The 144,179-nt window shown below is 39.6% G+C and overlaps 1 protein-coding gene and 1 long non-coding RNA gene across 2 annotated transcripts; both read right to left on the bottom strand.

Moving 5' to 3' along the window:
* Positions 1–58,793: 58,793 nt before the first annotated feature.
* LOC127107502 (uncharacterized) lies at positions 58,794–114,279 on the bottom strand. Its single transcript, XR_007795747.1, has 2 exons — positions 113,781–114,279; positions 58,794–59,008 (listed from the first exon to the last, which is right to left on the bottom strand). It is a non-coding gene; the product is annotated as an uncharacterized LOC127107502 (long non-coding RNA).
* Positions 114,280–134,796: 20,517 nt separating this feature from the next.
* On the bottom strand, positions 134,797–137,026 carry LOC127101433 (uncharacterized). The gene is made up of 5 exons (XM_051038862.1): positions 136,600–137,026; positions 136,362–136,497; positions 136,120–136,187; positions 135,417–135,503; positions 134,797–135,056 (listed from the first exon to the last, which is right to left on the bottom strand). The coding sequence occupies exons 1-5, from the start codon at positions 136,957–136,959 to the stop codon at positions 134,976–134,978; spliced, it is 732 nt and encodes a 243-aa protein (XP_050894819.1). The 5' UTR covers positions 136,960–137,026; the 3' UTR covers positions 134,797–134,975.
* Positions 137,027–144,179: the final 7,153 nt, after the last annotated feature.

The following is a 144,179-nucleotide window of genomic DNA, read 5'->3' as shown; positions in this document are numbered from 1 at the left end:
ATTCCATAATCTTTTCTGCTTCCCTCTTATCCACACAGCGAAGCAAAGTCGAATCATGATTACGTTTGTATAATACCCCATTACTCAAAAAGAATTTAGCGGAGAACTTCCTTAGAAATTTTCTGTCATTGATAGATGCCCCTTCAGGGTATTCCTGAGTTTCTAAATATCTTTTTACTTCGTGGAACCAAGGTTTCTCTTCTACTTCATCAGTATTCAGTTCATAATAATATGCTGGTTCATCTAATCGTGCAATGGTGATCATGGGAGCTTCATTGTCCCATCTGACTCTGAACATAGATGACATGGTAGCCAAGGCGTCTGCCAACTGATTCTCTTCTCGTGGAATATGTTCGAATGTAATCTCTTCAAAGCATGGAATTAATGTCATCACCCGCTCTTGATAAGGGATGAGATTCGGATGTTTAGTGTCCCATTCTCCTTTGATCTGACTGATTACTAATGCTGAGTCTCCGTACACACTCAAAAACTTGATTCTTAGGTCTATAGCAGCTCTGAGTCCCAAAATACATGCTTCATACTCAGCCATATTGTTGGTACAGTCAAAACATAGTCTAGTAGTGAAAGGCGTATGGCAACCCCTGGGAGAAATAATTACAACACCAACACCATTGCCCAACACATTAGAAGATCCGTCAAAAACCATAGTCCATCGGGATCCCAGTTCGGGTCCTTCATCTGGTCCAGGTTCTTCATAATCAGTAACAAGCATGACATCCTCATCTGGGAAATCAAAATTCATAGATTGGTAATCATCAACTGCTTGATGGGCCAAATGATCAGCTAACACGCTTCCTTTGATGGCTTTCTGAGTAGTATATTGGATATCATACTCTGTTAAAACCATCTGCCATCTTGCTATTCTTCCGGAGAGGGTAGGTTTCTCAAATATATATTTGATAGGATCCATCTTAGAAATCAATAAAGTGGTATGATTCAACATATACTGTCTTGGTCGGCGAGCAGCCCAAGCCAAAGCACAACAAGTTTTCTCGAGCAATGAGTATCTTGTTTCACAGTCGGTAAACTTTTTGCTAAGGTAGTATATGGCATGCTCTTTTCGACCAGACTCGTCATGTTGCCCCAACACACACACCATTGAATTTTCTAACACGGTCAAATACATTATTAGAGGTCTTCCTTCAACTGGTGGCATCAGAATTGGAGGTTCTTGGAGATACTTCTTGATTTTGTCAAAAGCTTCTTGACATTCATCATTCCAGATCATCTCTTGATTTTTCCTCAGTAATTTGAAGATGGGTTTGCAAGTAGCAGTCAAATGGGAGATAAATCGGGCAATGTAATTCAAGCATCCCAAGAAACCTCTGACTTTCTTATCTGTACGGGGAACTGGCATTTCTTGAATAGCTCTCACCTTAGCCGGGTCAACCTCAATTCCTTTACCACTGACAATAAAGCCCAAGAGTTTACCGGATCTTACTCCAAAGGTGCATTTGTTCGGGTTCAATCTCAACTTGTATTTCTTCAACCTCTCGAACAGTTTGTATAAATGATCGAGATGTTCTTCTTCAGTATGAGATCTGGCTATCATGTCATCCACATATACCTTTATTTCATGATGGATCATATCATGGAATAAAACCATCATAGCACGCTGGTATGTCGCCCCTGCATTCTTTAAACCGAATGGCATTACTTTGTAACAGAAAGTGCCCCATTGCGTCACAAACGTAGTTTTCTCCATGTCTTCGGGCTCCATCTTAATCTGGTTATAACCTGAGAATCCATCCATGAATGAGAATACCTTATGTTGAGCGGTGTTATCTACCATAACATCAATGTGCGGAAGTGGAAAGTCATCTTTGGGACTCGCTTTATTCAAATCTCTGTAATCTACACACATTCGCACCTTACCATCCTTCTTTGGCACCGGGACCACATTAGCAACCTATTGAGGATAAGAAGTAACAGCCAGAAAACCTGCATCGAAATGTTTCATAACCTCGGCTTTGATTTTCTCAGACATTTCAGGACGCATGCGACGAACCTTTTGCTTAACAGGACGATAATCTTCCTTCATTGGCAAACGATGCACTACTATATCAGTATCCAGTCCTGGCATGTCTTCGTATGACCAAGCAAAAATCTCTACATAATCATGTAACATAAGAATCAATCTTTCTTTGATACTGTTTTCCAAGCCTGCTCCTATTTTGACTTCTTTCTTGTCTACTTCAGTACCCAGATTTACAATTTCAATTGATTCCTCATGCGGTTGTATAGTCTTTTCTTCTTGCAGTAACAGTCTGGAAAGCTCTCCAGGTACTTCACAATCTTCCTCACTTCCATCCTCGGCTTGGTAGATCGGATTTTCAAAGTCATAATGAACAGTAGCAGAATTATTATCAACAGGATCCAGAGTGGATATGGATCTGCAATTTATTACGTGAGTGTGTGTAAGAAAACATAGCTTGTTTGAAAGATGACAGGAAAAATAAAGAGCGCAATATTTGAATGCAAAAAGTCCATTGATTTATTGAATGTGAATACGCTTATGAAAATGACAAGACCCTTAACAAATTAGCTATTTGTGCCCCGGGTATAGGCACAATGCTTTAAGAAGTTCAAAAAATTAAAAATTTGCAACACTAAAATAGCAATAACAATTACTCCTGACTAAAGGAAATCGAGATAGTGTCTTCAGCCTTCCAATTTTTGAGTCCGTCACCAATTGTTGGGAAGATCGAGTTATCCAAGTCGCAATCGCTATCATCATCTTCTACAGCATTAATTTGATCTTTGACTGCCTTTTCAGAGCTAAATCCCAGGCCAAATCTATCAGACTTGTACGGTACGTCGATCAGGTGACCCCAGCCAGTACGACCACCATCTTCAACCACGGCTTGAGCATCTTTCAGAGAAATCATAGCCGGAGGAGCACGAATAACCTTGGGCACACGGGAAGTTGGCTTAAGGACAGGACTAGTCGGAGGAACTACTTCAAATGACTGAGAAGGAGTCTCAACGAATTCACCATCCATCTCGACGTATCTGAAGGTATGCACACTACTGACCATATACTCTTCTTATCCACACACACAGTGACAATCTTACCCTCTATTGGATACCTCAGCTTTTGATGGAGAGACGAAGCTACAGCACTTGCCCCATGGATCCAAGGGCGTCCCAGCAAGCAGGAGTAGGCAGGACGAATGTTCATTACGTGAAAGGTAGTGTTGAAGACTTGAGGTCCTATCTTGATAGGGAGAACCACTTCCCCATGGACAACACTCTTCGCACCATCGTAATCACGCACCACAGCGTCACTAGGTTTTAGTTCAATGCTTTTACAGTCCAGTTTATCGAGCACAGCTTTCGGTAGCACATTCAAAGAAGAGCCATTATCGATCAACACATGAGACAAGGTGATTCCCTTACACTCAATGGAGATATGCAGAGCTTTATTGTGATTCTTTCCTGCTGGTGTCAGGTCAGCATCGGAAAAGCCTAGGCCATTGTCAACCGTCAAGTTAGCAACATAATTTTCAAACTGATCGACGGATGTCTCCTGAGGTACATGAGCGGTCTTCAAGAATTTCATCAATGCATTGGCATGAGATTCAGAAGATAACAACAAGGATAACATCGAAATTTTAGACGGAGTATGCCCCAGCTGTTCTACCACATCAAAATCACTCTTGCGGATGATTTTCAGCATTTCTTCCATTTCCTGCTTGGCAACATCTTCGGTAGTAACTTCGACTGGTGTCCTTGACTGAGAAGGATTGATTACTGGTTCCTTTTCTCGAGTTTCAGGGACGGGAGGTGAGATTTCTGGAGAAAAGATCCTTCCGCTTTGAGTAATTTTACTAGTCCCAACAATGTCAACGTCATTAGGATTAGCAGAATTATCATCTTGCTTTATGTCGTGGATGTAAACATCACCTCCATAATTCCACGGAATGGCTTTGCTTGAGGAATACGGTACTGGGCCAGGTGCAGTAATAATTAGGGGAGCTACCTTGGGCTCAGCAGTAATCTTCACAGGCACTCTAGTAGCGGTAATCTTCACTGGAACTTTGGATCTGGCAATCACAGATATTTCTTCAATAGGGTTTTCCGCCTTAGGAACCTTTTCTAAGAGAATTGTACGATCATCCATCAGCCGTTGAATACCACTCCTCAACTTCAAGCAATCATTGGGTCGGAGTATACAGAGATCGCAATTTTCCGCACAACCTGGAAATAAACCAGCTTGCAATAAATTCTTCTTGATGATCAGGAGAGAAGATGCTAAGTCAGCTACATTTGTAATGTGAGAATTGTCATCCACAGCATTAACAGTCTTGTCATGGTTAGGCATAGGAGCAGTGATGACATTAGGAGTCTCCGGAGGATCAAATTCAATTTCTCCAGCGTCGATCATATCCTGAAACTTATTCTTCAACAACCAACAATCGTTTGTATCATGCCCGGGACTATCAGAGTGATATGCACACCTGGCATTGGGATTATAACGAGGAGAAGTAGTGTTGGGATTTGCAGGAGGATCTTTGAGGGTAATTAAATTTGCTTTTAGCATACCCTGCAGTGTTTGTGCTAAAGTCATATTGATCTTCGTAAACTGTCTTCTTGGCTTGTCTTGTCTGTGTTGGAAGTTTTGAGATGGCGGTGCTGTAATCGTAACTGCTCCAACAGCATGGTCACGATTTTTCTTGTTATGACCCCTTTGACCGTACACAGCATTTGATTCGTTCTTCCCCTGATAGGACTTTTTGGTGCTTGCAGAGGTAGCCACCTGTATTTTTCCACTTCGAATGCCACTTTCAACACATTCGCTTCTTAGTATAAGTTCAGTGAAACCCGATGAGGAACTTCCCAATAGATGGCTGTAGAATGGGCCAGTCAGTGTACCCATGAACATGTCTACTAATTCTCGATCAGTCATAGGGGGTTTGACTCTGCCAGCCAAATCTCTCCATTTTTGAGCATATTCTTTGAAGCCTTCTTTAGATCCCATATTCATATTCTGCAGTTGTAGCCGAGTAGGCGCCAATTCAGAATTATACTGGTAGTGCTTGTATAAAGTTGTCGCTAAATCAGTCCAGGTGCGGATGTTAGAGCTCTCGAGCTGATAATACCACTCTAACTGTGTGCCAGACAGACTCTCTTGGAAGAAATGGATCCATAGCTTCCTATCAGTGGTATGCGGCTGAATCTTTCTCACATAAGCTCTCAGATGCATCTGAGGACAAGACGTACCATCATATTTAGTGAAAGCGGGGACTTTGAATTTGCGGGGAATGACCACATCAGAGACCAGACCTAAGCCTTCAAAGTCCAGACAGGGCGCCTTCTGACCCTCCATAGCTAGCATGCGTTCTTCCAGCAACTTATACTTATCATCTTTTGGAGAGTACTGTTCATTTTCATAATCTTCATCGTCGTCCTCAGGGTTGAAGGGATCAACATTTTCGTCTTCCGAATCATTTTCTGTCTCATCTTCTTTATCCTTCGGAATTCCGATCTTGACTCCTGCGGCCTGTCCTTTAAGCCTTCTTCCCGGGTTAATGTAACTTACAGCTTTCTTGTCTTTCTTCTTCTCGAGCAAGAGAGCCTTCAGCTCCTCCTGCCCCTTGGATAAGTTCATGATCATCTCCTGGAATTGAGCATTTTGAGCCTGGAGATCTTTGACAGTTTGTTCGAGAGCCATTTTTCTGTTGAGAAGGAAGACCGTGAGAACATTGATCCTTTAGAATACCTGTTATGCAATGTTATGCTATGCAATGTATGAAATGTTTTCAAGGACTTTTGGAATTTAACTTTGCGTAAACCACCAAAAAGAGAGAAACTTTTATCAATAATTTCTTTAATCGATGTTCATTACAAAAAGAATAATAAAAATACAATGAAAGCTCAAGTCTCCCAGGGACGACTTCTTTTTGGGCGAAGATATGCATTGAGTCTTCGTTCCTCATTAAGCTGGTTGGTAAGTTCTAACACTTTCTTCCTTTCTGCACCGAACTGAGTTTCAAAAGTATCCCTTTCCTCTCTCAACTGGATCCAGGATTTCTTCAATTCTTCAACATTGGTAGGCATATCTGGATAAGGAATGATATGAGGGGCACCTCCTTCAACTTTTGGCTCGACAGTCAGAGGTCCGATTGCAAGATATGGCATGGTAAGCTCACGAGCTCTGGCGCGTACCCATCTGAGATAAGGTTCCATAGGAATAGAGTTTTTCTGTCCCAAAGTGCTTCTTTTCACCATGCTCCAAGCTCGTACAAATCTTTGACGGAGACCTTGGGAATCGTTGTCATAGTCAAACACAGTGCCTTGGATAATTATCTCATGTGGACCATCTCTTCTAGCATAACCGAACTGGCGTAGGGCTAAAGCTGGGTTATAAGTAATACCTCCTCTTATCCCCAAGAGTGGTACGTTAGAGAATTCTCCGCAACGGTCAATGATGATAACATTTTCTTTGGGTTGGGGACACCAATGGATGTCTGAATGGGAAAGCGACATTATCCGTTGAGACCATTTCAAATTTTGCTCATTCTTCAAGACTGATTGAGGAAGGTGCAAAATAAACCACCTAAATAATAAAGGTACGCAGCACATGAGAGTCCCTTGCCTTTTCATAGTACGAGTGTGAAGGGAATGCAAAATGTCTCCAAGCAAGGTAGGCACAGGGTTATGAGTGAGAAATATCCTAACAGCATTCATGTCTATGAATTGATCCGGATTAGGAAATAGCACCAAACCATAGATTAGTAGGGTTAGAACATCTTCGAAAGCATGGACATTCATAACTTTTAGGAATTCTCGGGCCTTATTTATCAGAAATTTGGCAAGTAAACCCTGAACTCCACTTCTTGTTACCCAATTAGTTTCAATGTCGGACTTTGTCATGTGTAAAGCCGCGACAACTTCTTCAGACTTCGGAATCTTTTCTAAACCACTGAAAGGTGTTTGATCAAGGATAGGTATCCCAAGCAGCCTGGAGAATTCTTCTAATGTGGGTACTGTAGCACCTCAAATTTGCACCTACATTTTGTACATACATTTTCATCATTAGTTCATTAACATAATATAGTCCACTGCATAACATTGCATTGTCCATTTGCCCAAGTGCAAGTTCAGCTGACAAGTTAGGTCAAACTGGTCAGGAGATCAGTCAATCAAGCAAGCAAGGGCAATTTTCATTGAGCCAAGGCCCTAGGGTTGGTCCAACATGTTCACATGACCTAGGGGTCCCTTGGAAGTGTTTTGGTCAAGGTTTGATTGCTCAGAAGTCATCAGTCATGGCTCAGTTCACCAGAAACCCTAAAAAGTCAACTGTTGGTCAACTGTGCATTTGATCAGGGATTTGAAGGTGGGAATTGGTTTGAGAGGTCTCATTCATGTCCATATAGGCCTCATATAACATGTCAAACATCATCATGGAAGAATTTGAAGCCAAACAAGAAATTTCCAAAAATAGAAAGTTGACCTATAATTGGAATTTGCCAAAAATGGAAACTTCTTGATCCTAAACTTACATCATGATACGAGCTTCAAATGAATTTTTGCCCAACATGAAAGTTGAATATCTTGTTCTCCCATTTCCAAAAAGTCTAAGAACACTCAATTCCCATGTATGGTTGGCAAGTTATGATCAAATCATTTTCAGAAATTTTTGAACTTCAAAAGGCCATATCTCTCAAACCATTTGGCCAAATTGGGTGGGGTTTTTTGCAACAAGTCACATTTGATCTCCTCTTTCCAAATATGTAACCATCATTCACCAAAACATCATAGATCAAAATGGCATTTTTGGATTGGCTTTGAATTATTTCAAGTGTGGTACAAAAATGAATTTTTGAAATAACCATTTTTAATCAATTGTGCCAATTGGGAATGTTCAGGAATGACATTTGGAACATGTTACAAGGCCCAATTTCGCAGCTTTTGCTCATGCACCATGCACTTAGGCCAAAATGCTCAAATTAGCAAAACTTCTCATTAAACCAAATTGTGATTAGCATTCACTTAGCAAACCTTAAACAGCACATATAAGGTTCATTTTCTGCTCAATGAAGCCCTAGCAGCCACATTTGACAAACAGAAATTCATCTCTCTCAAAAATCACCATTTCCTTCATCTTAAATTTTCGACCAAAAAACTCCAAAGAAGCACGAACTTGCTTGCTTGTTCCATCCTTAACCAACATATTGGAAGCATTTTCTGGCCATGAATCTTAATTGTAATCAAAAAACACGACTGTTCCATTGAAGAACACACACATGGCAGATTTTGATTTGAGCCGTTTCAAGGGTTGCTGAGCCAAAACTCTTCATCCATTCACCTTTTGGAGCTTGGAGCTTCATCTGTTTCGAGCCAAAACCACCAAACAACAACTACATCACAGCTGCTCTTCACTTTTGGTAAGTTTTCGACTCTCACTATTTGCTAAACCATGCTATACATTAGATAGGTCTCCTTGCCATGAATATGTTGAGCTTTAAATCACATGAAATGGTTGTGTATTGGGAAAGTTATGCTGATTTAAAGAATGATGATGAGATATGTTTTTGCTTGGTTCTTGTTTGATGGCTCGATTTGATAGAAATTAGGGTTGGATTGTGTTTGTACATGATTATATGAGTTGAATGGTATGATCAATTTCATTTTCTGGGCCAAAATATTCTGCACGAGTTTGGAGATGATGAAGATACACTGTTGCTGTTCATAAACCCTAAACATTTCCAGAATTTTGTGTTTGGTCGTGTTTTGCATGAGCCTTCCACTATTTCATTGCCATGCCGAATCACCTGCTGCCACGCATCAAAACCATACGCTGCGTTTCATCAAACGTTCAGCATAATTACCATTGTGCCACTCCGTGTGTTATTATTTGAATAAACCATTTTATTTCTTCAATATTTATTTCACTTTGACTATCATCTTACAAAAATCATAAGTCCATCGTGCTGGATCCAAAATTAATGGGATTTTTTGCATTTGATTCATCACAATCTCTACTTATTTATCATATTTTTTCCAGAATTTTTGGATGGTTGGTTTTTAATTGGTATTAGGTTTTTGCTCATGTGCTCAATTTTTGTACCTTTTGCCAAATCATTTGTGAAATAGTTATGCTTTATCCTTTGCCCTTGAAATTTTTTGTGCATAAACTAGACACATCCATGGTGATTTTGGTGTAGAGTTTATGAATTTATCATTTCTGGTGTGAGAGTTATGATTTTTTTGAAGCAGGGTGTGACAATTTGTGTCACACCATTGATGTGCAACTTCATGATTTTCTTTACCATGCTTCTTGACCTCAAATTGCTTTGAATTTTTGCATGAATGCACTTGAGTATGTCTAGTTTACATGTGATTTTTATTGGAATTATTTGTGGCATTTCCTAATTGTTTGGGATTTTCTCCCCTGTTTAGTCATATGTTGACTTTTTGTGACACATGTTCCCATTTCATTTGTGAAATTCTCATACTTTATTGGATGAACATGAAATTTGACATGTGATTAGTAGACATCTTAAGCTTTGCCATGGTTTTGATCCCATTCATTTCTCATATGCTATCACTGTTTTATGAATTATTCAAGTTGGTGCATGTTTGGTTGACTTCTTTGAGTATGCTTGAACTTGCCTTGCCTTTCTGATTTTCATTGACCAACTTCCTTTGATCCAAATGAGATGAAATTTGATATGCGTGTCATGTTATGGATTATGTTTGAGCATGAATTATTTGATGATTTTTGGAATTGTTTATGATTGGTTTTGAGTTGAGTCTTGCTGTTGACTTCTATGAGCTTCCATATGCCATGCTTTGACTTCTTTTGCTTATAAAATGATGATGATGAATGATATGATTGTGAAACCAATTGAGTTTGTTTCTTGATTGTTTGAAATTGATTTTGGACACTTGCCACTTGTTGTTTTGACTTTCTTATCTCTTTTTGACCCTAGGCTTGTCCTAGTGGTCTTGTTGCTCATGTTTAAGCTTGTTGTTTCAGGTTAAGCAACAAATGCTTCAAAGAGATTAATACCAGTTGCTTGAGTTTGATGTTTTATCATGGACTAACTTGTGTGTTTTGTAGGTTGTTTAGCTCACTTGCTTTGAGCTTGTGCTTTGCACAACTGATTGACTGTATTATCTGTTTGGTTTATGTTGTTTGTTCTAACTTTGTGTCTGATATACTAACTGTGCTTGACTGATTTCAGGTACTTTAGTTGCTTTTAGTTCCTTGTGAACTTTGCTTTGCTTTGCTTGATAAGCAATTTGCATTGAGGTATAATTCCTTACTCCATGTAGTCTAGAAGACCTGGCCTGTTACTTGACCAGGCAACTGTCTGAAGTCCTCCTTAAGAGGCAATGCTTGTGTGTGTTTACATTTGTCCCAAGCAGGAAAAGTCCTTTAAATAAGGCAATTGGTGGATATAAGAGATATGTAGTCTATCTCCCACTATTCTGTGAGTCTTCTCCTTGCTCCCATGACATGGTTGTAGCATTGAGATCCTAACCCAAGATCTATCGAGTCAATAATCTGTGGAGAGAGTTCCTACTTTCTGAACTCCCACACCTTCTGATATTCAAATGTTCTCCCTGACCAGGGATAAGAGCAATGAGGCACACCCCTCATATCCTTTCATCTGCTTCACCTTGGCTCTCAATGTCAAGGTTAAGAGCACCATTAACCCAGTTACAGAGGTTTGTTTGTTGAGGTTGATATGACCCCTCGACTAAAACCTAACCTTGATTGAGCCCATTGTTTGCATATAGTGTGTGCTACTTGTGCTTGTGTGTTTGTTTGACTTGCTTCCTGTGCAAGTTAGGTTTAGTTTAGCTTGCTTCCTGTGCAAGTTAGGTTTAGTTTGGCTTGCTTCCTGTGCAAGTCAGGGTTAGGATAGGCTTGCTTCCTGTGCAAGTTAGCTAGAAACCTTAACTTAGGGATGATTTGCATGATAACATCTAGGCTCGAGTCGTAGTCTCCCTAGTTGTGTCTCCCTCTGTTATCTGGTTAGGCTAGTCTTTCTCCCCTCTGTAGGGGAACTACATCGCCCTGATCCTCGTTCCAGACGAGGTATGTAGGCAGGAGACCGTGCGAGGTCTCTCCGGGCACCTTTTTTCTTTTTGTGTGTGTTGTTTGACGATTGCTAGGCTCGAGTTCCCGACTCCTTAGCAATTTGTTGTCTGTTTGTTCTTGTTGTGTGCTTGGAAGCCGGTATAAGTCCATCGAGTGGCATCTGGGTTCCAGTGTGCGTGTGTTGGTTTGGATGCTGATGTAAGTCCAGTGATTGGCATTCGGGCTCCACGTTTGCCTTTGCCTGTTTTTGTGTGCGTGTCAGCCGAGCTACGAATGCTCTGATTCTCCTTCGTCCGAGGAGATACGTATGCATAGGATGCGATATCCTAGCGAGCATGTGTCGTTTCCCCAGTCCGAACTACTTCGACTCTGATGTCTATGCCTGATAGACTAAGTAGGCCCAGGATGCGATATCCTGCCGAGTCAGTTTCAGTCTTGTTTGTTTTCTTGTGTCTCTTTCAGCCAGTGTGTGTGTGTGGTGTTTGTTTTAGCAACCTTTTCTTTTCTTAGAGCGTGGATCCTATAACACCCTTCTAAATACCCCAAATATTTAATTAAAACAACATCAATTAAATCATACATATCAGAGTAAATATTGTCACTCAAGGGTGTCACATAACAACTTCTTCACATAATTCAACATAAAAGCAGTCATACTCAATTTTATTCGACATAAAAACTTCTTTAACAATACGCAGCGGATAAAATATTTCAACATCTGTAATTCATCAAAATTAACATTTATTCGACAATTCAAACATCCCGTCCCGATGTTACATCTATCAGAGCATGACCCTCTAACCACACTAGACTTCAAGCACTAGCTCCTACTCAACTCACTGCTCGTTACCTGAAAAATATTGTAAGGGTGAGTTTCTAAATCGATATAACAAATATTATAAATCATCATGTTATGTTAAGTAATTCTACACGTTAATCACCCAAATCATATCATGCATGCGGTAACGGCACATTCAACTCAATTATCATACGCAAATACAACGTAAATACAACTCAATAACAACATAAAATGCAACTCAATGAGACTCGACTCTTTATGCATGTGGTACCATTTGGAGTAAAACTCCCAACTTAAAATCATTGCCAGTTTAGTGGGCATCAAGGCATAAGCCTTCAACTTTCAACTTAAAATTTTGCCAATCCAGGCCAACGTGGTGTGAGCAAAAGCCCCATAATTTTTGCCAATCCAGGCCAACGTGGTGTGAGCAAAAGCCCCGACTTAATGCATATGAATGTCTATGGCATGTACGACTTGAACTCAACAACATAAGAACAACAGCAACATAACAGCTTTTCTTTCAACAAAACAACTTATAATCAACTTTGGCTCATCAGCCTACAACTCAGTAATTTTCAACAAAGCAACTTAAAATCAACTTTGGCTCATCAGCCTACAACTTAATATTTTCAACAAAACAACTTATAATCAACTTTTCAACATATTTGCATCGGCATTTCACAACATAAACTCAACAATTTTATTCATCACAATTAACTGCAATAGGCCAACTACCAATTGCATTTACAACCTAAAAATCAACTATTTTTCCACACTGCAACAGTGTTAACCGGTTAACGCTATAGGTTAACCGGTTAACGCAGGACAAAAATACCATTTCTGGCAAAACGCAACAGTGTTAACCGGTTAACGCCCTGGGTTAACCGGTTAACGCAGGCAAAACAGTATATTTTCACAATTCAAAACAGTGTTAACCGGTTAACACCCTGGGTTAACCGGTTAACGCAGGCGAAACAGCAGTTCCTGCGCTAACACCAGGCAGAATGCAGAGTTTCCGCATTTTCCGCCGTTGGAGGACTTCCGGACCTCCGATTCAACTTCCGTAAAAAGCTATACGCTCAGAAATTCACAATACACTCAAACACAAATTCAATTTCAGCTTTAATACAACTTATTCAACATAATTTCTCAGCATTCTAAATCCCAATTAGGGTCAATCGACGGCTTATCACTACCCATTACATGTTAATCGATAATACCCATTAAACGACGATAAACCCCCCTTATCTGATATAATCCGGCAAATCTCTAAGCTTTAGCTTCTCCGTTCCTCAACCGTGCTTTTTGGCTCTTTGCCCTTCTTCCTCTTCTCTGCAGCTTCTCTGTTTCTCACGTGAAACCTTTTCCAAAAATGAAACCCTTTCCTTATTCCAACTTATATATTTTTCCAATAATTATTATTAATAATAATAATAATCCAATAATTCAATTTTATTTAATTAAATTAATAAATATATTATCAACTTAATTAAATAATTCTTTTTCTTTATTTGGGGTGTTACAACTCTCCCCCACTAAAAGAGTTTTCGTCCTCGAAAACATACCTCCAACAAATAACTCTGGATAAGACTCCTTCATCTGACTCTCCAGTTCCCAAGTCACATTGCCACCTGCTGGTCCTCCCCAAGCTACCTTCACCAAGGCAATCTCTTTACCCCGCAACTGCTTCAACTCTCGATCCTCAATCCTCATAGGTGATGTTTCAACAGTCAGGTTATCTCTCACCTGTACATCATCTACTTGGACAACATGCGACGGATCATGAACGTACCTCCTCAACTGAGACACATGAAAAACTTCATGCAAATTCGCAAGTGACGGCGGTAAAGCGATACGATAGGCTACTTCTCCTATCCTCTCCAAAATCTGATAAGGACCAATAAATCGCGGTGTCAACTTCTTCGACTTCAAGGCTCGACCAACACCAGTTATCGGAGTAACACGAAGAAACACGTGATCTCCCTCTTGAAACTCAAGTGATTTCCTCCTCTTATCATGATAACTCTTCTGACGACTCTGAGCAATTCTCATCTTCTCCTGAATCATCTTAATCTTTTCCGTAGTTTGTTAAACGATTTCCGGTCCAACCACAGCACTCTCACCGGACTCATACCAACATAACGGTGTCCGACATCTCCTACCATACAAAGCTTCAAACGGCGCCATACCAATGCTCGAATGAAAACTATTGTTGTAGGTAAACTCAATCAACGGTAAATAACAATCCCAACCACCTCCTTTTTCCAAAACACAAGCTCTCAAAAGATCTTCTAATGACTGAATCGTCCTCTCAGTCTGACCATCAGTCTGCGGGTGATATGCAGAGCTCAATCTCAGCTTAGTTCCCAAAGCCCTCTGCAAACCTTCCCAGAACTTCGATGTAAATCTAGGATCTCTGTCCGAAACAATACTCGACGGAATACCATGCAGACTTACAATCTTCTCAATATACAACTCAGCCAATTTCTCTAACGGATAATCCATTCTGATCGGAATAAAATGAGCCGACTTTGTTAATCTGTCAACAATCACCCAAATAGCTTCAAAATTCTTACTTGTCCTCGGTAAACCAGAAACAAAATCCATACTGATACTATCCCACTTCCACTCTGGAATAGCCAACGGTTGCATTAGCCCAGACGGCTTCTGATGCTCAATCTTTGACTTTTGACAAGTCAAACAAGAATAGACAAAACTCGCAATTTCTCTTTTCATTCCCGGCCACCAAAATAACTTCTTCAAATCATGATACATCTTCGTGGCTCCAGGGTGAATACTCAACCCACTACGATGTCCTTCTTCAAGAATACTCTTCTTAAGTTCAGTAACATCCGGAACACACACCCGACTACCAAATTTCAAAATACCATTCTCATCAATTCTGAATTCGCCACCTTGACCTTGATTCACTAGAGTCAACTTATCAACCAAAAGCATATCAGATTTCTGACCCTCTCTGATCTCCTCCAGAATACCACTTGTTAACTTCAACATTCCCAATTTAACACTGTTGTGAGTACTCTCACACACCAAGCTCAAGTCTCTAAACTGCTCAATTAAATCCAATTCCTTAACCATTAGCATAGACATATGTAATGATTTCCGACTCAATGCATCAGCCACTACGTTTGCTTTACCCGGATGGTAATTCAAACCAAAGTCATAATCCTTCAGAAACTCTAACCATCTTCTCTGCCTCATATTCAGCTCTTTCTGATCAAACAAATACTTTAAACTTTTATGGTCACTGAAAACCTCAAATCTTGACCCGTACAAGTAATGTCTCCATAATTTCAGAACAAACACTACAGCCGCCAACTCTAAATCGTGCGTCGGATAGTTCCTCTCATGAACCCTCAGCTGTCTTGAAGCATAAGCTATAACCTGCTTATTCTGCATCAACACGCCACCCAAACCCAACAATGAAGCATCACAGAAAACCTCAAACGGTTCCGACGAACTCGGTAATATCAGAATAGGAGCAGTAGTCAACCTCCTCTTTAACTCTTGGAAACCTCCTTCACATTTTGAGTCCCAAACAAACGCTTGCCCCTTTCTAGTCAACATCGTCAATGGTAACGCCAACTTAGAAAATCCCTCAATGAACTTCCTATAATAACCAGCCAAACCAAGAAAACTTCGAATCTCAGCAACAGACTTCGGAGCTTCCCACTTAGATACCGCTTCTATCTTAGAAGGATCAACAGCAACGCCACCTCTTGAAATCACATGACCAAGAAAACTCACCTCTTCTAACCAAAATTCACACTTAGACAGTTTAGCAAATAACTTCTTTTCTCGTAGAACTTCTAAAACTACTCTCAAATGCTCAGCATGCTCTTCTTCAGATTTCGAATACACCAAAATATCATCAATAAACACCACAACAAACTTGTCTAGGTACGGATGGAAAATCCGATTCATATACTCCATAAATACTCCAGGTGCATTAGTCACACCAAAAGGCATTACAGAATACTCATAATGTCCATACCTTGTTCTGAAAGCAGTCTTCTGAATATCCTCTGTTTTCACACGGATCTGATGATACCCAGATCTCAAATCTATTTTACTGAACACACTTGCACCAACCAACTGATCCATCAAATCATCAATCCTCGGCAAGGATACCGATTCTTGATCGTCACTTTATTCAGTTGCCTGTAGTCCACACACAACCTCATAGTACCTTCTTTCTTCTTAACCAACAGCACTGGCGCACCCCACGGTGACACACTCGGACGAATAAATTTCTTATCCAATAGATCTTCCAACTGACTCTTCAATTCAGTTAACTCAATAGCAGACATACGGTACGGAGCCATCGATATCGGCCTAGTACCAGGTACCAAGTCAATAGAGAACTCCACTTCACGCTCTGGCGGCAATTCATTCACTTCTTCCGGAAACACATCAGGAAAATCACACACCACAGCTAGATCGCAAATCATCAGTTTATCTTTAGCCTCCAAAGTCGCTAACAGCATAAACAACTCTGCCCCATCAGCTACCTCTTCATCCACTTGTCTCGCTGATAGAAACAAACTCTTTCCTTCCTCACTCTCAGGAAATATCACAGTCTTATCAAAACAATTGATAGAAACTCGGTTAAACACCAACCAGTTCATACCCAGAATAACATCAATCTGCACTAACGGAAGACACACAAGGTCTATCCCAAAGTCTCTACCAAAAATACTCAAAGGACAATTTAAACAAACCGAAGTAGTAGTCACTGAACCCTTCGCAGGAGTATCAATCACCATACTTCCAAGCATCTCAGATATCTCTAGCTTAAGTTTCACAGCACAATCCAAAGATATAAAGGAATGAGTCGCACCTGTGTCAATAATAGCTACAAGGGGAAAGCCGTTAATATAACACGTACCTCGGATCAAACGATCATCTGCAGAAGTCTCAGAACCCGATAAAGCAAAGACCTTGCCTCCTGACTGATTCCCTTTCTTCGGCTTCTGACACTGACTTCCAATATGCCCTTCTTCTCCGCAATTAAAACAAATCACTTCCTTGTGCTTGCAATCAGCTATTGCATGCCCAGTCTTACCACAGCGAAAACACCTCTTTACTTCAGCAGTGCATACATTACTCTTATGACCAGCCTGACCACACTTGAAGCAAACTATACCAGTAGGAGCACCTCCCCCACTAGCTCTCTGAGTCGGAGCAACTCTTTGTTTCCCTTTCCCAGCTGGAGCATCATACGGCTTGCCACGATTTTGATGTTGCTTGCCTCTGCGGTCACTGACAATCTTGTAATGAGCATTATTGTCTTCCTCAAATATCCTGCAGCTATCAACCAATTCAGTAAAAATGCGTATCTTCTGATACCCAACAGCCTTCTTAATTTCAGAGCGCAATCCGTTCTCAAACTTGATGCACTTCGAAAATTCAGCACCAGCACCAGTGTAATGAGGATAAAATTTAGACAACTCCACAAATTTCGCAGCATAATCAGTGACAGACATGTTTCCTTGCTTCAGCTCAAGGAATTCAATTTCCTTCTTACCACGGACATCTTCCGGATAATACTTCCTCAGAAATTCCCTACGGAATACATCCCAAGTAATGTCTTCACCTGCCGCGGTCAATCTCTCGTGAGTCTCTAGCCACCAGTCATCAGCTTCGACTGCTAGCATATGAGTACCATACCGAACCTTCTGAGCTGGAGTGCAATCCATAACACGGAAGATTCTCTCAATCTCCTTCAACCATCCCAAGGCTGCATCTGGATCATGCTTCCCTTTAAACACCGGCGGATTCTCTCTCTGAAAAGTCGCCAAGCTACGTGATCCAGCATCTCCACCAGCATTTGGCAAGTTCTGCACAGCTTGTGCCATTGCTTGCATTGCGGCAGCCATTGCAGCGTCATTCCTTCCAGCCATTTCAACTTATCAATGCAACACAACTTAAAGTTAGATTGGTAACAATACACAATTGTTAGACAAAACGACACGACAACTGGCCGGACGGACCGACCTGCTCTGATACCACTAATATAACACCCTTCTAAATACCCCAAATATTTAATTAAAACAACATCAATTAAATCATACATATCAGAGTAAATATTGTCACTCAAGGGTGTCACATAACAACTTCTTCACATAATTCAACATAAAAGCAGTCATACTCAATTTTATTCGACATAAAAACTTCTTTAACAATACGCAGCGGATAAAATATTTCAACATCTGTAATTCATCAAAATTAACATTTATTCGACAATTCAAACATCCCGTCCCGATGTTACATCTATCAGAGCATGACCCTCTAACCACACTAGACTTCAAGCACTAGCTCCTACTCAACTCACTGCTCGTTACCTGAAAAATATTGTAAGGGTGAGTTTCTAAATCGATATAACAAATATTATAAATCATCATGTTATGTTAAGTAATTCTACACGTTAATCACCCAAATCATATCATGCATGCGGTAACGGCACATTCAACTCAATTATCATACGCAAATACAACGTAAATACAACTCAATAACAACATAAAATGCAACTCAATGAGACTCGACTCTTTATGCATGTGGTACCATTTGGAGTAAAACTCCCAACTTAAAATCATTGCCAGTTTAGTGGGCATCAAGGCATAAGCCTTCAACTTTCAACTTAAAATTTTGCCAATCCAGGCCAACGTGGTGTGAGCAAAAGCCCCATAATTTTTGCCAATCCAGGCCAACGTGGTGTGAGCAAAAGCCCCGACTTAATGCATATGAATGTCTATGGCATGTACGACTTGAACTCAACAACATAAGAACAACAGCAACATAACAGCTTTTCTTTCAACAAAACAACTTATAATCAACTTTGGCTCATCAGCCTACAACTCAGTAATTTTCAACAAAGCAACTTAAAATCAACTTTGGCTCATCAGCCTACAACTTAATATTTTCAACAAAACAACTTATAATCAACTTTTCAACATATTTGCATCGGCATTTCACAACATAAACTCAACAATTTTATTCATCACAATTAACTGCAATAGGCCAACTACCAATTGCATTTACAACCTAAAAATCAACTATTTTTCCACACTGCAACAGTGTTAACCGGTTAACGCTATAGGTTAACCGGTTAACGCAGGACAAAAATACCATTTCTGGCAAAACGCAACAGTGTTAACCGGTTAACGCCCTGGGTTAACCGGTTAACGCAGGCAAAACAGTATATTTTCACAATTCAAAACAGTGTTAACCGGTTAACACCCTGGGTTAACCGGTTAACGCAGGCGAAACAGCAGTTCCTGCGCTAACACCAGGCAGAATGCAGAGTTTCCGCATTTTCCGCCGTTGGAGGACTTCCGGACCTCCGATTCAACTTCCGTAAAAAGCTATACGCTCAGAAATTCACAATACACTCAAACACAAATTCAATTTCAGCTTTAATACAACTTATTCAACATAATTTCTCAGCATTCTAAATCCCAATTAGGGTCAATCGACGGCTTATCACTACCCATTACATGTTAATCGATAATACCCATTAAACGACGATAAACCCCCCTTACCTGATATAATCCGGCAAATCTCTAAGCTTTAGCTTCTCCGTTCCTCAACCGTGCTTTTTGGCTCTTTGCCCTTCTTCCTCTTCTCTGCAGCTTCTCTGTTTCTCACGTGAAACCTTTTCCAAAAATGAAACCCTTTCCTTATTCCAACTTATATATTTTTCCAATAATTATTATTAATAATAATAATAATCCAATAATTCAATTTTATTTAATTAAATTAATAAATATATTATCAACTTAATTAAATAATTCTTTTTCTTTATTTGGGGTGTTACAGATCCCGTCGAGTACGACGGACGTGAGGGGTGCTAATACCTTCCCCTTGCGTAACCGACTCCCTTACCCTTTCTCTTTGGTCGCGAGACCATGTCTTTTCCAGGTTTACTCTGAGCGTTTCCTTTCCCTCTTTTGGGATAAATAACATGCAGTGGCGGCTCTGTTGTTCTTGTTTCCCGCCGGTTTTTCGCGTAATGCGACAGCTGGCGACTCTGCTGGGGATTTCATAGATGTTGACCTGTGCTGGTCCATCTTCCCTAAGCGAGTCTCTCCTAGCGTTTTAGGATAGTTTAGGTTGCTTGTGTTGCTTTATTTATTGCATTTATTATTCTGACTGTGTATATATTTGCATAAATATTTGCATGCATCATACTACCATGTTGCCGTCCTCTGTGCAGGTGGTTCCTCTGTTTTGGGGTGGGTGTTCTGAGTGGGGCTAAAACCCAGGCCCGAGTATACACCTAGGATTAGTGTGGTCTCATGTTGCCTCCTTTATGTTAGGTCAATATGTGCCTGGCAACGTGATGTACCACAAGCCGGACGAGGTTCATTTGATAGTGCTCTCCTCTGTGGGGTACTCCACTTTGTTTGAGTTACTTCATCTGAACTGTTGACTCTGGTGACCGATCATTTCCCGGATCTTTGGTTTAGACTATCTCAGGAGAGCTACAATGGCACACCCGAAAGGGCAAACCCATTGAGTATCTCTGCCCGATTGTCGAGACTATTATCCGCCTTAGGATGACCTGTTTAGAATTTACCTGTGAGGGGAGGGTGATTCTTTCAGATGCATGTTCAGATGGTGACTCAGATGGTGACTTTTTGTTCCGTGGATCAGAGTCATATTTTTAAGTCGGATTTATGGCCATTTCTTTCCGAGATGCCGGAGTGCTGTCCGCAGTATTTATCAGTGGGGATCCATTTATTTCAGGATTCCCTGGGCCGATTCTGAGATCATTGTGGGTATCTGCTCAGAGATTATATGATGATGATGATGTATCTGTCAGTTCCCTTTATTTCGGAACCCTTTGAGTTGGATTTGTGGTTGCATGTTCCCTTAGATGGTTGTGATCGGTTCAGAGATCAGGGCTGTGACTCAGAGCAATAGATGATCAGATGACTTGGAGGATGGCACAGTGCATTGCATTCATTCATTAGCATCATTTTGCATTCATCTGCACCAAACCCACGTTTAGCCATATGGGGAGTATTATTGATTGAGAATCTGGTTGAGAGACATCTTGAATTTCAGAATGTGGATGTCAAAATATTATCTGTCTCGATGAAACCAGGATCAAAGGACAGAATCTTCCTCATATGGATAGACGTTGCATTCATGCATATTAACCTGGTTGCTGTTTTGCATGTATCGGTTCTAACGTGCGTGATTGTTTCAGGAATCATTGCTCGTGCTCGTAGAACTGTACCTTTGCACTCAACACGCCCGCACAGATACTTCACCAGACGCAATACTCCCAGACTAATGGATCTCCCAAATACCGATATTCTCGAGCTGAAGGACAAGATGACTGAGCTGATCAACATCATGCAGGGTTTTGCAGTTGGTCAGAAAGCTTTGGCTAACAAAGTTGAAAAGCTCGAGCGGGCTTCTGCTGCTAACAGTGTGGTTAACCTGGATGGTGTCTCCAATCAGGGGCTGGGTGGATCCAAAGACGGTGAAAAAAGAGCAACCATAGGTATGGTGAACAACAATGCTGGTGGATTTGGTGCTGCTACTGCTGGTGGTCAACCGGGGCAGAATTTGAAGGATAGTCTGTTTCCTCCATTCTTCGAGGTTGAGGATGACAGAGAGGAAGACAGGGAAGCAGACCAGTTCTCGATGCATAATGAACCTTTTGGTCAGTACAGTGCTCCGCCGCAGAACAAAGAGATTCAGCTGCTGGCTGAAAAGATCAGAGCTCTGGAGAGCTATGCCACTCCTGGGGTGGTAAACATGTCAAACATGGGGCTAATGGAGGGGATTGTGATCCCGCAAAAGTTTAAAGCGCCCGCGTTTGATCGCTATAATGGGAGTTCCTGCCCCGAGACTCATCTGCAGGCTTTTGTCCGCAAGATCTCAGCTTACACCATGGACCAAAAGCTGTGGATGTACTTCTTCCAGGACAGTCTGTCCGGAGGCTCACTGGAGTGGTACACCAAGCTCAAGTCCTCAGATATCAAGAATTGGTAAGATCTGGGGGACGCATTCTTTAAGCAGTATCAGTTCAATGCTGATATGGCCCTGAGTCGTACCCAGCTGCAGGGTATGTCTCAAAAGAATAACGAAGGGTTTAAAGAATACGCTCAGAGGTGGAGGGAGTTGGCTGCCAGAGTGCAACCTCCACTAGTTGACAGAGAGATGTCTGATCTCTTTATGGGGACTTTGCAGGGGGCGTATGCTGAGAGGATGGTTGGTTGTCCGGTGACCAACTTTTCAGATATAGTTGTGGCTGGGGAGAGAATTGAGAGCTGGTTGAAGCTCGGGAAGATTCAGGGTGTAGCTTCGTCGTCTGGGTCAAAGAAGCCCTTTGGGAATGGACAGAGGAAGAAGGAGGGTGATACCAGTGCAGTATACGCATAAAGAGGACCCAGTAGGGATCGTTACTTCCAGCATACTGCTGCGGTAACCATTCCTGCTGAGCATCAGCCTGCACAGCAACAACAACAACAACAACCTCAACAGCAAAGACAACCATTTCAGCAGAGGCCTCAGAGGGCTGGTTATCAGGTGTGGGGGAGAGCAGTTGATAGGCAGTTTGACAGGCCGCCTGTGACTTATTCTTTTCTGTTTAAAAAGTTGATGGACTTGGGGCTGGTACAGCTAAGGACTCTGGCACCTTTGAGACCTGATCAAAGGCCAGCCAACTATGATGAAAATGCAAAGTGTGAATTCCATTCGGGTGCTCCTGGACATAATATAGAGAACTGTAAAGCTTTTAAGCACACAGTTCAAGACTTGGTGGATTCGAAAGCTATCAACTTTGCACCATCTCCCAACGTGAATGCTAATCCCATGCCCGCGCATGGTCAAAGGGGGGTGAATGCTATCTCTGAGGAGGGCAGAGTTGGGTTGTCAAGTGTTAATCAGTTGAAGGCTCCTCTGGCTGAGGTCAAGAGGTAGTTGTTAAAGAATGGGGTTTATCCAGGCTGTGATGAGCAATGTGCTGAGTGCGTTGGTGCCCCTGATGGGTGTGAACTCTTAAGGAAGACTGTCCAGAGTTTGATGGATGATGGGAGTATTTTGATTGAGAAGGTTGATATGGGAAAAGAAGAGGTCTCCACCATAACAATTTATTTTGACCCGGTAGATTTGTCTACCCTGGCGGAGGCGGCTCCAGTTACCATCACGGTACCTGGACCCATTCCGTATGACAAAGAGGATGCCGTACCATGGCATTATGGTGGAGAGGTATACTGCAATGGTGAGAGGGTAGATGATCAGACTGCGGATGAAACCACCGTTTCGAAGGTGGATAATGCCGGTCCTAGCGGTTTCACTCGCAGTGGCAGACTGTTTGCTCCGGATGCCTTAAGGAGAGAAGAAGGAGAAAAAGAGAAAAAAGAGAAGGCTGAGGCTTTAGCCAGGGCAAAAGGGAAAGCAGTGGTGAGTGATAGTACTCCAGTGGTGACACCGGCGCCGCTTGGGTCGGAAGAAAAACTTGATGATGATGCAGAGGAATTCTTGAGAATCATCAAGAAGTCTGAGTACAAATTGGTTGACCATCTGCAGCAGACTCCTTCCAAAATATCCATTTTGTCCTTGCTGTTAAGCTCTGAGGGTCACAGGGAGGCTTTGTTGAAGATTTTGAGGAAAGCCTATGTTCCTCAAGAGATTACCATTAACCAGTTGGAGACGGTCGTGTCTAACATGCATGCCAGCCATGGGTTGGGTTTTACAGACATGGACTTGACTGTGGATGGGAGAAATCACAATCGGGCATTACACATAGCGATGGAATGTAAAGGAGCCGTGCTTTCGCATGTGCTGGTTGATACCGGCTCCTCTTTGAATGTGTTGCCGAAGAAGGCTCTGGCAAAGTTGAATTGTGATGGGCTGATTCTGACTCCGACTGATTTAATAGTGCGGGCATTCGATGGGTCGAAGCGGGCCGTGTTTGGAGAGGTTGAGCTTCCTGTGAAGATAGGCCCAGAGGTGTTCAAGTCGACTTTTTACGTCATGGATATCCAGCCGGCATATAGTTGCCTGTTGGGTCGACCATGGATCCATGCTGCTGGCGCAGTGACCTCGACTTTACACCAAAAGTTGAAATACATCTGGGAGGGACAGGTCGTCACTGTCTGCGGAGAGGAGGATATCTTTGTCAGCCACCTGTCCTCATTCAAATATGTGGAGATGGATGGCGAAATCTGGGAGACGCCAAGTCAAGCTTTCGAAACCGTTAAGGTGGAGAATGCTCTGTTTGCCAAAGAGGAGGAGAAACCGTCCATTGCTTCGTACAAACAGGCCGCCGAGGTGGTAAAGAATGGAGAGGCTCCTGGTTGGGGCAGGATGATGGATATCTCCGCAAAGAAAGATCGCTTCGGAGTGGGTTACCAGCCGGGCCGAGGCTCAGGACAAGGCAGAGGACGCCGTACGTCAGTAACATTCACAAGCGCCGGAATGCTGGATCCGGATCACATCTGCATGATGAGTGAGGAAGCTGATAGCGACTGCGACATTGACCGGTGGATAAAGCCGTGCGCACCAGGGATGGGAATCCAAAACTGGAAGGCTGAAAAGATCATCCGGGTCACTCTGCTGGAAGAATAATATTTTTCTTGTTTTGATTTTATGTGCATGAAAGCCATACGCGTTGCCCGACACGTAATGGTCCATTGTAAGGGCCACCTCATGTTTAAATTTGCAAGTTCGCATCATTAATAAAAGGATGTTTTTCAATTAAAAGCGGTGTTCCCTGTTTTTCATTTATTTTTGCAGTTTAAAAATAAAAATAAAATAAAAATGGCAATGTTTTCATTTTTCTTTTTCAATTTGTCACACACCGGTTCTAAAGCAATGCATGAATCAACATTCATGCAGATGTGATTCTTCTCCGGATCTCATTGATAACAATCCTGTTACACCCTCGTATGACTTCGACAATCCAATCTATCATGCTGAAGAAGAAGGCGAAGAAGATTGTGAACTGCCAGGGGAATTAGCCAGGTTGTTGAAACAAGAGGAGAAGGTGATTCAGCCGCATGAAGAGCAGATTGAGGTTGTGAACTTGGGTACCGACGAGGTCAAAAAAGAAGTGAAAATCGGGGCTGCTTTGGAGGAAAGTGTCAAGAGCAGAATGGTAGCACTGTTGAAAGAGTATGTCGACATCTTTGCCTGGTCTTATCAAGATATGCCAGGGTTGGATACCGATATTGTTGTGCACAAGCTACCGTTGAGAGCAGATTGTCCTCCAGTGAAGCAGAAATTGCGCAGAACTTGACCTGACATGGCGATGAAAATCAAAGAAGAAGTGCAGAAGCAGTGGGATGCTGGTTTCCTTGCTGTCACTAATTATCCGCCGTGGGTTGCAAATATCGTGCCAGTTCCGAAGAAGGATGGGAAGGTGAGAATGTGTGTGGACTACCGAGATCTGAACAGAGCTAGTCCGAAAGATGATTTTCCGCTACCTCACATCGATGTGTTGGTAGATAATACAGCTCAATTCTCGGTGTTTTCCTTCATGGATGGCTTTTCTGGCTATAATCAAATTAAAATGTCGCCAGATGATATGGAGAAAACAACGTTCATCACACCGTGGGGTACCTTTTGTTACAAGGTGATGCCATTCGGTCTCAAGAACGCCGGTGCTACTTATCAGAGGGCCATGGTGACTTTGTTTCATGATATGATTCATCATGAAATCGAATGCTATGTTGATGACATGATAGCAAAGTCCCAGACAGAAGAGGGGCATTTGGTAGATTTGGCCAAGTTGTTCGACCGGCTGAGACAGTTTAGACTGAGGTTGAATCCGAACAAGTGCACGTTCGGAGTGCGGTCCGGTAAATTGCTGGGGTTTATTGTAAGTGAGAAAGGAATCGAGGTTGATCCTGCAAAAGTAAAAGCAATAAGAGAAATGCCTGAACCGAGAACGGAGAAGGAGGTTCGTGGTTTCTTAGGTAGATTGAACTACATTTCACGGTTCATATCTCATCTAACAGCCACGTGCGAACCGATATTCAAGTTATTGAAAAAATATCAAACGGTCAGGTGGAATGATGATTGCCAAGCGGCATTTGAAAAAATAAAAGAATATTTGCAGGAGCCTCCGATTCTGATGCCTCCTGTGGAGGGAAGACCGTTAATTCTGTACTTGACGGTCCTTGAGGGGTCTATGGGGTGTGTATTGGGGCAACATGACGAGTCTGGTCGAAAAGAGGATGCCATATACTACCTTAGCAAAAAGTTTACCGACTGTGAAACAAGATATTCACTGCTCGAGAAAACTTGTTGTGCTTTGGTCTGGGCTGCTCGCCGACTAAGGCAGTACATGCTGGTTCATACCACTTTATTGATTTCCAAGATGGATCCAATCAAGTACATTTTCGAAAAGCCAGCATTGACCGGACGGGTTGCGAGATGGCAAATGATTTTGACTGAATATGATATACAGTATACCTCTCAGAAGGCTATCAAGGGGAGTGTATTGTCTGATTACCTCGCTCAGCAACCCATTGATGATTATCAACCGATGAAGTTTGAATTCCCTGATGAGGACATCATGTTTCTCAAATCGAAAGATTGCGAGGAACCAATCCCGGAGGAGGGGCCGGACCCTGAATCCGAATGGATTTTGATGTTTGATGGGGCCGTTAACGTGAATGGAAGCGGTGTTGGTGCTGTTTTGGTTACGCCGAAAGGATCCCACATTCCTTTTGCTGCCCGGCTAACATTTGAGTGCACCAACAACGTGGCTGAATATGAAGCTTGTATATTGGGAATTGAGGAGGCGATTGATTTGAGGATCAAGAACCTTGTCATATATGGAGATTCAGCTCTGGTGATAAATCAGGTTAACGGGAAGTGGTATACGCATCAATCTCATTTAGTGCCGTACCGAGATTATACGAGGAGATTGTTGACGTTTTTCACCAAGGTGAAGATGCATCATGTGCCTAGAGAGGAGAATCCTTTGGCAGATGCTTTGGCTACTCTAGCCGCCTTGATTAAGGTGCAGTGGTGGAATCAGTTCCCCAGTGTTGAGGTTGGACGTTTGGATAGGCCGGCTTATGTGTTTGCTGTTGATACAGCGCCTGATGATGAGAAGCCGTGGTATTACGATATCAAGCGCTATCTGGAGACTCAAGAGTATCCCGAGGGAGCATCTAAAAAGGACCGAAAGACTCTGCGGAGGTTGGCCATGGTGTTCTACGTGAATAAGGATGGGGTTTTGTATAAGAGGAACTTTGATTGGGTCTTGCTAAGATGTGTTAATGATAAAGAAGCAAGCCAATTGATGAAAGAGGTTCATGAAGGATCGTTCGGTACCCATGCCAGTGGGAATGCAATGGTAAGGAAGCTGCTGAGGGCAGGTTATTATTGGATGACAATGGAGGCCCAATGTTTTAATTTCGTGCGGAAGTGTCATAAATGCCAGATTTATGCTGATAAGGTGCACGTGCCTCCAAATCCTTTGAGCTTAATGTCGTCTCCATGGCCATTTGCTATGTGGGGCATTGATATGATCGGAAAGATTGAGCCTACAGCTTCGAATGGGCATCGATTCATATTAGTGGCTATTGATTACTTCACCAAGTGGGTTGAAGCAGCCTCTTATACGAACGTGACGAAGCAGGTTGTGGCCAGGTTTCTCAAGAGAGACATCATTTGCAGATATGGGGTTCCCGAGAGAATCATTACTGATAATGGTTCTAATTTGAACAATAAGATGATGGCAGAACTGTGTCGGGAATTCAAGATCGAGCATCATAATTCTTCTCCTTATCGTCCGAAGATGAATGGGGCGGTTGAGGCAGCCAACAAGAATATCAAGAAGATTGTGCAGAAAATGGTGGTAACCTATAAAGACTGGCATGAGGTGTTGCCGTTTGCATTGCACGGGTATCGAACGTCGGTGCGTACATCTACTGGGGCAACTCCTTTCTCATTGGTGTATGGGATGGAGGCTGTATTACCTATTGAGGTTCAGATTCCCTCTTTGAGAGTCCTGATGGACGTGAAATTGCAAGAGGCTGAATGGGTAAGAACCCGATACGAGGAGTTGAGCCTAATTGAGGAAAAGAGGTTGGCGGCCATCTGTCATGGGCAGTTATACCAGCAAAGGATGAAGCGTGCTTTTGACAAAAAGGTACGACCTCGGGTATATCACGTAGGTGATATGGTGCTGAAAAGGATCCTTCCTCCTCAAAACGATCGAAGGGGCAAATGGACACCGAATTATGAAGGTCCATTCGTGGTCAAGAAGGTCTTCTCTGGCGGAGCCTTGTTGCTAACGACCATGGATGGCGAGGATTTTCCATCCCCTGTGAATGCGGACGCAGTTAAAAAATACTTCGTGTAAAGAGACCCGCTGGACGAAAAGAATAAAACAGTTCAGGCAAAAATGGGCATCCCGGCGAACCAAAAACAGAAAGAAAGGTTCGGGCAAAAATTAGGGATAAAATGAAAAATTGTACACCCGGTAAGTTGAAAACCTGAAAGGGCAACTTAGGAAAAAAGGGGTATCCCGGTGGACTGAAAACCCGAAAGGGCGGTCCAGGCAAAAGAGGGATTGAAACGAACAACTGCGTCCAGCATGATCGTTTGCGTTTTGGTTAAGGCATCATGGATAATACCCGGTGGGGATCAATCAGAAACGTCTTGTTCAGAAGGCAGAAAGCATGGAGAGTCTGAGGATATATGGGGTGTAACTGAGTTGGAACTCGATGAGATCACGGGTTTCACATTGCCATTAGGATAGATTTTTCCTTTTGTGCGCAATTACCTCTTTTCAGGAATTGCTTCCTTTGTATTGCTCATTTGAGCCACACTTTTTTCAATCAATAAAATGCATATTCAGTCAAATAATTTTGTTTTTGTTTTTCATTACCGCTTTGATTGCAAAAACATCCAATTATTTTTGATAAAGAATCTTGCATTTTGAGACATACAGGTCCCTTCCAATGCATGTTTATAAGATTGAGAGCTTGAAATCTTATTCGGAAGGTTGAGGGACCCAAGTGTTGAAATCTTGACACGCCTGGGGCACGGTTTTATCTGACGATCTCCTTTTGCAGGTGCTGTTAGATATTTTCGCTCACTTGCAGGTTGTGATGTGGAAGCTTTTGACAAGACAAATCCCCGTGGAGTCCGGTCAGGGACGAATGAATATGAAGGGATGACGAAGAGACGTTGAGACGTGCGACGATCCTTGAATGATAATCAAGAAGACTCTTCAAAGTCGGAAGAGTGGAAAGTCTGTGGAAATTCCCCGCAGAGTCCAATCAGGGACAGGCGAGTTGGAGGAACGGTGAAGAGACGGCGAAGGACGTCCGAGGGCCTTTGAAATTAATCAAGAAGACTCTTCAAAGTCGGAAAATTGAAATTTCTGTATAAGTCCCAGGAGTTCGATCTTCGTCGAGTGCGGAGCGATTGGGAATACAAGATGATGGAGCAGAAAAGGTCCAGACGAGTCTGGGAATTCTCAAAAGTGGAAAGCTGATACGAGATTAGGAGGCGGATACTATGGTTCGACAAGTCGACGGGTGTTCTGTACCAACTTTTCTCATTTCCCCAGCGTAGTCTCCAAACAGAGTCGTGAGAACTAACTCCCTAGCGGATCCAAGGTCTGTGGGTCCCCTAGTCGAGTCAGGATGGTTATCCCAGGCAGGTTTAAAACGATGTTTCCTCAGCAGCAGGCCCGAAGGTTGCTATCCCCGAGTGGAGCGGGTTGCAATGAAATATATCTCCAGCGGTGCTCATCCTACCAGTGGATTGGACGAGTTTTCGTAGCAGACTGATATCTGCATCCCCAACTGAGTTGATTCTACCTGTGGATTGCATGGGTTGTCCCCAGCGGAGTAGCATTCGTTTCCCCTGGCAGGGTCAGGATGGTTATCCCCAGCAGGTTTTAGATCGATGCTTCCCCAGTTGCCAGGCCTGGAGGTTGCTGTTTCCTAGCGGAGTATCTGTGAGCATTTCCCCAGTGAAGTCGTCAGGTATCTGTGAGGGTTCCCCAAGCAGAGTCGGGATTGATATCCCCCGCAAGTCAAAGATCGAGGTATCCCCACTGAGTGTTGGTGGTTCCTATCCCCCAGCAATTCCCCAAGTGGATTGGGTGCAAAGGAGGCTTTCCCCAGCAAGGGTTACCTTTTCCCAACAGCAGCGTCATTCCCCAGCAGGGTGGAATCAGAGTATTGACGAGTTCCTCAGCAGAGTGTCTCGAGCTCCCCAGGAGAGTCCCTTGAGGGGGACATTTTTTATGCATTCATCATGAAGAATAAGCATAGCATATTGCATAATAAATCGCGTAGCATTATGGAGCATTACGCAGAAAAGTCAATCATGCATCATATTGCACGCATAAGCTAGGCTGAAGCCGTGGTTACCGTTTGAGAGGTGGTTTTATCAGAAGTGAAGGTGTTGCTCTGCAGAGTTTAGTATCTTGATTTTGAATCAGAGGTGTTCCTCAGTAGTGCGATACTGGAGGAGTTTTCTGTCGTGCGAGACAGCGATTGGAAGATGTTACTCTGAGGAGTCTAGCATCATGACGTCAGATCAGCAATGTTCCCCAGTAGTGCGATATTGGAGGAAATTTTTCTGTCAAGCGGAGAAGGAAATAGAATCAAAGGACGTTACGCGATCAGCGCGATTACGGGGTTTAACTGGAGAAAAGGAGATGTTGCGGCATTTTCTGGGGTTCAAATGGAGATTGGAGTTGAAGATTATATCCGGGATGAGGTCCTCAGGATTATCTTCTGTTCATGTGTCACCTTAGACTTTGGCTGAGGCCAATGGAGGTCGTTATAGGTGTCTTCCAGGGAAGAGACGCACATGTTACCTTCCTTTTGTGAAGGTATACCCTCTGATATGTCGCCCTCAGAGTGGTGTTGGTGTTATTTCCGACGTTGCCAGCGGAATTATCACGAGAAATTGGAGAGCGGGGTTCAAACGGAGAAAAGGAAATGTTGAGGCATTTTCTGAGAGCGAGGTTCAACTGGAGAAAAGGAAATGTTGAGGCATTTTCTGGAGAGCGGGGTTCAAATGGAGAAAGGGAGATGTTGCGGCATTTTCTGGAGAATGGGGTTCACAATGGCGATCGCGAGTTATCGTCAGGCGACTGGGGTTCAAATTGGAGAATGGGGTTCATTATTTTGGCAAAACAAGATGTTGGGGTTCAACTGCAGCGATCGGGGATCATTTGCGCAAAAGAAAAATCTCGGGGTTCAAGAAAAGCATGAAAAGGAGAGATAATAATCCCCAGCGGACGTGTGGTGTTCAGGCCATGGTTATCCCTGCGTTACCATTTATTTTGGTATCCAGGTCGACGTTACTATTTCGGTGATCAGGCCGACTTTTTCCGTTCCAGACGGATTCTTGTTTCAAGACTGTTCCTTTGCCGATTATGACAGGCGTTGTTAATTATTTTCCCAGCATAGTGCAAATTTCTACGGTTCTTTGGTATTCAATCCCTGTGTACCCTGAAAGTCTGACAGCCGTTGCTCTCATCCATTCGGGTTCCCAGCTGATTGAATAGGGGCAGCTGTAGCACCTCAAATTTGCACCTACATTTTGTACATACATTTTCATCATTAGTTCATTAACATAATATAGTCCACTGCATAACATTGCATTGTCCATTTGCCCAAGTGCAAGTTCAGCTGACAAGTTAGGTCAAACTGGTCAGGAGATCAGTCAATCAAGCAAGCAAGGGCAATTTTCATTGAGCCAAGGCCCTAGGGTTGGTCCAACATGTTCACATGACCTAGGGGTCCCTTGGAAGTGTTTTGGTCAAGGTTTGATTGCTCAGAAGTCATCAGTCATGGCTCAGTTCACCAGAAACCGTAAAAAGTCAACTGTTGGTCAACTGTGCATTTGATCAGGGATTTGAAGGTGGGAATTGGTTTGAGAGGTCTCATTCATGTCCATATAGGCCTCATATAACATGTCAAACATCATCATGGAAGAATTTGAAGCCAAACAAGAAATTTCCAAAAATAGAAAGTTGACCTATAATTGGAATTTGCCAAAAATGGAAACTTCTTGATCCTAAACTTACATCATGATACGAGCTTCAAATGAATTTTTGCCCAACATGAAAGTTGAAGATCTTGTTCTCCCATTTCCAAAAAGTCCAAGAATACTCAATTCCCATGTATGGTTGGCAAGTTATGATCAAATCATTTTCAGAAATTTTTGAACTTCAAAAGGCCATATCTCTCAAACCATTTGGCCAAATTGGGTGGGGTTTTTTGCAACAAGTCACATTTGATCTCCTCTTTCCAAATATGTAACCATCATTCACCAAAACATCATAGATCAAAATGGAATTTTTGGATTGGCTTTGAATTATTTCAAGTGTGGTACAAAAATGAATTTTTGAAATAACCATTTTTAATCAATTGTGCCAATTGGGAATGTTCAGGAATGACATTTGGAACATGTTACAAGGCCCAATTTCGCAGCTTTTGCTCATGCACCATGCACTTAGGCCAAAATGCTCAAATTAGCAAAACTTCTCATTAAACCAAATTGTGATTAGCATTCACTTAGCAAACCTTAAACAACACATATAAGGTTCATTTTCTGCTCAATGAAGCCCTAGCAGCCACATTTGACAAACAGAATTTCATCTCTCTCAAAAATCACCATTTCCTTCATCTTAAATTTTCGACCAAAAAACTCCAAAGAAGCACGAACTTGCTTGCTTGTTCCATCCTTAACCAACATATTGGAAGCATTTTCTGGCCATGAATCTTAACTGTAATCAAAAAACACGACTGTTCCATTGAAGAACACACACATGGCAGATTTTAATTTGAGCCGTTTCAAGGGTTGCTGAGCCAAAACTCTTCATCCATTCACCTTTTGGAGCTTGGAGCTTCATCTGTTTCGAGCCAAAACCACCAAACAACAACTACATCACAGCTGCTCTTCACTTTTGGTAAGTTTTCGACTCTCACTATTTGCTAAACCATGCTATACATTAGATAGATCTCCTTGCCATGAATATGTTGAGCTTTAAATCACATGAAATGGTTGTGTATTGGGAAAGTTATGCTGATTTAAAGAATGATGATGAGATATGTTTTTGCTTGGTTCTCGTTTGATGGCTCGATTTGATAGAAATTAGGGTTGGATTGTGTTTGTACATGATTATATGAGTTGAATGGTATGATCAATTTCATTTTCTGGGCCAAAATATTCTGCACGAGTTTGGAGATGATGAAGATACACTGTTGCTGTTCATAAACCCTAAACATTTCCAGAATTTTGTGTTTGGTCGTGTTTTGCATGAGCCTTCCACTATTTCATTGCCATGCCGAATCACCTGCTGCCACGCATCAAAACCATACGCTGCGTTTCATTAAACGTTCAGCATAATTACCATTGTGCCACTCCGTGTGTTATTATTTGAATAAACCATTTTATTTCTTCAATATTTATTTCACTTTGACTATCATCTTACAAAAATCATAAGTCCATAGTGTTGGATCCAAAATTAATGGGATTTTTTGCATTTGATTCATCACAATCTCTACTTATTTATCATATTTTTTCCAGAATTTTTGGATGGTTGGTTTTTAATTGGTATTAGGTTTTTGCCCATGTGCTCAATTTTTGTACTTTTTGCCAAATCATTTGTGAAATAGTTATGCTTTATCCTTTGCCCTTGAAAATTTTTGTGCATAAACTAGACACATCCATGGTGATTTTGGTGTAGAGTTTATGAATTTATCATTTCTGGTGTGAGAGTTATGATTTTTTTGAAGCAGGGTGTGATAATTTGTGTCACACCATTGATGTGCAACTTCATGATTTTCTTTACCATGCTTCTTGACCTCAAATTGCTTTGAATTTTTGCATGAATGCACTTGAGTATGTCTAGTTTACATGTGAGTTTTCTTGGAATTATTTGTGGCATTTCATAATTGTTTGGGATTTTCTCCCCTGTTTAGTCATATGTTGACTTTTTGTGACACATGTTCCCATTTCATTTGTGAAATTCTCATACTTTATTGGATGAACATGAAATTTGACATGTGATTAGTAGACATCTTAAGCTTTTCCATGGTTTTGATCCCATTCATTTCTCATATGCTATCACTGTTTTATGAATTATTCAAGTTGGTGCATGTTTGGTTGACTTCTTTGAGTATGCTTGAACTTGCCTTGCCTTTCTGATTTTCATTGACCAACTTCCTTTGATCCAAATGAGATGAAATTTGATATGCGTATCATGTTATGGATTATGTTTGAGCATGAATTATTTGATGATTTTTGGAATTGTTTATGATTGGTTTTGAGTTGAGTCTTGCTGTTGACTTCTATGAGCTTCCATATGCCATGCTTTGACTTCTTTTGCTTATAAAATGATGATGATGAATGATATGATTGTGAAACCAATTGAGTTTGTTTCTTGATTGTTTGAAATTGATTTTGGACACTTGCCACTTGTTGTTTTGACTTTCTTATCTCTTTTTGACCCTAGGCTTGTCCTAGTGGTCTTGTTGCTCATGTTTAAGCTTGTTGTTTCAGGTTAAGCAACAAATGCTTCAAAGAGATTAATACCAGTTGCTTGAGTTTGATGTTTTATCATGGACTAACTTGTGTGTTTTGTAGGTTGTTTAGCTCACTTGCTTTGAGCTTGTGCTTTGCACAACTGATTGACTGTATTATCTGTTTGGTTTATGTTGTTTGTTCTAACTTTGTGTCTGATATACTAACTGTGCTTGACTGATTTCAGGTACTTTAGTTGCTTTTAGTTCCTTGTGAACTTTGCTTTGCTTTGCTTGATAAGCAATTTGCATTGAGGTATAATTCCTTACTCCATGTAGTCTGGAAGACCTGGCCTGTTACTTGGCCAGGCAACTGTCTGAAGTCCTCCTTAAGAGGCAATGCTTGTGTGTGTTTACATTTGTCCCAAGCAGGAAAAGTCCTTTAAATAAGGCAATTGGTGGATATAAGAGATATGTAGTCTATCTCCCACTATTCTGTGAGTCTTCTCCTTGCTCCCATGACATGGTTGTAGCATTGAGATCCTAACCCAAGATCTATCGAGTCAATAATCTGTGGAGAGAGTTCCTACTTTCTGAACTCCCACACCTTCTGATATTCAAATGTTCTCCCTGACCAGGGATAAGAGCAATGAGGCACACCCCTCATATCCTTTCATCTGCTTCACCTTGGCTCTCAATGTCAAGGTTAAGAGCACCATTAACCCAGTTACAGAGGTTTGTTTGTTGAGGTTGATATGACCCCTCGACTAAAACCTAACCTTGATTGAGCCCATTGTTTGCATATAGTGTGTGCTACTTGTGCTTGTGTGTTTGTTTGACTTGCTTCCTGTGCAAGTTAGGTTTAGTTTAGCTTGCTTCCTGTGCAAGTTAGGTTTAGTTTGGCTTGCTTCCTGTGCAAGTCAGGGTTAGGATAGGCTTGCTTCCTGTGCAAGTTAGCTAGAAACCTTAACTTAGGGATGATTTGCATGATAACATCTAGGCTCGAGTCGTAGTCTCCCTAGTTGTGTCTCCCTCTGTTATCTGGTTAGGCTAGTCTTTCTCCCCTCTGTAGGGGAACTACATCGCCCTGATCCTCGTTCCAGACGAGGTATGTAGGCAGGAGACCGTGCGAGGTCTCTCCGGGCACCTTTTTTCTTTTTGTGTGTGTTGTTTGACGATTGCTAGGCTCGAGTTCCCGACTCCTTAGCAATTTGTTGTCTGTTTGTTCTTGTTGTGTGCTTGGAAGCCGGTATAAGTCCATCGAGTGGCATCTGGGTTCCAGTGTGCGTGTGTTGGTTTGGATGCTGATGTAAGTCCAATGATTGGCATTCGGGCTCCACGTTTGCCTTTGCCTGTTTTTGTGTGCGTGTCAGCCGAGCTACGAATGCTCTGATTCTCCTTCGTCCGAGGAGATACGTATGCATAGGATGCGATATCCTAGCGAGCATGTGTCGTTTCCCCAGTCCGAACTACTTCGACTCTGATGTCTATGCCTGATAGACTAAGTAGGCCCAGGATGCGATATCCTGCCGAGTCAGTTTCAGTCTTGTTTGTTTTCTTGTGTCTCTTTCAGCCAGTGTGTGTGTGTGGTGTTTGTTTTAGCAACCTTTTCTTTTCTTAGAGCGTGGATCCCGTCGAGTACGACGGACGTGAGGGGTGCTAATACCTTCCCCTTGCGTAACCGACTCCCTTACCCTTTCTCTTTGGTCGCGAGACCATGTCTTTTCCAGGTTTACTCTGAGCGTTTCCTTTCCCTCTTTTGGGATAAATAACGTGCAGTGGCGGCTCTGTTGTTCTTGTTTCCCGCCGGTTTTTCGCGTAATGCGACAGGTACCAACTGATAATCTAGGAAGGTGAAGCAATGATGTTTAGGATCGAAGAACTGGAATAGAACTCTCATCATATCTTCTTTGAAACCGATGGTAACTAAATTGAGGAGAGAACCATGTTTCTTGATGAACTGAGCATGATCAGGCAGTTCTGACACTAAACCCTCGAGTTGAGGAGAGGTTGCTACAAAATTGATCCAGATGGTCTTCCTGGAAGCCATAGCCTGTTTAACAGAGCAAAATTAAATCCCTAAGTCCTTGAAATGGTTAGTACAATGTCATGATGTTATGATGTCATGATGTTATGATGTTATGATGTTATGATGTTATGATGTTATGATGTTATGATGTTATGATGTTATGTAAGTAACAAACACAAACAAGTCACACCGCAATCATCCCTAGGTTTTTAAGGCTTGCGTGAGTTCCATAGGTAAGTACCCTCCCCACTGAAGTTTGGTTGGTTTCACATGTCCTAGAATAATAACTGGGTTCTAGAAGGATCTCAAATCATCGACCTTTCCTTAAGTCCACTTCAGTGCAACACCAAGTGGTTGACCAAAGCTTCCCTAAGGTCCAATCTCAAAGAGTGTAGTATCGAGTATCAACCAACCCCAGTCGGAACCGAAGTCAGTTATCTCACTACTTTCTAATGGCTAGGATGAGTCAATTAGGGTTCTAAAGGTCTGGTTAATGCTTTGATGACACCACGCGGATGCCAAATTTTTCCTCAAGTAAACATGAGGAACATCAGGACATCCAAAGTGTCACATTAACCGTAGCCATCATTTTAACCATTCAAGTATACGCCGGATAGTCGCGATGATCTCGTGCTACTTACCTAAGGTACACTAGATCCGGGTGTAGGATCTTTCACTCAAGCATAAAATACCCAAGCAATCCCTTAAAAGTAAATCAGACAATTCAAATAAGTGATCTTGTTTTTTTTTTAAGGCAACCTCTCTTTTTAAGTCCCCAGCAGAGTCGCCAGTTCTGTCATACGGTGAACTGACTTTTGATATTTTTGCTTTGGAAAGCAAATGTCGCGGATAGCAAGAGTCGCCACCGACTTTTCTTTTATCCAATGAGGAAAGGCGGAAAAGAACAGGAAAGACCTTGATTAGATTTTGGATTCGGGTGGTACATTATACAAAGGGAAGGTGTTAGCACCCTTTGTATCCATGGTTATCCATGGGCTCTTAATTGCTTGATCACTTATGGTTTTCTTGTCTGAAAAAAGTGTTCGAGAACTGTTTAGAAAATGTTTTGAAAAGAGAGTTTAACTTTGTAATGATTCTTGTACGAATGTATACAAAGTATTTATCTCGTTTAATTTTGAAAGTTGTTTAGAAAAATATAACTTGGCAATGATTCTAGTACGAATGTATACCAAGTGGTGATTTTCTAATAGATGTTTTGCAAAGTGTGAGGTGTGAAAAGTATTTTAAGTTGTGAGTCAGCATTTAAGAGTTATACCTACCCAAGGTCTTTATGGCCATTTCCTATCCTTATGAGGGTAAAACTGTCCTTACTATTGAGAAGTAAGTAGTTTTATCCTTTGGATGTAAAAGGGACATCGTAGGGTCATCGATTGGTCATTGAAGGCAACATTTGTAAGGATACCTTAGCATTCGAAGGGACGATCATCATTTAACCGTAGGCTACAACGACGGGTCATCGAGGGACAAAAATCATATATTCGCAGGCAACATCCGAGGGACTATGATTTATCTTATAGGGACATGATGATTTAACCGAAGGGTATTTGCTAAGTGCATCCCCACATTCGCGGGACATGACCGTAATACCGTAATACCGTGAGGCAACAAAGAGAGGTCCAAGATCACATATTCAAAGGCAATATTTTATAATCAATTAGGTAATTAGGATGAATCTCCACATTATAATCAATTAGGTAATTAGGATGAATCTCCACATTATAATCAATTAGGTAATTAGGATGAATCTCCACAGGGGTATCCCACAAATAAAGTGGAATACCTAGCAAGCTACCTTTTCCAGGAGTATGTGAGCCCTTACAATATTCAGCAAACAGGTCAAAATACCAAATCAGGGTGAAATCGAGAGTTGCACCAAACCAAAAGGAATCACAACAGTAATAATGTTAGGTAAACCATGCATGGTTACAATAAAACATGTCAGATTAGCAAAAATCAGAACAGGAAAATCAGCGACTGTCACGTTCGCTACTGCCTCGCCTAGCGAGGGCCTGGCGAACCCTCGCTACATGTTTGCTTAGCGATGTGCTAGCGAACGGCTGCGGGTTTTGAATTTAAGAACAGTACGATTTCAGCAAGCTCCACACCCTATGGCATCCATTACAGAAATTTTATGGTTAAACATTCAAGATATCCATACATATTTAAATCCACATGCAAAACCTAAGATATATTTATAAATTCAATCATAATACCACATGTAAATTGGAAGCATAAAGCGGTAGTGGTAGTGCAAACCTGTTGGCAATTGAATTGCAACGTTGAATTGGCAGATCACCCTTAGGGTTGGTGCCGGATTGAGTTGGGCGGAGGTAACCTTTGTGCAGATGAGTTTCCTTCAGGGTTTCCTTTAGGGTTGCTCTGAATTCTCTGGGTTAGCCTCCAGGGTTTGCTGTTCCTTCTTTCTGTCTCCGTCCGTCTGTCCTCCTTTTTCTGAATGAGGTCTTGGTATTTATAATAGTTTTTGTGACCTAATGGGCTCAGAATGAAGCCCAAAATTTCTGGTATTCGCAGGCTTCGCTAGGCGAGTGGTGCAGCAAAGAGTTCACTAGGCGAAGGATTTTGCTCGCCTAGCGAGCAAGCCAGTTTAAGTCATTTTCTGGATTTGGCCACCTGTGTACTGGGTCTTTGTTCCTTTAAGATCAATGTCTTGAAAAATGAGTTGGAGTGCCTTGAAAAATGTCTTACAAGATTAACGGGCAAATTTTGGGGTATGACAATATCCTTAAATTTACCCTACCCCCACATCACCCTCTATAACCTTAATCCATGAGCATCTGTCTCACACATATCATCTCATATGCATTTGTACTTGATGATCCACAATGTCCCATAAACCAAAGGCATGAGATTCATTTATGAAGTTCAAGACCCACTGGTCATGTTGAAGTGTGTCTGTAGCGATAAATTCATGACCATCGAGCTATTGGTTAGCTCAACGTCAATAAAACCAGAGTCGCCACCGCGCTTTTATTGTTTCTAAAGGAAAAGGGAAAAGGACGAACAAAACCCAAAGATAAGAAGTTTATAAATTAAAACTAATAAAATATCATAGATTACAGGTAAGGGGGTTGGTTACATAGAGGGAAGGTATTAGCATCCAAAGTGTCCTAGGTACTCCTAGGGAGCCTTTTTATGTGCAAGTGTTTTGGTTGAAAAGATGTTTGTTAAGAAAATATAGAATGGGGGGATGAAGAAAGAATTCATTTATTATATTTTTGTGTTTGACAAGACCTCCGGTCTTATGCCTACGTACCAACATAAAAATGAGGGATCAAAACGTCGTAGTTCGTGGTAAAAATTTCAAAGAGTTAGGGGATTGATTTTAACAAAAGTTTAAAGATATTTGCAAACACGACCTTAGTTCATTGAAATTTATTTTTGTGATGAATGTTATGATGTGCATGTATGCATGAATGCAACAATCACACACAAGCAAAACAAAGGTTAAGGTATGGATCAAATCATCATCAAGATCAATAATCCATTTAGGTGGATTAGGATTTTACCCCATCAACACCCAAGATCTATTGATATTGATGGTAACTTATTAGATCAACCGAGAATCAATGATTTGTTGCGAGTCATGAGCATAGAGTCGGGTTAAGAACCATCCCAAAGAAGTGTACTAAGGATAAAAACCTGTAGAGCATGTTCTAAAAAGTTCTCAGAGTTGTGATCCCATCTATCGGATGCTATACGTTTGGATGACTGACTCATCAATCCATAGTATTCTTAAATAAAACTCGTCTAAGTGTAGTATCGTGTAACAAATGTTATCAAGTCTACACTTGAACAATCTTTGCACTACGTCCTAAATAGGCCAAGTCAGGTTAAATTTTCTAAGATTCTCAGCTTCTCGGACTTCCAGGTTGGAAAAAGTAGTGCCTATCCACGACTTACTCGTGTGACACCAGTAACTCCAAAGGGGTATCATATGAGAGGATGAATCTTAAGCCAACTCTTTAAGGACTACTCCACATGAGCCGAACATGACTATACCATCTTCCTATCTTAGATTGCACTCAAGTTCGGGTATAGAACTTATCTCACCACACAAAGATCACCAAGCACAACAAACAAAAAATATCATACATACAACATAAACAAACATACAAACATCAATAATCAACAAATAAAATACTTACAAAAAGTAACTAGTCCCCAGCAGAGTCGTCACTTTCTTTCTGTAGCGGTAAATTCATGACCACTAAGATATTAGTTAACTCAACGTCAATAAAACCAAAGTCGCCACCGCACTTTTATTATTTCTAAAGGAAAATGGAGAAAGTACGAACAAAATCCAAATATAAGAAGTTTTGAAATCAAAACTAATAAAATGTCAGAGATTTCAGGTAAGGGGGTTGGTTACACAGAGGGAAGGTATTAGCACCCAAAGTATCTTAGGTACTCCTAGGGAGCTCTTTTGTGTGTATTTGTTTTGGTTGAAAAGATGTTTGTTTTAAAAATGGAATGGAGGATGAGAAAAGAATTCATTATTTACACTTTGTGTTTGATAAGACTTTTAGTCTTATGCCTACGTACCAACATAAATGAGGGATCAAAACCTCGTAGTTCATGGTAAAAATTTCAAAGATGGGTGGATTGATTTTAACAAAAGCCTAAAGATATTTTGTTATCAATGGGAAAATACTCAACCAGACATCCACCAATAATGAGGGCTTTACAATATTTAAGAGGGGGCTCCAACTTGGATTAAATCAACAAGTATGACACTAACCCCTAGTAAATGGAAAGTCTTACACTCAATATATCATGGAATGGGAGAATTACATATCAACCGAGGATAACTCAAATCTAAATGCTTTCTTTTGAAAAGTTTAAAAGGAAAGAGGCACAAAATGGCCAAAATGATTAGATGAAGTTGTTATTTCTTTTTTGTCTTTTTGAAAATAAAGTCAATATGGTTAATTCCTTTTTCAAGTTAGATTAAGAAAATATTTTTGAAAATCAATGGCATAAGGCCAAGGTTTATACTCATTAAAACAATTCTAAGTTTAAAAACAACAAGCAAAGTAGTTTTGAAAATGAGAAGGAGATTTTGAAATTAAATAAGAAAGAGGTGGAGATGAATAAGCTATCTTAGACAAGATTTAAAAGTTTTGAGTTGAAAATATCTAACCCATGGGAAGCATCCATAAGACAATAGTTTCAGATAGAAACATATCTCCTTTTGATTATCAAGCAAATAACAAAGCCATAATCATCCAAGCAATTAATGAGAAGACCAATGGTATCAAATAAAGATAACCAAACATCCAAGCTAGCACTCCAAAGTAAGAAATCTTCAATGTCCTTTATGTGTATCAGATGATAAATCCCTTGAAACATACTCAAAGAGAAAACATTAAATAATAACAATAAGATCAAAATAACCATTTAGACAAAGAGAAAGAGTGCATCAAATGAACCCAGGGGAATCTCTCCAGCTTGTATCAGATGAATGGCATTGGCCATGTTTGTGGCCTCAAATTAATGGCATTGGCAAAGTTTTCCTTCCATAACTCAGGAATGTTGCATACTCTAAGTCCATAGGTCTAAATCAAGTCACAGACAAAGATCCAACAGTCCACTAATGTGTTTTTTAATGTTTTTGTTTTTACTAAGTGTTTTAAGATCCTAAGACCACAAACACAAATATATCACAAGCACAAAGAATGGCTCAATTGAGCAAAATGAAAATAACTGAAGCATAAACATAGGTCTAAGTGGGCAAATAGCAAATGACTGAAGCATAAACAAATTGCATGAATGTAAATTATAAGGAATGATAAAGTGCAAGAATTTAAATTGCATTAAAGTAAATGACAAGAAAATTAAATGTTAGTTGTCAAGTTAGTATGCTAATTGGTTCCTTGAGTAAAATTTAGCGTTATGTTAAGCAATCATAATTAGACTTACGTAGAAGTCACAACTATTTGAGGCTAGTCAATAATAATGTCTATGTTAATTCATGCTAGAGACAAGGTATCCAAGACCAAGCTCCTAAAGCATACCACGCACAAAAATAAGAGGGGATGGTCATATCTCAATCAAACCTATGCCGATTCATTTGACACAAGGTCATTGATGAATCAACTAGCTAATGATCCATTGAGAAACCATTGACCAAGATATGATTTGGGAAGAAATAAGATGCGGGTGAATAGCTGAAATGAAGGGGATCCCATATTGGTCAAGGGATGAACCTTGCTTGATCAATACCATTCATTCATCTTGAGGGATGAAGTTCAAACTTCATCAACCCCCTAAATTCAATGGTATTGACAAAGTCAAAGTCCAATTCAACCCATACCAATGCCAAACAGAAGTAAGGTCAACATCAAGTCAATACAAAAACTCATCATAGCATTAAATCAATTAAACTAATTTAAAACAATTTTAAAAATGAAGAAAATAAGTTTTAAAGGATCAAAAACCTAAAATCCCTTCAAAACACCAAATAAATGACCAAGGGATTTATCATAGGTCAAACAAAGTCAAAGTACCATTGACTAATTTTTTTGGCATTTTTCAAAAGTCAAAAGTAATTAAAAACTAATTAAAACAAGTTAAACACCACAAAATTCACCAAAAATATCAAAATCAATCCAAAAGTTAATTTTAAATCAAAAATGGGAAAAGGAAAATATTTATGAATTTTTGGTGTTGGTCCCATAACTTTTGGATCAAAAATGAAATTATAATGAATTTTGGAAGAAATAACTATTTAAAAATCATTTTAGAAAATAAAATTAAAAAAAAACTAAAAAAATGGAGCCATCAGATCTCCCTCATTAATTGAGGTGCCAGATTTAATGGCCACAAGTGCATGCTCCACATGTAGTTTAGTCAAAGCACCCACACATATGGTAATCAAAGGAAAATGTCAGGATTAAAACGTGAAATGAAGATCCAATGGTGAGGGACAAGCCATGTCACCACCGGAGCCCTAGCTCCGGTCATCTTCTTCGGTGAGACTCACCGGACTGGCAGGATCAAAGTTGTACATGTTTGGAGTTTGAAACTTGCTAAAACAAACCATGGACAAAACTCGTGTCCAAGTCCTTCATTCTTCATCCAAATGATGTGATCTTGGACTCTTTGCAAAGCTATAATCATAAGGAACAACTTTGATATTGGTACTTTTTAAATTTTGAAGCTTGTAACATGGAGAGAGTTGGTCTTGAAGTTGGAAGAATCAAACATACTTAGAAATTTTTCTTAGTTATAAGTCAAATGACCCCTCTTTCCACATTGAATAACTTTTGATGTGCAATTCAAATGAACTTGGATCCTTCTAAAACGTTGTAGATATTTAAAACCTATTCAATTTTACTATAAATTTGGAAAGTTTTGGAGTTTGTATGATGGAGTTATGGATTTTAGAAGTTGAGGAAATTTGCTTGCTCAATGATGAGGACCAAAATGGACCTATAATGTTTCCTCTTGGTACATGACCTTGCAAGTAGAATTTGATCTTTCTCATAGAAGAAAATTTGAATAATACATCTTGAAATTAATAATTAAACTTGGATAATATTAATATCATAAAAATTGAGGAAGTTATGGTTCTTGGAAGTTGACCTTCTATCTGGGGCATAAACAAAATGACCTATAATCTTTCACCATAAAAAATGACTTTCCAAGCAAAATTAGATTTTTATGCCAACATGAAAAATGTTCTTAATGTAATAAAGAGTAACTTTTCTCTTGGAATAATTTTCATATAACAAAAATTGTAGGAGATAGGGTCTAGGAAACCCTAGATTTGACTAGTTGACTTTTCTGGTCAACTTCCTTGAATCAACTTGCACACTTGAAGTTATTTTGCTCTTTGTGGCTCATGGAGGATCATATATTCTTATGATGATGTAAAATGAATTATCCCTTGATATATTTGACCAGTTTTTGAACAAACTTGCTGAGGAAGGCACCCAAGATACCCAGATGAATTAAGGCTTCCTTGACAAACAGGCTTCAAACTCTTGATGAACTCTTGATCAAAATGACAAATAAAGAACTCGGGGATCCATATATGATGCTTAGAACCAATTTGGACCTTTGCTTGATTGATATATTGCATTGAGGGTCTCAAACCCTAGTTGTGGGCTTGGTGAGGCACAGATGGACACACACATTACCTACAAAAGAAACAAAGTTACACTAGTGTTTACCAGTGATTTCTGATAAGCGACCGCTAGTCTTCCAAATTTATATATTTTTGGTAACTCACGGGATCGACTAGATTGATCCTAGGACATGTGTCTTAAGAATTATTACAACGGTGGTTTGACTCATGGTTAAGTTTGTTTCTAATTTGTGGATGACGAAAAGTGTATAGACAACGATTCTAAGTGAAACTTATGACTTTATGAACAAAGTAAATGATGCTAATTTTGTAGTAAAAGGTTTAAAGATAACGAAAAGACTCGGAAAAGGTAAAGATAAATGACTCGAAGTAAATGCTTTAAGGCTTTTAGAAAGTACTGGAAATGAAGACTTGGCGAAGTGTAAATGCAGAAGTAAAAGTGATGATAAACTACTGAAAAGTAAGGGCAATTCGACAGATAAAAAGGCAGTAAAATACTTTAATTTAAACAATTGGTATGAAAAATATAACATGAACGAAACTTATGGTGTTCTTCATACATGCATTTTCAGCGTAAAACTCTTTTCTCTCGCTCCGGTACTTCGAGTGTATTTTTGTGAATTTCTGTATATCTGTTTGAACACACCTTGAATCTAAAACTAAGACCCCTATTTATAGTAATTTGACCCTAACGGCCTTTACATATATGACTGCCACGTTCGCCGTTCCCAGGCGTTGCATATCTTAGATGTTTCCACGTGTTGGTCTGACGAAACGGCTTTGTTTAAATTTCAAATACTTCCGCTTGAAGTTTCGAATCTGTGAACGCCCATATCGAAGAGAGCTTTATAAAAACCCAAAAATCTTCTAAGTTCCAGGCTTCGACAGCAAATAATTGCTTACCCACAGAGAATTAGACAGCTTCGCCACAGTCATCTTTTGCTTATTCTTAAAACTTAATATTTCCAAAGACCTTCAACTATCTGTCGAAATCCCCAGCTAACAACTAGACATATTTTTGTACTTTGGTTAGTAAACAAAGAAAATAAAGTATGATACAATCAAATATGCTTGTTGGTCTCTCCCAATGAAAACCCAATGAATGATAGGTGAGAAGAATACCAAGATGTGATCCCAATGTCAATGCAAAGCTATGGGATGGCATGGGGGATCTTAGGGGTCACAATTGGGGTCCTACAAATCCCTCATCAGAATTTCATCGTTTGGCAGATTCAGAACATGAGACTACCACCAATGTGATCGCCTCCTCATCACGAATTCAACCTTATTCTCAAAATTCATTTATCTAAACTGAGCATGGAGAATTTCAGAGAAGTTTCAGAAACAAGCAAGCCACAAAAAGTGAAATTAAATGATGAACATGATCAATCAACACCAGATAAGTTAGGAGAAAGCATCAGAGAGTGAATGACTATATTGTGGTAACTTGTTTGAGTTTAAATGATGGTCAGAGCTACCTTGTCCAAATGATAATCAGAAGTTGATGAAGCTAGATCTGGTCAGGGTACTTCATAAGGTCTTAGAGCTTAGTAATTGTTCCAAAAGCTTCAGAGAAGACCGAAGGTGCTAATGGAAACAAGAAATTAGATTGAAACAAGCTAAAATTTAAAACACAATAGCTCAACTTTCTGGAGAAATTTCATAGTGGAGCAGAGGTTCCTTAGCTCTAAAAAGCTTGTGAGTGAAGCAAACATGTTTCTCAATTTATAGGGAAGGGATTGGTCATCCCATACGTGCCAAATGATGCTCAATTCATGCAAAACGAATTTGCTCATGATGTGTGAAAAGTGTGACTTGCAAATCATCAAAACCCATCCAAATCATGAATTTTAAGAGTCAATTAACTTCTGGAGACTTGATCAAACGTGTTTAGGTCCAAAATGTATGGTAAATTGGCTTGTAATTGGGATTAGTGAAGTTCAAAATTCGGATCATGATGATTTCTTCAGTTCCAAGTCACCATGTTTAACTCAATGGGGAAACTTACTCGTGAGGCTTTTTGATCCCATTCTTCTTGCAATTTGTAGATATCATATCAAAGATCACAATGTGCCAAGAAAGGTTGCATTCGGATGCTTGAGCACAAAGTTATGACATGTTGAAGTTGGCACGAAACTCTGGTAATGTAACTTAGAAAATTCTAAGTCCCAAATGACTGAAAATTAATGTCTCAAAGAATTTCATGGCATTCCAAACATAATTTGACTTTGATCCTTGAAGTGAACTTGTAGAGTGCACCACAAATGATATTGTGAAAAAAGAATTAGCCTCAAATATTGAAAACTGAAGAAGTTATGAACCTTGAAATTTGAGAAAAAGTCGCTTGAAAATAGGTCAAATTTCACTAAGTCCACAAATGACTTATAATGTCTTCAAACTTTTGATGATCCTACAAGCATAATTGGCTCTTGCCATGTAAGTAGAAGTTGTAGAGGATATTGATAAGAGTCATATGCAAAATGAATCATTCAAAAATGTTGAGAATTGAAGGAGTTGTGATCCTTTGAACTTTGACTTCAAGTGTTGACTTTTTTGTCAAACCTCTGGGAACAAACTTATGTACTTGGACTTTTCTTGCATTTCAAGGTACATTGATGATCCTATGAACTCAAATAAGGTGTCCTTGAATGTTTTTTAATTAAGTTGCTAAAAGTTTGAGGTAACTTGTTGAAGAAGGCAGGAAATAAACACATGAACCTTTGACTTTTCTTGAGAAATAAGCAACAAAACTATGAGATGCTCTTGATCAAAATGAGATTGAAAGATGCTTGATAACCTTATAGATCATTTTTTGAGAAATAGTCCCCTTTAGAATTAATGGTTGAACACACTTTGACTTAAGGAATTAACACAAACACTAGAAACCATGAAGCTTTTGAGAGCCAAGGAACTACTTCACTCTGAAATTTCTCCAGAAAATTGAGCTATTGTGTTTTGAATTTTAGTTTGTTTTAATCCAATTTCTTATTTCCATTAGCACCTTTGGTATTGTCTGAAGCTTTTGCAATAACTCTCAAGCTCTAAGACCTTCTGAAGTGCCCTGACCTGATCGAGCTTCATCAACTTTTGATCATCATTTAGACAAGGTAGTTTTGAGCATCATTTGAACTCAAACAAGTTACCACAATATATCACTTCACTCATCATTTAATTTTACTTTTTTATGGTTTGCTTGTTTCTGAAACTTCTCTGAAATTCTCCATGCTCAGTTTAGATAAAATGAATTTTGAGCATGAGGTTGAATTCGTGATGAGGAGGCGATGATATTGAAGGTAGTCTCATGTTCTGAATTTTCCAAACGATGAAACTCCGATAAGGGATCACCGGGGAAAATGACCAAATTGTTTCAGGTCATCTGAGTTGGCTATACACGTTGGCAATTTGAAATATTCTAATTGGTCCATTTTAAATTTGATTTCGTGTTTTATTTTGTCTAAATTCTACCATGCGCCTTAGACTGATAACTGTTGGATCTACCACGTCAATTAATAAGGTCAGATCCAAAAGCTTAGTGTTTTTTCTGATTTTTTTTCTTTTTCCTTTTTTATTTTAAATTTCATTTTCTTTTAAAATTCATAGAAAATTCATCTTTCATCCGAAAAATCCCAAAATAATTTCTAAAATTTTCTTTTATTTTTCTTTATCTGATTCTTATTTTTTCATATTTTATTTTCTTGATATTCTATTTTTTATGGATTTTGTATTTTTTTTCATTTGTTTTAATTGGTTTAAAAATACTTTTATGCATCTAAAATTTCTGAAAAATTTATTTTACGTTTCTTATTTTATTTCGAACCTTACATAATTTTCTTGGTCATTTATTTAGTGTTTTGAAGGACTTTATAGATTTTCTCTTTTACTTCCCTTTTAAATTTCATTTTAAAAATATTGTTAATGCATTTTATTTTAGTTTATTGCATTTTATGTTTGTTTGACCTTTGTTGACTTCTGTTGGCCTTGGTGAAGGAGAATTGCGACCCAAAGCGCAGCGGAAATTAAAATTTTCTCCTTTAGAGATCCTTACGAATGGTCATGATCAGTGATAGAGTATTTACCTCTTGTGACGGTTGAAACCTTTGGTGCAGATCTCTTGTGACGATCAAAACCCTTTGATGCAGATCCACGAAACGATCACGAACGTTGAACAATGACAACGTCTCTACTCAGTCCACACGAACGGATTCCTTCAATCTCAGTGCTAGCTGGTATGAATGAAGGCTTTGAGTGAGAGAGAGAGAAAGAGAGAAAACGAAAAGAATGCAACCGCAAATTTTTGCTTCTGCACAAGGGTTCTATTTATAGAACCACTTGTGTGGGCTTCAAGCTAAAAGCCCACTTAAGTGTATTTTGGCCCATATCTTATAATATGCCCAAAATCACTTAAGCTCATGGTACCTTACCATATTTCGTATTCTACTCAAGTACACCGTACCTTACGATGTTCTATAACTCACTTAAGGGCACCGTACCTTACGATATTCCTTAGTTACTCTATCTCTCATCAATCCGTCCTTTGTGTGTGACCCTGTAGGTTTTCGTGACGTTGGCAATTATACTAAATCACACATTTAATATAATAAACAGTGAGCGGTATCTAGCAACACATCACTGCTACCCAAGACACGAAAATGTCATGTGATCTGACAAAAACCTTTCTGTGATAATAATTATGTGTATAATTACCCTTTTGCCCTTATGTCTATATTGAACACAAGGCATAGACCGTGTCATCCTTGTCCAGTTCAATATTGGGCCCATAGACATTTATCCTGTTATGCAGGATGGGCAAATTCCATCTAGGTCACTCATGTCCCTCAGCATGCTTTGTGGAGTACCCATCAACTGTCTTTATGGTTATCCAGTTACGGACAACGTTGGATCAGCAATAAAGCACTCGACTCTACATCTAGGATCCATAGTGGTTTCAGGTCGAAGAGTGGAATACACTATTATCACCATGAGAATAACTTATGACACCTTGCATAACTTTCTATATAGTATTCTCATAGCGGGTCAATCCGGTATAAATATTACTCCTAATATTCATACCTATGTTTAAGACTTGATAACTCTTTATCCATGATCCATGAGATGTGATCATCAGTCTACAAACATAATAGTCTTAATGCTTTAATGTTATCCCACTTCACACTAAAGCTCGACTACGGATACTTTAGGAATAGTGTCCTTATGTTTAATGTGTTCTCATGATTAAGTCACACTTAATACATTAAACGGACTATCTATTCCAGGGACTTTATTAATCAACCATAATAAAGAGAATGCCTTTTATTATTCGATACAAGTACCAAAATGTATTGGCCTCTAGGGCTTACACCAACACTTGGATCTTGGCTATTTTGATCATAGGTCTCATCAAACCCAATGGATCTTGGGTGTTCATGGGGTGAAAACCCTAATCCACCAAAAATGGATGATTGATTTTGATGATGACTTGATCAAGCCTTTGATCCAATTTGGATTTGGTTTCTCTTGTCTTCTTCTTCATACCTTTCTCTTGTTCATGATATGTAGATTGATACTTGATGAACTTTCATCATTTCAAATCTACCTATTAATTGATCATGGATCATTTAAGGTACTTTAGATTGATGCAGAAGTTTATCCTAAATGTCATGAAGTATTGATTGATGTAATGGACCACTCTCCTAGCCTTTGTGATTGATCCATCCTCTTTTCATTTTTGTGTGACATGGCTTTAGGAGAATAATTTACATATCATTTCACTAGCATGTATTAACATAAATTATTATTGACCGAACTCAGATAGTTGTGACTTCTACATAAGTCCAATTACGATTACTTAACATAGCGCTAAATTTATCCCGAATCGGAAAATAAGTCATTTTCATAAGTGAGATTTTAAAGTCTCTTACCCCACATGGTATTATGTGAAAAATATTTTTTCCTTTTTACCTAAGAGAGATAGTGGCATACTTGTTGATTTTATCAAAGTTTGAGCCCCTCTCATGGTGATATTGTTGTTTGCTCAATAATCTCTAGCCTTCCTATGAGAGGGTTACTTGCAGGACTGGCTACAAAGTCCTGGGATTAGTGTTTAAGCATACAGTGTTTTGGTAAATAATGTTTTTGAAAGGTTTAAAAGGTGTAAACACAACTCTTGATGAGTTGGGAACGTGATAAACATAAGGCGAAAAGGGAACGTATAAACGATAAAGCAAGAAAGACAAAAGGTAAATTTGGTAAGATTAAATGACATGTAAGTATACCCTGGAGGAAAAGTACATTTTTGTGAGGAGATTGACTTTTTTCTCGTAAATGCTTTGATACTTCAAGCTTTACCCCTACTTCAAATGCCACCACTAGAATCTCACCTAACACTGGCTTAAATACTAGTTGAAAATAATCGTCTGGAGGTTACAAAACCATCTCCTGATGCCACGCGTCGGTCCACTTCCCCTATGGATGCGTTCACCCTCCTGTCGAGGGTGCTCCAACAAATTCCCTAGTCGAAACTGGATTTCTCCCCTAGCCGAAATTGGTCAGCTAACAAATTTTCCCCTGAAAAGGCTGGCTTCGACATGAGCATGCTGATCGAGGAACTGGCCTTTTGACGTTCCACATTTCATCTAGTTGTCTTATCACTACTCATGACTTCATATGTGATGGTGACTTTTTCGGCCGCGCGATTTCCAAGACACTCTATCATCATTAGAAGCTATCCCTAGGTCGTGAGATCCCAATCGAAACCCACTAACTCTTCTTATTACTTCCTAGCCAACCACTTGTTAGTCACCTAGTGCTCGACTGTTCACCTCACTGGCCTATAAATAGTATATTCTCCTTCTTCACACACTTGTCTGCTTCCATACTCACGTATTTTCTTGCTCAAAACTTCAGACGCATTTATGTATTACAATTTCTCACCCAGCATCTCAAAAAACTCCAAACCTTTGCTTAATATCACAATGGCTTCCTCTTGTCATGCCAAAGAAACCATTTCCTATGGTACTGGCCACAATTACATCGCCTTCAAACTTACTACTAAAGAGGGTATGAATCGCATTCCTCAACCCACATCATCTGATGAAGCTGTTATCAAGAACTGGCAACGCCAGATGGTGATACCTTTCGTGGTTGACAAAAAGTTGTTGGCGTTCCATGGACCTCTTGATGACCAAAAGTCTTATCCAAAGACCGTTGCACCCTTTTTCCTGCGTACAAACCTACTAGTACTCCTGCTTTCGAAGGATCTGTCGTACTTGACGTCAGATTCATGGAGGCGAAAGCCAAGGTTTTTCGATCCATGCCCACTCCTAGAAATAAGGAATACCCGGCGTGGCTTAACAAGGTCAAACGAAAGCGTCAAGACCAATGGTGGAGTGTAGGGATCTTTGACCTTATTCAAGTATCAAGGTACACCCACCGTGTCAACCCTTACATGTTGTTGGCGTCCTTATACTTCTTGGAAGGCTCGACAAACACGTTCCAGCTGCCTTGTAGAATGCTAACACCCACTCTTTTCGACATGGCGGCGATCACCGACCTTTCGCCCCTGAGGGAAACATTTAATCCAACCCTTTCGACGGAGAACACTTTCACGTTTGGTCGGGCCAGCCTCTTGAACTACATCAAAGAGCACCACAACAAGGACTTTGTAGAAGTGTCCAACGAGGAGCACATAACCTTCCTTACCTTGTAGCTCTCATACTACGTTTTCTGTCCTGGTTCTTTGCAGATAGCAAAAATCTATATTGCTCTGGTGATCCAAATTCATGAAGGTCAATATGTAGCTTTAGGCAAATTACTATTGGCTTCCATGTATCATGCTTTGGGGCTGGCAACCCTGAAACTGAAGCTTCTTGCCAACACTCTCAAAGCCTTGAACCTGTTGGGTCCTTTGTGGCTCTTGCAACATTGGTTAAATGCTACCTTTGAGTATCAACTGGGATACACAATGTCGTAGCATCTTATGCGACTGAACAAAGATCGACCGATCAAAGGATCCAGGTTGGCTTTGACAACCTGTCAGGAGACTCCAAACACCAGTATCTTCATGAAATATTTGAATATGTTCATCGAAGCGGACAAATTTGCTCCTGGTATGGCGCCATTTGTTGACAGAACCTTCGGCCCCAAATGGTTCAAAGATCCATTTTCCGGTAGCTCTCCACAAACTGCAACTAAGTCGAACATGATATGGAGGGCTTTCCTGACTCCTACCTTACTGTCATACAGGTTTGGACCAGGGTCGAAGTGGTTCAGTTTCATGAGCTACCAACCGAACCTTGTGGCTCGTCAATTCGACCTAAGCCAGATGGTCTCGAAGCCTCTGGTATCTCATGACACCGACATTTTTCTGGTACGGTCGATCCTTAACAGCTGATGATCACAAGGCTTGCCTCCATTTTTACAAATCTACTAACCGTTACAAACTCCTAGTTTTTAGGTTTCAACAATATTTCTTAACAACCATTGGTTTTGACGAATGGTGGAACTCCTACTACAGTCATGCTTTCCCAAGTGACTAGTTTCTTCAAAATATGGTCAACACACTTTCCACTCTCGTCGACGATATACCGACTCCGCCTCCGTCCGTTAATGCTCTCTACCCAAAAGTCCAAAATCCTCAAGTCGACGAAGCCCCTAAAAAGGTACATGTAAACTGATTTAGTTTTCTTCTTTTCTTGGTGTTATACCAAAATGACGGTTTTTTCTATCAGGTTCAAAAGAGGGTCGCGCCCTCTGCTGAACCGACTCTGGCGAAGCCTTCGAAGAAGCAATGGGTGCCTTCTACCCCATCTCCGCAGGTATTACTTATTCACCTTTTAAACAAGTTTTTTACTAAGACTTTTTTTTATCACCTCTTCATGCGTCTCAACATTCAGGTACCCGAAGAAGTGCTTATGGTGGAGGATGAGGATTCTTATGGGAGTGTGCATTCACACATTTTTGCTCCATCAAAATCACCTCCCAAAACTCCTCCTACCCCTACGCGGAGGAAGAGGGCTCAAGCCCAGAAGACTCTGATGAAGGTGGCTCCCAGGGTTTCCTCGACAGTCCAGGAAGATATTGAAGAAGTTCTCACTCCTCATGATTCAGAGAGGACTCCCATTGCTTCTCCAACTCCGGTGGATCTCCAGGTATTCGTCCCCACTCTTCCCTATTATCTAAGGTTTTTTCTTCGCCATGTAATCTAACACTTCTATCTTTCAGGGACCGGTGGGCTCCCCGATTGATGTCGAAACCGTGGTCAGAGATACGACCGAACATCTTCCAGCCGACATTGTCTTAAGCCCTCAACGACAAACTGAGTTTCAAAGTGGCTCCCTAGTGACCTCTCAAAATCCAGCATCTCCACCACCTCTTGATCCAAACATGGCTGACGAAAAATGTGTCGACCATCATTTTGACCCTGAGCAAAATCAGGATTATCAAGCAAAGGAACCATATGAGGCCCTAAGAAAGCTGCAACAAATCAGTCACTTGTCGGCTGACGCGCCACTTTCACCTTCTACCGTTGATGCTTCCTCGGAGCTTCATGCCATGGTTGTTTTTATTCTTCAGCAACTGAAAGTGTCACTCTTTGATGGAAAGTTTCTAAGCGTTCTTGAAAGAGAATGGGAGATTGCTCATGATATTTTTAAATTTCTCTACTCTCTTGCTCTCCATGATCTTCCTGCCTCAATGGTTAAGTACTTCGTCGAGTTTGAGGCCTTCTTTACTCAATTTATCAAGGACTTCAACCTTCGACAACATGCTGACCTCCAAATAAAAATGAAACTTAATGAGGCAAAGATCGAATGGGACTCAAGTGAGGCTTGTAAGCGGGAACTCGACGAATTCGAATAAAAGAAGGAAGAACGTCTTCGTCAGTGGGAAGCCTTCGATCAACAGATCTTCGAATATCAAGCCTAGATTGCTGAACTGAATAAAAAGATTGCTGAGGTAGAAGCGCATAAAGCTTCTTTGGAGACGGTTGAAGGAATTCCTACGCAAGAGGCTATCGACAATGAGGTCATAGGGGGAATATCTCATGGAGAAAGAGCGCTTAAGATCGAGGCTGACATCAAGTACTTGCGCAGGAAGGTCACTCTGGACAGTAGGATCAGTCACGAGATAACCTCATTTAAGGACTTTAAATCTAGGTTCCCTATTTGAATTATCTTTATTTCTCTTGTAGGTCTGTCGACCATATTTTGTAATGCCCTTTTGGGACATTTTTAAAAAAATCAATGAATCTTATGTTTGGATATGGATCTCTTGTAGCATAGGTTTATATTTCTTCAAGTATTTTCCATTCACCCTCAAGACCCATTGATCCCCGCCCAGTTCTTTGATCTCATATGCATTATTAATGTATGTTCGACTTACTTGAAATGGTCCTTCCCACTTCGGAGACCATTTGCCTAAGGTTCGATCTCGACGATCCATATGCAAGATTACTTTCCAAACATAATCATTATCAGCAAAGGCTTTTTCCCTTACCTTTCTATTGTATACCTTGGCTACGTGTTCCTTTTGTCGGATCAGCATTTCGGTCGCGGCCAATCTTTCTTCGTCCAAATCAACCAATTCGTCGAACCTCACGTCCCAGTATTGTTCCGACTGAAGTTCGTTCTGACGTTGCACTCTAACGGACTGTAAGCAGGTCTCTACTGGCAATAGAGCATCCTGACCAAATGTTAGTCGAAAAGGCGTCGAATTTGTCGCCTTTTTCGAGGACGTTCGACAGGCCCATAGAATTTGGTCCAAAGTTTTATGTCAGTTCTTTGGTTTTTTGGAAACATGTTTCCTAATCAATCTTATTATTACTTTATTGGCCGCTCCTACTTGGCCATTTGCTTGTGCATAGTAAGGTGTAAAGGTAACCAACTTGAAGCATGTCTCCCCAGCAAACTCTTGCATCTTTTGTCCCATAAACACTGACCCTTGGTCTGTGGTAATGGTCTCTGGGATTCCAAACCTATATATAATATGTTTTTGGATGAACTCAATCACTGCATCTTGATCCACCTTCACCAGCGTGACAACTTCGATCCACATGGTGAAGTAATTTATCCCTATTAGGATAAACTTTTGCTGCTTCGACGAAGCTGGTCGAATTTCTCCATTGATGTCTAATGCCCACCCCCTAATGGGTCGTGGTTTGATGATCACATGCAACTCACTTGCCGACATATGTTGAATACCCGCGTGTCATTGACATTCTTGGCATCCCTTGGCAAACTCGATGCAATCTTTCAACATACTTGGCCAATAAACCCCTTGTCAAAACAGCAATCACTTCATCTTATGGCCTTCCTGGTGGGCGCCACAGGCTCCATTGTGCACCTCATATATGGCTAAGTACGCTTCAGTATTGTCGCATCTCGAAAAATACGATTCCTCGCGATGGTCGCGGAAAAAATTTACGTTCGAACAGAGTCGCCACCGAACTTTATTTATCCCAATGAAGGGATAGGAAAATATCGATAAAACCTTTAAAAAATAGAATAATGGTCGTCGCAACCATATTCGGGTTCGGGAGTGGATTACGTAAAGGGAAGGTATTAGCACCCGTTACGTCTGTTGTACTCAACGGGAACCTTTTAGTTCTAATTTGTGTTTCGAGTGTTAATTTATTTTTGTTTGTTATCTTTAGGTTATAAAATTATTAAAAATAGAAATGGATGAGAACCTCAGAAAGGGAAAGGGGAGGTTTTTTATTAGTGTGCTCGCGAAGATACAGCAATCTCCTGCCTACGTATCCTTATGGTATAATAAGGAAATCAGAGCATTCGTAGTTCGGGGAACTACGGTTGGTTGGTGTTTTTTAATGAACAGTTGTTTAGATCGTGTTCTAAAGGCTAAACACTGCCTTGTCTACTCTCGGCGGAGGCTTAAGCATTGGTTTGTTGTGCGCATTATAAAGGATTAAATAGTGTTCTTTTTGAAAAGAGTTTTGATCACACGAGGGTGGCAAGTTGAATTAATATGTTGGGTGTTTTGTTTGATTGGTTATGTTGAGATATTTTGGTTGGTTGAGATGTTTTTGGTTGGATGACGATTACTCGGATAGTCGAGTAAGACAACTCGTATCCTAACAGTCGGGAAAGGGAATAGAAGATTCTAGACCACTTTCTTTTTCATCCTTAATTATAGAAAGGATTTGATAATAATTAAGGTGTTTTGAATGGATGACGAATACTCGGATAATCGAGTAAGATAACTCGTATCCTAATAATCGGGAAAGGGAATAGAAGACTCTAGACCGCTTTCTTTTTCACCTGAGTGATTATGTAAATTAGTTTGCGTATGGTTGACGTATTTTAGAATGAACGACAAGTACTTGAAGGACTGAATAAGACAACTCATATCCAAGCATTTGAGAAGAGGAATTGAAAACTCAAGACCATCTCCCTTTTCGTATAGTCTTGATTGAGAATGATTTGACTTACGGTATGAGTTGGCGGAAAAATGACAATTATTCGACTGACCGAGTAAGAGAACTCGTATTCAAACAATTGGGGAGAGAAGTCGAAAACTCAAAGTCATCTCCCTTTTCATTTCTCTATTATGAAAATAATTTGATTTAATTGGGTTTGGAAGTTTGTAGAGAAACGACAATTATTTGACTAACCAAGTAAGAGAACTTGTATTCAAATAATTGAGGAGAAAAATTGAAAACTCAAAGTCATCTCCCTTTTCTGGTTTCTTATCATAAAATGATTCGATTTGTTTGTGCTTAGGTGGATAGAAATGACGACTATTTGACTAACCGAGTAAGAGAACTCGTATTCAAATGATCGAGGAGAGGAATTAAAAACTCAAAGCCATCCCCCTTTTCATTTCCAAATGAAATGGTGTTTGATTGTGATTGGGTGTTTTAATTTGATTTGAATGAAAATACTCGACATTGGATCGAGGTTTTAGCTTTGTGTTTTATGAATAGGTTGGATTTTATTTTAGTGAATTATTCATCTACTCGATTATCCAAAAAACGAATAGGTCTCATTGTAAGAAAGCCCAAGAGTAAACTATGTGAGGTTGATGGCGATGCTTTAAAAGCGATCGACTTACAAAGGGTTTGTTTTGAGAGGGGGCTTGATGTTAAATCAAGAATTGTGTGATTTGGTGTTTGTGGTTTGAATGGTACGGAATGTTAGTAAAGTTATTTACATGTGAGGATGCAAACATGAATCATCTAAATAATCAATTAAACACATGAGATTGATTAAACGATTAATTAAATAATTTGCTCAATGATTAGAAAAATAATTAATTATCTAAAAAATAATCAACTAAAAAAATCCATTTATCAAAATATGAATCAAATTAATAAATATCTAAAATTAAGAAAATGTAGTTATTTACAAAATGTCATCTATAATAATTAAATTACTTAGGTAATCATTTAAATATAATTTGTTACTTAATGAGTAAATAACTTTTTAAAAAATTAGAAAGTATTTCTTCCTATACTAGATATACCACATACTAATTTTCGGTTCTCGTCGATCTAGTAAATTATATAGGTTATTCTTGCTTTGTAACAATGTAAAATTCTCATAACAATCCTAAACAAGACTATAATAAAACCAACTGAGGTCAAATAAAAACGTTTAAAAAAATTAGAATGATGGTAGTATAAATGATATAACTCTGTGTCTCTCATTCCCATTTATTATACCTAATATGCCATTAAGAAACATAAAGACATTTGCATGATATGGATTAACAAAACGGTGATTAAAAGGAAGAAAAATAAATAAGCAGTGCTAATTAAAAGTGATAGCAGCAGGAAACTGAAGTAAAACACATTTTAAAATGACAGTAAACACTTTTCTCCTAGAGTTGCCACAAACAACAGCATTTAGGTTAATCACTATAAAACATGAATATGACACTGATGCAATGATAATGAAAACAAATCGAAACACAAGAAAGGCTTGTATTAAAGCAGCACAAACATAATGCAACCCAAATCTCGTCCAAAATGCAATGATAATGAAAACAAATCGAAATACAAGAAAGGCTTTTAGGGAGAATAATAAAAAAAAACTATAACAGCAGCAATACCAAAACAATACGTAATATAACCGAAGCCTTATATGAATCCTCCATAAAATCAAATTTTAGCAGCAAGCATACTAACATAATAATGTGCCAAAATAAGAACAACTTATAATCATTCACAAAGTTATTGCAATATCGACATAAATCCAACATTTATTCCGAAACACATTATGTCATAAAATATATGGAATCGAAACAAATTTATGCAGTAAAGCCAATACGTAATGCAATCATATATCGAAACAGAGTTTAGAGTTATAAACGTGATTCAATAACTAAACTAGAATCAAAATATGAAACCATTTGTAACAGTATTTTCGATTCAAAATATTACCGAATGCAGAACCGTGAGCGCTATTTAGCTTGTTCTTTTTGCAAGCAGCGGGAATAGAGTGTCAAGCATGTCTCAAAATACCTGCTGAACAGTGCAGTTTAACAGCTCCAAGAAGATCATTACGAGTAGTTGGTTGCCATGCTTTCGATTCGGGATATGCGGACTCTATCTCTTTTCACTTGATTTGCACTTTAAATCACAAAACACACCAGAACATGATCGCCGATAGTGAATACATCGCCTTCGGAAATGTGCCTGCTGCCTCTCGAAACTCTATCGTTAGTGGAGCGAATCTGGTGTTTTTAGCCTTCCATTTTGAATCCTAACCGAACCAATACCTACATAAAAAATCAAAACCAACAGCAATCCAATCGAAAAACGCCTTGCTAACTCGAAATCATCTAAAACAAAGTTGAAGCAAGAGACTCTGTTGTTGTTCAATGTCGTAGCACACCGTTGAGTTGCTATTGCATGGTTTGAGTTTTGCTTGGATGAGTTTCTGGGTTGCGAAGATATGGCTGATATACGGAAATGAATGTAAGGTTAAACGTCGTGGTGCACCGTTGTGTCTAGCGGTGGAGGGAATATCGACGGAGAAAGTGCGTAGTTGTTCACGAAAATGGCGGTGTGTATCGGTGACGACGAGAAAGGGTGTCGTCAGAGGGTGGATCTTGTGACGTGAGCGGCGGGTGATGGTGTTGAGAGTTTGTCGGCGGTGCGTGTGGAAGACGGCGTGAGGTTTATGGTGGTGGACACGGTGAGGCGTGTGTTGGGGTTTTGTGAGGTGTGACGGCTTTGCATTTTGGAGTGCCAGCGTGAGGTTTGTGAGAGTTTCGCCGGTGGGGGTGCGTGGATGGTGGTTGAAGGTGAAGAGGAAATGAAATGGAGATGGTGGTAGTTTATGGTGGGTGAGGAGAAAAAAAGAGTCGTTGGAGATAGGATGCGTGTCAGTCTGTGAATGGCTGGAGAGTGAGAGGTGTCTAGGTTGCCTTTGCCAATGGGACGCGTGTCCACGCCATGCTCACGTCTTTTATCCTATGAATTTTGTGAGTGGGATCGCTAGCTGGCAATGGGGAAGTTAGTTTGTATAGCTGATAATTATCACATGGTGTTGGAGAGAAAAAACTTTCTTTTAATTTTATTTTCCTTTTCTTTTTATTAATAATTCTAATACTAAGAAAGAAAAGATTCATTAGAATTCTTAGCAGTAATTTAATTTAGAAAATGATAATAATAAAACAAATCTTTAATTTGGACATTAAAACAAAGAAATAACAGGATTAATTATAAATAGAAGTCGAATATGAATTTGCTCGAAAAATTAAATCACACACTAAAATGATCAGCACAAAATATACTTATTGAAAAAATACAGCGTTTCTTCAAATTCTGAAATAAGTTTGCACCGGTTAAAAGGCTCAAGCGGGTCAAAATGCAACTGAAACAGCTTCTGAAAATTACAACGAGCACACTAGGTTAAACTACATGAACGGTAGATTAATAATACTGGTGTCTGTAATTTTAATTCTGAAGCTTTTTACCCGCTGATTTTACATGTTCTTGAGAAATGATTTAACCAATTTGTCTGTATTTTCAATAAATTTATTCTGACTGATATTTTAGGTTTTATTCATGATGAAATGCATGTCATGCTGTGCATATGATGCAAATTAAAAATGGAATCGATTTACGAAAATTTAAATATGGCCGGACAAAATTGGGTTATGACAGCTGCCCCTATTTAATTAACTTGAACCAGAAGGTAAGAATGACAACAGTCTTCATACATTCATAGTGGAAGGTAATTAAATACGAAAAGGCCCAAATTTTGTCCTTTGAAATGCAAGGAAGAAATGCAAAAAATGCAGTGAGAAATACAGTAAGAAAAATTGTCGAAAAGGTAAAATGGAACAGCCAAGACTTTCTGGGGGTCGTCAGAACAGTATCTTGGACGTCATAGTCGAGATATGTTAGTAATGGAATGACATCCCTAGCTAAATCTCAAGATTTTTCAGGATGCTAGAGCAGTATAAAGAAAATCTGGCATGAGACTCTTCATATTGATGAAGCAGCATCTCAACAGTAAAAGTGAGATTCTCTGTATCGAGTCGAAACAACATCTTATATGATAGAATTAAGATGTTCCAGCAAGGGAAAGATACCTTAATTGAATCTAAGACTCTTCGAGGATATTAGAGCAGTATCTCTAAAAAAATCTGAAAATGAGACTCTTCATATTGATGAAGCAACATCTTAAACAGTAAAAATGAGATTCTCTGTATATAGTCGAAGCAGCATCTTATCTGATAGAATTAAGATATTCTAGACCAAAAGAATGATGTCTTAATTAAATCTAAGACTCTTCGAGGATACTAGAGCAGTATCTCTAAAAACTCTGAAATGAGACTCTTCATATTGATGAAGCAGCATCTCAAACAGTAAAAATGAGATTCTTTGTATCGGGTCGAAGCAGCATCTTATATGATAGAATTAAGATATTTCGAACAAGGGAATGATACCTTAATTGAATCTAAGACTCTCCGAGGATACTTAGAGCAATACCTCTAAAAAATCTGAAATGAGACTCTTCATATTGATGAAGCAGTATCCAAACAGTAAAAATGAGATTCTCTGTATCGAGTAGAAGCAGCATCTTATATGATAGAATTAAGATATTTCGAACAAGGGAGTGATACCTTGATTGAATCTAAGACTCTCTGAGGATACTTAGAGCAGTATCTCTAAAAAATCTGAAATGAGACACTTCATATTGATGAAGCAGCATCTCAAACAGTAAAAGTGAGATTCTCCGTATCGAGTCGAAGCATCATCTTATACGATAGAATTAAGATATTCCAACAAGGGAAAGATACCTTAATTGAATCTAAGACTCTCCGAGGATACTTAGAGCAGTACCTCTAAAAAATCTGAAATGAGACTCTTCATATTGATGAAGCAGCATCTCAAACAGTAAAAGTGAGATTCTCCGTATCGAGTCGAGGCAGCATCTTATACGATAGAATTAAGATATTCCAACAAGGGAAAGATACCTTAATTGAATCTAAGACTCTCCGAGGATACTTAGAGCATTACCTCTAAAAAATCTGAAATGAGACTCTTCATATTGATGAAGCAGTATCTCAAACAGTAAAAATGAGATTCTTTGTATTGAGTCGAAGCAGCATCTTATATGATAGAATTAAGATATTCCGAACAAGGGAATGATACCTTGATTGAATCTAAGACTCTCTGAGGATACTTAGAGCAGTATCTCTAAAAAATCTGAAATGAGACTCTTCATATTGATGAAGCAGCATCTCAAACAGTAAAAGTGAGATTCTCCGTATCGAGTCGATGGAGCATCTTGTGAGAGAATTCTTTACCTTGAATTAATTTTTAATGATAGCAAATTATGTGATCATCATCCAAATGTTGGTTGTGCATTGCATTACATGATACATTTGTGTTTTTATTATGTTTTCCATCCCACTCTATTGTTGCATAACTGTACATATAAACCTACATTGATACTTCCCTTAAAATAACAATTAAAATGCATTTTATGTCAGTATGCATCAATACATAAGCCTCTGCATCGATACATACAACATGTGATAAATCACAAAACCTTTCTGTTCAGTATGCATCGATGCATACGAGTCATGCATCAATACATGGAAGGCTAAAGACTCTATGCATCGATCCACACGATCCCTGCATCGATACATGACCAATTGAAACAGCCTGTGTATCAATACATGCGCATTAGGCATCGATACATACTAGTGAAATAATCACATGCATCGATACATACGAATTATGCATCGATACATGATTAATAAATTTCACCAAAAATTCACATATCTTACAGTATGCATCGATACACACTCTTATGCATCAATACATAAAGTTGTTTTATGTTATAACAGTAACTGTTTTGCAGCATATATAAGACAGGTTATGACAGCAGTGCAAAAGTGGAATTCATTGAGGGAAAACAATTGAACACAAGATCAAAAGCAGTGTTGGAGCAATTGTTTGAGAGCAATTAGAAACCTGAAAGAGACTTCATCTTCTTCATCTTCTCAATCACTTTTCTTCAAGAACATTTACACATAACCATTCTTGTTCTTTGGATTAAAGAAGCATCGAGATAACGTTCAGTGGTACGATCAAGGATCTAGCTATGGTTTGCAGTGGAACGATCGAGGATCTAGCTGAGTTGAAGATTGAAGGGGGTTTCTAGGAAAAACCTATTGGTTTGTCCTTCAAGAACTGGAGTGTTCTTGAGGGTTTGGGAGTCACGTTTGCAGAACATATTCAGCCGCAGTGTTGCGTTTGGAAATCGGGGGATTTCGCAAGCAGGTCGTGGAACCGGTGAATTGTTTGCAATTTCGTGCAGGAAAATCTTGATCGTGCTCAGATCAAGTTAAGGTTCATACAAGAAGAGGTTCTTAGAGTTTAGAATTCTGTCTTTGTATCATAACCTTGTATCAACGGATTCGGCAAATATTGATAATCAAAGTTCTCAATTTCATTTGAAATTGAGAGGGAGACGTACCCACACGCGAGGACGACGTGGGGAACTTCCTTACCAAATCTCTGCGTATCGTATTCTTACCTTACTCCTCTTTACGTTTTAAAACTGTTTTCGCAATTTCAGTTAGTGTGTGGTGATTGTTCCTGTTGCAAGACAGCAGTGGCAAGAAAACTTTTAATCAAACTCCATTGCTGTTTATCATCGATCACATACACACCAACTGTTTGACAAAACGGTTAGCTAGATTTTATTCATTGGAAATAGACTTTAATGATAAGTGCATTCAATTAGTTAAAATTCTGGTGTGAATTGTTTCTGTCATTCTCATTAAAATCCAGCAATTAAACTTGTGTGTCCGGCTTTCTAGTAGCGGTTCAGAATAGACGGAAGTCGATTCGGGACTGATTTTTCCGCCAACTTTGAAAACTCTGATAAAATTTCAAATCCGTTAAATTTCAAAGAGGTGATCTATTCACCCCCCCCCCCCTCTCGATCACTAGCCACACCGTCTAACAAGTGGTATCAGAGCGCCGGTTCGCTGGTGCTCTGTGGCTGCCTGTAACAGTATGGATTCTGAACCAAAGGGGGCGTATAATAGAGCGCCTATTTTCAACGGTGAAAATTACGGCTACTGGAAAGACTGCATGCGAGTTCATATAAATTCTGTGGATAGGCTAGTATGGGCTGCCATTGAAAACGGTCCATTTCAAATTACTATGACTAATGCAGCTGGCGCCATAGTACCTAAACCAGAAGATGATTGGAATGAGAAAGATGAGAAAAAGTGGTCGTGTGTGTCGCATTACGCGAAAAACCGGCGGGAAAAGAAAGAAACAACAGAGCCGCCACCGTGCGTTATTTATCCCAAAAGAGGGAAAGGAAACGCTCGAAGTAAACCTAGGAAAGAACATGGTCTCGCGACCAAAGAGGATGGGTTCGGGAGTCGGTTATGCGAAGGGAAGGTGTTAGGCACCCTACGCATCCGTAGTACTCTACGGGATCCACGCACAAAAGGAAAGAATATTGGTTGCTAAAACACTGCTCAAATAAACATCTATACAGGCTGAAAGAGACGCAAGAAAACTGACTGAAACTGACTCGGCAGGATGTCGCATCCTGGGCCTACTTAGTCTATCAGGCATAGACATCAGAGTCGAAGTAGTTCGGACTGGGGAAACGACACATGCTCGCTAGGATGTCGCATCCTATGCATACGTATCTTCTCGGACGAGAGAAGAATCAGAGCATTCGTAGCTCGGCTGACACGCACACAAACAAACACAGGAAAAGGCAAACGTGGAGCCTGAATGCCAATCGATGGACTTACATCAGCATCCGAACCAAACGCACACGCACTGGAACCCAAATGCCACTCGATGGACTTACATCGGCTTCCAACCAGAACACACACAAGGGTGGTTAAGACACAAAGGGTGAAAAGAGAAAAAGGGCGCCCGGAGAGATCAGCTCAATCTCCTGCCTACATACTTCATCTGGTATGAAGATCAGGGCGATGTAGTTCCCCTACGCAGGGACAAAGGATCTAGCCTAACCAGATAACAGAGGGAGACACAACTCTAGGGAGACTACGACTCGAGCCTAGATGTTGTCATGCAAAGTCAACCCTAAGTTAAGGTTTCTAGCTAAATGGCACAAGGGCCAACCTATCCTAGACAAGACTTGCACAGGAAGCAAGGGTCTCGATTGCAACTAGGACAAGAGAAAAGATCGCAACGAGGGCGAAAGCAAACAAGGCAAACAAACAAAAGCACAGGTAGCACACACTATATGCATACAAGAGGCTCAAGCAAAAGGTTAGGCACTAGGGCCAACTGGAATAGGGTAAGTGTGCTCTTAACCTTGCCATTGAGAGGCTAAGGTGAAGCAGATGAAAGGATGAAGTGAGGATGAGACCTCACAGCTCTTATCCCTGGCCAGGGAGAGCTAATAGACAAATGAGCATGGGTCCAGAAAGTGGGAACCCTTCTATACTCGAAGACTCTGACACTGTACACTTTGTACAAGATCTTGGGTTTGTATCCCAATGCATCAACACACAGCAGTGTGAGCAGAGGGATGACACAACAAGAGTAGTGGGGGATAGATTGCATATCCCTACCTTCCACCAATTGCCTTACTTGAAGGACTTTTCCTGCTTGGGACAATTTTAAACATACACAAGCATGGCCTCTTAAGGAGGACTTCAGACAGTTTGCCCGGTCAAATAACAGACCGGGTCTCCAGACTACATGAAGAAAAAGAGATTATACCTCAAGCAAGTTGCTAAAAGCAAAGCAAAGCAAGTTCAGAGAACTTAAGCAACTAAAGTACCTGAAAAAGTCAAAACAATCAGCAAACAGTTCAAAAGTTTAAATCAAAAGGAATTGGTAAACAGTCAACACAGATGGTCAACTGTGCAAGGCATAAGACTCAAACACATGAGTCAAACCTACAAAACAAAGGTTAGCATATGATAAAACAATCAAGTTCAAACAAGTTTGAATGATCTTTGAGGCATTGGTGCTTAACCTGAAACAGGAACTCAATTGTAAGCTCAAAAGACCACTAGGACTAGCCTAGGGTCAAGGATGAAAGAAAAAGTCAAAACAGCAAAGAAAAGTCAACCAAAGTCAAGGTCAAACATTTAAGAAGCTATCACAATTGGATTCACAATCATATCATGCATTATTATCATCTCATAAGCAAAAGAAGGCAAGGCATGGCAAATGAAAGCACAAAAAAGTCAACAGAATGACTTGCATCAAAAGTCAACCCAAACAATCTCAAAAATCATCAAATAAATCACTCTCAATCCTAACATCTAGCATGGTAAGCATGTCAAATTTCATAGCATTTGGATGAGAGGAAGGCAGTCAATGAAAATCATGAAGTCAAACCAAATTCAAGCATGCACAATGAAAGTCAACAAACATGGGTCAACTTCAAAAAATCATATCAAATTGAAAACAGATGAGAAATGAATGAGATTAACACCAATGCAAAGCTCAAGATGTCTAGTTATCACATATGAAGTTTCATGATCATACAATATGGTATGAGAATTTCCCAAAGGATATGGCAATGTGTATCACATAAAGTCAACATTTGACTAGGCAGGGAAGAAAATTCTCAAATAAATGGAAAACAGCACAATCAATTCCAAGAAAATTCACACATGAACTAGACATGTAAGGGAGGGATCATGCAAAATTTGGGGTCATTTGGATATAAGGAAGCATGCCATTGAAAATCAAGAAAATGCATATCATTAGTGTGACACCAAATGTAACCTCTAACTTCAAAAAATCAAAGCTCACACACCACATATGAGAAATGCACAAACTTTATATCAAAATGAAGCTGAATGTGTCTAGTTTTACCACAAAAAATTTCAGAACCAATGGATGTAACATGAATATTTCACAATTGTTTTGGCAATATGTATCAAATTTTGTCACATAACACAAACCCTAGAGCCAATTAATATCCAATGATCAGAAAAAATATTAAAAATAATGATAAAAAACTAGACATTTTCATGATCAAGATGCAAAAAATCCCACAATTTTTGGAGTTGAAATGAATTAGATATGAATTATGGAAGTTGATGAACATTTTGGATTAAACATGAACAAATAGGATGAAGGAATGGTCAAACAAGGGTTGACCAGTGGCAATGCTGTAAATACGCACTTCACTTATCAAAGTGCTGCGTTTTGGATGGGCACGGGAAATGTTTCTATTGGCTGGCTCCAATGAAACAGTAAATTTACAGAAAAAACAGCACAACAGCCAATCAAATGCATTGTTTTCTGGAAAAATATGATTAGGGTTTGAGCAGCAATATTAAGCTTCATCATCTTCAATATTCAAACATCAAACATGAACAATGAACGTGTCCAGCATCAACAATCTAGCATGGCCATGAAACAACATCATTATGCAACATCAACAAACCAAACATGATCATGAGAAATTTCTGGGCAGAGCAAAAGTTTAAACACAGTATGATCTTCATCATCCTTAACAAGCTCAAATCGAAAATTTTCCAGAAATGAGAATTGAATGCACTATTCTAACCAGCCAACATCACACACCAACAATACATAACTCATAATCACTAAATCCAACTACTCACGAAGAAACAAGCAAAAACAAAATCGAGCATTAACTTTCAAACCAACATAACTTTCAATAGAGTCAACCATTCTCAAAACTAAAGCTATCAGTGAACTCAGCATCCAAAGATCTTTCCAAAACATGCAACAATTTAACAAAATAAAGAGGTCGAAATTTACTTGATTTCTGCAGAAAAGTTGAGATGCAGTGATGTTTTGGATGCTGTCAGCTCAAACAGTCAAAGGTCCAAGCTCCAAGTGATGGATGATGAAGTTATTCGAGCTCAAACTTGCTCCATTCAACTTTAAATCCAAACTGCCATGGAAGAGTGGTCGAAGAAAACAGAGTTGAAAATGCTGTGCAGGTGATGGATGATGCTTGGAATGAGCTTACAATGTTGGTTAGAGCATGGAGGAATTAAGTGTTGCTTGAGGGTTATGGAGATTTTAGCAGAAAATGCAAGAGGAGCCAAAATGCAAAAGTGAGAGAGCAATGTTTTTTCTGTATGGAGGCTGTGATGTCTAGGGTTCAAATGAGCAGAAACATCCTATTTATTTGTTGTTTAGTCTTTTTTAATCAAGTGGTAACCTTGCTTAGCTTAATGAAACCAAATTGTCAAAATTGCTAAACTTGCATAAGTGGAAGATGGAGGTGTAACTTGCCACGAATGGGCCTCAAGCATGCTGCAAATAACAATTGTTTATGCTGTTTTTTGTCTGCACAATGAATGGTTAACTTGTTTTTACTCAATGAACCAAAATGCATTTTGCCAAGTTTGTGCATAAGTGGAAATGGAGGTGTATGGCTGCACGATTTTGGGCTTGGCAAGGCTGCAAAAGACCAAACAATTTGCTGTTTTGCATCTGCTTATGGATCGCTGAACAAACTTTGCTTATTTCAAATAATTTGCCATATTTGCACTTTTGCACCTTGGTCCTAAATGGTGGTATAATGATGGCACGAGTATGAGTTTAAGCTCTAGACAAATCACAAATGATGTTTCCAAGCATTTCCAATTGGCCAAAGTGTAAAAAAATCAAAGAATCAAAAAGTCAAAGTTTGGTCAAACTTGGTTTTTAAATGAAATAGGTCAAAAAATGCCATTTTGATTGGCAAGGTTTTGGAGGGTTAAATTTATATTTTTGGAAAGAGGAGGAAAAATGTGGTTTGTAGGAAAAAACCCCACCAAATTTGGCCTTATGGTTTGAGAGATATGGCTCCTTGAAGTTCACAAATTTTTGAAATTGAATTGATCATATCTTGACAACCATACATGAGATTTTGATGTTCTTGGACTTTTTGAAAATGGGAGAACAAGACCTTCAACTTTCATGTTGGGCAAAAATTCATTTGAAGCTTGTATCATGATGTAAGTTGAGGATCAAGAAGTTTCCATTTTTGGCAGTTGAAATTACAGGTCCACTTTCTATTTTGGGAAATTTTCTGATTGGCTTCAAATTCTTCAATGATGTTGATTGCCATGATATATGAGGCCTATTAGGACATGAATAAGCTCTCTCAAACCAAATCCATCCATCAAATACACAAAATCAAACACAGTTGACCAACTTTGACTTTTCTAGGGTTTTGGATGACTGAAGCACTTCTGATGAATTCCAAACCCTGATTCTTTGAGATCTTGACTTCAAATGATGTCCCAAGTTGTATGGACTCTTGATTATTGATCATGGTGCCCAAATTCCACAAGAATGGCCACCATCCACTGCTTTGACTGACTGTTGACTGTCTTGGGTTTTTGCCTGGCTATGCATTGACTGATGACCTCTGAGCCTTCAACCCTTGACTTGAACACTTCAAATGGGCCTCCAAGTCATGTGAACTTGTTGGACAAACCCTAGGGCCTTTGCTCCTTGAGAAACACCTTTGCTTGATTGGTAGACTGATCTCCTGATCAGTTTGACCTAATTCTTGGCTTGCTTGCTCTTGAGGCAAATGGGGACAATGCAATGCTATGCAATGTATCATGATATGCTATGACCTAATATGAGATGGTATGTACAATGATAGGTGCAAATTTGAGGTGCTACAGCTGCCCCTATTCAATCAGCTGGGAACCCGAATGGATGATAGCAGTGGCTGTCAGACTTTCAGGGTAAACAGGGATTGAATACTAAGAACCGTAGAAATTTGCACCGACTAGATATGATACAAAGAGAACCACGTCATTTACCGATGACAAACTGCATGACAGCTTCAGAAAAGCAAAAACCATTTACCGATGGTTGAAAACTGGAGACTTGATATTTACCGATATCAACTTCAGCGAGACCATTTACCGATGGCGGCTGGGGAAAACAAACCTCTGAAAAACAAAACCATTTACCGATGGTTAAAACTTGATATTTACCGATATCAACTTCAGTCAGACCATTTACCGATGGCTGCTGGGAAAACAAACCTCTGAAAAACAAAACCATTTACCGATGGTTAAAACTTGATATTTACCGATATCAACTTCAGTCAGACCATTTACCGATGGCTGCTGGGAAAACATCTTGAGAAAAACAGAACCATTTACCGATGGTTAAAACTTGATATTTACCGATATCAACTTCAGCCAGACCATTTACCGATGGCGGCTGGGGAAAACAAACCTCTGAAAAACAAAACCATTTACCGATGGTTAAAACTTGATATTTACCGATATCAACTTCAGCAAGACCATTTACCGATGGTTGCTGGGAAATAATTTGATGTAGGAAGGAAGCAAGACCATTTACCGATGGTGGCTTCAAAGCAAACCTGATATTTACCGATATCAAGGCCATTTACCGATGGCTGCTGCAACTGGGAATTCGATATTTACCGATATCGAAGAAACTGGGCCATTTACCGATGGCATCTCCGCTTGGGGAGGAACAAAAATCTTTGTGGTGATACCAGACAAGACGTTTACCGACGACTTCTGGGGATTTTGATTTTATTAACAAGAGAATAAAGAATGACCAGACATTTACCGATGACTGGGATGAGACTCGATGTTTACCGACATCGAAAGATGATGTTTACCGACATCAAAAAGAATGACCAGACATTTACCGATGACTGGGGTGAGACTCGATGTTTACCGACATCGAAAGATGATGTTTACCGACATCAAAAAGAATGACCAGACATTTACCGATGACTGGGGTGAGACTCGATGTTTACCGACATCGAAAGATGATGTTTACCGACATCAAAAAGAATGACCAGACATTTACCGATGACTGGGATGAGAATTTTATTGGTGAGAGACAAACAAATATTTGCAACTGAAAACCGGGTAGGACATTTACAGATGACTCTACTGGGGATTTCTAGCTGGGGATCTATCAGACATTTACCGATGACTGAAGGAAAGATTCGATGTTTACCGACACCGAAGCAATGGCGTTTACCGACACCAAAAAATGACCAGACATTTACCGATGACTGGGTGGAACTCGATGTTTACCGACACCGAAACAATGGCGTTTACCGACACCAGAAAGAATGACCAGGCATTTACCGATGACTGGGTGGGACTCGATGTTTACCGACACCGAAACAATGGCGTTTACCGACACCAAAAAAATGACCAGACATTTACCGATGACTGGGTGGAACTCGATGTTTACCGACATCGAAACAATGGTGTTTACCGACACCAAACAAAGAAACACACGCGGGTGCTGACATGACACTTACTGGTATCACAAGAACGATATCTGAGATATGTCAAAGCAAGACTGATCACTTGCTGGGAGGGTCTCACTGGGGGAGAAACAAACTTTTGTCACCATCGGGTGAGGAAATAAACCTCTGTCACCATCGGATGAGGAAATAAACCTCTGCGGGGATAAACAATTCTGAATGCTGTCGAAGCGACTGTAGCTGATTTGCTGTGCTGATGTTGGACAAAACGCTCCGCCTCTGTCGGGGATACAGTCTGATGTGGTTTCGAACACATGAATGCATATGTTTGAATTTTTCTATGGCGTAATGCTCCATATGGGATGGAAATGCTACGCAGTTTTGAAGATGCAATGATTTCTATATGCAATGCAGTATGATGATAACTCTGCGGGGGAAATACACAGGACGACTGTGCTGAGGAATCTTCAAGATGGATCCGCTGGGGGAAGCAATACAACTGCTGGGGAGCCAACAGTACAAATCCACTAGGGGAAGACAAGGTAACTCGCTGGGGAGTAATAATGCCACTCTGCTAGGGGAAAGCAAAGGTAAACTGCTGGGGATAGCCCAATCAATCCACAAAAATTCCGCTTGGGGAAACTAAAGCTCCGCTGGGGGAAACTAAACCAGGCAACTCTCTGGGGATAAGGTTCAGACACCTCAGATAAAGTAGACTGTGCTTTGGGGAATAACCGCTACTCCGCCGGGGACGACCCACAATGTTTACAAGTCGAAACGAATCAGCTGGGGATGTAGGTATCCGCCTGCCATGGACACCTGTCCAATCCACTGGTAGGATGAACTCTGCTGGAGAGATAATTGCTTCGCTGGGGAAGGCTTGAACAAATCCATAGTTAGGAGAATGATTTCGTCTGGGGAAAGCACTGCTGGGGAATGCTCACAGGTGACGACCTTACTGGGGAAAATATTCACAGGTGACAACCTGCAAATCGGGACAACAGATGCCCCAGGGAGTACCTGGACAAGATACGCTCAAGTGTCCTCAACATTCAAAATGATTTTCAAATGTTTTAATCTTTCTGCACGTCATTGTTTAGCCTTCATGTTCTTATATGCAATGTTTATCAAAAATTCGGACGTTTTTGCAAACAAAACAGTAAAAGTAAAACAGAAGAACAATTTATCTGAATAACGACTTTTATTGATTGAAAGTGTGCCTGAAGAGGCAAGTACATTGGGAAGCAATTCCTAGAAAGAGGTAATTGCGCACAAAAGGAAAATAAACTATCCTAATGGCAATGTGAACACGGCATCCACTGTTTCCCAACTCTGTTATAACTCATAGACCATCAGTTTCCTCCCATTTCCTTGCTTTCTGAGAAGAATGACTGGACCGGTCACATCTGTCGAGATGGCAACTGACGAAGCATGAAGAGGTACAGATGACTCAGACTGTAGTCTTCGCTTTAATCCCTCTTTTGGTTGGATCGCCCTTTCGGGTTTTCAATCCACCGGGATACCCATTTTTGCCTAAGCCGCCCTTGCGGGTTTTCGACTTACCGGGTGTACAATTTTTTCATTTTTATCCCTAACTTTTGCCCGAACCTTTTCTTTCTGTTTTTTTTGGTTCGCCGGGATGCCCATTTTTGCCTGGACTCTTTTATTCTTTTCGTCCAGCGGGTCAATTTTATGCGAAGTATTTTTTGACTACATCTGAGTTGACAGGGGAAGGAAAATCTTCACCATCCATTGTTGTAAGCATCAAGGCTCCACCAGAGAAGACCTTCTTCACAACATATGGACCTTCGTAGTTAGGAGTCCACTTGCCCCTGTTATCTGTACCGGGAGGAAGGATCCTCTTCAAAACCAGATCGCCAGTTTGAAATGTCCGAGGACGCACTTTCTGATCAAAGGCTCGCTTCATCCTTCTCTGATACAACTGCCCATGGCAAACAGCTGCTAACCGTCTTTCTTCGATAAGGCTTAACTCATTAAACCTTGTACGGATCCACTCGGCTTCGTCCAGCTTGACATCCAATAATACCCTCAGAGAAGGGATCTCCACCTCAACTGGTAGGACTGCTTCCATACCATACACAAGGGAGTAGGGGGTTGCCCCGGTCGACGTACGTACTGAAGTACGGTACCCATGCAAAGCGAAAGGCAACATCTCATGCCAATCCCTGTACGTTACGACCATCTTCTGCACAATCTTCTTGATATTCTTGTTAGCTGCCTCTACAGCACCATTCATCTTCGGTCTGTAGGGAGAAGAGTTGTGATGTTCAATCTTGAAATCTCTGCATAAGTCTTTCATCATTTTGTTGTTGAGATTTGAACCATTGTCAGTGATGATTCTCTCAGGGACCCCATAACGACAGATGATTTCTTTTTTGATGAACCGGGCAACCACTTGTTTGGTGACATTGGCATAAGAAGCTGCTTCCACCCACTTGGTGAAGTAGTCGATCGCAACTAAGATGAAGCGATGTCCATTAGAAGCAGTAGGCTCGATCTTCCCAATCATATCGATGCCCCACATGGCGAACGGCCAAGGCGAGTTCATGACATTCAACGGGCTTGGCGGTACATGCACCTTATCAGCATAGATTTGACACTTATGGCACTTCCGAGCGTATTTGAAGCAATCGGATTCCATAGTCATCCAGTAATATCCGGCTCTCAGCAATTTCTTCGACATTGCATGACCACCAGCGTGGGTACCAAACGAACCCTCGTGCACTTCTTGCATTAACAGGTCTGCTTCGTGTCTATCCACGCATCTGAGCAAGACCATGTCAAAGTTTCTCTTATACAACACGTCATCCTGATTCAAGTAAAAGCTTCCAGCTAGCCTTCTCAGGGTCTTCTTATCATTCTTCGACGCACCCTCAGGATACTCTTGAGTCTTGAGGAAGTTCTTGATGTCATAATACCACGGCTTATCATCAATAGCATTAACAGACTCGGCTGCAAACACATATGCAGGCCTCTCGAGTCGATTTACCGCAACATGTGGCACATGATTCCACCAATGAACCTTTATCATGGACGATAAAGTAGCCAGAGCATCAGCCATTTGATTCTCGTCCCGGGGGACATGATACAACTTCACCTTCTTGAAGAACGTCAGTATTCTTCTGGTGTAATCTCTATACGGAATCAAATGCGGCTGGTTTGTATTCCAATCTCCATTGACCTGATTGATCACTAGAGCAGAATCTCCAAATATGTCAAGTGTTTTGATCCTCAGATCAATGGCTTCTTCTATCCCCATGATACAAGCCTCGTACTCAGCTTCATTGTTGGTGACGTCGAAAGTCAATCTGGCAGAGAAAGGTATATGAGCACCTTTGGGATTGATCAACACTGCACCAACACCATTACCGTTCATATTCACAGCCCCATCAAACATCAGTGTCCACTTGTCATCAGGATCCGGTCCTTCCTCGACAAGCGGCTCTTCACAATCTTTCATCTTCAGATACATGATGTCTTCATCAGGGAATTCAAACATCATAGGCTGATAGTCGTCGATCGGTTGCTCGGCGAGATAGTCTGACAAAATACTACCTTTGATGGCCTTCTGTGACGTGTACTGAATGTCGTACTCTGTTAAGATCATTTGCCATCGGGCAACACGTCCGGTGAGAGCTGGCTTCTCAAAGATGTATTTTACTGGATCCATCCTAGAAATCAACAGAGTAGTATGGTTCAACATATACTGCCTTAGTCGGCGAGCAGCCCAGGCCAAAGCACAGCAAGTTTTCTCGAGCAGTGAATATCTTGTTTCACAGTCGGTAAACTTTTTGCTTAGGTAGTATATGGCATGCTCTTTTCGACCAGACTCGTCATGCTGCCCCAATACACACCCCATCGAAGTCTCGGTGACTGAAAGGTACATGATCAGTGGTCTCCCTGGAACTGGAGGAATGAGGATTGGAGGTTTCTGTAAGTACTCTTTGATTTTGTCAAATGCCTTCTGACAGTCATCATTCCATTTGATCGCCTGATTTTTTCTGAGCAGTTTGAAAATTGGTTCACATGTAGCAGTTAGATGAGATATGAACCTTGCAATGTAGTTCAACCTCCCTAAAAACCCACGGACTTGCTTTTCCGTTTTCGGTTCAGGCATCTCTTGAATAGCTTTAACTTTTGCTGGATCTACCTCAATCCCTTTTTCACTGACAATGAAGCCCAACAGCTTCCCTGATCTCACCCCGAACGTACACTTGTTCGGATTTAGCCTCAGTTTGAATTTGACCAGTCTGTCAAACAACTTCTGCAAGTTAGCCAGATGCTCCTCTTCCGTCTGCGACTTCGCAATCATATCATCCACGTACACTTCGATTTCCTTGTGCATCATGTCATGAAAGAGAGTCGTCATTGCCCTCTGATAGGTAGCACCGGCATTCTTCAACCCGAATGGCATCACTTTGTAGCAGAACATGCCCCAAGGTGTAATGAATGTCGTCTTTTCCATGTCCTCTGGCGCCATCTTGATCTGGTTATAGCCTGAGAAACCGTCCATGAAAGAGAATACCGAGGACTGAGCCGTATTATCCACCAATACATCAATGTGAGGTAATGGGAAATCATCTTTCGGGCTCGCCCTATTCAAGTCCCGGTAATCGACACACATTCTGACTTTGCCATCCTTCTTTGGCACGGGAACAATGTTAGCAACCCACGGTGGGTAACTTGTTACAGCCAGAAATCCTGCATCCCACTGCTTCTGAACCTCTTCCTTGATCTTGACTGCCATATCAGGACTAGTTCTGCGAAGCTTCTGCTTAACCGACGGACACTCTTCTCGGAGAGGTAACCGATGCACCACAATGTCGGTATCCAACCCAGGCATATCTTGGTATGTCCAGGCGAATATTTCCACATATTCTCTTAGCATCTCGATTAGCCTCCTCTTGACAGAGTCTTCTAAAGCAGCCCCGATCTTGATCTCTTTTCTGGCGTCCTCAGTACCCAGATTCACAGTTTCCAACTCTTCCTGATGAGGTTGGATGACCCTTTCCTCTTGCTTCAGTAGTCTGACCAATTCTGCAGGGAGTTCACAGTCTTCCTCACTCTCCTCTTCAGCTTGGTAGATGGGATTGTTGAAATCATACTGAGCCATAACAGAGTCGTTCACAGTGGATGCCAAAAGATCACTTCTGCATGTTTAATGCTTTGTTTTAGAAAAAGAGTTTGAAAAAAAGTCACAAAAAACAAAAACATTGCTAGTTTTATTGTTTTGAAAAAGTGGAAAACAGAAAAATAGAAAGACAAAGATCTCAAAATTTGATTGAAAAAACGTCCTTTATTTATAAACATTGTGAACATGATGTGGCCCTACAATGAACCACTACGTCTTGGGCAGAACGTAGGGTTTTCATGCAAAATGAAAAACAAAAGAAAATTACTCTGTCAGTAGAGTAACTTGGACCACTTCTTCAGCTGTCCAGTTGTTGATAACCTCGCCTGGTGCACAAGGGCGGACCCAGACATCCAACTCACAGTCACAGTCTTCACCATCAGTAGCAAAGACATCCCCATGGTTCATCAGCCCAGCGCTGGTAAAAGTACTCGGACCCGCGTGTACATGCTGCTCTGCTTGGAGAGGCTCGTACCCAATGCCGAATTTGTCTTCCTTGATTGGCAAGTCGACCATCTTGCCCCAGCCCTCAGCTTTGCCAGAGTCTACAACTTCCTTGGCCTGCTTGTACGACGAAATTGAAGCACCTGGCTTCCTCTTCTCAGCACAAGCTACCCCTTCCAAAGCTACAGCCTCAAATGCCTGGCACAGGGTTTCGTGGATCTCGCCATCTACCTCAACATACTTGAATGAGGAGAGATGACTCACCAGAATCTCTTCTTCGCCGCAGACGGTCACAATCTGACCGTTCCAGACATATTTGAGTTTTTGGTGGAGAGTCGACGAGACTGCTCCAGCGGCGTGAATCCATGGACGCCCCAACAAACAGCTATAAGCAGGCTGAATGTCCATCACATAGAATACGATGTCGAACATCTCCGGACCTATCTTCACCGGCAATGTGACTTCACCAAAGACAGAACGCTTGGATCCATCAAATGCACGAACAATCAGGTCACTGGGAGTGAGCACAACTCCCTCGACATCGATCTTCTTTAATATTTGTTTCGGCAAGACATTCAGGGACGACCCGGTGTCTACCAGCACGTGAGATAAAACAGCACCTTTACACTCCATAGTGATGTGCAAGGCTTTGTTATGATTGCGTCCCTCAGGCGTTAGGTCTAGGTCAGTGAAACCTACACCGTGCCTGGTACTCACATTGGCTAGTACACCTTCCAGCTGGTTGACGGATATCTCTTGCGGGACGTACGCCATGTTCAGCATCTTTAACAAAGCGTCCCGATGTGCCTCAGAACACATCAGCAAAGAGAGTATCGAAATCTTTGACGGAGTTTGGTTGAGCTGATCTACAATCTTGTAGTCACTCTTCTTGATAATTTTCATGAACTCCTCAACATCTTTCTGAAAAGAACCCTCAGCCTCCTTCTGAGCCGGTTCCTCGTCAACCACTGCTTGTTTGCCCTTAGCTCTGGCGGATGCCTCAGCACTAGCATCCCTCAAAGGCTGAGGAGCAAACAGTCGTCCGCTCCTAGTGAAACCTCCTGGTCCTCCAACATTGTCCACCACCGGACTTGCAACAGCAGGAGTTCTCACAGGAGCACTGATTGTAACTGGTGCTTGTACAGCTGGTCTTGTCTGGTTACCAGCCCTTCTATCATTGCGATAGGCGTTGTCGTACCTCCACGGAACAGCCCTACTATTTTCAATCTGTCTTCTGCCAGGCGCAACAATAGTAGCTGGTGCACGGATGGTTACCGGAGCTGGAATGGTAACCGGAGCATTGCTCGTTGTGGGTGCACTGATAGCCCCACGCCCTCGTCCTTCAGACGGCTTATAAAATATGGTGACAGTAGACACTGCCCCATCATCCTTAACGGCCCGGCTGAACTGCAGACAACCCTCATCCATCATCTTCTGAATTCCAGCCCTCAACTGGTCACAACCATCGGTAGCCTCTGAACAGCCCAAACACTCTTCATTACAACCCGGGTCAACACCCCTCTTCAGTAGACGGCCCTTGATTACCAACAAAGAAGTCCGCACATCTTCAACATTTACAATCAAGTCTTCAGCTTCTCCATCTTCTACGTTGTTAACCCTATGCCCGCCATGCTGAGGCATAGGATTGTTTACCACATTTGGAACTGGAGAGAAGTTGATCGCCTTAGCATCGATCAAGTCCTGAACCTTGTGCTGCAAAGCTCGGCATCTTTCAGTATGGTGGCCTGGTGCCCCAGAATGATAGTCACATCTAACATTTGCGTCATAGCCTGGAGGCAGCACTGTTGATGGAGCCACTGTACGCAATTCCACGAAACCCAACCTGAGCAACTCAGGCAGAAGCTCAGCATACGTCATGGGTAACGGGTCAAATCTTCTATTAGGCTGCCAATTCTGTCTTGGCTGAAAAGGACGTTGCTGTTGTTGCTGTTGTTGTTGTTGTGGTTGTTGTGGTTGTTGAACCCTTTGTTGTTGTTGCGGACGAGGTTGTGGTGCAGGAATAGTCACTGCAGCCACTGGACGGTACTGTTCTCTGTTTGCGTTTGCTCTGTACACACCCCCTCTGTGTTGTACAGCATTGGTTTCTCCTTCTCTACGGTGAGGTGCCCCAGAGAAGGGTTTCTTTGAAGAAGATGAGGAACCAGCATCATGGATCCTCCCAGCCTTGATTAGACTCTCTATTCTTTCGCCGCAGATAACGACGTCAGAAAAACTACCGAATGGGCAGCTCCCCATCCGGTCCATATAGACACCTTGCAGAGTACTGATGAACATGTCAGTCAACTCCCTTTCCAGCATAGGGGGTTGAACTCTTGCAGCCAATTCGCGCCACCTCTGGGCGTACTCTTTGAAACTCTCGTTGTTTTTCTGGCAAAGACTCTGCAGCTGAGTCCTGGTCGGAGCCATGTCCATATTATGCTTATACTGCCTGAGGAACGCCTCACCCAGGTCTCTCCAGCATCTGATGGAATCCCGCTTCAACTCCATATACCAGTCCAAAGACGCCCCAGATAGGCTGTCTTGGAAGAAATACATCCACATCTTTTCATCATCAGTGTATGCGGATATCTTTCTATAGTATGCCTGCACGTGGGTGCGAGGGCAGGAGGTACCGTTATATTTGTCAAATGACGGCGCCTTGAATTTGTGCGGGATTCTCAGTCCTTCAACCAATCCCATATTTGTAACATCAAAACCGAGGGAGTTTTGACATTCCATTGCCCTAATCTTCTCAGCAAGGGCCTCAACTTTGCGATCTCTCGCATCATTTCTACCCAAAATGTCGTCGTCTTCACTGAGCATAGTAAACAAATCCTCCTGTCTGTCAACAATCGGAATTCGGTTACGGGCCGGAGCATGGATGACTCTGGCACTGGCAACATCAGGAACAATAGGTTGACCGTCAACTCGGATACCCCTCAACTCTTCACCTACAGCATAGTTGTTGACGGGAATAGCAGCGGCAGGAACATCAGGAACTGGGTTTCCCTCTGGCAAAGCTTGGTTGGGCGGTGGCAATGCAGCTTCTTGTCTCTGAACCATTGCTCGGAGTTCTTCTTGGCCTTGTGCAACCCCTTGCATCATGTGCATGAACTGGGCCATGTTAGCCCTCATCTCTGCCAACTCGGCTTGTACTTGATCCATGTTGCGTTGATGGTTGAGCCTCGTTGAGTAGCGGTGTGGTCTCTGATCAGCTATCCTGCCTGGACACAGGAATCAAAGTGAGAAGACGGCACAAGAACACCTGTTATGCAAATGATATGATTATGATGTCTAATGATATGCATGATGCGCATGAGATGCTCATTTCTCAGGCATTCAAAGAGCCTGACCCATCCTGAAAAGATGGCAACCTGCAGCAACAAGAGATAAACAGATACAGGGAAAAATGAGACAACAGGGAAAAGCTGACATCCTTATATATGAATAAGGGTAAAAAGTCATACAACTGAATATTCGAAAACAGAGTACAAAGAAAAAGAAACCCATCCAACAAGCCTGGAGGTGATTCTCAACAAAAAGATCCAAGAGATGGATTACACACAAATGAATCCCATCCAACAAGCCTGGAGGTGATTCTCAACAAAAAGATCCAAGAGATGGATTACACACAAATGAATCCCATCCAACAAGCCTGGAGGTGATTCTCAACAAAAAGATCCAAGAGATGGATTACACACAAATTGATCCCATCCAACAAGCCTGGAGGTGATTCTCAACAAATACAAACAGAAATATAAACTAAGACAGCCGGCCCTCCGGAATGAGGGTCTTCAGGTAATGACACTGGTCTATCAACAGTGAGCATTCTGAACAATCTGGTAGCGGAGTGATCTTCTCTTTCAACTGTCTCCTCAGCTCCAAGACTTCTCCTCCAAGATAATCCTCTGACTTCTGTCTCAACTCCATCTCTTTCTTCAACTGAGCGTCTTTGTCTTTGAGTTGCTTCTCCAAGTCTCTGATCTTCTTTTGGTAGTTGACTTTTGCTCTCTGCAATCTCAGACACTCCCTATGCTCTGCATCCATCAGGGATTCCATCTCCTCATATGATCTCTTCTTGTTCCTTGCTCTGCTAGCATCTTCTCCTCGCACCTCCCTGAGTTGATGGGCCAAGTGCAGCTTATCAGCCTGAGCTTTGTACAACTCCATCTGAGTGTCTTGCTCCTTCTCCCTCAGACGACGACTCTCCATCAGGGCTTGCTTATAGTGTTCGGCAGACACACTATCAGCAAGGATCAAGGGTGGTTGCTCTTGCAACGACTCCATCCTATCGTAGGGTAGCAGCAAAGTTTCCACTCTCTTCTTTACCCAATCGGTGTAATCGGGCATGGCTATGGCAAACTTCTTCCCCAAGATGGACCCATCCTTCACTCCCACAGACCTCCAAGCTTTCCCTATCTGTTCCAGCCTAACAGGGTCATCCTTCTTCTCAAAATATACACTCTCAACTATCTCAGCTTCGAGCGGTCTTCTACTCATAACAAACCCTAACTGGCGAAGGGAGAGAGCTGGGTTGTAGTTGATGCAACCCCTGGTCCCCACAAGTGGCACGTTCGGGAATTCACCACATCTCATGATAACATCTCTCACGTCCATCCGGTACGACTGCCATCTGATATCGTAGGAAGTGAGCGACATGACCCTCTGAGTCCACTTCAGAGTGCTCTGGGCATCTACAAATGGTCCACTGGCTGGCAGAAGAGACATGAACCATCTGAACAGGAGAGGCAGGCAGCACCTGATGGCTCCACCCTTACCATGCCTACTGTGGATGGCATAGTAAGTATCTGCTAAGAGAGTTGGAACTGGATTCCCTCTTATAAAGATGCTGATGGCAGCATGGTCAATGAAATTCGGCATACTGGGAAATAGGATGATCCCATAGATCATGGCAGCAAACTGAGCGTGAAACACTTCCCAATTCCCCTTATCTGCTTCACTTCTGGCAATTCTCAACAGAAACTTCAAAGGCAGACCTACTACTTCCCCACAGGGTCTCCAATTCTTACCAACCTCCTCAACACTCAACCGAAGAGCTCTGGCAATCAACCTGGAGTCGACCTCCTTTGGGACGTCCAAGAAGGGAGTCTGATGCTGTACTGGGATGCTCAACAGGATAGAATACTCCTCGAGAGTAGGTGCAAGCTGATAATCTTGAAATGTGAAGCACCTGAGCTCTGGATCGTAGAACTGAAGAAGGGTCTGCAGAGGTACTGGATCTACTACCGTCTTCAACACTGTCAGGATATCTCCATACTGCCCAACAAAACTCCTCAGACGGTCATCTGTCACAAGGCTACCCAACTCAACTAGTGGAGTCAACGGCTCACGATGGAAAACGTAGACACAGGTCTTCCGCTTCGGCTCTGGGACTGTTGCCATCTCTATCAGTAGACAAGCTCGGGAATGTACCTGAGGAATGATATGCATGCAGAGATTAGTTTTTTTTTCTTTTTCTTTTTCTTTTTTTTTTTGATTTTTTTTTTTTTTGCGTTTCTTTTGAAAAATAAATATGCTATGATGCACATGATGCAGACTGGACTGGCTGGTTGTGCAAACTCTGATCAGTACGAAGCTTCAGTCAAAATCAGAACATAAATCCAACTTATGGTCGACTGAACACTGTCTGAACATCAGAACCAGGTCACCAACAGAACCGAGTCACCAACGGTACCTGTAATGATTAACCCTTCCCCACTCACGGGTGTAGTCTAGGCAAGGGTAAAGCTGAGAGAAACGCAGGATAAACAACCCTTTCAAGAAATATCATCCTGTGCACACCCGATGTATGCACCGATAATACCCCATCAGAGTCTGAACTGCTCGTGATATCAATGTTCCGCTAAGTGGCGTACACCACCCGCTTCCCATGAATCACTCTATTCCTAGGTATCCTAGATTTCACTCATGGTCTGGGTATTGGACCTTTTACCTCAACTGACTCCCCCCCCACACAGGGAAAACAGACAACCAGCCAGTAATGAATAAAGAATATGAATGCAAACATCAATGCACACAATCAATGCAATCAATAAATGAAATGAACAATAAATGAAAGCAATAAATACACACAGCATAAAGCAACCAAAACCCTAATCCTAGAGAGCGCTAGGAGAGACTCGCTCAGGGAAGATGGACCAGCACAGGTCAACTTCTCGTGTATCCCCAGCAGAGTCGCCAGCTGTCGCATTACGCGAAAAACCGGCGGGAAAAGAAAGAAACAACAGAGCCGCCACTGTGCGTTATTTATCCCAAAAGAGGGAAAGGAAACGCTCGAAGTAAACCTAGGAAAGAACATGGTCTCGCGACCAAAGAGGATGGGTTCGGGAGTCGGTTATGCGAAGGGAAGGTGTTAGGCACCCTACGCATCCGTAGTACTCTACGGGATCCACGCACAAAAGGAAAGAATATTGGTTGCTAAAACACTGCTCAAATAAACATCTATACAGGCTGAAAGAGACGCAAGAAAACTGACTGAAACTGACTCGGCAGGATGTCGCATCCTGGGCCTACTTAGTCTATCAGGCATAGACATCAGAGTCGAAGTAGTTCGGACTGGGGAAACGACACATGCTCGCTAGGATGTCGCATCCTATGCATACGTATCTTCTCGGACGAGAGAAGAATCAGAGCATTCGTAGCTCGGCTGACACGCACACAAACAAACACAGGAAAAGGCAAACGTGGAGCCTGAATGCCAATCGATGGACTTACATCAGCATCCGAACCAAACGCACACGCACTGGAACCCAAATGCCACTCGATGGACTTACATCGGCTTCCAACCAGAACACACACAAGGGTGGTTAAGACACAAAGGGTGAAAAGAGAAAAAGGGCGCCCGGAGAGATCAGCTCAATCTCCTGCCTACATACTTCATCTGGTATGAAGATCAGGGCGATGTAGTTCCCCTACGCAGGGACAAAGGATCTAGCCTAACCAGATAACAGAGGGAGACACAACTCTAGGGAGACTACGACTCGAGCCTAGATGTTGTCATGCAAAGTCAACCCTAAGTTAAGGTTTCTAGCTAAATGGCACAAGGGCCAACCTATCCTAGACAAGACTTGCACAGGAAGCAAGGGTCTCGATTGCAACTAGGGCAAGAGAAAAGATCGCAACGAGGGCGAAAGCAAACAAGGCAAACAAACAAAAGCACAGGTAGCACACACTATATGCATACAAGAGGCTCAAGCAAAAGGTTAGGCACTAGGGCCAACTGGAATAGGGTAAGTGTGCTCTTAACCTTGCCATTGAGAGGCTAAGGTGAAGCAGATGAAAGGATGAAGTGAGGATGAGACCTCACAACTCTTATCCCTGGCCAGGGAGAGCTAATAGACAAATGAGCATGGGTCCAGAAAGTGGGAACCCTTCTATACTCGAAGACTCTGACACTGTACACTTTGTACAAGATCTTGGGTTTGTATCCCAATGCATCAACACACAGCAGTGTGAGCAGAGGGATGACACAACAAGAGTAGTGGGGGATAGATTGCATATCCCTACCTTCCACCAATTGCCTTACTTGAAGGACTTTTCCTGCTTGGGACAATTTTAAACATACACAAGCATGGCCTCTTAAGGAGGACTTCAGACAGTTTGCCCGGTCAAATAACAGACCGGGTCTCCAGACTACATGAAGAAAAAGAGATTATACCTCAAGCAAGTTGCTAAAAGCAAAGCAAAGCAAGTTCAGAGAACTTAAGCAACTAAAGTACCTGAAAAAGTCAAAACAATCAGCAAACAGTTCAAAAGTTTAAATCAAAAGGAATTGGTAAACAGTCAACACAGATGGTCAACTGTGCAAGGCATAAGACTCAAACACATGAGTCAAACCTACAAAACAAAGGTTAGCATATGATAAAACAATCAAGTTCAAACAAGTTTGAATGATCTTTGAGGCATTGGTGCTTAACCTGAAACAGGAACTCAATTGTAAGCTCAAAAGACCACTAGGACTAGCCTAGGGTCAAGGATGAAAGAAAAAGTCAAAACAGCAAAGAAAAGTCAACCAAAGTCAAGGTCAAACATTTAAGAAGCTATCACAATTGGATTCACAATCATATCATGCATTATTATCATCTCATAAGCAAAAGAAGGCAAGGCATGGCAAATGAAAGCACAAAAAAGTCAACAGAATGACTTGCATCAAAAGTCAACCCAAACAATCTCAAAAATCATCAAATAAATCACTCTCAATCCTAACATCTAGCATGGTAAGCATGTCAAATTTCATAGCATTTGGATGAGAGGAAGGCAGTCAATGAAAATCATGAAGTCAAACCAAATTCAAGCATGCACAATGAAAGTCAACAAACATGGGTCAACTTCAAAAAATCATATCAAATTGAAAACAGATGAGAAATGAATGAGATTAACACCAATGCAAAGCTCAAGATGTCTAGTTATCACATATGAAGTTTCATGATCATACAATATGGTATGAGAATTTCCCAAAGGATATGGCAATGTGTATCACATAAAGTCAACATTTGACTAGGCAGGGAAGAAAATTCTCAAATAAATGGAAAACACACAATCAATTCCAAGAAAATTCACACATGAACTAGACATGTAAGGGAGGGATCATGCAAAATTTGGGGTCATTTGGATGTAAGGAAGCATGCCATTGAAAATCAAGAAAATGCATATCATTAGTATGACACCAAATGTAACCTCTAACTTCAAAAAATCAAAGCTCACACACCACATATGAGAAATGCACAAACTTTATATCAAAATGAAGGTGAATGTGTCTAGTTTTACCACAAAAAATTTCAGAACCAATGGATGTAACATGAATATTTCACAATTGTTTTGGCAATATGTATCAAATTTTGTCACATAACACAAACCCTAGAGCCAATTAATATCCAATGATCAGAAAAAATATTAAAAATAATGATAAAAAACTAGACATTTTCATGATCAAGATGCAAAAAATCCCACAATTTTTGGAGTTGAAATGAATTAGATATGAATTATGGAAGTTGATGAACATTTTGGATTAAACATGAACAAATAGGATGAAGGAATGGTCAAACAAGGGTTGACCAGTGGCAATGCTGTAAATACGCACTTCACTTATCAAAGTGCTGCGTTTTGGATGGGCACGGGAAATGTTTCTATTGGCTGGCTCCAATGAAACAGTAAATTTACAGAAAAAACAGCACAACAGCCAATCAAATGCATTGTTTTCTGGAAAAATATGATTAGGGTTTGAGCAGCAATATTAAGCTTCATCATCTTCAATATTCAAACATCAAACATGAACAATGAACGTGTCCAGCATCAACAATCTAGCATGGCCATGAAACAACATCATTATGCAACATCAACAAACCAAACATGATCATGAGAAATTTCTGGGCAGAGCAAAAGTTTAAACACAGTATGATCTTCATCATCCTTAACAAGCTCAAATCGAAAATTTTCCAGAAATGAGAATTGAATGCACTATTCTAACCAGCCAACATCACACACCAACAATACATAACTCATAATCACTAAATCCAACTACTCACGAAGAAACAAGCAAAAACAAAATCGAGCATTAACTTTCAAACCAACATAACTTTCAATAGAGTCAACCATTCTCAAAACTAAAGCTATCAGTGAACTCAGCATCCAAAGATCTTTCCAAAACATGCAACAATTTAACAAAATAAAGAGGTCGAAATTTACTTGATTTCTGCAGAAAAGTTGAGATGCAGTGATGTTTTGGATGCTGTCAGCTCAAACAGTCAAAGGTCCAAGCTCCAAGTGATGGATGATGAAGTTATTCGAGCTCAAACTTGCTCCATTCAACTTTAAATCCAAACTGCCATGGAAGAGTGGTCGAAGAAAACAGGGTTGAAAATGCTGTGCAGGTGATGGATGATGCTTGGAATGAGCTTACAATGTTGGTTAGAGCATGGAGGAATTAAGTGTTGCTTGAGGGTTATGGAGATTTTAGCAGAAAATGCAAGAGGAGCCAAAATGCAAAAGTGAGAGAGCAATGTTTTTTCTGTATGGAGGCTGTGATGTCTAGGGTTCAAATGAGCAGAAACATCCTATTTATTTGCTGTTTAGTCTTTTTTAATCAAGTGGTAACCTTGCTTAGCTTAATGAAACCAAATTGTCAAAATTGCTAAACTTGCATAAGTGGAAGATGGAGGTGTAACTTGCCACGAATGGGCCTCAAGCATGCTGCAAATAACAATTGTTTATGCTGTTTTTTGTCTGCACAATGAATGGTTAACTTGTTTTTACTCAATGAACCAAAATGCATTTTGCCAAGTTTGTGCATAAGTGGAAATGGAGGTGTATGGCTGCACGATTTTGGGCTTGGCAAGGCTGCAAAAGACCAAACAATTTGCTGTTTTGCATCTGCTTATGGATCGCTGAACAAACTTTGCTTATTTCAAATAATTTGCCATATTTGCACTTTTGCACCTTGGTCCTAAATGGTGGTATAATGATGGCACGAGTATGAGTTTAAGCTCTAGACAAATCACAAATGATGTTTCCAAGCATTTCCAATTGGCCAAAGTGTAAAAAAATCAAAGAATCAAAAAGTCAAAGTTTGGTCAAACTTGGTTTTTAAATGAAATAGGTCAAAAAATGCCATTTTGATTGGCAAGGTTTTGGAGGGTTAAATTTATATTTTTGGAAAGAGGAGGAAAAATGTGGTTTGTAGGAAAAAACCCCACCAAATTTGGCCTTATGGTTTGAGAGATATGGCTCCTTGAAGTTCACAAATTTTTGAAATTGAATTGATCATATCTTGACAACCATACATGAGATTTTGATGTTCTTGGACTTTTTGAAAATGGGAGAACAAGACCTTCAACTTTCATGTTGGGCAAAAATTCATTTGAAGCTTGTATCATGATGTAAGTTGAGGATCAAGAAGTTTCCATTTTTGGCAGTTGAAATTACAGGTCCACTTTCTATTTTGGGAAATTTTCTGATTGGCTTCAAATTCTTCAATGATGTTGATTTCCATGATATATGAGGCCTATTAGGACATGAATAAGCTCTCTCAAACCAAATCCATCCATCAAATACACAAAATCAAACACAGTTGACCAACTTTGACTTTTCTAGGGTTTTGGATGACTGAAGCACTTCTGATGAATTCCAAACCCTGATTCTTTGAGATATTGACTTCAAATGATGTCCCAAGTTGTATGGACTCTTGATTATTGATCATGGTGCCCAAATTCCACAAGAATGGCCACCATCCACTGCTTTGACTGACTGTTGACTGTCTTGGGTTTTTGCCTGGCTATGCATTGACTGATGACCTCTGAGCCTTCAACCCTTGACTTGAACACTTCAAATGGGCCTCCAAGTCATGTGAACTTGTTGGACAAACCCTAGGGCCTTTGCTCCTTGAGAAACACCTTTGCTTGATTGGTAGACTGATCTCCTGATCAGTTTGACCTAATTCTTGGCTAGCTTGCTCTTGAGGCAAATGGGGACAATGCAATGCTATGCAATGTATCATGATATGCTATGACCTAATATGAGATGGTATGTACAATGATAGGTGCAAATTTGAGGTGCTACAGTGTGATTGGAGAGCTCGAAACATGTTAATTTCAGCACTTGGTGTTGATGAGTATTATCGAGTATCCCATTGCACGACAGCTAAAGAAATGTGGGATGCTTTAGAAGTTGCCCATGAGGGTACTACTGAAGTAAAACAGTCCCGCATTAACACACTCAATCAAGAGTTTGAGCTCTTTCGCATGAAACAAGGAGAATCCATCTCCGACATGCAAAAGAGATTCACTCATCTAACTAACCGATTGAATGCTCTTGGAAAACCTATTTCCAATGAAATTGCTACTAATAAAATTCTCAGGTGTCTTAGCAGGGAGTGGCAACCTAAAGTAACAGCAATCAAGGAAGCCAACGATCTAACAAGACTTACGATTACAACTTTGTTTGGAAAGCTGGAAGAACATCAGCAAGCATTGGAAAGTCTTGAAAAATATGAGAACAAAAGTAAGAAGGAAAAGGAGAAGAAAAGAGACAAAGAGGGAGAGAAGAAGCCAATAGCTCTTGTGGCCTCTAGCTCTAAGTCCTCACGAAAAGAGCAAAGCGACAATGATTCAAGTAGTGACAAAGACTCAGATGATGAGGAAATGGGACTATTTGTAAGGAGATACAATAGATTCATTCGAAAGAATGGAGTCAAGCATTCCGACAAAAATCTCATGAAGTTTCGAAAATAATCTACAAATTCGAAACAAGAAGAGAACAAGAAGAGTAGAGGAAGAGGATCCTGTTTTAATTGTGGTAAATCTGGACATTATAAAACGAATTGCCCTATAAAGTATAAGGATCAAAGAAAGGATTCACCAAAAGGGTACAGCAAACAAAGAAGAGCGTACATTGCATGGGAAAGTGATAGCGATTCATCAAGCACACAAAGCTCAAGTGATGATGATGAAGCAGCAAATCTGTGCCTTATGGCTCACACAAAAAATCTGTCCTACCACAAGAAGAAAAACAATGACAAAAAGGTAAAACAAGCCTACTACAATAATTTCTCTTCTATGTCTTTTTTGGAACTAAAAATAGCTTTTGAAAAACTGCATAACGAAGCTGTAGATGCTTTTAAAAGACTATCTTTCGACAAACATATTTTTTCATTTTTGGAAGGTAAAGTAAACAAAGCTGAAATTGAGTTAGAAGCGTTGAAAGCTAGTATTGCAGAAAATTCAAAAATTATTGACATTGACGGATGTAGTAGAGTTAGGTATTGTGACGCTTGTTATATTTGGCAAAAAGAGGTAAACACTCTTAAGGTCAAATTAGAGAAAGCGCTACAACCTAAAGTTACTTATGCCGTTGACCCCAAGTTGTTTAAGAAGTCATTGAATCCTCCATATGCAAAATACTCCTTTATTCTAAAGGATTCAATGAACAAGAAACAACAAACACATCATCATGGTTTATGTCATTATTGTTGCCATGCTGGCCATACCATTGAGAAATGCAAATTTAGGAGATTTCTTGTCCCTAAAGGCATTTATCAATGGAAGCCAAAAGGCAACCATGTTAGCACTTACCCACTTGGACCCAATGAAAATTGGGTACCAACTTCTCTCTTTTGATGTTGTAGGATGAGTGCCTTGCCTCCGCAGATAGAAGGTGGTTTCTTGACAGCGGCTGCTCGAGGCACATGACCGGTGACATATCGCTCTTTATAGACTTCAAGGCAAAGAAGAAGGGATATGTCACTTATGGAGACAACAACAAAGGAGCTATACTCGGCAAAGGTAGTGTAGGTAATCCCTCCACCACTACTATTTCAAATGTCCATTTAGTTGAGGGACTTAAACACAATTTGTTAAGCATAAGTCAACTATGCGACATGGGCTATAAAGTGTCGTTTACAAAAACTTGCTGCATAATTGAACATGTTGAACAAAACATTGTGTTTAAGGGTGTAAGAGTAAACAATATATATATGCTTGACTTGTTTGATGTACCTTTAACAAATACTAAATGTCTAGTCACCTTGAATGATGATTCTTGGCTTTGGCATAGACGTTTAGCGCATGTTAACTTCGATTTGCTAAATAAGGTTGTATCTAAGGATCTAGTAGTCGGTCTACCAAAAATAAAATTTTCAAAAGACCACCTATGTGACGCGTGCCAAATGGGAAAGCAAACAAGGGTGTCTTTTAAATCTAAAAATGTAATTTCAACTTCACGACCCCTTGAGCTTCTCCATATGGACCTCTTTGGACCTTCTAGGACAAAGAGCCTAGGTGGAAATTACTATGGCTTTGTAATAGTTGATGACTACTCTAGATTCATTTGGACTATATTCCTTCATAGCAAAGATGAAACTTTTTCTGCTTTTAAAAATTTTGCAAATCTGTCCCAAAACAAAATGAATTCCAAAATAGTTACAATTCGTAGCGATCATGGTGGTGAGTTTCAAAATTATCACTTTGAGAAGTTTTGTGACAAGTATGGTATTGAGCATAACTTTTCAGCCCCTCGCACTCCACAACAAAATGGCGTTGTGGAGCGTAAAAATCGTGTTTTAGAGGAGTTGGCAAGAACAATGCTTAATGAGGGTGGATTACCAAAATACTTTTGGGCTGATGCTGTCAGCACAGCCTGTTATGTTCTAAACAGAATCTCAATTCGCCCTATTTTAAACAAAACTCCTTATGAACGTTTGAAAGGAAGAAAACCAAACTTGTCACATCTTCACGTATTCGGTTATAAATGTTTTGTTTTGAATAACGGTAAGGAAAACATTGGGAAGTTTGATGCAAAAGCAGATGAAGGTATCTTTCTTGGTTACTCACTGTCAAGTAAAGCATATAGAGTGTATAATAAGCGTTTACTTACTGTTGAAGAATCTGTTCATGTTTCCTTTGATGAGTCTTATCCGAAAAATGTCGGAAAAGGTATTTCTTTTGATGACGCAGGTGAATCTACAGAAGACATACTCAAGGAAGCTGTTGAGGAAATTGATCAGTCCAAAACAGCTGCCCATGAGAAGGAGGAAGATACTAGTCATGAAGAAATTGGGGAAGAAAAGACAGCTGAAGTGAATGATCTTCCAACAGCTTGGAGATCCTCAAAAGACCATCCCATTGACAACATCTTGGGAGACATTTCAAAGGGAGTAATGACTCGTTCTAAGATAAGTAATTTTTGTTCTCACTTCGCGTTTGTTTCACAAGTAGAACCTAAGAATGCCAAAGAGGCCTTGATTGATGAATTTTGGCTAATGGCCATGCAAGAAGAGCTTAATCAATTTAAAATAAATGACGTTTGGGAACTTGTCCCTCGTCCGCGAGATCATCATATCATAGGCACTAAGTGGGTTTTTAGGAACAAGCTTGATGAAAACGGAGTGATTACTAGGAACAAGGCACGTTTAGTAGCACAAGGGTATAACCAAGAGGAGGGCATAGACTATGAGGAAACTTATGCTCCAGTTGCTCGCCTTGAAGCTATACGTCTTTTGCTTGCCTATGCGTGTTCTAAGGATTTTAAGCTTTACCAAATGGACGTAAAGAGTGCCTTTCTCAATGGTGTCATAAATGAAGAAGTATATGTTTCACAACCTCCTGGTTTTGAAAATGCTGAAAATCCAGATCATGTTTACAAATTAAAACGAGCTTTGTATGGTCTTAAACAAGCCCCTCGGGTTTGGTATGAAAGGCTTAGCAAATTCCTGATTGATCATGGATATTCAAGAGGTAAAGTGGACAATACTCTCTTTATTAAACACAAAGGGAAGCACATTCTTTTAGTTCAAGTTTATGTCGACGATATTATATTTGGTTCAACTAACATACACTTGGTCGAAGAATTTTCTAAGGTTATGCAGGGTGAATTTGAGATGAGTCTAATGGGGGAGCTGAACTACTTCTTAGGACTGCAAATAAAGCAACTTGATGAGGGTACAGCAGTATGTCAAACAAAATACTGCAGAGAACTACTCAAGCGCTTTGGAATGAATGACTCAAAATCAATCGACACCCCAATGCCTACCAACGGAAATCTAGATAAGGATGAGCACGGTAAGTGTGTAGATGTCAAAAGGTTCAGAGGTATGATTGGATCTCTCTTGTATCTTTCTGCTTCTAGACCTGACATCATGTTTAGTGTTTGTATGTGTGCACGCTATCAATCAAATCCTAAGGAATCGCACCTAAAAGCGGTGAAGCGCATATTTAGATATCTTCACGGAACACCTAAATATGGGCTTTGGTATTCCAAAGGAAGTGATTGTAGCTTAGTAGGGTACTCCGATTCTGATTTTGCTGGCTGCAAATCAGATAGGAAAAGCACAAGTGGTACATGTCACCTGTTTTCAAACTCCTTGGTCAGTTGGCATAGCAAAAAGCAAGTTTCTGTGGCTTTGTCAACTGCAGAGGCAGAATACGTTGCAGCCGGTAGTTGTTGCGCTCAGATTTTATGGCTGAAACAGCAACTACAAGACTTCAACATTCAACTCAAACGCATTCCTATCAAATGTGACAACACTAGTGCCATAAACCTTACTAAAAACCCTGTTTTACACTCACGCACTAAACACATAGAGATTAGACATCATTTCCTTCGTGATCATGTTGAAAAAGAAGACGTTGTCTTTGAGCACGTTGATTCCAAAAATCAGCTTGTTGATATTTTCACTAAACCGTTGGCAACGGAACCTTTCTTCAACATTCGTCGCGAATTGGGAATCTTAGATCTTTCTCAATTGATGTCATAAGCATGTTACCTCTTAATTATATTATGCCTCACCATGGTTGATAAGAGCTGTTTTAGATGTCAATTATCCATCACAAGAGTTCTCCAACAGAGGTAATATCAATCCTTTCTACAATTTTCTAATTGCTAAGTGATTGTGTATGTTAGAACAAATGTTCTTACTCTAGTTGATATAAAATTTGATTGCATATACTCCTTGTCCATATTGTGTGCACATTAACAATCTGACTTCTGAATCTCTCTTGAGCATAATCATCATGACATAGTGCATAATGCATATTCATACTGCATTAAAATTCATTAAAAGCTAGTTCAGCATCAGTATGCATCGACACAAACGAAGCAAGCATCGATCCATACATTCTGAAATTCAAATTTTTTAAAAACTGCTTCAGGATGCATCAATGCATCCATCGCATGTATCGATACACATGCCCATTGTGAATATTTGGCATCGACGCATGACCATCTGCATCGATACATACTGATGCTATCTGAATTAAATGCATTTCCTTCTCTCTCATGCATCGACACATCAGCCAATCATATCACTTCCTATCTCAAGACTTCATATCATCTGCCCTCAAAAACCCCAAAACCAGTGGCTAACCCTAATCCTCCTCATCTTCACTCTCTCTCTAAAACCCTAAATCTCACATCACCATGCCTCCACGCACTATTCCAGCCAGAGCCAAAGGGAAAGGAAAGGGAAAGGAAACAGCCGGTACATCTCAGCAACCACCAGACGTTCCTTCAAATGCCTTAGAGCTACTTCATCCTGCTGTTGCTGCTGAATTTGAGGAATCCTTCAAGACAAGGTTAGTCATGAAACCTCACGTCTTTGATAAAACAGATGCTATTCACCTACACCTAAGTGAAGTGGTTGAACTCTTACATGCACAAAGACTTGGGTCGTTTCTGTCCACAAAGGATGATTATCATGAGGATTTCATTCGGGTCTTTTATGCTGGCTTACAAACTGGTAGAGGCTATATGTTCCGGTGTTCTATCGGAGTCAGAACATATACCTTTGAAGCCTCTGATTGGGAAACGGTATTTCAAATGCCGCCTCCGTCGATGGCTGTCAAGTCCTGGCATGACCTGCATTTTGATCCTGAATTTGACATGAAGGACTTTACTCCATCTATCCTAAAGATAGACAGACCGTTGAGTGATGATGAACACGTCACGTCTGGTATGATCAAGCAAACTCCGCGTATTCTTCACTGGATTATTACACATATTCTGCGTCCAACAAACAGTGGACATTCGCGGTTGGACAGGCCCAGCATACATCTTCTCTACATTTTGCAAAATAAGGTGTTCTTAAATTGGGCTAATTACTTTGTAAAGCGTCTATTTTTCGTGCGAGACAGCTCCAAGAATGTGGCTCTAGGTTATGCCTCTCAAATAATGAAAATTCTTAAGTTTTGGAAAGTTGCAATACCTATTGTTCCTCTCCTATCTCCATCTGCTGCTCAAGAGTTTGACTCTGCCACTCTATCGCATATGGGATATCGGTGGGACAAGGCCCGCAAATGTTTCTATTTCTTCGAAAGAAAATCCAAAACCAGAATTTACAACTTTGACGTGCCCTCGGAACACATCCATGTTACTGAAGATCAGCCTGATGAAGAAATGCAGGATGCGGCTGAAACAGATGCACCACAAGCTGAGGCCAATGCTGGTTGGGGTGATTGGGTGCCACGAAGGTGGTCTCCTACCAACTATGTACCTGAACCTACAGCCCCTCCATTCTCCGGTGGTACTTCAGCCTCAACACCAAATGCGGACATCACTCATATGCTTCAACAGATGGAAATTGTCAACAAAGAACGCCATGAAGAAGCACGGTACTGGCATGTTCAACAATCTGAATGGCACAACGAGCATCGGGACTGGCATGATGAGCATACACGGATGTATCAGAATCAACACGCTTGGCACCAAGACTTGGTTAAATGGCATCAGGTTTTCTACAACGAAATGTCCGGCTTTATGGACGACTGCCGTGAAAATCCTGGTATTATGGACAGCTTTAGAAGCATTGAAGTTCAGAACCGATTTAGGCAATACTCCTTCATGGGCCAAAATCCAGACACAATGCCTCCTCCTCCGCCTCCGCCAAGCTACAGAGATCCTGACAGACATGATGAGGAGTCCTGTGGTGGCTACAATCCAAATTAACCAACCATCTTTTCATCTCACTGCATTTCATTTCATATTGCTCAAGTTTTATTTTGTTGCACAATATATGGTTTAGCTTATGTAACTCTTAAACTCGTTCGTATCTTTAAAATGCTTTTCTATTTCTGTTTATCTCTATTGTTATTGCCCTTATTCGTCATTCTTTGTGAATGATTCTTTACTTTGAAGCTTCAATCTTTGTGATTGATAGCCTGTTATCCATTTTTTGCCATGTCCTGCTACACTATGCTACCTTGATAAATTTGTTTCTTCCTCTTTTTGATGTTGACAAAGGGGGAGAAAATGCAGATATGCACAAACTCAGGGGGAGTATCACACATCTTGCCAAGAATTTGCCATCATCAAAAAGGGGGAGTTTGTGAGAGAATTCTTTACCTTGAATTAATTTTTAATGATAGCAAATTGTGTGATCATCATCCAAATGTTGGTTGTGCATTGCATTACATGATACATTTGTGTTTTTATTATGTTTTCCATCCCACTCTATTGTTGCATAACTGTACATATAAACCTACATTGATACTTCCCTTAAAATAACAATTAAAATGCATTTTATGTCAGTATGCATCAATACATAAGCCTCTGCATCGATACATACAGCATGTGATAAATCACAAAACCTTTCTGTTCAGTATGCATCGATGCATACGAGTCATGCATCAATACATGGAAGGCTAAAGACTCTATGCATCGATCCACACGATCCCTGCATCGATACATGACCAATTGAAACAGCCTGTGTATCAATACATGCGCATTAGGCATCGATACATACTAGTGAAATAATCACATGCATCGATACATACGAATTATGCATCGATACATGATTGATAAATTTCACCAAAAATTCACATATCTTACAGTATGCATCGATACACACTCTTATGCATCAATACATAAAGTTGTTTTATGTTATAACAGTAACTGTTTTGCAGCATATATAAGACAGGTTATGACAGCAGTGCAAAAGTGGAATTCATTGAGGGAAAACAATTGAACACAAGATCAAAAGCAGTGTTGGAGCAATTGTTTGAGAGCAATTAGAAACCTGAAAGAGACTTCATCTTCTTCATCTTCTCAATCACTTTTCTTCAAGAACATTTACACATAACCATTCTTGTTCTTTGGATTAAAGAAGCATCGAGATAACGTTCAGTGGTACGATCAAGGATCTAGCTGTGGTTTGCAGTGGAACGATCGAGGATCTAGCTGAGTTGAAGATTGAAGGGGGTTTCTAGGAAAAACCTACTGGTTTGTCCTTCAAGAACTGGAGTGTTCTTGAGGGTTTGGGAGTCACGTTTGCAGAACATATTCAGCCGCAGCGTTGCGTTTGGAAATCGGGGGATTTCGCAAGCAGGTCGTGGAACCGGTGAATTGTTTGCAATTTCGTGCAGGAAAATCTTGATCGTGCTCAGATCAAGTGAAGGTTCATACAAGAAGAGGTTCTTAGAGTTTAGAATTCTGTCTTTGTATCATAACCTTGTATCAACGGATTCAGCAAATATTGATAATCAAAGTTCTCAATTTCATTTGAAATTGAGAGGGAGACGTACCCACACGCGAGGACGACGTGGGGAACTTCCTTACCAAATCTCTGCGTATCGTATTCTTACCTTACTCCTCTTTACGTTTTAAAACTGTTTTCGCAATTTCAGTTAGTGTGTGGTGATTGTTCCTGTTGCAAGACAGCAGTGGCAAGAAAACTTTTAATTAAATTTCATTGTTGTTTATCATCGATCACATACACACCAACTGTTTGACAAAACGGTTAGCTAGATTTTATTCATTGGAAATAGACTTTAATGATAAGTGCATTCAATTAGTTAAAATTCTGGTGTGAATTGTTTCTGTCATTCTCATTAAAATCCAGCAATTAAACTTGTGTGTCCGGCTTTCTAGTAGCGGTTCAGAATAGACGGAAGTCGATTCGGGACTGATTTTTCCGCCAACTTTGAAAACTCTGATAAAATTTCAAATCCGTTAAATTTCAAAGAGGTGATCTATTCACCCCCCCTCTCGATCACTAGCCACACCGTCTAACACATCTTATACGATAGAATTAAGATATTTCAACAAGGGAAAGATACCTTAATTGAATCCAAGACTCTCCAAGGATACTTAGAGCAGTACCTCTAAAAAATCTGAAATGAGACTCATCATATTGATGAAGCAGTATCTCAAACAGTAAAAATGAGATTCTCTGTATCGAGTCGAAGCAGCATCTTATATGATAGAATTAAGATATTCCGAACAAGGGAATGATACCTTAATTGAATCTAAGACTCTTCGAGGATACTTAGAGCAGTATCTCTAGAAAACAAATGAGATTCTTCAAATTGATGAAGCAATATCTCAAACAAAGAGATGAGATTCTTCAGATAAATGAAGCAGTATCTCGAATATTCGTTTGTTGGGGGAACTTTTTAGGAAAAGACTCCTTTCGAGGGAGATTTACTAGAAATGCTCTGCAGGGGAAAAGCTCATAAGAGAGTTTTTAGGGTAACCTCTTCTTGGGGAGCAATGATTGTAAAGAAAAAATGCTGGAAATATCATTTTTAATCATAAAGTTGAACAATGATTTGCTGAGAAATAATTCTACGAGCACATGCAGGGAAATAACTTTATTTGGAAATGAGAAATGTCCAAGATATACATGAATGACCTTGGATCCTGATATTTTATGTTTGATTCTCGTATGATGTTCCACTTTAGGTGGGAATACCATGCATGGGATGATTCATGAGATGCATGAAAGTATGTAATTTGCTGGGGATATTTGGTTGTGCATGTAGGAATGCGAATGATTTTTGTTTAGTTGAAATTCCCATTTTGTGGGAGTGTTATGCATGAGTATGCTGATGATTGATATGACTGCATTTTTTTTTGAATTTTCTATTTGGTAGGAAAACCATGTATGGATGATTCGTGTGATGCATGTGGGAATGCAACTAGGTAATTGGATGTTTTTGTAGGGTTTAATTCTTGATTGCCAATGAGGTTGGACTTTAAATGTGAACTGCCAAATGAGAACTGGTGAAGGAGATTGAACTGCCAGATGAGGACAACACTCGAAGGGTATGTTACCAGACGAGAACTGGGGAAAATAATTGAAATGTCAGACGGGACTGAATTTGTTTTTGTTTGTTAAACAGGAATTGATTTTTAAAGTAGGCTACCAGATGAGAACTGGTATCAAAATAGGTGACCTACCAGACGAGAACTGGTATCAAAATAGGTGACCTACCAGACGAGAACTGGTATTTGGCAAATGATTTGTCGTACAAGAACTGATTTTTGATATAGTTTACCAGACGGGAGCTGGACTTTGGAATAAGTTGCCAGACGAGAACTGGACTTTGAAATAAATTGCCAGACGGAAACTGGACTTTGAAATAAATTGCCAGGCAAGAACTGGACTTTGTAATAAATTGTCATACGAGAACTGGACTTTGTAATAAATTGTCAGACGGGAACTGGGCTTTGAAATAATTTGTCAAACGAGAATTGGACTTTGGCGTCAAGTTTTGGGTTTCAAGGCTTTTTGATGTCAGGTCCATGTTATGGGGTTAGACCCGATGAATTTTATGATATGCATGGTTTTACGTTGGAGCAAAGCGACATGACTAATGCATGAGGATGATTTATGTAATGATTTGCAGGTTTTCAAAATGCCCCTGCGTGGGTATTGGAAGAGAAGGTTCTTTGCAGAAAGGCTTCTGTCTGCCAGATGGTTGTTTTATAGGGTGGTAGCATGATTCCCCGACACTCATCTTGAACTCTGCATTTGCTGACTTGCGAAAAAGCTTTTGCTTGAACTGCTTGAAAACATGGAGAGGACTCGCTTCTTGTATGGCTCATCTTGCCCCAATGTGATGGGTCTATGCAGAATGTTTACCTCGAAAGGATTTTGAAAGCAATTGTACCATAATTTGGAGATGGCTTGCCCGAAAATTTTGATCCATGAAAGGATTTATCCTTGGTTAACCGACTCTTGGAGCAGTTGACTTTTCTGTGCTCTTGAGGTAGCTTGCCCCGGTATGAGCGTTGAAGCGACTTAACTCTCCCTAACTAGATATTGAAGGGGTCTGCCCCTGGCCACCAGAACCTCTAGGTGATCTGCCCCTAGTTTAATAGAGTCCTGAGATAATTTGCCCTAGATTAACTAATTCTTGAAGTGATTTGCACATTTATTAACAGATGTTAGAGACTGTTTAAGACTGACCAATTCTTGGAGTAATCTTCCTATGATCAACTGATGTTTAGGTGGCATGCCCCTGATTTGTGGGTTGTGAGGTAGTCTTGATTCGGGTCAGCACCAACGAATGTCCAAGTTCCTCTGATTGTTCCTTATTGTTGGAATTTCCCTAACGTCAAGTACTGTCTTGCAGTTAAAATTGTTTGTTCAGAAATGGTAATTTTAATGTGATACTCATGCAAGTTTTGAAAAAGAGTCATTTATTGGAATGATGTGATAGTATGTGAGAAGTGGACCATGAGTCCAAATGTAATGCTGATTTAGCAATTTAAAGTGTGAAAGACTCAGCGAGAATAATGACATTGATGTTGAATATTAGCGAATCTTTAGGAGTCAGTTTACGCAACTTTGCTGTAATATGCTTTCAGAAATAACCCTACCTCAATTAGGTCTTTTGAGGGTTATAACGTTGCTTGGTTCATGGTTATTGAAACAAAGGATATGAGGCTCAAAATTGTTTCTGTACCCACCCTTCTTCTTGATAAACTCCAGTCCTACGTTCAATTAATTCAACTTACATATTCGTCTTTTAAGAGAATTTTGGAGGTGTACGGATAAAGATGATGACTCAAGGTCTCTTGAAATGGAAGTCACCTTATTTTATTTTTTGGATGTCGGTGACCCCTTGATTTTGGTATAATGGTCACTGAATCTTGTTTTGTTTTGTTGAGGGTTTTCGTGACCTCCTTTGATTTTTGTTTTGATCCCTAACTTTTGCATGGACCGCCCTTTGAAGCTTTAGTCCATCGGGATTGCCCCTATTTTTGCCTAAGTCTCCTTTTGGGGTATCGACTTAGCAGGCTTTTTATTGATTCCCTTTTTTAGAATGTGACTGCCAAGTCATTTGGTCATTCGGAGAACAACCAACATAACTTTTGGATTTTGCAAGGTTCCTTCGACACTTCAGGATGTGTGCAAAGAATATCATGTGGTTGATCCTCAGACAGGATATTTCGTCTTGTAATCCGAATGTGTAGTTAGATTAACTGAACACTAACCTACCCCAGGTTTAATGTAAGGTTTTTTAGATCCGAAAGAAACTCCTACTTCTAGGCTCGAAGTGGTTGACTAGGGATTAACTCCTTATCTCTCCAGTGTTTGGGGATTTGAAACAATGCTTGTACATCATCAGTAGGATTTTATCCGAAAGCATACAGTCAGCAATTATGGATAACTTGTTTTCGTCATCCCCCCTCAAATATTTGATAAAACAAAGGTTATGATAAAGAAAAGTGAATGGGAGAAACACTGATGTATTTTTGTTTTTGATATAAGAGAAGAAAAATGAGCGAATGCGAGATAATTAATTCAAAACATGCATCATTACTTCATCAGTATTACCATTAAAAACAACAATGTTTAAACACAAGCAGCTTTTAACAACAAAGAAACTACAAATGCAGAAATAGAAACAAATCAGTCCAATGATTGCCAGTGTTGAGGATGTCTTCCTTTTTTTTATGAAACTATCATAGCTTCCACAAGTTGGTCTAGCTGATTTTTCATCGAGTCCACATCTCCTCCCAATGCAGTATCACTTTGCTCCAACGGATCCATGATCTTTCAAGAGCTACTTCAAGTCTGATATGAGTATCGGGAAATCAACTGCAGGCTATGGAGGAAGGGTGGATGAATTTTTTTGTATATATTTTGTATGAAAGGTGATATGCAATGCATGACGATTGCAGATGCAATGATATGTGTATGAGTTGTAGTGACATGTTCAGGATCACAGGTTCAAAGTGTTTTCAGATGGATCAGAATAACGGGTAAATGACAGGTATCTCTGATTAATGGAACCCCATGGGTAGGCTCTACAGTTGGAAGGTTCCCAGAGTCATGGATATTTCTTGAGGACGTCACTGCCGTGACGAAGACTCGACGGACAATAGTATCCTTAAGAAGATCTCGTCTAAGTGAGGTCTTCATATTGTCCCAACAAGGAAGGCTCCATGGGGATTCCACTACACGACTCTCGAGTCCAGGGTTCTAACAAGGTTCTCAGAGTCATAGATCGAGGTTGGAAATATTATTGTAAGGTAATAATACATCCAAGGGATCTCATCTGTTTGGGGCTTTCGTATTAACCCAACAAGTTTGAAACTTTTCAGGTAAATACTACATAACTGCCGGATATAGTGGGTTAAAAGGTCCCTAGAGTCCTTGATCCAACTTGAGAATACTATCGTCGTGACGAAGACTCGTCGGGCAATAATATCTCAAGAGAATCTCCTATATACGGGGTCTTCGTATCTTCCCAACAAGGAAGACTCCTTGTGGGCGTCCACTACGCAACCACCAACTTAATCTTATGGTTTTTCTCAGACTCGGGTGGAGAGCCTATCTCACAAAGTACCACCAATCAGGGAACCCCAATAATACATAGCCAATAAAACAACAGACAATAATTATGACCGAATAAAAATAACAAAATAAATAACAAATAAACAAACAAGATTAACACACAATACATGAACTGAACTAAATTAGGCTTCACTCTCTCTTGCTTGGAGCTAGTCCCCAGTAGAGTCGCCATCTGTCGCATCTCGAAAAATACGATTCCTCGCGATGGTCGCGGAGAAAATTTACGTTCGAACAGAGCCGCCACCAAACTTTATTTATCCCAATGAAGGGATAGGAAAATATCGATAAAACCTTTGAAAAATAGAATAATGGTCTTCGCAACCATATTCGGGTTCGGGAGTGGATTACGTAAAGGGAAGGTATTAGCACCCGTTACGTCCGTTGTACTCAACGGGAACCTTTTAGTTCTAATTTGTGTTTCGAGTGTTAATTTATGTTTGTTTGTTATCTTTAGGTTATAAAATTATTGAAAATAGAAATGGATGAGAACCTCAGAAAGGGAAAGGGGAGGTTTTTTATTAGTGTGCTCGCGAAGATACAACAATCTCCTACCTACGTATCCTTATGGTATAATAAGGAAATCAGAGCATTCGTAGTTCGGGGAACTACGGTTGGTTGGTGTTTTTTAATGAACAACTGTTTAGATCGTGTTCTAAAGGCTAAACGCTGGCTTGTCTACTCTCGGCGGAGGCTTAAGCATTGGTTTGTTGTGCGCATTAGAAATGATTAAATAATGTTCTTTTTTAAAAGAGTTTTGATCACACGAGGGTGGCAAGTTGAATTAATATGTTAGGTGTTTTGTTTGATTGGTTATGTTGAGATATTTTGGTTGGTTGAGATGTTTTTGGTTGGATGACGATTACTCGGATAGTCGAGTAAGACAACTCGTATCCTAACAGTCGGGAAAGGGAATAGAAGACTCTATACCACTTTCTTTTTCATCCTTAATTATAGAAAGGATTTGATAATAATTGAGGTGTTTTGAATGGATGACGAATACTCGGATAATCGGGTAAGATAACTCGTATCCTAATAATCGGGAAAGGGAATAGAAGACTCTAGACCGCTTTCTTTTTCACCTGAGTGATTATGAAAATTAGTTTGCGTATGGTTGACGTATTTTAGAATGAACGACAACTACTTGAAGGACTGAATAAGACAACTCATATCCAAGCATTTGAGAAGAGGAATTGAAAACTCAAGACCATCTCCTTTTTCGCATAGTCTTGATTGAGAATGATTTGACTTACGGTATGAGTTGGTGGAAAAATGACAATTGTTCGACTGAATGAGTAAGAGAACTCGTATTCAAACAATTGGGGAGAGAAGTCGAAAACTCAAAGTCATCTCCCTTTTCATTTCTCTATTATGAAAATAATTTGATTTAATTGGGTTTGTGTAGATGTTTGATTGGCTGCATTTTATGTTAAAACATTAACTGGACTCTAATGTCTTGGCTGATGTCATGACATGCGCTGGAGATGTTTGATTGGCTGCATTGTGTGTTAGAACATCTAACTGTACTCTGATGTCTTGACTGATGTCATGACATACTTGAGTAGTATGCTACAGGTTTAGCTAATACAGGATTTATAGAATGTCAAACTAGATGTTATGACATTCATTCCTGACAGCAGATACTGAGGTATAGAACAGTTGGTTGTCTGTTGTAACTCAGTATTTAATTTCAGTCTGTTTATCAAGGGAATAACAGACCTGGCATAAGGCCTACTGTCTGAATGTCAAACTGGATGCTCTGACATTCATCATTGACAGCATATACTGAAAAATAGGCAGGTTGGTTGTCTGTTACAGTTCAGTGTGTATCTCAGTCTGTTATGCAGGAGGATAACAGACCATGGCATAAGGCTCTTTGTGTAAATGTCAAATTGGATGTTTTGACATTTATTAATGTAAGCTGATACTGAAGTATGGACTGAGTGGTCCTTTACAGTACAACATTTTGTACAGTCTGTTTTCAGGAAAATAACAGACTTAGCATATGGTATATGCTTTGGACGTCAAACTGAATGTTGTGACATTCATTCCTGACAGCATACGCTAAATTGTAGGTTGGTTAGTTTTTCTGTTTCAGCAGTTTTCTCAGGCTATTCTTTAGGAATCCAACAGTTGAGCTAAAAACCAGGAAACTAACAACTAAGCTACAATTAATGAACCTAACAAATAGCCTATTTGTTAGTACCCTAATATGTGGAAATTAGGTTAACTTGCTTAACCTTAATTTCAGGAAATACAAGTACAAGGCCCAAGTGCTGCAATATAAAAGGATGGCAATCCTTCATTCAGAACTCGGGGATTTTAGGCGTGAAGATTTCAGTGGTTCATCATACTTCACTGCTGTATTTTTTGTGTGTCCTGTATTAGGTGTATCTTGTGAGCCAAGCAATTATCTCCTAGATGATTGCATTGGACTAGGGTGTTCATTGAGTTGTAAGTGTTGTGTCACTCTAAGCTTTTAAGCGTGAGTGTTATGTATCTTGATTAAAGCTGTTAAGCACAATCAAGAGTTGTTTGAAGTGTGACTTCACCATTTACTTTAATCTAATTAAAGGTTGTAATCACTGAGGTGATTGAGGGGGAGTGAGTAGGAACTCTGATCTTAGTGTAAGATTGAAATTGCATTGGGTAGGTATTAAGTGATAGGATTGAACAGTTGGTTTAAGGCCTGAATTAATACTACTAATAGTGGATTTCCTCCCTGGCTTGGTAGCCCCCAGGCGTAGGTGTGTGTGACACCGAACTGGGTAAACAATTCCCTGTGTTATTTACTGCACTTACTTTTTAAGTTCTGCATAATTCTTGTCTGCGCAGAATTGGATGTCATAACATCCCGTGTGACATCGAAAGTCTGTTAACTAGAATTTCAATTGGCATCAGAGCAGGAACCCTGCCTGTTAATTTTTGGGTGAGATCTAGGGAAGTTACTTTCTAGTACCATGGACAAGGATGTAGGATACTCAAATAGACCACCCATGCTGGATGGTTCTAACTATGATGACTAGAAACCTCGTATGATAGCCTTCTTGAGGTCTCTAGATAGCAAGGTCTGGAGAGCTGTCAACAAAGGATGGGAATATCCAATGAAGACAGGTAAAGATGGAGTCAGTATACAAATTCCTGAAGAAGAGTGGGACAAGGAGCAAGAGGCATTAGCCCTTGGAAACTCTAAGGCCTTGAATGCATTGTTCAATGGAATAAGTAAAAACATCTTCAGACTGGTGCATCACTGTGAGTTGGCTAAAGAAGTTAGGGATACCCTCAAGATAACACATGAAGGTACCTCCAAGGTGAGGATGTCAAAACTTCAGATGTTGACCACCAAGTTTGAAAATTTGAGGATGAAAGAGGATGAGACTATTCATGACTTCCACATGAATATTCTTGAAATTGCCAACACTTCTGGTGGCTTAGGGGAGAAAATGGATGAAGAGAAACTTGTGAGAAAGATTCTCAGGTCATTAACTAAGATATTTTCCATGAAGGTCACTGCTATAGAAGAGGCTCAGGATATCTGCAATATGAAGGTGGATGAGCTTATTGGTTCTCTCCAAACTTTTGAAATGGGCTTGGGTGAGAATGTTGAAAAGAAGAACAAAAGCGTAGCTTTTGTATCAAATACTGGAGAGGATTCAGAAGCAGGAAGTACTGGTGGTGATGAAAGCATATCAGAAGCCATAGTCATGCTTGGGAGACAGTTCAACAAGTTCGTAAAGAAGATTGATCAAAAAGGTAGACCAAATGTCAAGAACATCTCGTCTGACATCAGGAAAAGATCAACTTCGGAAGAAAGGTTCAACCAAGGCAAGGGAATCCAGTGTCATGGATGTGAAGGTTTTGGACACGTTAGAGCTGAATGCCCTACTTACCTCAAGATGCAAAAGAAAGGGTTATCTGTCACATGGTCTGAAGGAGACTCTGAGAGTGAATCTGAAGGAGAATCTGCTAAACATGCCACTGCACTAACTAGTGTGTGTGCCACTGATGATGACTCAAGTGGAGATGAACTGACCTTCGATGAACTTGTTGCATCATATAAAGAGTTGTGTGTCAAAAGTGCAGAAGTAAGTGTACAAGGAGAAAAGCAGAAGAAACTCATCAAGGAGCTGGAGGACGAGAAACAGAAGCATCTGACAGTCATAGATGGTCTAAAGGGTGAGATAACCTTGCTGGCCTCCAAGCTAGATCAAATGAAAAATCCATCAGAATGTTGAATAAAGGAACATACACCTTGGAAGAGATGCTAAAGGTGGGACAGAAGTCAGGAACCATGTCTGGTTTAGGCTTTGTGAAGAAATCCTCAGCTGAACTCAAATGCTCAAAGGCTGAAGTTCAAAAATTCAAGCGGAGGTCACACTCAATGTCTCAACTTCAGGGAACCAGGATGAGTAACCATCAGAAGAAGAAATATCAGAGATGGAGATGTCACTACTGTGGTAGGTTTGGTCATATAAAAGCCTTCTGCTACAGGCTGCATGGTTATCCTAACCAAACCCCTCAGGTCAGACCTAAGCATAAGGCATATAAGCATAATGCCCCCATCAAGAAACGACAATGGTTTGCTAGGTTAGCTCACACAGCTCTAAGGGCTTCTACCAGAGAAGACTGGTACTTTGATAGTGGCTGCTCAAGACATATGACTGGTATGGAGAATTTATTGGTGAATATACAACCTCACACTACCAGTTATGTGACCTTTGGTGATGGTGCTAAAGGAAAAATCAAAGGTGTGGGTAAGCTGGACAGCTCTGGAGTTCCATAACTAAATAATGTGCTGTTAGTAAAAGGACTAACTGCTAATCTCATCAGCATAAGCCAACTGTGTGATCAAGGGTTTTATGTTCAATTTACTAAGGAGCTATGTGTTGTGATGAATGGAGATAATCAGAAAGTTATGAGAGGATCCAGATCCAAAGATAACTGTTATCTGTGGGAACCTAAAGTCTCAAACTACTCCACAATTTGCTCTTCAGCCAAGGAAGAACAGGAGGTGAAGCTGTGGCATAGACGTCTTGGTCATCTCCACTTAAGGGGAATGAAAAAAATCATATCCAAGGAAGCAGTTAGAGGAATCCCAAAGCTTCTTATTGATGAAGGAAGAGTCTGTGGAGAATGCCAGGTTGGCAAGCAAACCAAGATGTCACATCCTAAGCTGGGACATCCTACAACTTCCAAAACTCTGGAACTTTTGCACATGGACTTAATGGGACCTGTGCAGGTTGAGAGTCTGGGTGGAAAGAGGTATGCCTATGTGGTTGTTGATGACCATTCCATATACACTTGGATAAGCTTCATCAGAGAAAAGTCAGATGCATTTGATGTCTTCAAAGAACTGTGCATCAGACTTCAAAGGGAAAAGGACAGTTGTGTTGTCCGAATTAGGAGTGACCATGGGACGGAGTTTAAGAATTCCAAGTTTGATGAGTTTTGCTCGTCTGAAGGGATAAGTCATGAGTTTTCCTCTCCTATAACTCCTCAGCAAAATGGGATAGTTGAAAGGAAAAACATAACTATTCAAGAATCTGCCAGGGCAATGATTCATGCAAAGAAGCTTCCTATGCACTTTTGGACCGAAGCGATGAATACAGCTTGCTATGTTCACAATAGAGATACCTTGAGAAAAGGAACCTCTTCCACTCTGTATGAAATATGGAAAGGCAGAAAACCCACTGTGAAGTACTTTCATATCTTTGGAAGTAAATGTTACATTCTTACAGATCGTGAACAGAGAAGGAAAATGGATCCCAAAAGTGATGAGGGTATATTCCTAGGATACTTAACTAACAGCAGAGCCTACAAAGTGTTCAACTACATGACCAATGTCCTGATGGAATCCATAAATGTTATTGTGGATGATAGAGATGAAGGAATCAATGTCATAGAGTATGTTGGAACATTCCTTGATACGTCAACAGACGTTTCAGTCAAGTCAGAAAAGGTACAGGAGACTCCTCCTGAGTGTGAGGTAGATGCATCCAACAAAGTGCCTTCTATCAGAATCCAGAAGGACCACCCCAAGGATCTTATCATAGGGGATCCCAATAGTGGTGTGACTACCAGATCAAGGGAGAATAGCTCAAATTCCTGTTTTGTATCCAAGGTTGAACCAAAAAATGTTAAAGAAGCCCTGACTGATGAATATTGGATCAATGCCATGCAAGATGAACTGGAGCAGTTTAAACGGAATGAAGTATGGGAGTTAGTTCCATGACCTGAAGGGACTAACATCATTGGTACCAAGTGGATTTACAAGAACAAATCTGATAAGAAAGGAGTAATCACTAGGAATAAAGCAAGACTGGTGGCTCAAGGATATACTCAAGTTGAAGGGGTTGATTTTGATGAGACGTTTGCACCTGTTGCTAGACTTGAGTCAATCAGATTGCTGTTAGGTGTGGCCTGCATTCTGAAGTTCAAATTGTTCCACATGGATGTGAAGAGTGCCTTTTTAAATGGGTACTTGAATGAAGAAGTATATGTGGAACAACCTAAAGGGTTCTGTGATCCTAACCAACCTAAACATGTGTACAAGTTGAGGAAAGCCTTGTATGGGTTGAAGCAAGCACCTAGAGCTTGGTATGAAAGGTTGACTGAATTTCTGACCTCTCATGGGTACAGAAAAGGTGGGATAGATAAGACCTTGTTTGTGAAGGATGAAGATGGCAAAATCATGATTGCCCAAATTTATGTGGATGATATTGTCTTTGGTGGAATGTTAGAGCAAATGGTGAAACATTTTGTTCACCAGATGCAATCAGAGTTTGAAATAAGTCTGGTTGGGGAACTGACTTATTTTCTTGGAATGCAAGTTAACCAAATGGAGGATTCTATGTTTCTCTCCCAAAGCAAATATGCCAAAAACATAGTTAAGAAGTTTGGTATGGATAATGCTAGGCACAAAAGAACTCCTGCACCTACTCATTTAAAGTTAACCAAAGATGATGGAGGTCCCAGTGTTGATCAATGCTTGTATAGAAGCATGATAGGTAGTCTACTATATCTAACTGCAAGTAGACCTGATATTTCCTATGCAGTTGGAGTGTGTGCTAGATACCAAGCAGAACCCAAAGTGAGCCACTTAAATCAAGTCAAGAGGATTCTCAAGTATGTCAATGGGACTTGTGACTATGGTATGCTATACTATCATGGCTCTGAGCCTGTCTTATCTGGGTATTGTGATGCTGATTGGGCTGGGAGTGTTGATGACAGAAAAAGCACATCAGGAGGATGTTTCTTCTTGGGAAACAATCTCATATCATGGTTCAGCAAGAAATAGAATTGTGTATCTCTGTCCACTGCAGAAGCTGAATACATAGCAGCTGGAAGTAGTTGTTCCCAACTGGTGTGGATGAAACAGATGCTTACTGAGTACAATGTCACTCAAAATGTCATGACATTGTTCTGTGACAATCTCAGTGCCATCAATATTTCCAAGAATCCCATCCAACACAGCAGGACCAAACATATTGACATTAGACATCACTTCATCAGAGATCTGGTGGAAGACAAAGTGATCACTTTGGAACATGTAGCCACTGAACTACAACTTGTTGACATATTCACAAAGGCACTGGATGCTACTCAGTTTGAAAACTTAAGGGGCAAACTGGGAATATGCCTCTCTGAGGATTTATAACAATCAATGATGTTTGGAATGTATTGTTTAATATCTCAACCTATTAAACAATTGAAAGTGTGCTATGACTGGACAACAGATCACAGCTATGTTACTTGCTACAAGTGTGGTAACAAGATGTTAAGGGGATATCCTAACATGAGACAGCCTATGTGCCTGCTGGACTTCAAGAAAGGGCTCATGCAGGAGTGGATCAAGATGTCAGACTCAAAGTCATGGCATCTGATATGGGGGTACCTGCTGTAAAGCAAGAGTGTGTGACTACTTGATCAAAGCTGTGAAGCAAGATCAAGTGGGTGGTGTCTTGATCAAGGCTATAAAGCAAGATCAAGAGGGGATATTCTTGGTTGAAACTATGAAGTAAAATCAAGATTGTGGTTCAGTCATTTGTGTGTAATTCTGTTTATTTTGGTCTGTAATTTAAAGTGCTGCTTTGGCAACATTTTTGACAAAAAGGGGGAGTAACACCTGTGATGCCCCAGGACAACAATTTTTTTTGCTAAACAGATATTGAAGATCCTCTAATCCAGAGGTTGTGCTGCAGATGATGTTCCACTTCTATGAGTGTGAGTGTGTTTATGTATGTTGCTATTAGAAGTTTTTATTTAACTTCTATGTGTGATGAGTGTATGTATGTTGCTATTAGAAGTTTTTATTTAACTTCTGTATGTGTGCTGATATGTGAAGTTTTTATTTAACTTCTAACTGTGGTGAGTGTGTTGCTGCTCTGAGTGTATTAGCTAGGTTAATTTCCTTGCTAAATGTGTGTTTTCCGCTGCTGTGAACTCTGTTGTGATGCCAAGTTGTTTTAGCCAAAAAAAATCCAAAGGGGGAGTTTGTAGATGTTTGATTGGTTGCATTTTATGTTAAAACATTAACTGGACTCTAATGTCTTGGCTGATGTCATGACATGCGTTGGACATGTTTGATTGGCTGCATTGTGTGTTAGAACATCTAACTGTACTCTGATGTCTTGACTGATGTCATGACATACTTGAGTAGTATGCTGCAGGTTTAGCTAATACAGGATTTATAGAATGTCAAACTAGATGTTATGACATTCATTCCTGACAGCAGATACTGAGGTATAGAACAGTTGGTTGTCTGTTGTAACTCAGTATTTAATTTCAGTCTGTTTATCAAGGGAATAACAGACCTGGCATAAGGCCTACTGTCTGAATGTCAAACTGGATACTCTGACATTCATCATTGACAGCATATACTGAAAAATAGGCAGGTTGGTTGTCTGCTACAGTTCAGTGTGTATCTCAGTCTGTTCTGCAGGAGGATAACAGACCAAGGCATAAGGCTCTATGTGTAAATGTCAAATTGGATGTTTTGACATTTATTAATGTAAGCTGATACTGAAGTATGGACTGAGTGGTCCTTTACAGTACAACATTTTGTACAGTCTGTTTTCAGGAAAATAACAGACTTAGCATATGGTTTATGCTTTGGACGTCAAACTGAATGTTGTGACATTCATTCCTAACAGCATATGCTAAATTGTAGGTTGGTTAGTTTTTCTGTTTCAGCAGTTTTCTCAGGCTATTCTTTAGGAATCCAACAGCTGAGCTAAAAACCAGGAAACTAACAACTAAGCTACAATTAATGAACCTAACAAATAGCCTATTTGTTAGTACCCTAATATGTGGAAATTAGGTTAACTTGCTTAACCTTAATTTCAGGAAATACAAGTACAAGGCCCAAGTGCTGCAATATAAAAGGATGGCAATCCTTCATTCAGAACTCGGGGATTTTATGCGTGAAGATTTTAGTGGTTCATCATACTTCACTGCTGTATTTTGTGTGTGTCCTGTATTAGGTGTATCTTGTGAGCCAAGCAATTATCTCCTAGATGATTGCATTGGACTAGGGTGTTCATTGAGTTGTAAGTGTTATGTCACTCTAAGCTTTTAAGCGTGAGTGCTGTGTATCTTGATTAAAGCTGTTAAGCACAATCAAGAGTTATTTGAAGTGTGACTTCACCATTTACTTTAATCTAATTAAAGGTTGTAATCAATGAGGTGATTGAGGGGGAGTGAGTAGGAACTCTGATCTTAGTGTAAGATTGAAATTGCATTGGGTAGGTATTAACTGATAGGATTAAACAGTTGGTTTAAGGTCTGAATTAATACTACTAATAGTGGATTTCCTCCCTGGCTTGGTAGCCCCTAGACGTAGGTGTGTGTGACACCGAACTGGGTAAACAATTCCCTGTGTTATTTACTGCACTTACTTTTTAAGTTTTGCATAATTCTTGTTTGCGCAGAATTGGATGTCATAACATCCCGTGTGACATCGAAAGTCTATTAACTAGAATTTCAGTTTGGAAGTTTGTAGAGAAACGACAATTATTTGACTAACCAAGTAAGAGAACTTGTATTCAAATAATTAAGGAGAAAAATTGAAAACTCAAAGTCATCTCCCTTTTCTGGTTTCATATCATAAAATGATTCGATTTGTTTGTGCTTAGGTGGATAGAAATGACGACTATTTGACTAACCGAGTAAGAGAACTCGTATTCAAATAATCGAGGAGAGGAATTAAAAAACTCAAAGCCATCCCCCTTTTCATTTCCAAATGAAATGGTGTTTGATTGTGATTGGGTGTTTTAATTTGATTTGAATGAAAATACTCGACATTGGGTCGAGGTTTTAGCTTTGTGTTTTATGAATAGATTGGACTTTATTTTAGTGAATTGTTCACCTACTCGATTATTCAAAAACCGAATAGGTCTCATTGTAAGAAAGCCCAAGAGTAAACTATGTGAGGTTGATGGCGATGCTTTAAAAGCGATCGACTTACAAAGGGTTTGTTTTGAGAGGGGGCTTGATGTTAAATCAAGAATTGTGTGATTGGTGTTTATGGTTTGAATGGTACGGAATGTTAGTAAAGTTATTTACATGTGAGGATGCAAACATGAATCATCTAAATAATCAATTAAACACATGAGATTGATTAAACGATTAATTAAATAATTTGCTCAATGATTAGAAAAATAATTAATTATCTAAAAAATAATCAACTAAAAAAAATCCATTTATCAAAATATGAATCAAATTAATAAATATCTAAAATTAAGAAAATGGAGTTATTTACAAAATGTCATCTATAATAATTAAATTACTTAGGTAATCATTTAAATATAATTTGTTACTTAATGAGTAAATAACTTTTTAAAAAATTAGAAAGTATTTCTTCCTATACTAGCTATACCACATACTAATTTTCGGTTCTCGTCGATCTAGTAAATTATATAGGTTATTCTTGCTTTGTAACAATGTAAAATTCTCATAACAATCCTAAACAAGACTATAATAAAACCAACTGAGGTCAAATAAAAACGTTTTAAAAAATTAGAATGATGGTAGTATAAATGATATAACTCTGTGTCTCTCATTCCAATTTACTATACCTAATATGCCATTAAGAAACATAAAGACATTCGCATGATATGGATTAACAAAACGGTGATTAAAAGGAAGAAAAATAAATAAGCAGTGCTAATTAAAAGTGATAGCAGCAGGAAACTGAAGTAAAACACATTTTAAAATGACAGTAAACACTTTTCTCCTAGAGTTACCACAAACAACAGCATTTAGGTTAATCACTATAAAACATGAATATGACACTGATGCAATGATAATGAAAACAAATCGAAACACAAGAAAGGCTTGTATTAAAGCAGCACAAACATAATGCAACCCAAATCTCGTCCAAAATGCAATGATAATGAAAACAAATCGAAATACAAGAAAGGCTTTTAGGGAGAATAATAAAAAAAACTATAACAGCAGCAATACCAAAACAATACGTAATATAACCGAAGTCTTATATGAATCCTCCATAAAATCAAATTTTAGCAGCAAGCATACTAACATAATAATGTGCCAAAATAAGAACAACTTATAATCATTCACAAAGTTATTGCAATATCGACATAAATCCAACATTTATTCCGAAACACATTATGTCATAAAATATATGGAATCGAAACAAATTTATGCAGTAAAGCCAATACGTAATGCAATCATATATCAAAACAGAGTTTAGAGTTATAAACGTGATTCAATAACTAAAACAGAATCAAAATATGAAACCATTTGTAACAGTATTTTCGATTCAAAATATTACCGAATGCAGAACCGTGAGCGCTATTTAGCTTGTTCTTTTTGCAAGCAGCGGGAATAGAGTGTCAAGCATGTCTCAAGATACCTGTTGAACGGTGCAGTTTAACAGCTCCAAGAAGATCATTACGAGTAGTTGGTTGCCATGCTTTCGATTCGGGATATGCGGACTCTATCTCTTTTCACTTGATTTGCACTTTAAATCACAAAACACACCAGAACACGATCGCCGATAGTGAATACATCGCCTTCAGAAATGTGCCTGCTGCCTCTCGAAACTCTATCGTTAGTGGAGTGAATCTGGTCTTTTTAGCCTTCCATTTTGAATCCTAACCGAACCAATACCTGCATAAAAAATCAAAACCAACAGCAATCCAATCGAAAAATGCCTTGCTAACTCGAAATCATCTAAAACAAAGTTGAAGCAAGAGACTCTGTTGTTGTTCAATGTCGTATCACACCGTTGAGTTGCTATTGCATGGTTTGAGTTTTTCTTGGATGAGTTTCTGGGTTGCGAAGATATGGCCGATATACGGAAATGAATGTAAGGTTAAACGTCGTGGTGCACCGTTGTGTCTAGCGGTGGAGGGAATATCGATGGAGAAAGCGCGTAGTTGTTCATAAAAATGGCGGTGTTGTTGATTCCTTAGGATTGGCAGAGATTTTAGAAAACAAATAATGTAATCATCTCTGTTGTTTTAATATGTTGGGTTGAAGAAATTCAACATCTGGACCAACATGTCATGTACGATGTCACGACGTCAGGTCTGTGACATCGCACATGTGTAGGAAACTGAATTAATTAATTCAGTATATGTCATGGGATCAGCAAGGATATCTGGTGAATATCCTAACTCCCTTGTGAAGGCCTTGAAGACTAATTCAGAATATATATAGGCTCTAAATATGGAGATATATATGGAGAGAGATTAGGAACTTGAAGACCTTGTTTGTAGCAGAATTTTTCTGCTGAAGTTGTAACAGCAAAGAACAAGTCTGCTGCAATTTCTGAAGGCCCAAATCCAGTTGGGTGATTAGGTTATAAATAGCTGATTGTAACCTGGTTTTTGTAAGCCTCTTAGAATGAATTTTTAGGGGTGTGTGTAAGGTAAACCTCCCAATCTGTGGGAAGGTTACCATGTGTTTCTCAGTGGTAAACCTGAGAGTGTTTGTTACTCAAAGCCTGTAGGCAAGAGTAATTATGTTCTTGAATGAAGCTGTGAAGCAAGTTCAAGGTGTTTGCACATTACATTGTATTTGTAGTGATAGGAATGGAAACTGGAGGTTTCTATCTAGGAGTTCCTAGGTATAGATTGCATTGGGTAGGGATTAAGTGATGAGTTGTAAACGGGGGAGTTTAACTCTGAATTGATACTACTAATAGTGGATCTTCTTCCTGGCTTGGTAGCCCCCAGATGTAGGTCATGTTGGACTGAACTGGGTTAACAATTTCCTGTGTTTGTTTTCCTTCTGTATGATATAATCATGTCTACCATAACTAAGCATGTATTCCAGTCTGTTCATCAAGATAATAGCAGACCTGATACATAGCCTTCTGTTGGAATGTCAATCAGAATGTTTTGACATTCATCAACAACAGCACATACTGGTTAATAAGCTGATGAATTCAGTTCAGTATGTAGTGAAGTCTGGAGTTCAAAAGCACACCAGACCTGGCCAAAAAGGATCTTTGTGAAACTGTCAAACTGGATGCCTTGACAGTTCTTCCTGTAAGCTAATACTGAAGTAGAGACTGGTTGGTCTTTTACAGTACAGCAAATTTAGCACAGTCTATTTTCAGGAACCAAACAGACTTAGCATATGGTTCTGGACTTGGATGTCAAACGGAATGTTGTGACATTCACTCATGACTGCATATGCTAAATTGTTGGATGATTAGTTTTCTGTTTCAGGAGTTTTCTCAGGCTATTCTTCAGGAATTCACCAGCTGATCTAAAATCTAGGAAACTAACAACTAAGCTACAATTAATGAACCTGGCAAATAATCTATTTGTTGGCTCCTTAATAAGTGAAGATTAGTTTAACTTGTTACAACCTTTAATTTAGGAAATACAAGTACATGACCAACAAACTGGAACAATGTAACAGATAATGTTCAAAACAGGATTGAGACATCGTGCTGATATCTGTGTAGGAAAACAACAGAAGTGAAGGTTATGGTGCACATAACTAAGGGTTCCTCCTTTCTAGGATGACATAGAAGGAGAGGTCGTGACACTGTGAAAAGGTGCACATTAGTACAGAGTGTAATAACTGTCTTGCTGTAATAGGTACAATGTTAGATCAGATGTCATGACTTGAAGTAGAACATCTGAATACTGACTACGCCAGAATTTCAATTGGTATCAGAGCAGGCATCCTGTTCTGTCTCTGGATGAGATCCATGGGTGATACTTTCTGGTAGCTGGCAAGGAGTTATGTTAGTACTGATGCTGGAACCTGTGTAAGGTTCTGTAATTCCCTGAATGGTCCCTTGAAGTAGGTGGATGGACTGTTCATGACAGGAATGGTGTGTACCTGTCTCTGGAGGTTGGCTATTGGCCTGTGTGTGGGACAGCTGTGCCAGTACTAAAACACATTCAAACCTGGTATGGTCTTGGAGGCCAATCTGGTGAAGTGTGTGTTCATAGGTTGAGTTGTATTATGATTTCCGCTGCATAATACATGGCAAAACTCAAACTCTGATGTAGTTTCCCCTCATGTGGATGAAAGGCTGCTGTGTTCAAGATCTCATCATAATCTACTGAAGATGTCAAAGATACTTGAGTCCCCTCAAGTCCACTCATCATGACGTTCTCACTTCAGGATGGTAAGAGTCACTTAATCACTGATTCTCTTACTCTCTTGAGTAGTGTATATGAAGACCTTGAAGACCTTCAAGGAAGGTTTGTTCTAAGGAGGTGGAACCAATGTTCTATGTGATGTTAGAACATGTTGTTCAACAAGTATGCAGCTACTGGTTGTAGAGCAGATGGTTTTAGGGTTCAAACAAAGGGATAATTCTGTTTGGAACCTACTCCTGACCTGGAAGAGGAGACATCTGTGTGTGCTAAGTTGACAAGAGCAGGGTCAACTGGGTGTGTGCTCAAGAAGGTCATCCCTAGAAGTTGAGCTGGTTGAGATGTGACATTGTGCAAACTCCTGCTGTTTGGCATTCTCCTGCAGTTTGATCAGGATTGGATAGTTGTTCCCTGAAGTACTATGGTGTGTTGGAAGACAAGTCCCCTGGATGTTAGCAGTCAATAATGGGGTAACCTGAGTGCTGTATCATCTATGAGGACTGGAACCATGAATCATGTTATTCAAACACCACGTGCAGAAGTGGCAGTTCTGTCAAGGAGTAAGAATATGAAGATTCAGAGGTTGGTTGAAGTAGTATGCCCTGGCAATGCATAACTACTATCGACTGGTTTTGTGTGTCTCACTAGTACTTATGGTCAGCTGGAGTCTGATTGGAGGAGTTAGTTGCCACTGGTAGGGATAGTGTATGTCATGTTGAGACATATGTGTACAATGCATGGATATTGGTGTGGAGTATCCATGATTGTTAAGTTGAGGGGGAGTTTTGGTTAACCTCCTCAAGTCTGGTCAGCCTAGGGTCTGGTTGGCTGTTGACCTGTGTCACATGGGTTCTGGTGGTTGTGTGACACATTTGCAAGGAAGAATTCATCTCTCTCATTCCTAAGGGTGAATTTAATCTGGGAATACTTTCAAAATTGTCTAGGTGCTTGCAAGCAGAAGATGTTGACACAAGAAGAGTATTTTCAAAGTATTCTTATGGTGAAAGTATCTGAAGGGATGATTGGGAAAGGATTTAAGATCAATGTTTACTTGTGCCAAGTGCAAGTGTTTAATTGATTATCCTTGGAGCTCAAGATAACTGATGTTCTCAAAGATGTTGGAACATCACTTCTTCAAGACCCTGTGCAGAATCACAGGAAGGACAGTACATTGGCTTATGATCTATCTCTTTGGTGGCAGCAAAAGCACATGATCTCTGAAAAGGTTTCCTGGCAAGAAACATGTTCAGCCTTGGTATGTATAAGAAGAAGAAGACATCATAGTCTTGATGGTGGTTACTTGGATCAGTTTATTTCTGATCTAGGTAAGGAAGTGCATTAGCTTATGCACACTGTGAAGTCAAGAACAAGTGGCAGCAGTCTTGACATCATGGAAACAGCCTTGCCTTAGGATGTGGAATCCTTGGTAGAGCTGAAGGGTTAATTTCTAACTGGTCCTTCTGAAGACTCATACATCAGAGTGTCTGATGTCTTTGGAGAAGAAGCAGGGATTCATCAAGGTGTAAGCTTGGATGACTTAACTGCAAACCTGCAGGATGGAGGTTGTTTACTCAAACTTGGTTCCACAATCAAGTCTATGAGAACATTGAACTCTTGTTCTGTGAAGGGAGGAAGCTCTTTCAAGTGGCAGAAGAAGGAGCTGAATTCAACAGCTGGATGTCAAAACACAATGTTGTGACATTTGGTTCAACATCAGATTCTTAGTTGGTGAAGTGGCACATCAACTTGAGATAGAAAGGTCTACAGGGTTGTAGATTGGATACTTCAAAAAGCTTGAAGTTCAAGTCTCACTTGGAAGGTCAGAATATCTTTGGGAGAAGTCTGATAAACTTGGGGAGGTCAAAAAGCAGCATTTGACCTTTTCATATGAGGATTCATGAAGGAGGTAATCAACCAGTGGCAATTGGTCTATCTCAGAAGTGAGTTCGAAGAATCAAGATAATCAACATAAGGCAGCTGGTTATTCTTGAGGAAAGTCTGAGACAAATTACTTTTGAGCAGAAAAGTAGCAAGTTGAAGACTAAAGGAGGTGTTTTCTATTCATCCCTTGGAGCTTGTGGTAGGAGTTCTGAGTCATCTATGGAAGATTATCTCATGTAATGGGATGAAAAGGTGTATGTCCCAACTTATGTCTGGGGTCTTCTTGATCAAGCTGGCGACTCAGTGATATTTGAAGACTATCAGATGGTGTTCCCTGTTATGTGTGAAGGATGTCCTAACGAATGTTAGAACATTTTGTGAAATGGCTTTCTGTTCTGGTTAGAAGAGAGATTGACACAGAGTGTGGATGTGTTCAACCAAGAGGGTTGAACAGAGGGTGCGCTCTTGAAGACATGAAGATGAGTCTTATGTTTTCCATTCATCAAGTGGGTTGAGTTCTTTTTGAATCAGGGAGAAGGTGAAGGTCCAACCATGTTGGATATGTGTGACCTCCAAGAGAGTAGGTTGTCCATGACAGGGGGAGTTGTGCCTTTGTGCTGCAAGCAATCACCAAGCTTGTGGTCTATGTGCTCTCAGATGACTAGATAGTTATCAGGATGCTGTGATGTATGTCAAGGCTGAGTGAGCAGAAGAATGTCTGACCGAATGTCATGACATTACCCTGGACATTGCTGTCAATTCCTTCTGAATCTTAAAGTCATTAGGAATTATGAGGGTGATGTGGCTAAGTCTGATAAACCAGAATAAGCCTGATGGCTACAGCTGTGTGGTACAGGGGGAGTAACCATCAACAGAGTGTGAAAAGTTGGCTGTAGCAGTGCTAGGTGTCAAGTCTCTACTGGAGGTATGACAGAGGTCTTGTTGAATACTGGCTGAATGCAGGAATGTTAAGACATCGAGTGCAACGTGTCTGACTGCATATATGGAATGGTCTCCATGCACAGGAACGGATGTTTTGGAAAAGAAACAGTCAAGAGCTATAAAAGGTATTCAAAGATAGTCTGAGATTTTGTTGGTGAGTCTCTGACTGTTTCTCAGCAAAAATAAATGCATCTTAACCAAGCATTTATTTCTACCGGAAATTCCTAGGCACGGGCTGGACTATTTAAAGGATGCAATAGCCCTCTTCCTCTCACAAGAAAAACACTCCATTCTCAGAATCATGGGGTATGTTAAGGTTTGGGCAAGCTGCGCCTGGATCTGGTTTTGTGAAGGGTTCCTTTACAAATGTTTAGCTAAAAAGGGGGAGAGAAATACAGTCCTAGGGTTGTCCTAGGGCTGAGAATGTACCAGAAGAAAGCCAACTGTGGATGTGGCAGCAAACAGAAGTTGGCATCAGGCACAAAATCCACCAACTGGGGTTTCCACTTGTGTCCTGTGATCTGAGTTAAGAAGACAGTTGTGCCTTGTGATCTGAGTTACATTGTCTATGTACTCAGCATTACATATTCTTCTGGAAGCTCTCCGGTTGAGGGGAAGGGTTCTGGTACAACTGAGTATTGTCCCTCTTCTTCCCCATGTACACCAACTTTGGTGTTTGTGGTGGTGGAGCCAATGACGAAGATGAAGAGCATTCCCAAATTGGGATGTTTTGTCAAGTATATTGCTTATTTGTTTTAGCTAAAATTTGCCAAAGGGGGAGATTGTTGATTCCTTAGGATTGGCAGAGATTTTAGAAAACAAATAATGTAATCATCTCTGTTGTTTTAATATGTTGGGTTGAAGAAATTCAACATCTGGACCAACATGTCATGTACGATGTCACGACGTCAGGTCTGTGACATCGCACATGTGTAGGAAACTGAATTAATTAATTCAGTATATGTCATGGGATCAGCAAGGATATCTGGTGAATATCCTAACTCCCTTGTGAAGGCCTTGAAGACTAATTCAGAATATATATATAGGCTCTAAATATGGAGATATATATGGAGAGAGATTAGGAACTTGAAGACCTTGTTTGTAGCAGAATTTTTCTGCTGAAGTTGTAACAGCAAAGAACAAGTCTGCTGCAATTTCTGAAGGCCCAAATCCAGTTGGGTGATTAGGTTATAAATAGTTGATTGTAACCTGGTTTTTGTAAGCCTCTTAGAATGAATTTTTAGGGGTGTGTGTAAGGTAAACCTCCCAATCTGTGGGAAGGTTACCATGTGTTTCTCAGTGGTAAACCTGAGAGTGTTTGTTACTCAAAGCCTGTAGGCAAGAGTAATTATGTTCTTGAATGAAGCTGTGAAGCAAGTTCAAGGTGTTTGCACATTACATTGTATTTGTAGTGATAGGAATGGAAACTGGAGGTTTCTATCTAGGAGTTCCTAGGTATAGATTGCATTGGGTAGGGATTAAGTGATGAGTTGTAAACGGGGGAGTTTAACTCTGAATTGATACTACTAATAGTGGATCTTCTTCCTGGCTTGGTAGCCCCCAGATGTAGGTCATGTTGGACTGAACTGGGTTAACAATTTCCTGTGTTTGTTTTCCTTCTGTATGATATAATCATGTCTGCCATAACTAAGCATGTATTCCAGTCTGTTCATCAAGATAATAGCAGACCTGATACATAGCCTTCTGTTGGAATGTCAATCAGAATGTTTTGACATTCATCAACAACAGCACATACTGGTTAATAAGCTGATGAATTCAGTTCAGTATGTAGTGAAGTCTGGAGTTCAAAAGCACACCAGACCTGGCCAAAAAGGATCTTTGTGAAACTGTCAAACTGGATGCCTTGACAGTTCTTCCTGTAAGCTGATACTGAAGTAGAGACTGGTTGGTCTTTTACAGTACAGCAAATTTAGCACAGTCTGTTTTCAGGAACCAAATAGACTTAGCATATGGTTCTGGACTTGGATGTCAAACGGAATGTTGTGACATTCACTCATGACTGCATATGCTAAATTGTTGGATGATTAGTTTTCTGTTTCAGGAGTTTTCTCAGGCTATTCTTCAGGAATTCACCAGCTGATCTAAAATCTAGGAAACTAACAACTAAGCTACAATTAATGAACCTGGCAAATAATCTATTTGTTGGCTCCTTAATAAGTGAAGATTAGTTTAACTTGTTACAACCTTTAATTTAGGAAATACAAGTACATGACCAACAAACTGGAACAATGTAACAGATAATGTTCAAAACAGGATTGAGACATCGTGCTGATATCTGTGTAGGAAAACAACAGAAGTGAAGGTTATGGTGCACATAACTAAGGGTTCCTCCTTTTTAGGATGACATAGAAGGAGAGGTCGTGACACTGTGAAAAGGTGCACATTAGTACTGAGTGTAATAACTGTCTTGCTGTAATAGGTACAATGTTAGATCAGATGTCATGACTTGAAGTAGAACATCTGAATACTGACTACGCCAGAATTTCAATTGGTATCAGAGCAGGCATCCTGTTCTGTCTCTGGATGAGATCCATGGGTGATACTTTCTGGTAGCTGGCAAGGAGTTATGTTAGTACTGATGCTGGAACCTGTGTAAGGTTCTGTAATTCCCTGAATGGTCCCTTGAAGTAGGTGGATGGACTGTTCATGACAGGAATGGTGTGTACCTGTCTCTGGAGGTTGGCTATTGGCCTGTGTGTGGGACAGCTGTGCCAGTACTAAAACACATTCAAACCTGGTATGGTCTTGGAGGCCAATCTGGTGAAGTGTGTGTTCATAGGTTGAGTTGTATTATGATTTCCGCTGCATAATACATGGCAAAACTCAAACTCTGATGTAGTTTCCCCTCATGTGGATGAAAGGCTGCTGTGTTCAAGATCTCATCATAATCTACTGAAGATGTCAAAGATACTTGAGTCCCCTCAAGTCCACTCATCATGACGTTCTCACTTCAGGATGGTAAGAGTCACTTAATCACTGATTCTCTTACTCTCTTGAGTAGTGTATATGAAGACCTTGAAGACCTTCAAGGAAGGTTTGTTCTAAGGAGGTGGAACCAATGTTCTATGTGATGTTAGAACATGTTGTTCAACAAGTATGCAGCTACTGGTTGTAGAGCAGATGGTTTTAGGGTTCAAACAAAGGGATAATTCTGTTTGGAACCTACTCCTGACCTGGAAGAGGAGACATCTGTGTGTGCTAAGTTGACAAGAGCAGGGTCAACTGGGTGTGTGCTCAAGAAGGTCATCCCTAGAAGTTGAGCTGGTTGAGATGTGACATTGTGCAAACTCCTGCTGTTTGGCATTCTCCTGCAGTTTGATCAGGATTGGATAGTTGTTCCCTGAAGTACTATGGTGTGTTGGAAGACAAGTCCCCTGGATGTTAGCAGTCAATAATGGGGTAACCTGAGTGCTGTATCATCTATGAGGACTGGAACCATGAATCATGTTATTCAAACACCACGTGCAGAAGTGGCAGTTCTGTCAAGGAGTAAGAATATGAAGATTCAGAGGTTGGTTGAAGTAGTATGCCCTGGCAATGCATAACTACTATCGACTGGTTTTGTGTGTCTCACTAGTACTTATGGTCAGCTGGAGTCTGATTGGAGGAGTTAGTTGCCACTGGTAGGGATAGTGTATGTCATGTTGAGACATATGTGTACAATGCATGGATATTGGTGTGGAGTATCCATGATTGTTAAGTTGAGGGGGAGTTTTGGTTAACCTCCTCAAGTCTGGTCAGCCTAGGGTCTGGTTGGCTGTTGACCTGTGTCACATGGGTTCTGGTGGTTGTGTGACACATTTGCAAGGAAGAATTCATCTCTCTCATTCCTAAGGGTGAATTTAATCTGGGAATACTTTCAAAATTGTCTAGGTGCTTGCAAGCAGAAGATGTTGACACAAGAAGAGTATTTTCAAAGTATTCTTATGGTGAAAGTATCTGAAGGGATGATTGGGAAAGGATTTAAGATCAATGTTTACTTGTGCCAAGTGCAAGTGTTTAATTGATTATCCTTGGAGCTCAAGATAACTGATGTTCTCAAAGATGTTGGAACATCACTTCTTCAAGACCCTGTGCAGAATCACAGGAAGGACAGTACATTGGCTTATGATCTATCTCTTTGGTGGCAGCAAAAGCACATGATCTCTGAAAAGGTTTCCTGGCAAGAAACATGTTCAACCTTGGTATGTATAAGAAGAAGAAGACATCATAGTCTTGATGGTGGTTACTTGGATCAGTTTATTTCTGATCTAGGTAAGGAAGTGCATTAGCTTATGCACACTGTGAAGTCAAGAACAAGTGGCAGCAGTCTTGACATCATGGAAACAGCCTTGCCTTAGGATGTGGAATCCTTGGTAGAGCTGAAGGGTTAATTTCTAACTGGTCCTTCTGAAGACTCATACATCAGAGTGTCTGATGTCTTTGGAGAAGAAGCAGGGATTCATCAAGGTGTAAGCTTGGATGACTTAACTGCAAACCTGCAGGATGGAGGTTGTTTACTCAAACTTGGTTCCACAATCAAGTCTATGAGAACATTGAACTCTTGTTCTGTGAAGGGAGGAAGCTCTTTCAAGTGGCAGAAGAAGGAGCTGAATTCAACAGCTGGATGTCAAAACACAATGTTGTGACATTTGGTTCAACATCAGATTCTTAGTTGGTGAAGTGGCACATCAACTTGAGATAGAAAGGTCTACAGGGTTGTAGATTGGATACTTCAAAAAGCTTGAAGTTCAAGTCTCACTTGGAAGGTCAGAATATCTTTGGGAGAAGTCTGATAAACTTGGGGAGGTCAAAAAGCAGCATTTGACCTTTTCATATGAGGATTCATGAAGGAGGTAATCAACCAGTGGCAATTGGTCTATCTCAGAAGTGAGTTCGAAGAATCAAGATAATCAACATAAGGCAGCTGGTTATTCTTGAGGAAAGTCTGAGACAAATTACTTTTGAGCAGAAAAGTAGCAAGTTGAAGACTAAAGGAGGTGTTTTCTATTCATCCCTTGGAGCTTGTGGTAGGAGTTCTGAGTCATCTATGGAAGATTATCTCATGTAATGGGATGAAAAGGTGTATGTCCCAACTTATGTCTGGGGTCTTCTTGATCAAGCTGGCGACTCAGTGATATTTGAAGACTATCAGATGGTGTTCCCTGTTATGTGTGAAGGATGTCCTAACGAATGTTAGAACATTTTGTGAAATGGCTTTCTGTTCTGGTTAGAAGAGAGATTGACACAGAGTGTGGATGTGTTCAACCAAGAGGGTTGAACAGAGGGTGCGCTCTTGAAGACATGAAGATGAGTCTTATGTTTTCCATTCATCAAGTGGGTTGAGTTCTTTTTGAATCAGGGAGAAGGTGAAGGTCCAACCATGTTGGATATGTGTGACCTCCAAGAGAGTAGGTTGTCCATGACAGGGGGAGTTGTGCCTTTGTGCTGCAAGCAATCACCAAGCTTGTGGTCTATGTGCTCTCAGATGACTAGATAGTTATCAGGATGCTGTGATGTATGTCAAGGCTGAGTGAGCAGAAGAATGTCTGACCGAATGTCATGACATTACCCTGGACATTGCTGTCAATTCCTTCTGAATCTTAAAGTCATTAGGAATTATGAGGGTGATGTGGCTAAGTCTGATAAACCAGAATAAGCCTGATGGCTACAGCTGTGTGGTACAGGGGGAGTAACCATCAACAGAGTGTGAAAAGTTGGCTGTAGCAGTGCTAGGTGTCAAGTCTCTACTGGAGGTATGACAGAGGTCTTGTTGAATACTGGCTGAATGCAGGAATGTTAAGACATCGAGTGCAACGTGTCTGACTGCATATATGGAATGGTCTCCATGCACAGGAACGGATGTTTTGGAAAAGAAACAGTCAAGAGCTATAAAAGGTATTCAAAGATAGTCTGAGATTTTGTTGGTGAGTCTCTGACTGTTTCTCAGCAAAAATAAATGCATCTTAACCAAGCATTTATTTCTACCGGAAATTCCTAGGCACGGGCTGGACTATTTAAAGGATGCAATAGCCCTCTTCCTCTCACAAGAAAAACACTCCATTCTCAGAATCATGGGGTATGTTAAGGTTTGGGCAAGCTGCGCCTGGATCTGGTTTTGTGAAGGGTTCCTTTACAAATGTTTAGCTAAAAAGGGGGAGAGAAATACAGTCCTAGGGTTGTCCTAGGGCTGAGAATGTACCAGAAGAAAGCCAACTGTGGATGTGGCAGCAAACAGAAGTTGGCATCAGGCACAAAATCCACCAACTGGGGTTTCCACTTGTGTCCTGTGATCTGAGTTAAGAAGACAGTTGTGCCTTGTGATCTGAGTTACATTGTCTATGTACTCAGCATTACATATTCTTCTGGAAGCTCTCCGGTTGAGGGGAAGGGTTCTGGTACAACTGAGTATTGTCCCTCTTCTTCCCCATGTACACCAACTTTGGTGTTTGTGGTGGTGGAGCCAATGACGAAGATGAAGAGCATTCCCAAATTGGGATGTTTTGTCAAGTATATTGCTTATTTGTTTTAGCTAAAATTTGCCAAAGGGGGAGATTGTTGATTCCTTAGGATTGGCAGAGATTTTAGAAAACAAATAATGTAATCATCTCTGTTGTTTTAATATGTTGGGTTGAAGAAATTCAACATCTGGACCAACATGTCATGTACGATGTCACGACGTCAGGTCTGTGACATCGCACATGTGTAGGAAACTGAATTAATTAATTCAGTATATGTCATGGGATCAGCAAGGATATCTGGTGAATATCCTAACTCCCTTGTGAAGGCCTTGAAGACTAATTCAGAATATATATATATAGGCTCTAAATATGGAGATATATATGGAGAGAGATTAGGAACTTGAAGACCTTGTTTGTAGCAGAATTTTTCTGCTGAAGTTGTAACAGCAAAGAACAAGTCTGCTGCAATTTCTGAAGGCCCAAATCCAGTTGGGTGATTAGGTTATAAATAGTTGATTGTAACCTGGTTTTTGTAAGCCTCTTAGAATGAATTTTTAGGGGTGTGTGTAAGGTAAACCTCCCAATCTGTGGGAAGGTTACCATGTGTTTCTCAGTGGTAAACCTGAGAGTGTTTGTTACTCAAAGCCTGTAGGCAAGAGTAATTATGTTCTTGAATGAAGCTGTGAAGCAAGTTCAAGGTGTTTGCACATTACATTGTATTTGTAGTGATAGGAATGGAAACTGGAGGTTTCTATCTAGGAGTTCCTAGGTATAGATTGCATTGGGTAGGGATTAAGTGATGAGTTGTAAACGGGGGAGTTTAACTCTGAATTGATACTACTAATAGTGGATCTTCTTCCTGGCTTGGTAGCCCCCAGATGTAGGTCATGTTGGACTGAACTGGGTTAACAATTTCCTGTGTTTGTTTTCCTTCTGTATGATATAATCATGTCTGCCATAACTAAGCATGTATTCCAGTCTGTTCATCAAGATAATAGCAGACCTGATACATAGCCTTCTGTTGGAATGTCAATCAGAATGTTTTGACATTCATCAACAACAGCACATACTGGTTAATAAGCTGATGAATTCAGTTCAGTATGTAGTGAAGTCTGGAGTTCAAAAGCACACCAGACCTGGCCAAAAAGGATCTTTGTGAAACTGTCAAACTGGATGCCTTGACAGTTCTTCCTGTAAGCTGATACTGAAGTAGAGACTGGTTGGTCTTTTACAGTACAGCAAATTTAGCACAGTCTGTTTTCAGGAACCAAACAGACTTAGCATATGGTTCTGGACTTGGATGTCAAACGGAATGTTGTGACATTCACTCATGACTGCATATGCTAAATTGTTGGATGATTAGTTTTCTGTTTCAGGAGTTTTCTCAGGCTATTCTTCAGGAATTCACCAGCTGATCTAAAATCTAGGAAACTAACAACTAAGCTACAATTAATGAACCTGGCAAATAATCTATTTGTTGGCTCCTTAATAAGTGAAGATTAGTTTAACTTGTTACAACCTTTAATTTAGGAAATACAAGTACATGACCAACAAACTGGAACAATGTAACAGATAATGTTCAAAACAGGATTGAGACATCGTGCTGATATCTGTGTAGGAAAACAACAGAAGTGAAGGTTATGGTGCACATAACTAAGGGTTCCTCCTTTCTAGGATGACATAGAAGGAGAGGTCGTGACACTGTGAAAAGGTGCACATTAGTACAGAGTGTAATAACTGTCTTGCTGTAATAGGTACAATGTTAGATCAGATGTCATGACTTGAAGTAGAACATCTGAATACTGACTACGCCAGAATTTCAGGTGTGTATCGGTGACGACGAGAAAGGGCGTCGTCGGAGGGTGGATTTTGTGACGTGAGCGGCGGGTGGTGGTGTTGAGAGTTTGCCGGCGGTGCGTGTGGAAGACGGCGTGAGGTTTATGGTGGTGGACACAGTGAGGCGTGTGTTGGGGTTTTGTGAGGTGTGACGGCTTTGCATTTTGGAGTGACAGCGTGAGGTTTGTGAGAGTTTCGTCGGTGGGGGTGCGTGGATGGTGGTTGAAGGTGAAGAGGAAATGAAATGGAGATGGTGGTAGTTTATGGTGGATGAGGAGAAAAAAAGAGCCGTTGGAGATAGGATGCGTGTCAATCTGTGAATGGCTGGAAAGTGAGAGGTGTCTAGGTTGCCTTTGCCAATGGGACGCGTGTCCACGCCATGCTCGCGTCTTTTATCCTATGTATTTTGTGAGAGGGATCGCTAGCTGGCAATGGGGAAGTCAGTTTGTATAGCTGATAATTATCACATGGTGTTGGAGAGAAAAAACTTTCTTTTAATTTTATTTTCCTTTTCTTTTTATTAATAATTCTAATATTAAGAAAGAAAAGATTCATTAGAATTCTTAGCAGTAATTTAATTTAGAAAATGATAATAATAAAACAAATCTTTAATTTGGACATTAAAACAAAGAAATAACAGGATTAATTATAAATAGAAGTCGAATGTGAATTTGCTCGAAAAATTAAATCACACACTAAAATGATCAGCACAAAATATACTTATTGAAAAAATACAGCGTTTCTTCAAATTCTGAAATAAGTTTGCACCGGTTAAAAGGCTCAGGCGGGTCAAAATGCAACTGAAACAGCTTCTGAAAATTACAACAAGCACACCAGGTTAAACTACATGAACGGTAGATTAATAATACTGGTGTCTGTAATTTTAATTCTGAAACTTTTTACCCGCCGATTTTACATGTTCTTGAGAAATGATTTAACCAATTTGTCTGTATTTTCAATAAATTTATTCTGACTGATATTTTAGGTTTTATTCATGATGAAATGCATGTCATGTTGTGCATATGATGCAAATTAAAAATGAAATCGATTTACGAAAATTTAAATATGGCCGGACAAAATTGGGGTATGACAAGTATCACCTAGGAATTTAAGTAGTACCCCTTCTGGTGTTTTGTTCAGCAATTCGTTTCCTGGCCACACATAACTTAAAGCCCTGTAGTTGGTTTTCCTGTCAGTACCTCCGACTGGATTCTCTAAATAGTCAATAATCGGCTTCCTCTAAGCTGTTGGCGATGAACTGTTGACCGAGAAAACACCATGTTCCCAGGCCCCCTCAACTCCATAGGTTTCCTGCCATTCTCCGTCATGACTGTCATTCTTGTCGAGGATATCTTATGTCAGTGGTGTTCTCGACACCATTTTCTCTTAAACCTCTATCATATCTTGTAATTTTGACTTAGACATCTTATACCCTGAAGCGATTTGAGCCAACTCGTTGGCTTATTGGTTTTCGTTTCTAGGTATATGTCTTATGTCTGTAACTTCAAAATGTTCTAGTAGCTGTGTCGTCGTCAGAAAATACTTCAATAAACTCCCCTTGATGCACTTACATTCGCGTATAATTTTCTTTACTACCAGCTCCGAGTCTCCCATTACTTCAATTCGACTAGCTCCCATCCCTTTCAAAAGTCGAAGACCAACTATTAAAGTCCCGTAACTGGCTTCGTTATTGGAACACTTTTCACTGATCCTGTACTTAAACTTTGCGGACCAACCTGAGGGGATAATATCAATACCCCGACTCCCGTTCCGTCTTTGTGACTCGATCCGTCGAAATACAGACGCCATGGTATGGCGTCGACCATGTTTAGAGATGATTCGACCATGGCATGATCCACTATAAAATCCGCCATGATCTGGCCTTTAAAGGTTTGAATGTTAGAGAGAAATTTGTTAATGCCAGTGCCCATTTCCCAATTCTATTATACAGAATAGGTTTAGGCAACATATGTTTAATAATATTGTAATGAGACGAAACATAAACATCAACTGGTTTTATATAATACTTTAATTTCATACAGGAAAAGTACAAACATAGACATAGTTTTTCTATGAGACTGTACCTAGTTTCAGCATTTACCAACATTCTACTGAGGTAATATATGGGTCTTTCGACACCATTACAATCCTCTTGGGCCAACATGCTCCCTATAGTCGTATCAGATGCAACAATATATAAACTCATGTTTTTCTTCCTACTGGGAGGTAACAGAATAGGAGGCTTGGTAAGGTACCCCCTTGATTGCGTCGAAAGCCTCTTGTTGTTCGGGCCCCCAGTGAAAATCACTATCCTTCTTAATTTTAAGTAATGGCGAAAATACCTTCGTTTTACCACTTAGATTCGATATGAATCTTCTTAAGAATTTTATTTTCCCCAAAAAAGACTAGAGTTGCTTCTTTGTCAATGGACTTTTGAGGTCTAAGATCGCCTTTGTCTTGTTCTGATTGATCTCGATACCTCGTTTATGTACCATAAATCCCAAGAAGTCGCCTGCGTGCATACCTAAAGCACACTTTAATGGATATATTTTCAATCCATAATTCCTCATTCTATCAGACGAGCGTCGAAGGTGCCCCTCCTGAGACGACGATTTTATCACGATGTCGTCAATATACACCTGCATGAACTTCTCAATAAAGTCATGAAATATGGCATTCATGGCCCTTTGGTAGGTTGCTCCTGTGTTTTTCAAACCAAATGGCATGATGACACACTCTTAATTCCCCAGAGCACCAGGGCATCGAAATTTTGTCTTCGGGACATCTTCTTCGCAATAATAATTTGATTTTAGCCAAAATACCCTTCAAATAATCTCAAGTACTCGAACCATGCGGCTGAATCGACCAACATTTCCGCCATGTGCATCGAATACTCATCCTTTGGCGTGGCATTGTTTAGATCTATGAAATCTATACAAATCCTAAGAGTTCTGTTTTTCTTAATGACGGGCACTATGTTGGCCAACCATTCGACATACCTTGTCGTTCTTATTAAACGACTTTTGAGGAGTCTTTCAATCTCTTGCTTGATCTTCAAAGTGACGTCTGGAGCAAATCATCGAGGGTGTTGCTTCACTGGCTTTTTCCCAGGTTGGATAGGCAGTTGATCCTCCACGACGCTTCGATTTAACCTAGCATTTTTTCATAATCCCAAGCAAAGCAGTCCCTGTATTCGATCAATACCTCAACTAGTTTTGCCCTCATTTTCGACCCCACCTTAGTACTTATGTAGGTTGGTCTTTTTGTGATTCCAGCTCCCATATCGATCTCTTTGAGGGGATCTTACGCTTGTATCTTCTAGGACTCATTTAGTGGGTTCTTCTCGAACCCCAAAGGCTCATTGTCATATATACAATCAAGCCTCCGGATTTCTGAAGTTGTTGTCTGGTCTGGTCGACCATCTTCTAAACCTTCGGCCTCACAGGCCAAATTCTGAAGTCTCTCCCTTTCCATAATTGACTTCCTCTTCTTTTCAGCAAAATAGGCTGAAATTCGAGCCAGACTTTCTAACTCAGCAGTCATCCTCATCGACTGTAGGCCACCCCATAGGTGGAATTCCTATCTCTGATCCTGTGTCTTCCTCGTTGTCCCATATGAAACCATGATCAGGGTCCAAGTTCAGAACTCGAACAGTTTTGAAGGAAGTATAAAAACCCGATTTGTCATCACATGGTGCTATATTCGTCCAGTGTTGGTCGAAAGACCTTTTGGAACCTCTATCGTCGACCCGGTAATAACTTTGGTCAGACTCAATATTCTCTATAATGTCGTCCTTTCGCCAAATTATAAGTCTCTGGTGGACCGTTGATGGTATAACCCCTATCCCATGGATCCATTCTCGACTCAAGAGTAAATTGAAATTTACTTTTGAGTCTATCACCATGAATATTTTTGAACTTGTTGTCATGTCCACAACGAGGTCGACCTGAACAACCCCCATTATATTGCTGGTTTTCCCTTCGTAGTTTGAGAGGACCATGTTGTGTTGTCGAAGATCTCTATCACCTTTTCCCATTTTCTTAAACAGAGTATAAGGCATCAGATTGATTACAACACCTCCGTCGATGAAGACCTTATTCACCGCCATTCCATCCACCTTTGCTCTGATGAACAATGGCTTCAAATGGTACATCATTCTTGGGCTGGGCCTTTCAAACATATCTTTTTATTCTTCCACCACGCCGCTATTCATGACATAGTAGGTTTTCCTCCATCTGTTTTGTCTGGCACAAAATCTCCCTCTGTTTCTAAGACTTCGGATACCATGTCGTATGGTAACACTGATACGATGCCACGGTTCACGATGAGATCGTCACCATAAATGTCATCGTTGTTCTTATCGTGCATGTCTTCATCGTATTCCTTATCAGATTGAGGGGAGTATTCAAACTCTCCTTCCTCTGGTTAAGGGGAATACTCGGGCTCTTCCTCCTTTGTTGACCCTCACTTTGTGGTTGCCTTTCGACCTCTGACGAACATTCCACATTCTGAGTGGCTATTACTGCCTTCTTTCCTGTCGAGTCGACAGTCATGGCCACTGTCTGATTGGCCATAATTTTTCCTGACCTTCCGGCCTTTGGCATTTGTTCCTTTTATCCAGCAGTTTCCGAAGGCTTCCACTGTGGAATGGTGACGACATTCCCAACTTTTTTGTTTCGCTGGTGGCGCCTCCATTGTGTCCTGGCCTTGATAGGCCTGCTCATGTGTTCGCAGCAGAAGAAGTCATAGATGATAAGCCTTGGTATCCTGATATCAATTGTTTCCTGCAAAGTCAAGAGTACCTGCTTAGGCATCCAAAAAAGATAAGAAGACTCTGAGAAGACTGGTTGATATTTTATTTCTGAATAAAGATGTGTTGTACAAGAGAAACTTTGACATGGTCTTGCCTAAATGCGTGGATAGACACAAAACAGACATGATAATGCAAGAAGTTCATGAATGAACCTTTGGTACTTATGCCAATGGACATGCAATGGCCAAAAAGATGTTAAGGGCAAGTTACTATTGGCTGACAATGGAATCTAATTGCTTTAAATATGTGAAGAAGTGTCATAAATGTTAGATTTATGCTTATTAGATTCATGTGCCTCCGACTCAGCTCAATGTTATTTCATCCCCATGGCCTTTCTCTATGTGGGCAATTGACATGATTGGTATGATTGAACCCAAAGCTTCGAACGAACATCGTTTCATTCTGGTGACTATTGATTACATCACCAAATGGATTGATGCATCATCTTATGCCAATGTGACCAAGCATGTTGTGGTCAGATTTATCAAGAATTTGATTATTTGCCAATATGGTGTTCTGAGTAAGATCATCACTGATAATGGGTTGAACTTGAATAATAAGATGATGAAAGAGCTTTGTGACGACTTTAAGATTGAACATCATAAATTTTCTCCTTACAGACATAAGATGAGTGAGATTGTTGAAGCTGCAAATAAGAACATTAAGAAGATTATTCAGAAGATGGTTGTGACATATAAGGATTTGCATGAGATGTTCCCTTTAACTTTACATGGGTATCGTATATTCGTCCGCACTTCAACAGGGGCAACCCATTTCTCTCTTGTGTATGGCATGAAAGCAGTGCTCCCCGTAGAGGTTGAGATCTTATCAATGCGAGTCTTGATGGAAGCCGAATTGACTAAGGTTGAATGGTGTCAAAGCAGATATGATCAATTGAATTTGATCGAAGAGAAGAGGGTGACAATTTTGTGTCATGGTCATCGCTATCGAAGTTTTGACCGAAAGGGCAGCTTGGGTAAAAACTTGAAATGACGACTTGGGCAATGACTCTTACGACTATGGATGGCGAGGAGTTCCCTCGTCATGTGAATGTCAATGCAGTCAAAAAATACTTCACATAGAGAAAATAAATGAATAGCCCGCTAAGTTGAAAACTCGAAATGGCAGCTTAGGCAAAAATGAGCGTCTCGATGGATTGAAAACCCGAAAGGGCGGTCCATTCAAAAATTAGAGACATAAACTTAAACTTGTGATTACTATCCTTGGCATTGTTGTGATGTTATGGACTTAGAACTAAGACATTGACCCTTGCTTTGAGAGTTTGTGATTTGAATCCTTTGGATTCATATGACACATTTGACTTTGGACTTCTTTTAAAAACTTGATTTGGTTACTTTGGTTTTATCTGATACATTGATTATTCTTTGCTTATTTGACTTGTTTGAGGCTTAATCCAAATGAGAAAATTCTTATTTGATTCATGTCATAAAACTTGTTTTATATATATATATATATATATATATATATATATATATATATATATATATATATATATATATATATATATATATATATATATATTTAAGAAAGAAGTGATAGAAAATATATATATATATATATATATATATATATATATATATATATATATATATATATAATATATATATATATATATATATATATATATTTAAGAAAGAAGTGATAGAAAAAAAAAATATATATATATATATATATATATATATATATATATATATATATATATATATATATATATATATATATATATATATATATATATTTCTATCACTTCTTTCTTAAAGAGAGAGAGAGAAAGGTAGAGGACAGTTTCCTCCAAAATAAATCAAACAATATATGAACTACATCAAAATTTACTCATGGTTCGGTAATTAACTCTTTTTTTACTTTCCTACAACACAATTTACTTATGATTCTCACAATTATTCAACTATTATTGGTATAATATATGTTCTTAATACTTTTAAGTCCAAAAATAAAGTTTTATTATTTAGAAATTGTATACATTATTTCATCTTGTTATGCTTACAATCTTTAATACAATTGTAAGATTGTAACGCCATATATATCTACTATCTTATTTTGGACTTTCAGTCTTCAATAGGTTTTTTGAGCTATTTTAACCTAACTTTTACAGCTATTTCTCATAAATTGTCTTGGTAGTGAAGAAGAGCATTAAAAATGATTCAAAAATTCAAATTAATTGAGGTGAAGTCTGAACTGAATCAGTGCAACATAGTGTGTCAAATGCAGTACCTAGCAATCATTCTTCTGATGTGCATGTCAACATATTCAAAATGATCTCAACTATGCTATAATTTGTTGATTCTAATAATTCAATGAGAAACACAACAGTAAATAACAAAAGAAGAAGAAAAAAACGCATTTATGACGCAAATTCTTGAATAGGCATGATAAAAACTTCACAATATATAGCAATCACAAATTTACGATTACTAAACAATGAAACAATGTACTCTCACATCCATGAACACGCAATCTTTATGGCTTAATGATACCAGGACCGAATCTTTTGGGAATTAAAAATGGAATTAGGATTCTTGTATATGTTTATTTTCTGCCAAAATGTCATCCAGCAATGATTCACAAGCATCTTCAAGCAAATCTAACACCTGCAAGTGCCACATAATGAAAATAAGATATTTCAACTAACTCGCTAGACATTCGAGCTATGTTGCATTGATATTTCATATGGAAGACGTAGACGTGTCTAGTGTCAAACAATGACACTGATATATGTGATTACATTCAATATTTCAATTTTCTCAAATTGTTATTGGTGTGTGTGTCAGTGTCAGTGCCGTGTGTGATGTTTGTCGATGCTTCATAGCATACAGGTGAGCATATTAAATTCATTAGACGAAATAGTATCATAACTCAAGACTATCGTTGCACTGGTAAATGGTATTCAACTTTGTTCCACACAAATGAACCAATAATCAACAAATAACCTGTTATCGTGAACAGTGTACCTTCTCAAAGCCTTGAGGTCCACCATAGTAAGGATCTGGGACTTCAGTTTCACTGTTCTTCTTACAATAGGAGCACATCAACTTAACCTGCACCGTCCAAAATTCCCCATCATAGTTATATATATATACAATACAAAACAAACGAAAAATTGACCGAAACTGTCCCAAGTATAAGGCAACACAAGTTGTTATTTCAGGTAGAAAAAGAAAGACCTTGCTTCGCCAAAAAAAAATACTTAAATTGTTTTAGTATTTATGAAACTTTCATTTTGCCTTGGAATTTAATGTTGAGTTTGTTGACAAAACGCACGGCATAACGCAGCAGAATTTTAACAAAATCCTTTTGTTCAGCTATACACAGTTTAGCACACAATATTGTAAGTAGCAGGGTCGGGTCGGGTTGTCTCTGAGGGTGTGCAACATGAGCTACAGCACTGAGCATAGAGTATCAAATTTGTCACGATTAAACTGTAGTTAAATAGAATCTCATAATAGATTTGTCCCAGTGAAACCATAGCTAAATAGAACCCCTAGTTATATTGTCCCGGTAAAACCGTGACTACACACGACTTCCAAAAACTTAAGACAACTCTGGTAAGTAGTCACTATAGAATTGTAGAGCAATAGAATTTGAACAAACTCTTATTTTTCTTGATCCAATGCCTTAGATAAAGGTGTTCTATTGTTGTTTGAGCTTACTCACCTTTTTGTGGGCATCATCAGGTATAGGATCTCTAAATTTCCATCTATTAAAAGCTTCCAATATGTCCTCTAAAACAAAAACAACAATCTCCATTACTAAACACATCAAAACAAACAACATTGAATTAAAGCAAACAACAATAAACATCCCATCAAAATCCACGAAGATTCAACCCGTATCAATTCGATTAGTAAAAGAAAAAACATTCCATCAAATACAGATTAAAATATCTGATACTCTACCTTTGTTTTGCCTGTCCATAGCAAGAATAAGATCAAATTCAACAAAATCAGATGACTTAATTGGTCTTGAAAGTGAAGTTATCTCAATCCCACGTCTTTTTGAAGCAGCTCTCATTCTCGGGTCAGCTTCATTACCCTTAAAAAAAATCAACTTTTTAAACAATCTGAAAACCCCATCATAAAAAATGACCAAAAAATAATCTGTTTTCTTAAAAATGACATTTTTAGATATACCCACTTGATGATAATTGATTGTACCAGCAGAATCGATTTTGAACTTTGAATTAAAACCCCTTTTCTTAACCAAGTCTGTGAAAACTCCTTCAGCAGCTGGGCTTCTACAGATGTTGCCAAGACACACAAAGAGAACAGAGAATGGTTTCTGTGTGTCTGTGACAGTGGATGAAGCCATAGAAGAAGCTTGAATTGGAGAAAAGAGAGACTTTTTGAAGGAAATGGAAAAGGTTTCAAGAGTTAAATTCCTAGTGCGCGTGGAAGGAACGAGGAATGGAACATTTGGGTTTGGAGGGAGGGATTGCGAATAGTGGCAAAATGGTAAATTGATAAGGTTTATTCCCTCGCTGTAGAGCGTTCTCATTTTCTTTTCCTCCGAAATCAATGGAGTAGCTCCACCTAGATACTAAGTGGCTAAATTTATGTTGTGAGAGGTTGATTATGCTTAGACAAAACTAGATGGGTAACTTTTTCTCATAATATATTATTAACTAGCAAACAACTTTTTCAAAGTGTTTTTAAAACTAAAAAGTGTTTTTAGTGTTTTCTTAAACATTCATCTTTTTTCCGGGGAAGGGAGTTGTTGATGATTTCAAAAAAGAAAATTTTTGCTAAAAACATTTTGACATCTTTGATTTGGGAGAAATCCTTCTATCCCTTCGGGTTGATAGTTAAACAATTTGTTGTTTGCTTAGATGACTTTTAATTGGTTGTTGTTTTAGTTAAAATTATGTTATGAATCCAAGTTACCTATTTAGATTTAACTTTGCGTATCAACCAATCACAACATTCTTAGCCTATTGCCCTATGGATTCTGATGATGATAATCATCAAAATAATTTAATAAAAAATGAAGAATTAATTGAATATCCAAAAAATATGGATAAACTCAACAGATGGGTTATACCCTCAGTTCCTTCAAATCAAATTTATAAATTTGGTAAGATAGATGTTTTTTCTCGTTTTGCTGTTAAAACTTTAGAGCAAACGATTCAAATTTCTAAAGAAACTCAGACAATAAAACTGTTAACTAAAAAAGATTTGAAACCTTTTAAAAATTATAATTTTATCCATATTGGATTGGTTCAAATTGCTTTAAAACCTTTAACATTATTGGGTTTAAATTCTAGCATAATGGCTTATGTTAGAGATGGTAGATGTAAAGATTTCAAACAATCTTTAACTGCTATGGTTGAGACAAGTCTGTGTCATGGACCAGTTTACTTTGATGTCTCACCTAATTTAAATCTATCTTTATCTGATAAAAATTTATTAGATGCTATGCAATTAACAGTTCATACTAATGGTTATAATTTTAAACCTGGAAGTGAAATCATAGCAATATGCTATAGAATCTACTATAAGGTTCTTACTACGCTTAATCCTAAAGCAAAGCATTTATCATTTCCTGGAACCACTACTTTGGTTCAAACAAATTTATTAACATCCAATGTTGCAACCAATAGGTTAATAAAGTGGGATGAAATAAACTTCCCAGAGACATGGTCTCTCCCCCAGGAAATAGATCCTGAACCTATCCTTAATAGGGATATAGACCAAATTATTCAGACTACGGAAGGAGATTTAGAAATAAATTTTACTTCAAAAAGAATAACTAGAATACCTAGGTCTCTATCTGCTAGGCACTCAGTTAGTGAATTTTACACAGCTCCTAGCCAATTACCTAGACCTTCTACTTCTCAAATAAGAGAAGAAATAGAAGTCGTTGAGAATATAAGACTAAGCGAAAATAGAATTCCCCATGGAATTTATCAAAAACCTCATACTCCAAGAGTAGAATCACCTACTCAGTCAGATATGGATTTCCAATTATAATGATTGATTACTCCCCTGGCAGTAAGATGAGACAACTCATCAATGATGAGTTTCAACATGAGAGATACTCTCAATTTAGAAATTGGTTTTTTAAAAAATTTTCAAAACCTGAATTAGCCCAATTTAAAGATGAGTATTACACTCAAATGAACCTTGAGCAGGATTTCGTTCCTTTTGTTAAATGGTTTGTTAATTACTTCATAAATAAAAAGCAAGAAGAAATTCTTGTGTTACAAAGACCTTGGGAAAATATTAGAGGAGAAATAATGGAATCTCCTTTTCCCCCAGAACAAACAATAAGTTTGAATCAAAATACTGAAGCTACCCCTTACCTTAGCCTTCAGTTACAAAGAGTTGAACAAAGTCAAGTTACTCTTAAGGAATTAAATTCAGTTATCAGGTCTCAAAATTATACCAATGCTTATCTTGTTTGCTTAGGAGAACAATTTATCTCCATGGAAAAAGATCTCTTATCAATAAAAGACCTTTTAGAAAAGCAAATAGAGCGTCAAGATATCATTATAAACCACCTAAATAAATCAAAAGACCAAATATCCACATCCACTATTTCGGATGTTCCTATAGTGCAACCTCCTGTTTCCATAGAAGGATTTAAAATGGAAACCAATGGAGAAGAATTTGTTCGTATTTTAGAACAAAAATTAAAGGGACTTAATATCACTGTCATGTCCCATGAAGATTATTCTGAAGATAATAATGATAACCATATTGACCAGCTTTCTGATATGTTTGCTAATTTAGATATTAGTAACATTGAAATTAATAATAATAACAGTATAAACCCTGTTTATTCCCCAAGGCCTATAGAAAAGTATTATTACAAGCGTCCCTCACCGCAAGATTTGCTTTTTGAGGAATCAGAACCTTTCCAGAATTCTTATTCAGGAAAAGCCATTTATGAATGGAATGTTGATGGTCTTAATGACAAACAAATTATAGACACCATCCATAGGATGATCATGTACTCTACTGTTTGTAAGCAACACGGAAATTCTGATAGTTCAATTGCGTCCTTTATAACAACAGGATTTGTTGGCCAACTTAGAGGCTGGTGGGACCATTATCTTACTGAATCTCAAAAATTAGAGATTCTTAATCACAAAAAAATCGTAAAAAACGAACCAAGAACTAGTACAAGCACTGTTGTGGCTATGACCACCACAGGAGAAGAAGATGCAGTGTATACACTATGTCTTTCCATCTTACAACATTTTGTAGGAACCAATGTCCCCATTGGAGAAAAGATCCAGACACTTCTCCAAAACCTTAGGTGTCCTTCTCTTACCCACTTTAGATGGTATAAGGATACTTTTATTTCAAGAGTTTATCAATTAAACAATCCCAATTCTTTGCACTGGAAAGCAAAATTTATTGATGGATTACCCCATTTCTTTTCTGAAAAATTAGACAATCTTTAAGACAAAAAAATGATGGAATAAATATAAATTATTCTGACCTTACTTATGGTCAAATAATTAGTACTTGTGTTAATGAAGGATTAAATTTATGTAATGACATAAAGCTTAGAAATCAACTTAAAAAGCAAAAGCTTTCTGAGAAACACCAACTTGGTGAATTTTGCGAACAATTTGCTTTTGATCTTGGAAAATCTCCAGATAATAAAAAGAAAAAAGGTAAAATTTTCCGCAATAAACCTTATAGGGATAAGCCAAAAAATTCTTATAAAAATTCTTATAAGAATAAGAAAAGGAGTCACTACAATAAAAGTAGACCTAAAGAAAAATCTTTTGACCCTAAAGGTAAAAGAAAAGCCAAAAGGCTTGACATAACATGTCATAAATGTGGCAAATCTGGCCATTATGCCAACCAATGTTGGACTAAAAAAGCTCTTAATGAAATAGAAGATGAACAATTACGTTCTCAATTAGAGAAAGTATTACTTCTCAATTCTGATTCTGAAGATTACTCTTCAGAAGAAGATATTAATATAATTTATGAATCCTCTTCTGACTGCTCTTCTGAATCTTCTAACAATAATAATTGTCAATGTAATCAATTAGATTACTGGAAATCAATAGTTGATATGAATGGGTTAAACGTTTTAACCTCAGAACAGGATGAAGCTATAAAGGCTATAGAGTCCATTTCTGATACAAATCTTAAAAGAAAAATGCTTGAGGTTCTAATCCAAGAAAACTCTAGAAAAGAATCCCCTGTTATTACAGAAGCACCTTACCAATTAAGTGAGGTTTTATCTAGATTTAGACAATCTAACATCCGTGAAACTCCTGTTTCTATTATGGATTTAAATAGAGAAATAAATCTCTTAAAAAATGAGATAGCTCAAATTAAAAAAGAAAACCATGGTTTATCTCAAAGACTTACTTTCTTAGAGTCCAATAATTCAAAAATTGAAGAAATAGCTTCCACTAATAATCCTTCACCTAGTGATAGATTCCTTTCTCTCATTGATAGAGTAACTTCTCAAAAATGGTTTGTTAGAATAACATTAGTTATTAATAGAAATTTCATATTAGAAAATGAAGTTGCCCTTATTGACAGTGGCGCTGATTTAAACTGCCTTCAAGAAGGAATTATTCCCACTAAATATTTTGATAAAACTACCCAATCTCTTACCCAAGCTGGAGGAGATAAACTCACAGTTAATTATAAACTGTCTAACGCTTATATTTGTAACAAAGATATTTGTTTACCCACTCACTTTATTCTTGTAAAAAATTTAACTCATAGAATTATATTAGGAACTCCCTTTCTGCATAAAATTATGCCTTTGATTAATGTTGATCAAAAGGGAATTACTTCCATTATTAATAATAAAAGAATTACTTTTGAATTTATTACTGATCCTCATACTAGGATGATTAATGAAGTTAAAGATATTCTTCTTAAAAAAGAAAAACAAATTTGTTTTCTTAAAGAAGAAGTGGATCTATTAAACATCACCTCTCAACTTAAAAAACCTGAAATTCAAAATCAAATTAAATTAATTGATCAACAGTTTAGAGAAGAAATATGCAATGACTTACCTAATGCCTTTTGGGATAGAAAGAAACATGTTATTTCTTTACCTTATCTTGATGACTTTAACGAAAGTCAGATTCCCACTAAGGCTAGGCCTGCTCAAATGAATCATGAGTATTTGGATTTATGCAAAAAAGAGATAGAATCTCTTTTAGAGAGAAAATTAATAAGAAAGTCCAAGTCTCCTTGGAGCTGCACAGCTTTTTATGTCAATAATGCTGCAGAAAAGGAACGTGGGGTTCCTAGACTCGTTATTAATTACAAACCACTTAATAAAGTGTTAAAATGGATTAGATATCCTATTCCTAATAAAAAGATCTTTTAGATAGATTAAACAATGCTTTAATCTTCTCTAAATTTGATATGAAATCTGGTTATTGGCAAATTCAGATTAATGAATCTGATAAGTATAAAACAGCTTTTACCGTACCTTTTGGACATTATGAATGGAATGTCCTTCCTTTTGGTCTTAAAAATGCCCCTTCTGAATTTCAAAATATTATGAATGATATTTTTAATCCTTACACAGAATTTATAATTGTTTATATTGATGATGTTTTAGTTTTTTCAAAAACTATAGACCAACATATTAAACATTTGAAAATATTCAAAGGATTAATTAAGCATAATGGATTAGTAATATCTGGTCCTAAGATGAAACTCTTTCAAACAAGGGTTAGATTTTTAGGACATGAAATTGACCAAGGAACTATAGTTCCTATACAAAGAAGTATTGAATTTGCTTCAAAATTCCCTAATATTATTACAGATAAGAAACAATTACAAAGGTTTCTTGGTAGCCTAAATTACATAGCAGATTATTATGAAAATCTAGCTAAAGATACGGCAATATTACATGCTAGGCTTAAAAAGAATCCTGGCCCTTGGACTGAAAAACATTCTCAGGCAGTCCAAAGAATTAAAAATAAGGTGAAATGTTTGCCTTGTTTATCTCTTGCTAATCCAAAGTATTTCAAAATTGTTGAAACTGATGCTTCAGACTTAGGCTATGGAGGAATTCTTAAACAGGTTATACCTGAAACATCCAAAGAAGTTTTGGTTAGATTTACTTCTGGAAAATGGAATCCAACACAAGCAAAATATTCAACTATCAAGAAAGAAATGCTTTCTATTATAAAATGCATTTCAAAATTTCAAGATGATCTTCTTAATAAAAAATTTTTATTAAAAATTGATTGTAGCTCAACTAAATCAATTATTGAAAAGGATGTTAAAAATCTTGTTGCTAAGCAAATTTTTGCTAGTTGGCAATCGCAATTATCTATGTTTGAATTTGATATTCAACACATTAAAGGTGAAAATAATTCACTTGCTGATTATTTAACCCGTGAATTTTTGCAGGGAAAAAATGATGACCCCATATAGGGGTAGAGGCCGCGGTTATGGCCGTGGTGGGAGAGGGAGTAACAAAATGTTACCCCAGCCAGAATCAAACATTCCTCTAATAGGGGATTGGACTACCGTCTACAAAGGTAGAAAAATGCAGCAATTACCTGCATCTTCAGCAAAAAAGGAAGATATTGCTTCCTCTTCCTCTAATAAAACTACATCCTACAAGGAAGTTGCGGTTAATAACCCACCTCAAGAACAAATGGATTATTTCGAAAATCCAGTAACTGAGAAAATCATGTATATTGATGATGAAGATATAAAGATAAATCCAAATGATGGTTGGTCCATCAAAACTAGATACCTCGAATCAAGAGGATATCCAGGTCTTCATGGAAAATCTAGGCCCAACCTAGAAATTCTCCTGACTGTTACCGAATCGGTAACAATTACTCACCATTACCAAAACAATAATCCTGAAAGTTTTATAAACTTCAGTAAATGTCACATTAACAAAATTTTGTTACCAAGAGAATGGGGTCTCAACCCAAATGCTGAAAAAGCAATAAGAATTGCGGAAGGAAAGTATATTTACTTTAATTATTGGGACTATGTCCAGGCTTTCACTCAAGCCTTTTATTACCAAAATCCCAAGAACAAGCATTCTTGGTTTTTCTCTATTAATGAAGAGATGGTTAATAAACCCATACCAAATTGGTTTTATGAATGGTGGGCTAAACTTGGTCCATCTTTGGAAATTCTTCCTACAGAAATTCTTAACTTATATAATCCATGGTGTGATAATAGTCCCCTTATTGTAAATATTTTATCTGATAATTTAATCACTGGACAATGTCCATTATTGTTCTTTATTAAATTTCAGATTCCATGGATATGGAGATGGACAATCACCATATCAAGAAACAAATTCAACATTCCCATTTTAGAAAGAAATTTCTTTTATAAATGGTGGAACAAGATTAGTTCAGAAGATGTCCAAAATAAAATTAAATTAATTGAAGAAGAAATAGCTGGAGACCAGAACAATAAGGTCAAGGAACAAAGCTCCCAACCAATGTCTATGGGAAACTTGAAGAACTTCTTCAAGAGAAAATATCCCAATGAATCAGAAGACGAAATTATGGTCAGAATTTTGGATCATATGAAGAACCAATTCTTCTCTACTTTTCCATCGAAAGCATCAAAAGATGAGGATTCATCTATGAAGACAAGCTCTTCCATGGGATCAATGGATTCCCATAATTTTGAAGGTTTAGCAGGAGAAGGTCAAGCAGATGAGGCTACTGCAGAAGATTTCTGGGATGCCATGATTCAATCTTTGAAAGAAAAAAGAAAAGCAAAGAATTAATTTGT

The sequence above is a fragment of the Lathyrus oleraceus genome, chromosome 7 (genome assembly GCF_024323335.1).
Source record: "Lathyrus oleraceus cultivar Zhongwan6 chromosome 7, CAAS_Psat_ZW6_1.0, whole genome shotgun sequence".
In the NCBI taxonomy this organism is placed as follows: domain Eukaryota; kingdom Viridiplantae; phylum Streptophyta; class Magnoliopsida; order Fabales; family Fabaceae; genus Lathyrus; species Lathyrus oleraceus.
This window is presented reverse-complemented; position numbering and strand designations above follow the sequence as displayed.

Bases quoted from the DNA above. Each gene is read 5' to 3' on its own strand.
- LOC127101433 (XM_051038862.1), bottom strand. From the start codon at position 136,959: ATGAGAACGCTCTACAGCGAGGGAATAAACCTTATCAATTTACCATTT. The intron at 136,188-136,361 runs GTAGAGTATCAG...TTTTTGTTTTAG, and splicing joins TATGGACAGGCAAAACAAAG to AGGACATATTGGAAGCTTTT. The intron at 135,504-136,119 runs GTGAGTAAGCTC...TGGACGGTGCAG, and splicing joins CTGATGATGCCCACAAAAAG to GTTAAGTTGATGTGCTCCTA.